The 138,266-nt window shown below is 40.7% G+C and overlaps 3 protein-coding genes across 8 annotated transcripts; all 3 read left to right on the top strand.

The window, feature by feature from the left end:
• The first annotated feature begins 30,658 nt into the window (after positions 1 to 30,658).
• PAXBP1 (PAX3 and PAX7 binding protein 1) lies at positions 30,659 to 58,151 on the top strand. The gene is made up of 18 exons (XM_084283975.1): positions 30,659 to 31,261; positions 32,453 to 32,581; positions 34,205 to 34,381; positions 36,067 to 36,288; positions 36,890 to 36,993; positions 37,767 to 37,987; positions 38,953 to 39,142; positions 43,658 to 43,781; positions 46,040 to 46,139; positions 46,585 to 46,700; positions 48,475 to 48,674; positions 50,679 to 50,823; positions 51,003 to 51,124; positions 51,880 to 51,956; positions 52,222 to 52,288; positions 53,877 to 54,023; positions 54,343 to 54,497; positions 56,647 to 58,151. The coding sequence occupies exons 1-18, from the start codon at positions 30,661 to 30,663 to the stop codon at positions 56,762 to 56,764; spliced, it is 3,015 nt and encodes a 1,004-aa protein (XP_084140101.1). The 5' UTR covers positions 30,659 to 30,660; the 3' UTR covers positions 56,765 to 58,151.
• Positions 58,152 to 62,764: 4,613 nt separating this feature from the next.
• Positions 62,765 to 126,304, top strand: SYNJ1 (synaptojanin 1). 6 transcript variants are annotated; one of them, XM_084303741.1, is made up of 30 exons: positions 62,765 to 62,840; positions 63,694 to 63,839; positions 74,110 to 74,196; positions 74,595 to 74,862; positions 77,054 to 77,279; positions 78,527 to 78,610; positions 79,381 to 79,442; positions 80,035 to 80,131; positions 81,454 to 81,623; positions 84,214 to 84,295; positions 86,226 to 86,378; positions 89,648 to 89,813; positions 95,746 to 95,937; positions 96,075 to 96,159; positions 97,358 to 97,498; positions 97,923 to 98,115; positions 99,498 to 99,656; positions 101,652 to 101,808; positions 102,166 to 102,283; positions 102,397 to 102,612; positions 103,385 to 103,463; positions 104,484 to 104,646; positions 107,871 to 108,077; positions 108,484 to 108,612; positions 114,112 to 114,159; positions 115,770 to 115,808; positions 115,903 to 115,973; positions 117,516 to 117,624; positions 118,480 to 118,700; positions 123,195 to 126,304. In XM_084303741.1, exons 2-30 carry the CDS (start codon positions 63,716 to 63,718, stop codon positions 124,047 to 124,049), a joined length of 4,701 nt encoding a protein of 1,566 aa, XP_084159867.1. In that variant the 5' UTR covers positions 62,765 to 62,840; positions 63,694 to 63,715; the 3' UTR covers positions 124,050 to 126,304. The 6 variants fall into 6 exon arrangements, with proteins under 6 accessions (XP_084159867.1, XP_084159863.1, XP_084159862.1 ...); XM_084303737.1 differs by lacking the exon at positions 114,112 to 114,159; XM_084303736.1 differs by lacking the exon at positions 115,770 to 115,808.
• A 148-nt stretch (positions 126,305 to 126,452) lies between these two features.
• Positions 126,453 to 134,975, top strand: LOC311215647 (cilia- and flagella-associated protein 298-like). The gene is made up of 7 exons (XM_084296923.1): positions 126,453 to 126,672; positions 127,453 to 127,620; positions 129,488 to 129,555; positions 131,765 to 131,923; positions 132,421 to 132,552; positions 134,360 to 134,455; positions 134,556 to 134,975. Exons 1-7 carry the CDS (start codon positions 126,534 to 126,536, stop codon positions 134,664 to 134,666), a joined length of 873 nt encoding a protein of 290 aa, XP_084153049.1. The 5' UTR covers positions 126,453 to 126,533; the 3' UTR covers positions 134,667 to 134,975.
• The last annotated feature ends 3,291 nt before the right edge of the window (positions 134,976 to 138,266 follow it).

Genomic DNA, 138,266 nt, shown 5'->3' with positions numbered 1-138,266 from the left:
TTTTTCTTTATTAGATCAAGTACAGGTGAAACACTTTCATGATCCTTTTATGAGAAAGCAAAACACTTCATTTTCAGCTATTAACTGCTTAAAGTCTTCTATGGAGACTGGATGTAGGCTCTAAACAGTAAACTGAGTTTAATAAAACCAAAATCCTTTTTCCTTAGATAATAATGTTGGGTTGCTCAAAAGGAATGCTTTTCATACAACAGTATTGAGAAAGAATACCCAAGTTTACTGGTTAAAGTTGATAAGTTTTTCAAGTCCAAATGACTTTAAGAGATGGAAGAAAATACGGCTTGCAACAATTCCTAGTTTTTCTGATACTCTGAATCACAGATAATGAATTAAATTTCTCAAGGATGCCGCTTCTAACTTCCTAAAGGGATTAGTTCTTGAGACAAGGAGACTATTATTATAATACATATGTATGTATGGCACCCTTGAAATGTCATTAGCAGCAATTCAACAGTCTCTGGAAGGAACTTACATAACAAAGGTTTGTGCCTTAAATAAGATTTATGCCTTATGAAGCCTGCCCAATCACCTTTGCTTTTCCCTTCCACATTGCCATAAAAACACGTGCCTCTATCTTTTATGTCACACTAGTAGCTTTAGGGCTGAGGTACGTGAATGTAATCTAACTTCTGTTGAAATATATTGCTGACCTTATACCAGTAAGCCAGTGATCACAAAACTTGCCACTGGATTTCTTTCAGTACATGTTAAAGAAACGTAAATATAATCACTTAGAGGAAGAAGATGTTGACATAAGCTTAATTTAGAAATGAAATTAATCCAAAAAAAAAAAAAAAAAAAGAGAAAACAGAGATGCCCTGGCCAGAGTTGGACAAGATAAAAGAGAAGCTTAGTCTATGCTGATATGCCCTTACCGGACTTATCATTGAATAGGTATCTAAGGGCTCAAAGGGTTGTGGTAAATGGGGTTACATCAGACCAATCACCAGTGGGGTCCCCCAGGTCTCCATTTTAGGGCCAGTTCTTTTCAATGTTTTCATAAATGATTTGGATGTAGGACTAGAAGGTGTTTTGAGCAAATTTGCTGATGATACTAAACTGGGAGGAGTTGTTGACTCTGTTGAGGGTGGAATTGCCTTGCCTTTCTGGCAAGATCTGGACAGACCGGAGAACAGGGCAATCACCAACCGCATGAACTTTAACAAGAGCAAGTGCTGGGTCCTGCACCTGGGAAGGGGCAACCCTGGCTATATGTACAGATGGGGAGACTAGAGGCTTGAGAGCAGCCCCACAGAGAGAGGTCTGGGTGTTGTGGGTAACAGCAAGCTGAATATGAGCCAGCAGTGTACCCTGGCAGCCAGGAGGGCCAACCGTATCCTGGGGTGCATCAAGCACGGCATTGCTAGTCGGTCGAGAGAGGTGATTGTCCCGCTCTACTCTGCGCTGGTGTGGCCTCACCTCGAGTGAGGAGTGCAGCTCCGGGCACCACAGCACAAGAAGGGTGTGAAACTGCTGGAATGTCCAGAGAAAGGCTACAAAGATGGTGAAGGGACTAGAGGGAAGGAGCAGCTGCGGTCACTGGGCCTGTTAAGCCTGGAAAAGAGGAGGCTGAGGGGAGACCCCATTGCGGTGTACAGCTTCCTCACGAGGGGAGTGGAGGAGCAGGCGCCGACCTATTCTGTTTAGTGACAAGTGATAGGACCCATGGGAATGGTGTCAAGCTGCAACATAAGTTATATGATAAAATTGCATCATTGCAGAGCCTCAGTCACAGTTTAAGTTGGCGCTGCCTGATCTGGGGACCAGATCTGGGTCTTTTGGAGCAGCAGGTTTCTCAGAGAACCCCTTCCCCCCCACACCCCCACATTGTTTTTGTTCACAACTGAAGTACTCATGCCTTTAACATCAGCATCCGTTTTCCTTCTTTTTCTCTCATGTCCTCTGCATGGTCACGTTGGTAAAACCACAGGGTCGCTCGGGCCTTGTTCCCGCTCTCTCGTCTGCCTTTCACAGAAGGACGCTTTCCCCGATACCTCAGACACTGGTTCGTACACGTGGGGAGGCAGATAGGTTCTCTCAGTTGGCAGACCTCTTCCAAAAACTTTCTCCACAGCCGAGACGCAGGCCTGTAGGGAAGAGGAGAGGCTTTCTTCATACTGCTTTTGACTTACATGTTGTGAAAACGGCATTTCTGTTATGAACAGCACAGTCTCGCTATTTCCACTCAGTGAAAGTTATGGTAATGCCACCGGTTCCTATCCCAATCTGTTTCTACTTACCACAGGGCTTAATTTGAGTTCACATTAAGGCACCTTTCTCACACTGCCTGTTGTTCAAGCTTAAGAAGCAGTTAGGAACATTCTGCAAAGTCAGGCTTAACTATAAGCACTTGAGCTTCTGAGTTGGTGGCGGTTTGTTTTTATTTATTAGTATTATTATTTTTGTAAGGCCTGGAAAGGGAGCTTAGAATCCACGGAAGTAATTTCACTGAAAACAGACAAGGTGAAAGAAGTACTCAAACTCCTCAACATTAAAGAACTGTAGAACCCAGGAACACTTACCCGCCAGCTCCTGAACTTGAATCACTTCCACACGGCTTCACAGTGAAGTCACACCACCAGGATCTCACTGTACTGAGGAGGCACCAACTACGCAGCTAGCTCATAGAGTCACTCAAACTATTTCACAGACGTGGGAGGAAACACGAAGAAAAAGCAGCCCACCAGGGAACACTGAGTCCACTTCACCATGACAGAAAAAAAGCACCCTAGAGAACCTGAGCCTCAAACTCCCCCCAGGGAAACACTTCCCCACAAGCCCTCAGGCTTCCTATATAGCAAAGGTCAAATGATCCACACCTGGCAGGTTTCACTTAACAAGGGTGGAGCCAAGACACCTTATGGAATAGGCTCATCTACCTGGCTTCAGTCTTTTAAGGTCAATTGCTCCTTATCACTTATAGAAATAACCTGACAAGGGGCTTAGTGCTTTGGGTTGACCTAATGAATGAACTGCAAAAGGTGCACAAGGGTCATATTTCTGTTAGACATTCTGTGAGGAAAAGTAGTACAGAGCCTGTTAAAATAAATAAATAGGTAAATAAACACATGAAAGAAATGAAATAAAAGAAAAAAGAAAATAACCTTAAAGGCAAAATTGCTATCATAGATTTTCATCTGTCTAGTCACGACAGATAAAGAATATAGCAATCAGAATGACTTTTCTTGGCATTAATGTTATTTAAATCTGCTTTTCTGAGATGTCTTCTTGATGCAGGACTTTCCAAAATCTAGCCCCGTGACCTCTGACTACACTATTTACTTCCGCTGCATATAAGCTATCACGTACAAAGGCCAGGATCCGGATCCTCACTCACTATTCAGGTAAAGGACTGGGCTGAACGTTTGGGCTTTGATTTGGGTACATGCCTACATTGCTGCTTCCTGGCAGGTCATGGGAAGAAGATCAACTGGCCTGGGGGAGCTTATGTACATGTGGCTTTTAGGCTGCAGCCAAAGTGTTCCTCTAGATCTGGAAGTCTGAAGAGGGATGCAGTCCCCAAGCTCAGATACAACCGCATGTTAGTCTGGCGCAACCGATTTTTGTGTTCCTTGCACTGGCTGTTCTTTCACCTCCTCTCCAGAGGAGAGGACATGCATCTCTTTCGTGCTCCTTTGTTAGTAAACAAAGCAGGAGAGATTAAAGCCTCTTTCTTCAAGTCAGTAAGATACTGGGCTACAAAGATGGCAAAAGGCCTAGAGGGGAAGACGTATGAGGAGCGGCTGAGGTCACTGGGCCTGTTCAGCCTGGAAAAGAGGTGGCTGAGGGGAGACCTCGTCGCAGTCTACAGCTTTCTCACGAGGGGGAGTGGAGGGGCAAGTACCAATCTATTCTCTCCAGTCACCAGTGATAGGACCCCCGGGAATGGTGTCAGCCTGACGCAGGGGAGGTTTAGGCTAGACATCAGGAAGAGGTTCTTCACTGAGAGGGTGGTCGCACACTGGAACAGGCTTCCCAGGGAAGCAGCCACTGCACCAAGCCTGTTGGCATTTAAGAAGCATTTGGACTGTGCACTTAGTCACATGGTCTGAAGTTTTGGGTAGACCTGTGTGGTGCCAGGAGTTGGACTCGAGGATCTCCTCAAGAAACTGGCTGCTCTTGGCTTGGACTGGTGCACGCTTCGTTGGGTTAGAAACTGGCTGGATAGCCGGGCCCAAAGAGTCGTGGTGAATGGAGTCAAGTCCAGCTGGAGGCTGGTCACTAGTGGCATTCCCCAGGGCTCGGTGCTGGGGCCGGTCCTCTTTAATATCTTCATCGATGATCTGGACGAGGGCATCGAGTGCACCCTCAGTAAGTTTGCAGATGACACCAAGCTAGGCGCGTGTGTCGATCTGCTTGAGGGTAGGAAGGCGCTGCAGGAGGATCTGGATAGGCTGCACCGATGGGCTGAGGTCAACTGCATGAAGTTCAACAAGGCCAAGTGCAAGGTCCTCCACCTGGGGCGCAATAACCCCAGGCAGAGCTACACGCTGGGAGATGAGTGGTTGGAGAGCTGCCAGGCAGAGAAGGACCTGGGAGTGATGGTGGATAGTCGGCTGACTATGAGGCAGCAGTGTGCTCAGGTGGCCAAGAAGGCCAACAGCATCCTGGCTTGTATCAGGAACAGCGTGACCAGCAGGGCTAGGGAGGTGATCGTCCCCCTGTACTCGGCTCTGGTGAGGCCGCACCTCGAGTACTCTGTTCAGTTCTGGGCCCCTCGCTACAAGAAGGACATGGAGGTGCTTGAGCGGGTGCAGAGAAGGGCGACGAAGCTGGTGAGGGGCCTGGAGAACAAGTCCTACGAGGAGCGGCTGAGGGAGCTGGGCTTGTTCAGCGTGGAGAAAAGCAGGCGCAGGGGCGACCTTATTGCTCTCTACAGATGCCTTAAAGGAGGCTGTAGAGAGGGGGGGTTGGTCTGTTCTCCCCCGTGCCTGGTGACAGGACGAGGGGGAATGGGCTTAAGTTGCGCCGGGGGAGTTTTAGGTTGGATGTTAGGAAGAACTTCTTTACCGAAAGGGTTGTGAGGCACTGGAACAGGCTGCCCAGGGAAGTGGTGGAGTCACCATCCCTGGAAGTCTTTAAAAGACGTTTAGATGTAGAGCTTAGGGATATGGTTTAGTGGGGACTGTTAGTGTTAGGTCAGAGGTTGGACTCGATGATCTTGAGGTCTCTTCCAACCTAGAAATTCTGTGATTCTGTGAATTGTGGCACTTCTCTGGGTCTGGCTGGAACGTTAACTTTCCCGGCAGCAGCCGGGAAAGCGCTGTACTCTGCACTTGTAGCTGGAACAGCAGTGTTATCACACCAGTGTTGTGCCACTGCTGCTCAGCAGTAGACACAGCATCGGGCCTTTCTCTAACCCTCCTAGGGGGTGGGCAAAAAGTGAGGAGAGAAACATCACTAGGGCAGCTGACCTAAACCAATCAAAGGGATATTCCAGACCATGTGGTGTCACACTCAGCAATAAAAGGTGGAAACAGGAAGAAGAGGGGAGGGGTGCGCCCTTGTTGGGAAAACGTTGGTCCTCCTCTCGAACACCGGCTACGTGCTGTCCTGGTTTCAGTTAGAACAGAATTAATTTTCTTCCTAGTAGCTGGTGGAATGCTGTGTTTTGGCTTAGGATGAGAAGAGTGCTGATAACACCCCGATGTTTTAATTGTTGCAGAGCAGTGCTTATGCCAAGCCAAGGACATCTCAGCCTTTCGCTCTGTCCTGCCAACAGGCAGGCTGGGGGTGCAGTAAGAGCTGGGAGGGGACAGACCCAGGACAGGTGACCCAAACTAGCCAAAGGGGTATTCCATACCATCTGACGTCATGCTAAACAATATATAGGGGTGGCTAGCTGGGGGGAGGGGGCCGGACTGCTCGGGGTTAGGCTGGGCATCGGTCAGCGGGTGGTGAGCAATTGTATTGTGCGTCACTTGTTTGTACATATTATTATTATTACTTTCCTGTTATCACCATTGTATCATTATTATTATTGTTATTATTATTTTGTTATTATTATTTTCCTGTCTTATTAAACTGTCTTTATCTCAACTCACGGGCTTCACTTTCTATTTCTCTCCCCCGTCCCAGAGAGGGAGGGGGGAGGGTGAGCGAACGGCTGCGTGGTGTTTAGCTGCCGGCCGGGTTAAACCATGACAGTCTTTTTGGCGCCCAACGTGGGGCTCGAAAGGTTGAGATAACGGCAGATCTGACCAGAGTGTGTTAAACTAAAATTGGTGTAAGTATTAGACCTGCTTAATAGTCACTTGTTATAATGCTGATTGCTTTAATCTCAATTCTGCTGCACCTGTTTTCCAAATTGAGTATTATAGTACATTATTTTCCATATTTGCTCTCTGTCATGTTGTTTATCCTCTCCGGGCCCTGGTTTCAGATCATTGTGGTACTGAGTGTTGTAGCAATGGCTTATGAGACGATGAGATATCTGGTCATGACTCTAACTTGGTATTTGTACTCAGTAACATCGTCGACTCTGTATTTTGGAAACTGTATCTTGGAAACTATTAGCAATTATACCTATTGTTTTTTTCCATTAGGGAGTCAATCTGTGGAGGGGAAAGGGGAAGATATTTTTTCTTACTTGATTACTCTCCCTTTCTCCTTCACCACCCCTGTATCCTCCTGGATCACTCTGCCTTCCTCCTTCACCACCCTCTTACCCTCCGAGCTTGCTACAATAGCTCTCCAAGATATTGAATATCCTTGGGATACTCAGACCAGCATAGTCTTGTTGTTCTGCCTCCTGAATGCACTTCAGGTTCTGCTTAAAGTTAAACAACTACTTAGGAAGCTCATCCGGAGATCTGCCCGGAGGCAGTATAGTTGTGGGTGGCAGGGAGTATGGGAGGATATGGGCAGGCATCTAGAGCAGTTGGCACCCCCAGTGTTTTGGAAATTCACCCCTGAACAAGTGCAAAATCCTCAAAAACTGGCAGAATGCTTGAGAAAAAGGTGTCATGATTCTGGCAGTTCCAAAGTAGCACAAATCATTGTAACATGCTGGGGCCTGGCTTATGCCTATCGAGCTGCCATTGATACTGCTATCAACTTAGTGACAGACCCTGCGGCCACTCCAAGCCCGGTGACAGATCCAACGGCCACTGTGACCCCTACGGTGGACTCTGCAGCCGCTCCAGCCCCGGCTCCTGCAGCCGCTCCAGCTCCTGTGGCTGAGTCAGAGAAAAGAGCTGTAGCAGTGCAAGTTGACCCTGCAGAGGGTATTCCAACCTCTGTGGCAGACCTGCAGCTCCTGTGGCTGAGTCAGAGAAAAGAGCTGTAGCAGTGCAAGTTGACCCTGCAGAGGGTATTCCAACCCCTGTGGCAGACCCTGTAACGGGGTCAGAGAAACGAGCAGTAGCAGTGCAAGCTGCCCCTGTAGAGAAGGTGAAAAAATGGTATAGAGATTCAGGTCGTTTAGAACGCAGAGAGTCTTCTGCCAAATCTAGGTATAGAGACGATGGAGACGACGACGACACTGGGCCATCAAGGGTTCAGGAGGAGGAAGATGAGGATGCCGAAAAATCAACAGTAACTACCCGAAGCCTAAACGAGCGTGAGTTACGAGATGTGCGAAAAGATTTTGTTCGCTGTATAGGTGAGCAGCTTGTCACCTGGCTGCTCCGATGCTGGGACACTGGAGCCAATTGTGTGGAATTAGACGGCAGGGAAGCCAAGCGACTGGGATCCCTTGCTAGAGACGCAGGCATTGACAAAGCAATTGCAGATGGAGCACAATCTCACAGCCTCTGGAGGCGTCTCCTCTCAGCTGTGAGGGAAAGGTATCCCTTCAAGGAAGAACTTTTATGTCTACCAGGCAAGTGGACCACTATGGAGAAGGGAATCCAGTACCTGAGGGAATTAGCCGTAGGGGAAGTGATTTATGAGGATCCAGACCTCAGACAAACATCCAAAGATCCAGATGAAGTCAGGTGTACGCGACCCATGTGGCGGAAGTTTGTACGGAGTGCACCATCATCATATGCCAGCTCATTGGCAATAATGGCCTGGAAAGAGGATGAGGAACCCACAGTGGATGAAGTGGCTAAACAACTCCGGCAGTACGAAGAAAGTCTCTCCTCTTCCTTACAGGCCTGCGTCTCAGCTGTGGAGAAACTTTCTGAAAAGGTTCACCAACTTGAAGAGAGATTATTCTCCTCCGCACCTGTACAAAGCAGTGTCTCAGCTATCAGGGGTAGGCGTTCATCCACACAAGGAAGACGATATGGTGGGTACTCACCCCGTGCCACCCGGTGGTTTTACTTACGAGACCATGGAGAGGACATGAGAAAATGGGATGGAAAATCCACCGCGACCCTAGAGGCACGGGTACGTGAGTTGCAAAAGAAAACAATCAAGAAAAAGGGATTCTCTGAAACGTTTGCTGCTCCAACTTCCAGCAGACAGTCCTTCAAACACAGAAACGAAGAAGATTCTGACCAGGATTAGGGGGGCCCTGCCTCCAGCCAGGGGGAGGAAAGGGACAATCGAGTTTATTGGACTGTGTGGATTCGATGGCCTGGCACGTCAGATGCACAGAAGTATAAGGCTTTAGTAGAGACCGGTGCACAATGTACTATAATGCCATCGAACTATAAAGGACCAGAGCCCATCTGTATTTGTGGAGTGACAGGGGGATCTCAGCAGTTGACTGTATTGGAGGCTGAAGTGAGTCTGACTGGGAATGAGTGGGAAAAGCACCGCATTGTGACTGGCCCGGATGCTCCATGTATCCTTGGCATAGACTATCTTAGAAGAGGATATTGCAAGGACCCAAAAGGGTTCCGGTGGGCTTTTGGTATAGCTGCCTTAGAGACAGAGGGCATTAAACAATTCTCTACCTTGCCTGGTCTCTCAGAGGACCCCTCTGTTGTGGGGTTGCTGAGGGTCGAAGAACAGCAAGTGCCAATCGCTACCACAACTGTGCACCGGCGGCAATATCGCACCAACCGAGACTCCCTGATTCCCATCCATAAGCGAATTCGTCAATTGGAGAGCCAAGGAGTGATCAGCAAGACTCATTCACCTTTCAATAGTCCCATATGGCCAGTGCGAAAGTCTAATGGCGAGTGGAGACTAACAGTGGACTATCGTGGCCTGAACGAAGTGACGCCACCACTGAGTGCTGCAGTGCCGGACACGCTGGAACTTCAGTATGAACTTGAATCGAAGGCAGCCAAGTGGTATGCCACAAATGACATCGCTAATGCATTCTTCTCCATCCCTCTAGCAGCAGAGTGCAGGCCACAGTTTGCCTTCACTTGGAGGGGAGTCCAATATACTTGGAATCGACTGCCCCAGGGGTGGAAACACAGCCCTACCATTTGCCATGGGCTGATCCAGTCTGCGCTAGAGCAGGGGGAAGCTCCTGAACACCTGCAGTACATCGATGACATTATTGTGTGGGGTGACACAGCAGAGGAAGTTTTCGAGAAAGGGAAGAAAATAGTCCAAATCCTTCTGAAAGCCGGTTTTGCCATAAAACAAAATAAAGTCAAAGGACCTGCACGAGAGATCCAGTTTTTAGGAATAAAATGTCAAGATGGACGTCGTCAGATCCCAATGGATGTGATCAACAAAATAACAGCTATGTCTCCACCAACTAACAAAAAAGAAACACAGGCTTTCCTAGGTGTTGTGGGGTTTTGGAGAATGCACATCCCAAATTACCGTCTGATTGTAAACCCGCTCTACCAAGTAACCCGTAAGAAGAATGAGTTTGAATGGGGCCCTGAACAACGACAAGCCTTTGAACAAATCAAGCAGGAAATAGTCCATGCAGTAGCCCTTGGGCCAGTTCGAACAGGACCAGGTGTAAAGAATGTGCTCTACACTGCAGCCGGGGAGAACGGCCCCACCTGGAGCCTCTGGCAGAAAGAACCTGGGGAAACTCGAGGTCGGCCCCTGGGGTTTTGGAGTCGGGGATACAGAGGATCTGAGGCCCGCTATACTCCAACTGAAAAGGAGATATTGGCAGCATATGAAGGAGTTCGATCTGCTTCAGAGGTGGTCGGTACTGAAGCGCAGCTCCTCCTAGCACCCCGATTGCCGGTACTAGGCTGGATGTTCAAGGGAAGGGTCTCTTCTACGCATCATGCAACTGATGCTACGTGGAGCAAGTGGGTTGTACTGATTACTCAGCGGGCTCGAATAGGAAACCCCAGTCGCCCAGGAATATTGGAAGTGATTATGGACTGGCCAGAAGGCAAATACTTTGGGATATCATCAGAGGAGGAGGTGGGTCGTGCTGAAGAAGCCCCACTGTACAACCAGTTACCAGAGAATGAAAAGAAATACGCTCTGTTCACTGATGGGTCCTGTCGTATTGTGGGGAAGCATCGGAGATGGAAGGCTGCTGTATGGAGTCCTACACGACGAGTTGCAGAAGCTGCTGAGGGAGAAGGTGAATCGAGTCAGTTTGCAGAAGTGAGAGCCATTCAGCTGGCTTTAGACATTGCTGAATGAGAAAAATGGCCAGTCCTCTATCTCTACACCGATTCATGGATGGTAGCAAATGCCCTGTGGGGATGGTTACAGCAATGGAAGCAAAACAACTGGCAGCGTAGGGGCAAACCCATCTGGGCTGCTGTTTTGTAGCAAGACATTGCTGCTCGGGTAGAGAACCTGGCTGTGAAAGTACGTCACGTAGATGCTCATGTGCCCAAGAATCGGGCTACTGAAGAACATCAAAACAACCAGCAGGTGGATCAGGCTGCTAAGATTGAAGTAGCTCAGGTGGGCCTGGATTGGCAGCATAAAGGTGAATTATTTATAGCCCGATGGGCCCATGACACCTCAGGCCATCAAGGTAGAGATGCAACATACAGATGGGCTCGTGATCGAGGGGTGGACCTGACCATGGACGCTATAGCACAGGTTATTCATGACTGTGAAACATGTGCTGCAATCAAGCAAGCCAAACGGTCAAAGCCTCTTTGGTATGGAGGACGATGGCTGAAATATAAATATGGAGAGGCCTGGCAGATTGATTACATCACACTCCCTCAAACTCGCAATGGCAAGCGCCACGTACTTACAATGGTGGAAGCAACCACCGGATGGCTGGAAACATATCCTGTGCCTCATGCCACCGCCCGGAACACTACCCTGGGCCTTGAAAAGCAAGTCCTATGGCGACATGGTACCCCAGAAAGAATAGAGTCAGACAATGGAACTCATTTCCGAAACAACCTTATAGACACTTGGGCCAAAGAGCATGGTATTGAGTGGGTGTATCACATCCCCTATCATGCACCAGCCTCCGGGAAAGTTGAACGATACAACGGACTGTTAAAGACTACATTGAAAGCAATGGGCGCTGGGACATTAAAAGTTGGCATACGCATTTGGCAAAGGCCACCTGGTTAGTCAATACTAGGGGATCTGCCAACCGAGCTGGACCTGCCCAATCAAACCTGTTACGTACTGTAGATGGGGATAAAGTTCCTGTAGTGCATGTAAGAAATATGCTGGGTAAAACAGTCTGGGCTACTCCTGCCTCAGGAAAAGGCAAACCTATTCGTGGAATTGTTTTCGCTCAGGGACCTGGATACACTTGGTGGGTGATGCAAACGAATGGAGAGGTCCGGTGTGTACCTCAAGGAGATCTAATACTGGGTGAGAATAGCCCATGAACTGAATTGTACCATGTTAATTACTATATAATACTGTATGTTATCACTACCATGACTACTATAGGTGACTAATTAGAATGTATGGAAAAGAGTGTAACCTGAGCATGACATAAATGGTATGGAATAAGGGGTGGATAGATGTCCTGGTTTCAGTTAGAACAGAATTAATTTTCTTCCTAGTAGCTGGTGGAATGCTGTGTTTTGGCTTAGGATGAGAAGAGTGCTGATAACACCCCGATGTTTTAATTGTTGCAGAGCAGTGCTTATGCCAAGCCAAGGACATCTCAGCCTTTCGCTCTGTCCTGCCAACAGGCAGGCTGGGGGTGCAGTAAGAGCTGGGAGGGGACAGACCCAGGACAGGTGACCCAAACTAGCCAAAGGGGTATTCCATACCATCTGACGTCATGCTAAACAATATATAGGGGTGGCTAGCTGGGGGGAGGGGGCCGGACTGCTCGGGGTTAGGCTGGGCATCGGTCAGCGGGTGGTGAGCAATTGTATTGTGCATCACTTGTTTGTACATATTATTATTATTACTTTCCTATTACCACCATTGTATCATTATTATTATTATTATTGTTGTTATTATTTTGTTATTATTATTTTCCTGTCTTATTAAACTGTCTTTATCTCAACTCACGGGCTTCACTTTCTATTTCTCTCCCCCATCCCAGAGAGGGAGGGGGGAGGGTGAGCGAACGGCTGCGTGGTGTTTAGCTGCCGGCCGGGTTAAACCACGACACGTGCGTTGAGGCCCTGCTTCAAGGACGTGGTCAATCATCGCTCATTTGTGGGAAGCAGAGAGTCATTTCTTTCCTCTGCACTTCCGTATAGCCTTCATTGATTTTGTTGGTTTGTTTTCCTCCCTTCTTTTTATTTTTTCCCGTTCCCCCATTCCATTTTCCCCTTTCCCTTTTTATTTCCCTTTAGTTATATTGTTTAGTTCATAATAATCTTTATTTAATTGTTGTTATTATTTCCCTTTAATTAAATTATCCTTATCTCAACCCGTGAGTTGTTCTTTGCTTGACTTCTCCCCCTCCTCATCTAAAAGAGGGGGAGTGGGAGAGCGGTTGTGGGGTTTAGCTGCCCAGCACGGGAAAACCGCCACACAGAAGTCTGCCGCAGAAGTCGCTCATAAAGTTGTTCAACAATCCTTTCCACGCTCTTTAGCCATAATGTCTAATCTGCAGTGGCTTGCAAAGGAGTTTCTGTGCCTGCAGGGATACGTTAAAGTAGCTCTGTGGCAATGCAATGTAGTTTTGGAAGTTGTCTTGCCCTTTTATACATCTGTAACCTCTTTCCTGCATCCAGAGCAGAAGCTGTGAAGCTTGACGTTACAAATGTCTTATGCAGAATATCAACGCCACAAAGATAAGGTAGTTGTTCATCTTGGAGGGGGTACATTTGAATCCAAAACTCATCTTTAGGACAGAAGCAAGTGTGAGATATGTTTGTCTGATTCGTGTCAGTATGGAACAATGCTAGGGCCGCATTGTATGATGAATGTGACCTTCTGTCTTACATACCCGTGTGTTGCAGGAAGCACGGCCGAAAGCACGACAGACACCAGTAGAGCCGGATCATGCTCCATTTTATTGCTCGAATAGCCTAACTTTTCTAGTGAACTTAACAGGGGCAGACAGTGTTTCACACAAGATTATTGGTCAAAAGCACTCAGACAAACAACTACAAGAAAACAACCCCACCTGCAAGAAAACAACCCCCTTGTGATTAGCAGTCACATAGACCTTGTCCTTGAAGCCAGCTACTGGTAACAATATTTTTCTGAATTCCTCAATTGGGCGGTGTGGGAAGACTGTCATGGGAACTTCTCATAGTTGCCCTGGTAGCTTGGTTTGCTCAGCTACAGCAAGCCATGGGATTTTTGCTGTTTCAAGAAATCCCTCGACAATTCCCCCCCCTTTTTTTTTTTCTTTTTTTGAGCAAGCCACGCCCAATACAACATTTTTGCAAGTAACCCTTTAACCGTATTTATCACAATACCACATGCAATGATGATTGACACCACAGCAAACAAAATCCTTAATCCCTCTTTGACTAATCCCAGTAACCATCTATGCATCGTTTCAAACAAATCAGTGAACCATTGATTGAAAGGATGGATACCATATTGAATCTTTCTCATGTGCTCTTTCAGGAAAGTAATGGATTTGTGAATTGACTCCTTATGATCAAAAAGGTTTAAACAGTGCATTCCCTTAAAGTCCTCACACCCATTCCTTTGAGCCAAAAGCAAGTAGTCAATAGCAGCTCGATCCTGTAAAAGCACATGTCGCAGACTATTTTGATCTGGTAACATCTCCTCGAGTATCTCTGTCGTGGCATAGGCTTGCTTCTCGGCCCAGCATACCAATTTTTCTAAGTTGTTACGTGTGGCCGCAGATGCCACTCCAGGCACTAAAATTGCCATGCTGCTCTAGCTGCAACCCCACACGATTCAACATTATCATTGCAATCCGGTGCAAGCAATGCCCATTTATGCCTGGTGATCTCACGCAACTGTAACGAGCTAGGAGCAAATACAATGAGTTTATCTAAGTAACATGGACATCTGATAGCATTTGCAGGGATACCTTGCCAGGCCCTATCCCCACAAATCAGAAAAACATCAGGAGGTAAGGCCAAAGCTGTACAATTGTTCCAAACGCTGTAGTTGTTACCCCTTGTCTCCATGCTATAAGCCCCTAAACCCTGCTTAGCAGTGTCATTGTAAACACGGGTGTTATTTGTATTTCTGTACCCGTATGGCCCTTTCCAGGTTCCTGTAGCAGGATTCATCTGATAGCCACGGCTACATTCACATTTGCAGCCACCTTTCAGGTTGGTACAGATTTGACTACAGATACCAGGGTTTTGGCATTCATCAATATCTCCACAGTTTCTCTCGTCTACCAACTCAAACCCAGCTGGACAGTCACATTCATTTATGTTGCATTCTTTCAGGGGCTCATCACCCCAGTCCTTGCAGTCTCTCTGCTGGTTACACGCTTTATTGGTATCTATGCATTCTCCACTTCTGCACTTGAGTTTGCCAGGTCCAGAGCACTGAACAACATTGTTACAGTTTGCTTCATCAGTGCCATCCAGACAGTCTCTCACACCACTGCACTGCCTACTCCCATGGGCACAGTTCCCATCTTCACATCTGAACTGGTCTGGCCCGCAGGTCCGAGAAGGGCAGTTAATTTCATCACTTCCATCCTTGCAATCAGGATCTCTGTCACAGTCTTTTTCACCATCACATTTCCAGGACACTGGGATACACTGGGTTGACTGAGGACCACAGCTGATTTTGTTTACCTGGCATGTTCTCATATGACGCAGCTCAGCACTCTCATCAGACCCATTTTCACAGTCCGGATCCCCATCACACTGCCATCTGTTTGGCACACACTGACCACTGTTGCACACAAAGTCAGATTCAGCACACGTCTTCTTCACGCAAGCACTCTCATCACTGCCATCTGAGCAGTCTTCGTATTTTGCTCTAGCGCTGTCGGCAGCAGTGCACAGGCCGGCGAGGGCGAGCAGCAGGCAGAGTGCCCCGCAGCGCGGCAGCGCCCACCGCTGCCCCGCACCTGTGTCACTTATACTACTCCTATTACCCGTGCTGTTAGTGTCAGTGGCATCCTCCTGGTTCCGTTTCTGTCTTTGTCGCCCCTTACTCTCCCCCTTTTCTTTTTGCCACTGACCATTCACCACAAATGGATGAGACACATGATTACTAGTTAGGAAAGAGAGCGTAACGTCTGCTATACGGCTGCAGGCAGTGCCAGCTGCAACCTTAGAAGCGGTTTGTGAAACAGCCTGCCGGTGGTCATTTGGCAGTGTAATCTGCGTCTCTGCACTCCTGCCCCGCAATAGAGCTAAGTCGTCATTAGTAATCCGTAGAATGTGGCAACCCCACGGAATGTTATCCAGAAACATAGTTATAACACCGATGTGGGGACGAATAGTCTTTTTTGCATTGCAAGATAACTTCTTATAAAAAGAATGCCAGAGAGAAGCAGCACAGCCGCCGCTGCCTCCATGGTTACGTCAGACAGGCTGCAGGGTCCTGATCTCCGCCCCTCTGCTCTGTGCCGATTCGCCACACGGAGAGGGTCGGCTGCCGTTGTCCACTGACGCCTCTGGTCTCCCGTAGCAACTCGATCTCGGATGTCCCGCATCGCACCGCGATTACTTCAATTTCCCGCATTCCTCCACAGTTCCGTTGTTCAGGTCGGTGTGTAGAGTGTTTCAACGTCTCTCAGGTGTTCCGGCGTCCGCCAGGTCTGTCCTTGTCTCTCGTAGTTGGCCATAGCCCTGCAGCGTCAGTCAGTGCTCTCTCCGTGCGGTGGTAGGCTTGCCGTGTGCCTCGGGTCTCCCGGTGCCGCTCCGATGTCCCAGCGCCGCTGCGATCCCTCTGCCTGTGTGGGTCTCAGCCTGTTCGGGTCTCAGCCTGTTCGGGCGCCATATGTTGCAGGAAGCACGGCCAAAAGCACGACAGACACCAGTAGAGTCGGATCATGCTCCATTTTATTGCTCGAATAGCCTAACTTTTCTAGTGAACTTAACAGGGGCGGACAGTGTTTCACACAAGATTATTGGTCAAAAGCACTCAGACAAACAACTACAAGAAAACAACCCCACCTGCAAGAAAACAACCCCCTTGTGATTAGCAGTCACATAGACCTTGTCCTTGAAGCCAGCTACTGGTAACAATATTTTTCTGAATTCCTCAATTGGGCGATGTGGGAAGACTGTCATGGGAACTTCTCATAGTTGCCCTGGTAGCTTGGTTTGCTCAGCTACAGCAAGCCATGGGATTTTTGCTGTTTCAAGAAATCCCTCCACACCCTTGTATAACCACAAGTCTAAGAAAAACAGAGTGGTTAACGTATATAGTTCTTGTATCTTGCAAAGGAATGCTTTAGCAATTCGTGTCAATAGAGAGCTTGAAGGGAAATGTATTTGTAGACTTTTCCTTGAAGTCTCTGGTATCTGGGGGGTTTCAGAATAACTGCTAACTATGATGACTATTGCGTGGGACACTATGCAAGTCTCTGATATCTGGGCAGGAGATTAAGGAGACGGGGAGAGCTGAAGAACAACTAAAAGACAAAGCTTGCAGGGGGCGTTGCACAAGTCTCTGCCATACAGCCAAGTTGGACAAGAGGGAGGAAGACCATGAGCCTTCAGCACGAGAGACCCCCAGAGGGACCACCGAAGACTGATACGCATGCTCCAGTAGGAGGGTTTGGATTCCGGAATCTAATTATAATAACCCTGTTTTTTTTTAGAAGCAGTAATGAATATGTATTAGCCTAGGAGCATAAAAATCAGCTGCTTGATGTAACTGGTGTGCGTCTTGGTGGAGCAGAGACTCCCGGTGCACCCAGCGCTGTTTGCTTACCTCTATTCCTTTAATAAATTGTAAACTTTGATTATAGTCCTATTTTGAAGACTGAGCTATTTATTACACAATTTATTAAGCTCTTTATGTTAATAGGATCGTGAGTCTTTCTGCCTGGAACACAATTCAACAGAGCAGTCAACCATTTCTTTAGCTTTGAAGATGCTGAAATGGACCCTGGGTTCAAAAGAACCGGTTCCCAGCCTGTCTCTAAAGATCGTTGTTTAGTGCTAAAATGTGAGTTTCCTTTCTGGTACGTGAACATCCTAGTCTTAAGATTTTCAGTACTCAGTCGTGTACCCCAGACTCCCGTGTTTTGAGAGGGATTGTACTCCCCTTACCTAATATGGGAATCCCGTTTTTGTGCCTCAAGGGTCAATGGTGTAAGGCACTTAGAAATCATTGCGGATTGTGGTTGTTGTCAATTGCCACGTAAATTAAGGCCATGCAAGTACCTTCTACTCTTTCATCTTCCCTTTCATTTGTTGTCAGGTTACTACTCAATATTACACCTTTGGTGAGAAGTCCTAAAAAAAAAAAAAACATTACATCTTAATGTTAACAACTCTTGTTTTTTCTTTCTCTAGGTCTGCCAGTAGCTGACAAGGTAGAAAGATGACCTTTTCTCTTTCATTCTTGTGAAGTTAGAGGCAGTGCCCATTTAAACTGTGACTGAGGCTCTGCGATGGTGCAAGTCTATCTGACTCCTTCAAATTCAGTGATGCAGCCAGAGTTTTCAGTAATGAACTTTCAAGGATTCAACCACTTTAAAGCTTTTGGACAGTGGCAATTATCTGAAAACATTCCTACAGGTTTATCTTCTTCATTTACATTTGCTTGCTCTCTCCATCTCATTCAAAGCAGTCAGGACTGGTTTGCTTCCCTCTTCTCTGGAAGTTTGCACTAGGAACCACTGTTAGAATCAGAATCCTGATCTGAGAGCACAATGAAAAATGTTGCACACCAACTTGGACATTGGAGAGGAAAATGTTCATGTATACGTCAGTATTGTACTCAAACAGCTGCTTACACCTTTTAACTTTTAAACCTGAGAAGCAACAGGTAGTTTCTACGTTGCCCTCGGGGATAGTGTACTCTTCTGTACTTTGCTTCTATACAAACAGCTCAAAATTTTAAAGTCAGGTTGTCAGTCATACCACCAAACAACCTTGCACGGCATTACACGTTCCCCCCCAGATAGATCTTGCCCTGAATGCGACACCAGACAAGGAAATAATGCCGGCACGTAAAACTAACTTGTAGATACATCCCTTGTTGGCATTCTTTTGTTTTGTTTTGTTTTGACGTTTTGTGGGGCTTAGCTGTACTTCAGTGAGAAGAATGTCTTCTGGTGTGAACTGAAATTATACCTCTCTGCCACAATGTCCCTCTATTTATTTATTTATTTATTTATTGGGGGGGAGGGGGGAAAGGGGAGAGGCGGGTGTTGATAATTCCTTGTGGACACCTGAAGGAGTTGCAAAATAATAAAATTTAGGTGAAGGAAAAGTTCCTTCTCTTAATTTTTGTTGTTGTTGTTTTTCTTTTCCATCTGGTCATAAAATGAAGGTCCCATTTGCTGGCTTTTGGCAGATTGCAAGCATGCTGGAACCATTCACGTTACGTAGACTGTATTTGTCTGAAATGATAATATCATACCAATAGTCTGCTGCAGGCTCAAAAGCAGCCTATGCCTCCTGGACTGTTTTATGCCTTTGCTTTTGTTACTACATCCTTGTAAGTCTTCAACAGGGAAATGAAATTACCCTATACAAAAGAAACACCATCCAGAAGAAACTTCAGGTGCTAGGGCCTGAATTTTCACTGAAACCAAAGGCAGGTATCTTACTGACGTGAAGAAAGGGGCTTTATCTATCCTGGTTTGTTTACTAATGAAGGAGCGTGAAAGAGATGCATGCCCTTGTCTCTGAAGAGGAGGCGAAGGAACAGCTAGTGCAAGGAACGCAAAATTCAGTTCTGCCGAACTAACAGGTGGTTGTATCCCAGCTTGGAGACCACAACACAAAATCACCTAGGTTGGAAGAGACCTCCAAGATCACGTAGTCCAACCTCTGGCGTAACACTAACAAGTCCTCCACTAAGCCGTAGCCCTAAGCTCGACACCTAAACATCTTTTAAAGACCTCCAGGGATGGTGACTCAACCACTCCCCTGGGCAGCCCGTTCCAATGCCTAACAACCCTTTTGGTGAAGAAGTTCTTCCTGACACCCAACCTAAACCTCCCCTGGTGCAACTTTAGCCCATTCCCCCTCGTCCTATCACCAGGCACATATGAGAATAGAGCAACCCCCACCTCGCTACAGCCTCCTTTAAGGTATCTGTAGAGTGCGATAAGGTCGCCCCTGAGCCTCCTCTTCTCCAGACCGATCAATCCCAGCTCCCTCAGCCGCTCCTCGTAAGACTTGTTCTCCAGATCCCTCACCAGCTTTGTTGCCCTTCCCTGGACTCACCGGAGCCCCTCAATATCCTTCTTGTAGCGAGGGGCCCAGAACTGAACACAGTACTTGGACTGCGGCCTCACCAGAGCCAAGTACAGGGGGACAATCGCTTCCTTAGTCCTGCTGGCCACGCTGTTTCTTATACGAGTCAGGATGCTGTTGGCCTTCTTGGCCACCTGAGCACACTGCTGCCTCATATTGAGTCGACTAGCCACCAGTACTCCCAGGTCCTTCTCTGCCAGGCAGCTTTCTAACCACTCAGATGGCTTTTCCAACCATCTTCAAACTTCCAGATCTAGAGGAACGCTTTGACTGCGGCCTAAAAGCCACGTGTATGTAAGCTGCCGCAAGCCAGCTAATCTTCTTCCCATGACCTGCCAGGAAACAGCAATGTAGGCAGGTAACCAAATTAAAGCCAAAACTTGCAGCCCAGTCCTTGACCTGAATAGTGAGTGAGGATCCGGATCCTGGCATTTATGCGCGATAGCTTCTACGCAGCCGAAGTAAATACACCCCGGGTGCCCTGAGCTGGAGGACCACAATGGTGGGAACAATAAGCTCCCAACCGACCCTGAACGTGTGCGGGATTTGCTGCTCCACCTGGATCTATACAAGTCCGTGGGTCCGGATGGGATTCATCCCAGGGTGCTTAAGGAGCTGGCTGACGCCATCGCGGGACCTCTCTCAATTATTTTTCAACGGTCTTGTGAATCTGGAGAGGTCCCCGTGGACTGGAAGCTGGCAAATGTCATACCAATTTTCAAGAAGGGCAAGAAAATAGACCGTGGCAACTACAGGCCTGTTAGTCTCACATCAGCACCTGGTAAAATTATGGAGAAGATGATCCTTGAAGTTCTTGAAGCGCACCTGGGGGACAATGCAGTCATTGGTCCCAGCCAACATGGGTTCATGAGGGGTAGGTCCTGCCTAACAAATCTGAATTCCTTTTATGATAAGATCACCCATCTGGTTGATCAAGGGAAACCAGCTGACGTGACCTTTTTGGACCTGAGCACAGCTTTTGACACGGTTTCCCGTGGGATCCTACTGGACAAAATGTCCGGCATACAACCTAACAAAAACATCATGCGATGGGAGAGCAATTGGCTGACAGGCAGGGCTCAAGGGCTTGTGGTAAATGGGGCCACATCAGGCTGGCACATGGTCACTAGTGGGGACCCTCAAGGCTCCATTTTAGGGCCAGTCCTCTTCAATGTTTTTATAAACGATTTGGATGTAGGACTAGATTGTGTTTTGAGCAAATTTGCTGATGGCACCAAACTTGGAGGAGCTGTAGACTCAGATGAGGGGCTGAGGGTGGAAAGGCCTTGCAGAGAGATCTGGACAGATTGGAGAGCTGGGCGATCACCAACCTCATGAAGATTAACAAGAGCAAGTGCCGGGTCCTGCACCTGGGACGGGACGGGGCCACCCTGGCTATACGTACAGACTGGGTGACGAGATGCTGGAGAGCAGCCCCGCAGAGAGGGATCCGGGGGTGGTGGTTGACAGTAAGTTGAACGTGAGCCAGCAGTGTGCCCTGGCAGCCTGGAGGGCCCACCATATCCTGGGGTGCATCAAGCACAGCATTGCTAGTCGATCAAGGGAAGTGATTGTCCCGCTCTACTCTGCGCTGGTGCGGCCTCACTTCGAGTACTGCGTGCAGTTCTGCTGTACTGCAGTTCACAGTACAAAAAGGACAGTGAACTGCTGGAGAGTGTCCAGAGGAGGGCGACGAAGATGGTGAAGGGCCTAGAGGGGAAGCCGTATGAGGAGCGGCTGAGGTCACTGGGCCTGTTCAGCCTGGAGAAGGGGAGGCTGAGGGGGGACCTCATTGCAGCGTACAACTTCCTCGCGAGGGGGAGTGCAGAGGCAGGTGCTGACCTATTCTCTGTAATCACCAGTGATAGGACCCACGGGCATGGTGTTAAGCTGAGGCAGGGAAGGTTTAGGCTGGACGTCAGGAAGAGGTTCTTCACCGAGAGGAGGGTGGTTGCACACTGGAACAGGCTCCTCAGGGAACTAGTCACTGCCCCAAGCCTGTCTGAATTTAAGAAGCGATTGGACTGTGCACTTAGTCACGTGGTCTAAACTTTTGGGTAGACCTGTGCGGTGCCAGGAGTTGGACTTGAAGATCCTTATGGGTCCCTTCCAACTCGGGATATTCGATGATTCTATAAATAGTGGAGTCAGAGGTCACGGGGCTAGATTTAGAAAAGTCCTGCATAAAGAAGGGATCTCAGAAAAGAACATTTAAATAACATTAATATCAAGAAAAGGAATTCTGATTGCTAAATTCTTTATCTGTCGTGACTAGACAGATGAAAATCTATGATGGCAAGTTTGCCTTTAAGGTCATTTTCTTTTTTATTCATATCTTTTATTTATTAGTATTTATTTTTTTAACAGGCTCTGTACTAATTTTCCTCACAGAATGACTAATAGAAATATGACCCTTGTGCACCTTTTGTAGTTAATTCATTAGGTCAACTCTAACCACTAAGCCCCTTGTCAGGTTCTTTCTACTAGTGATAAGGAGCAATTGACCTTAAAACTTTGAAGCCAGGTAGACGAGCTTATTCCAGGAGGTCTCTTGGCTCCACCCTTGTGAAGTGAAAGCGGCCAGGTGTGGGTCATTTGACCTTTGCTAAATAGGAAGCCTGAGGACTTGGGGGGGAATTGCCTCCCTGGGGAGAGACTGAGGCTTGGGTTGCCTAGGGCGTTTTTCTCTTGTGCTGAATTGGGCTCAGCGTTCCCCAGTAGGCTGCTTTTCCTTCCTGTTTTCAGCCCACTCTGTGAGATAGTTTTAGAGACTCTATGGAGTAGTTATATTGGTGGTGCCTTCTTCAGTAAAACCTTGGTGGCGCTATTTCACAGCGAAGCGCTTTGGAAGTGTCTCGAGTTCAGAAGACCGCAGGTAAGTGTTCCTGGGTTCCGTGGTTGTTACTGTTGAGGAGTTTGAGTACGTCCTTCACATTGTCTGTTTTACGTGAATTTACTTATGTGGATTCTAAGCTTCATTCTGCTCCACTCTCGCTGGGGCGCAGAGTCGCTGGGGCGCAGAGTCGCTGGGGCGCAGAGTCGCTGGGGCGCAGAGTCGCTGGGGCGCAGAGTCGCTGGGGCGCAAGGGAGCACGAGGAACCAGGATGGGCAAACAGGCCATGGCGCGTCAGAAGGGCCTGGCACAGCAGTTAGCGCTGGCAGGGCGAGCAGGAAGGGCAGAGCGCTTCCCTCGCCCATACGAACACCTCCTTAACAAGAGCCGTTAGCTAGGTGATGAACGGTCTCCACCAGGCACGGTGCCCTCTCCCGGAAGTCGGTACACACCCAGACCGACTACCCGTTAAAAAATGCCGCAGTTCTCGTCACGGGATGCAAGGAGTGTCTGAGCCTGCTCCTGCCATCAGCAGGAGGCAGAGCAACTGTGTGCATGAGGTGCGAGCAGGTGGACGACCTGGTCCGCGTGGTGGCGGAGCTCAAGGAGGAGGTGGAGAGGTTGAGGGCCATCAGGGAGTGTGAGCGCGAGATAGACTTGTGGAGCTACTCCCTGCAGGGCCTCAAGGAGAGGTATCGAGGTGAGACACCCCAAATGGGGGTGGACCCCCTGCCCTGTCGCCGTTGGGCAGAGGGAGAGCATCTGGGAGTTGAGGAGGAATGGACACGGGTCCCTGCTCGACATCGCAAGCGATGCCCTCCCCTTCCGGTCCCACCTTCCCAGGTGCCCTTACGCAACAGGTTTGAGGCCCTGGAGCTCGAGGGACCGGTGCGTGAGGAAGAGGTAGCAAGTGTTCCCGGGAGGATGCCTAGGGCGAGGAGGTCAACTCCACGCCTCAGGACTGCCTCCACCAAGAAAGACAGAAGGGTGATTGTTGTGGGAGACTCTCTTCTTAGGGGAACAGAGGGCCCTATTTGTCGGCCTGACCCTACCCGTAGGGAAGTCTGCTGCCTCCCTGGGGCCAGGGTCAGGGACGTTGCCAGGAAGCTTCCCAACCTGGTACGCCTAGTCTGACTATTATCCGCTTTTGATAGTCCAGGCAGGTAGTGATGACACTGAAGAGAGAAGCCTGAAGGCTATCAAACGGGACTTTAGGGGGCTGGGACGGTTAGTGGATGGAGCGGGAGTGCAGGTGGTGTTTTCGCCCATCCCTACGGTGGCAGGGAGGGGTACAGAGAGGACACGGAAAGCCCACCTGTTAAACACGTGGCTCAGGGGCTGGTGCCAACGCAGAGATCTTGGGTTTTTCGACCATGGGGCACTTTACTCGGCAGCCGGCCTGATGGCCGCAGACGGGTCCCTATCTTTTAGGGGAAAAAGGATCCTGGGCCAGGAGCTGGCAGGGCTCGTTGACAGGGCTCTAAACTAGGTAAGAAGGGGGATGGGGCTGAAGCAAGGATTGTTGGAGCTGTGCCAGGGGGAACAATAGCAAGGCTGGGGGATAAGGCAATGGCCCAGCTGAAGTGCATCTGTACCAATGCACGCAGCGTGGGTAACAAACAGGAGGAGCTGGAAGCCATTGTGCGGCAGGCAGGCTACGACTTGGTTGCCATCACGGAGACGTGGGGGGACCGGTCTCATGACTGGAGTGCTGCAATGCCTGGCTATAAGCTCTTCAGAAGGGACAGGCAGCACAGAAGGGGTGGTGGTGTGGCTCTCTATATTAGAGAGTCTTTTGATGTTGTAGAACTCGAGGCTGGGAATGACAAGGTCGAGTCCCTTTGGGTTAGGATCGGCAGGGACAACAAGGCTAGCGTCCTGGTCGGGGTCTGTTATAGACCGCCAAACCAGGATGAGGAGACGGATGAGGAGTTCTACAGGCAGCTGACAGAAGTTGCGACATCTTCAGCGCTTCTTCTCGTGGGGGACTTCAACTTCCCTGACATATCCTGGGAGCACAACACAGCCCAGAGAAGCAGTCTAGGAGGTTTCTGGAGAGCGTGGAAGATAGCTTCCTGACGCAGCTGGTTAGTGAGCCTACCAGGGGTGGCGCCCCGCTAGACCTTCTCTTCACAAACAGAGAAGGACTGGTGGAGGATGTGATTGTCGGGAGCTGTCTTGGGCAGAGTGACCACGAAATGGTGGAGTTCTCTATTCTTGGCGAGGCCAGGGAGGGGACCAGTAAAACCGCTGTATTGGACTTCCGGAGGGCTGACCTTGTGCTGCCGAGGACACTGGTTGGTGGAGTCCCTTGGGAGGCGGTTCTGAAGGGCAGAGGAGTCCAGGAAGGCTGGGCGCTCTTCAAGAGGGAAATCTTAATGGCGCAGGAACGGTCTGTCCCCACGTGCCCAAAGACGAGCTGGCGGGGAAGAAGACCAGCCTGGCTGAACAGAGAATTGTGGCTTGAGCTTAGGAGAAAAAAGAGGGTTTATAATCTTTGGAAAAGTGGACAGGCCACTAGGGAGGACTATAAGGATGTTGCGAGGCTGTGCAGGGACAAAATTAGAAAGGCCAAAGCTCATCTGGAGCTCAATCTGGCTACTGCCGTTAAAGATAACAAAAAATGTTTTTATAAATACATCAGCACAAAAAGGAGGACTAAGGAGAATCTCCATCCTTTACTGGATGCGGGGGGAAACCTAGTTACAAGAGATGAGGAAAAGGCGGAGGTGCTTAATGCCTTCTTCGCCTCAGTCTTTAGCGGCAATACCGGTTGTTCTCTGGATACCCAGTACCCTGAGCTGGTGGAAGGGGATGGGGAGCAGGATGTGGCCCTGTGGTGGTTTTACTCAGGTGGGCAGCCGAGCTCCACCACAACCGCTCTCTCACTCCCCCTCTCCTCAAAGAGGAAGGGGGAGAAAATACAACACAGAGAACTCGAGGTTTGAGATAAGAAAGGTTTAATTAAAGGGAAAGGGAATGGGAGAAAAAAAAACTGAGACAAAAGAAGCAATCAGTCCGCGCGGAAGCACAGAGAGAGGAAAAATTATTCTCTACTTCCCATCAGCGAGCGGTGTTCGGCCACGTCCTGGGAAGCAGGGCCCCAAACGCGTAGTGGTTGTTCAGGAGGAACAGCCCCCTCCCCCACGAGAGCCCCCCCTTTTATTGCTGAGTGTGACATCAGGTGTTATGGAATATCCCTTTGGTTGGTTTAGGTCAGCTGCCCCAGCAATGTCCCCTCCCCATCACTTGCCCACCCCCAGTCTGCTGGCTCTTGGGGGCTTGGAAGGAGTCCTTCCCTCTAGTCCCTTCACCATCTTTGTAGCCTTTCTCTGGACATTCCAGCAGTTTCACACCCTTCTTGTGCTGTGGTGCCCGGAGCTGCACTCCTCACTCGAGGTGAGGCCGCACCAGCGCAGAGTAGAGCGGGACAATCACCTCCCTTGACCTACTAGCGATGCCGTGCTTGATGCACCCCAGGACACGGTTGGCCCTCCAGGCTGCCAGGGCACACTGCTGGCTCATATTCAACTTGCTGTCTACCACGACCCCCAGATCCCTCTCTTCTAGGCTGCTCTCCAGCGTCTCATCGCGCAGTCTGTACATGCAGCCAGGGTTTCCCCGTCCCAGGTGCAGGACCCGGCACTTGCTCTTATTGAACTTCATGCGGTTGGTGATCGCCCAGCTCTCCAACCTGTCCAGATCTCTCTGCAAGGCCTTTACGCCCTCATTCGAGTCCACAACTCCTCCAAGTTTGGTGTCATCAGCAAACTTGTTCAAAATACCTTCTATTCCTACATCCAGATCGTTTATAAAAATATTGAAAAGTACCGGCCCTAAAATGGAGCCTTGAGGGACCCCACTGGTGACCGCCCGCCAGCCTGATGCAGCCCCATTTACCATAACCCTTTGGGCCCTGCCCGTTAGCCAATTGCTCACCCATCGTATGATGTTTTTATTTAGCTGTATGGTGGACATTTTGTCCAGTAGGATCCTATGGGAAACCGTGTCAAAAGCCTTGCTGAAGTCCAAAAAACTCACGTCAGCTGGTTTCCCTTGGTCCACCATACGGGTGATCTTATCATAAAAGGAAATCAGGTTAGTTAGGCAGGACCTACCCCTCATGAACCCATGCTGGCTGGGACCAATGACTGCTTTGTCCCCCAGGTGCGCCTCAATAAGTTCGAGAACCATCTTCTCCATGATTTTACCAGGCACTGACGTGAGACTGACAGGCCTGTAATTGCTAGGGTCTTCTTCCTGACCCTTCTTGAAAATTGGCACAACATTTGCCAGCTTCCAGTCTACCGGGACCTCTCCAAATTCCCAGGATCGTTGAAAAATAATTGAGAAAGGTTCCGCGATGACGTCCGCCAGCTCTTTCAGCACCCGGGGATGAATCCCATCCGGACCCATGGACTTGTAGGGATCCAGGTGGAGTAGCAAATCCCGCACACGTTCAGGGTCAGTTGGGAGTTTGTCATCCCCACCGTCCCGGTCCTCCAGCTCAGGGCACCCTGGGTCCCGAAGCCCATCATCGGCATTGAAGACAGAGGCAAAGAAGGCGTTAAGCGTCTCTGCTTTGCCTATGTCATCGTCTGTGAGGAGACCTTCCCTATCAAGGAGCGGCCCTATGTATTCTTTAGTTCTCCTTTTTCCATTCACATATCTAAAAAAAACCTTTTTATTTTCTCTCACAGATACAGCCAGCTTCAACTCTAGCTGTGCTTTGGCCACTCGAACTTTCTCCCTACAAACACGAACAGCATCCCTGTATTCTTTCCATGACACCTGGCCCTCCTTCCAGTAGCGAAACACTCTCTGTTTCCGCCTAATCTCCATTAGAACATTCCTGGTCAGCCACGCCGGCCTCCTTCCCCGCCTGCCTGACTTGCGATATTTTGGAATTGCCTGATCTTGTGCTTCTAGGAGGCATCGCTTAAAGAGTGACCAGCACTGGTGGACATCGAGGCCTTCAAGAGCAGTTTCCCAGGGGACCTTGCTGACTAGTTCCCTGAGCAGCCTGAAGTCCGCTTTCCCCATATCTAGGGATGAGGTTTTGGTGGCACTTTTCCTTCTGTCACCGTAAATTTTGAACTCAACCACTTCATGGTCGCTATGACCGAGGCGGCCACCAATCACCACATCTCCCACCAGACCCTCTCTGTTTTCTAGCAACAGGTCTAGGAGGGCACCTTTCCTAGTTGGCTCCCTTAGCACCTGCACCAAGAAGTTATCATCTAGGTGCTTCATGAACCTCCTGGACTTGCTCGTGTCAGCCGTGTGGCACTCCCAGTTAACGTCCGGCAAGTTGAAGTCCCCCATAAGGACAAGGGGAGTTAATCTCGAGGCCTCTCTTAGTTCTGTAAAGAATAATTGATCGGTGCTATCGTCCTGGCCAGGCGGTCTGTAATAGACTCCCACAACGACATCCCCTTTATTCGTTCATCCCTTGATCCTTACCCAGAGGCTCTCAACTTTGCCATTGCCGACCTGAAGTTCCACACAGTCCAGCCCCTGCTTCACATACATCGCCACCCCACCACCTCGCCTACCCTGCCTGTCCCTCCTGAAGAGCCTGTAACCATCTATCGCAACACCCCAGTCACAGGACTCATCCCACCAGGTTTCGCTTATGCCGATGATGTCGTAGTTGCGGGACTGGGCCAGGACTTCTAGCTCATCCATTTTATTCCTCATACTGCGTGCGTTTGTGTAGAAGCACTTCAGGTGCGTCTCCTTACACTCAGCACCTTGTGGATCCGACCGAAGGACCTCACTGGCACACAGCCCCTCTGATTCTAGCGTACCATCCCTTAGGTCTTCACCGGCGTGCCTGGTTTTAGCCCCTTCCCCCTTCGACTCTAGTTTAAAGCCCTATCTATCAGCCCTGCCAACTGCTGACCAAAGATCCTTACCCCTCTCCAAGAGAGGCGCATCCCATCCGGTGCCATCAGGCCTGGTGTAGCGTAGACCTTCCCGTGATCAAAGAACCCAAAATTCTGCCGGTCACACCAGTCTCGAAGCCACGAGTTTATGTGAACAGCACGCCTTTCAGCTTTGATCCCCCCTATCGGAAGGACAGAGGCAAACACCACCTGCGCCCCGATCCTCTAAGTAGTCGCCCCAAATCCCTAAAGTCTCTTTTGATCGCCTTCGGACTTCTCGTTGCTACTTCATCGCTACGAGCCTGAAAGACCAGTAGCGGGTAGTAGGCCGTACCAGGCGCTTGACTTTCTTGGCAAAGCCTCTCACCCGAGCCCCAGGGAGGCAACAGACTTCTCTGCGGGTTGGGTCTGGTCGGCATATCGGTCCCTCTGTCCCTTTCAGGAGGGAGCCCCCCATAACAATAGCCCTTCTTTCTTTTTTGAAGGATGATGTGGCAATGCGGCGTGTAGGTCGCCTTGCCTTAGGCGCCCCCTCCAACTGGGACGGGTTTTTATCTACTTTGTCATTCAGATTGTCTTGTTCTAGTCCTTCATATCGATTATTTAAGGGTAGATGAGAAGGTGAGGTGGGCAGAGAGAAGGCTCGCCTACCACCCCGAATAGGCACCTGCCTCCATTCCCCCCCTTGATCTAGGTCTCCTCCCGCTGCCTGGCAGGAGGAGGGAACCTCCGTCTTCTGCATAACAGGAGACGCCTGTGCCGTGGCAGTCTCGTGAGCCTGCCTCAGAGAGGGTAGAGTGCACCTCCACCAGTCAATTTCCATCTCTGATTCCCTGATGCTCCTGAGCCTGTTCACCTCCTCCCGGATCTCCGCTACCTGGCTGAGCAGTTCTTCAACCTGGGCACACCTCCCACAGGCATACCCACCACTGCTGTCAGAGACCGACAGAAGGCTGGGGCACACTCTGCAGCCCAGGACCTGGACGGCTGCGTGTTTCCCCGAGGCTTCCGTCTGAGTAGCCACGCTGGTGACCGTGGCTGGAGATGCCGCACGAGATGCGGAGGCCACGGTTTTCTGCCTGGTCGATACCATGGTCAGGTTCTATGCAAGCAGGTTACAAGCACCGAAGGGAGAGGCAGCTGCAACAGAGCAGAAGCTGTGAAGCTTGACGTTACAAATGTCTTATGCAGAATATCAACGCCACAAAGATAAGGTAGTTGTTCATCTTGGAGGGGGTACATTTGAATCCAAAACTCATCTTTAGGACAGAAGCAAGTGTGAGATATGTTTGTCTGATTCGTGTCAGTACGGAACAATGCTAGGGCCGCGTTGTATGATGAATGTGACCTTCTGTCTTACATACCCTTGTATAACCACAAGTCTAAGAAAAACAGTAATGTATCTAATTCTTGTATCTTGCCAAGGAATGTTTTAGCAATTCGTGTCAATAGAGAGCTTGAAGGGAAATGTATTTGTAGACTTTTCCTTGAAGTCTCTGGTATCTGGGGGGTTTCAGAATAACTGCTAACTATGATGACTATTGCGTGGGACACTATGCAAGTCTCTGATATCTGGGCAGGAGATTAAGGAGACGGGGAGAGCTGAAGAACAACTAAAAGACAAAGCTTGCAGGGGGCGTTGCACAAGTCTCTGCCATACAGCCAAGTTGGACAAGAGGGAGGAAGACCATGAGCCTTCAGCACGAGAGACCCCCAGAGGGACCACCGAAGACTGATACGCATGCTCCAGTAGGAGGGTTTGGATTCCGGAATCTAATTATAATAACCCTGTTTTTTTTTAGAAGCAGTAATGAATATGTATTAGCCTAGGAGCATAAAAATCAGCTGCTTGATGTAACTGGTGTGCGTCTTGGTGGAGCAGAGACTCCCGGTGCACCCAGCGCTGTTTGCTTACCTCTATTCCTTTAATAAATTGTAAACTTTGATTATAGTCCTATTTTGAAGACTGAGCCATTTATTACAGACCAGATGATCTTGGAGGGCTTTCCCCACCCTCACGAGTCTCTGCTTTTTCTTCCAGCCAGCTGCAAGGCGCCCACAGACCCCTGCCCCAAAACCCTCCGCCATTTAGCGCGGGGAGAGCCCCCACACCGCTTCCTCTCCGCAGCCCAGACGGAGGAGGCACCCTCCGGGCGGGCAGGCGGCGCGCAGGGACTGACAGAGGCGGCAGCGGTGCCTGAGCCCCCCCCTTGTGCCCGCCGCGCGGTTTCAAGCAGCCCGCGCCGCTGCCGGGCACAAGATGGCGGCCGCCCCGTGGCCGGGCATGGCGGCGGCGGGCGGGCGGGCGGCAGGGGGCGCTGCCGGCGGCCGGGCTCGGCTGGGCGCTGCGGCGGCCGCCATCATGCTCGGCGAGCCGGGCCTGGGCCGCGGCGCGGTGTCGGGGCGGCGCGGTGTGGGTGCCGGGGCCGGTGCCGGTGCCGGGGCGGGGGGCTCGGCGCCCGGCGGCATGTTCCGCAAGGCGCGGCGGGTCAACGTGAGGAAGCGCAACGCCTCGGAGGAGGAGGACGAGGAGCGCGACGAGGAGCCGCCGCGGGACCCGCCGGGACCCGCCGGGGAAGGGCCGGCCGAGGCCTCCGCCGTGGCGGCGGCGGCGGTCGGAGGAGGAGGAGGAGGTCCCGGTGGCCCCGGTGGCCCCGGTTTGCTGCCGCTGCCGCCCGGCTGCGTGCCCCTGGCCCTGCCCGGCAGCCCCGCCGCCTTCGCCTGTGCCGCGGGCTACGGCGCGGCGCTGGGCTTGGGGCTGGGCTTGATGGCGGCCGACCGGGCGGGCCTGGGGGGGCCCCCGCCGCCCTCCCCGCTGCCCCCTCCTCCTCCCCCGCCGCCCGCGGCGCCTCAGCAGGGCAACGGGCTGCCGGCCGCCGGCCGCCACAAGGACAAGAAGCGGCCGCGGGAGGGCAAGGAGGTGCCGCGGGCCAGCCTGCTCAGCTTCCAGGACGAGGAGGAGGGTGAGGCGCCGGGGGGGGAAGGAGAAGGGAGAGAGAAGAGAGGGCAAGGCCCCGCCGCCTCAGCCCCTGCCTGCCCGCAGCCCTGGTGCTGAGGGAGGGGTGGCTTTGCTGAGCTTCTCCCTCGGGGTTGTCTGCCCCCGGTGTGGCCCCTGTGGGGGTTTTGGGGAAGAACTGCTTCATCGAGGGGTCCGCAAGGATTATTAGGTTAACCCCCGTGAGTAGCCAGAAAAGGGGCTGAGTGGTTCTGGGCTTCGGCTGCTGGCAAAATAGCTGCGTTTGTGCAGTGTTTTGGCTCATAATTCTGGATCCCAGCAGGTACCGCGCTCGTGAATTGGTCTATTCACACTCTGATAATCTGATTATGGGTAGTAGTCACCGCATATTAAAAATAACCAGAAATACCGCTCAAACTCACGACTTTATTGCATCCCAAAAGTTCAGGATGAACAGAACTGTTCTCCTGATGCCTTTTGTCAGCAGGACAGTTGGTATGCATTTGGAGTATCCCTCTTTGAAGGGATTTCCAGTGATCGCTGGAACTTGGGTTGTAAGGATGTGACAGAAATCCTGATCGAAATCCTGAAAACATGGAGTAACAGCATTTATTTGTGAGAAAAACTGTGGATTTCCTACATAAATCTACAGTGTTTATTGTTTCTGTTTTTTTTTTGTTTGTTTGTTTGATGCAATTTAGTTCTTCAACTTACTGCAGACCTCGTGGTAGGTTGTAGTTCTGCAGGCCTTTAAACTGGTAGGACTACAAAACACGGTTGTGCCCTTTCCCATTAGTCATATTGGCACGCGTATGTGTAAGGCTATGAAAAGAGTGATAACCCAAAATGTCAGGATTCCTTGTTTTCTTCCAAATTTGCGGTCACAGTGAAGGATCAGATGTTTAAAAACAAAACCAAAGATTAATACAGTCAGATAAATGCAGGTCATGTTTGTACACTATTGTGTACCTTCTGCCTTGCTTTTCTCTGGATGACTGAAAATGACTCCCCAAAAAACAAGGAAGAAAGTCCCTGTGAAAGGCTGTGCAACTCCGTGTTACAACAGTGCAACTCTATAGTCGGGTGAAATTATGTTCTAGCAGCACTTACCAAGTTCTAGGTACAAAATTAAGAAATCTAATAGTAAGTAAACTTCTTGGCGGAGCTAACACAGTGTTTTCCAACTTCTCTTTTAAAGAAACTGAAGAAGTTTTCAAAGTGAAGAAATCAAGTTACAGCAAAAAGATTGTAAAACAATTGAAGAAAGAATACAAAGAAGATCTTGAAAAATCAAAAGTTAGAACAGAGGTCAATTCTCCGACAGATGGTAATTGCAAAACTAACAGTAACTTCTGTAATGGCAAAGGTTTAAGTATTGTAAATACAAATGGCGTGTTTTCAAGGTGAATCCTCTGACTTTTCAGAGAATTTAGCACTTTGAACTGAAGTAGAGCATGCATTAAATTAAATGTGTCCATTTGAACCTCGCAAATGCTGGTCTGAAGCTGGTAGAGTTCTCTGAATCTCTGTCGTGTGGAAATGAATGTCAGAGGACGAAGCTTCTCAGATAACTACTTACGCGGTTGTCAGTAGACCCCGGTAGTTTCTGTATTTCAGCTCTATTTGTCAGATTAGCTTATTTTCTTCCTACATCTGGTGCTTATCTGACAGGATGTCCTTGTAATGCAGCTTCTCAAGAAGGAAAATCATGGGGTGAGCAGAGTGGTGTTCTTTGTTATTAAGTAAATTATCCAACAGCTGCGTATTTCACACAGTTTGCACCTTAGAGCAGAGTTGGTGGTCAGGATGATCACCAAAATATTGGAGCAGAAGGATCTTTTAACAGTACACAGTTCTCCAGAGCTTGGGATAGAGCCTGGGATTTCAGTTTCATTGTACTTCTGCTGTTGGTTATTGGGAAGCTCATTGGTAAAGTGTATTGATTCCTTTTCCCTGCTGGTTGGTTTGTGTAGAACAGTAACCTGCAGCCCCATGTCTACCAGTGATAGGCTTAAGATCTAAAAATGGCAATGGCAGAGCTGAAACTTAGGAGAGTTCAATGTGGTACGATGGAGAAATTTCCCTTCTTTCAATCACAAAACTCTTTAACTTTTAGTTAGTCTTTTAAAAATCTTAAAAATACTTTTTTTTTTTTTTTTTTTGCATGTTAAAAACCCACAAATTCTTTGTTATTAAAATCTTTAAGTTGCCTCTGTAATGGTATGGGGTATGAGTAGAAACAGAAATTATGATTTCTGTGGCTAATGTTCAGGTTACCTGTCGAAAGCCAGATCTTAATTCTCAGTTCTGTCACTAAGGCTCTGTAAAGATTTGCATTTTGCACATGTAAGTGTATGCTTATTTTCTGTTTGTTTTGTATCTGTAGTTGGCTTCGTTACAGTGCAGGGGCTGATCCTGAATCAGCTGTCTGGATTCTCTAATCAAATATTGATGTCTGAAAATTCAGAAATATGCAGTGTAGACTGGATAGTTGGGTTGTGTTTTAATGCTGCCTGTGTATTGCCCACCTAATGCAGGTTAATGTTGCACCTCAGCACAGGAGGAAGGTGAAACAGTTCTTTTGAAATAATCTGTTCTTGTAGAAAGATTTGGTGCAAGGTGGGCAATGCTTTCTAATTACCCACACAAGAGGCTGTGTGAAGGTTGTATGTATGAATTTAATTGTCGAGTTCCCTCACTTTTTTAATATTTGGCAATATGTGGAATGTAGTTGTAGTTTCTGCTTTGTAGCATTTCATTTTTAGAGGATGTCAGTGACTTAAATCACAATTAAAAAGGCATATTTTGCTAGATCCCAAGTAGTAAAATTATCATTTAGCATCTTCATTTGTTTTTTATTTTAGATTGTTAGACCTTAAAAAAAAAAAAAAAAAATGCCCCCAAGTGACCTTTACAAGAGAGTAAAATGTGAGCTTTGTTGTCTTAACAGTCGAACCACCACTAGAAAAGACAGGACAGATTAAGGATATAGGTCAAGAAGATGGGACTGCAAACAGTGAACAAGGAGAAGAAGAAATGGAAGTTGAAAGTGAGAAGGAAGAAGAAAAACCAAAAGCTGGTGGGGCTTTTTCAAGTGCTCTATCGTCACTGAATGTTCTCCGCCCAGGTTGGTTATTGCAATACCTCTGATATATTAACAGATGCTTTAGCCAGCATTTGCAGCAGACTAAAGTATTTGAGAGAGTAGGAAATGTTTTTCAGCAGTATATCCAGCATCTGAGGATTCAAGAGAATGCAGTTTTCCAAGGATGTTCAATTTTACGAGCCCTTTTGGAGATGTTTTACTACAGAATGCTTAATCTTGATGTCAAAACCAGGCATTTCTCAACGTGTTGGCAAACTATGAGAAAAATCTAGGTTGGAATAGGTGACTTAGCATGAATTTTAACTGGTTTCAGTTAAAATACTGTATTTAATTCGAGTGTCTCAGTTACATGTCTGCAAAGTGTCTCAAACGGTTTCTGTCTCTTTCTGTCTAATGAAGTTTTTATCAGGCTTTGAGGCCAAAGAAATCCATTTCAGAAAGTGTTTTTGAAAGTAGTTTGCTAATCGGTAGCTGATTCATGTGGTGGCCAGCTCCCTAAATGGAAGCTCCATCTGCATGCTCTGGGTCCTAGTTGATTCCCAAATGACTTTTCCTTTAGGGGCAATTGCAAAAGTGTGCGATACGCTCATTATTGCATCTGTAAAGGTACTGCTAGCTTGAATAAAATACCTTATTTCGAGTGTAAAGAGAATCTGAACTTCAACATTTTGTGCATGACTAGGCAAAGTAATGTTAAAAAGTTATTGAAGTTTCAAAGATTGATTTGTGGGGGCCATTTTTTATAATGTATAAGTAAGTTGCATTAATTTAGTGCTAGTGAAGTTCGTTTTTTTTCTTCTTACATGTGTTGTTTTTTTTCTTTCAGTTGTGCAATCTTTTCTTACTAGCTTTCTTATTCCTATTTGATGTCCTTTGATCTCAGAGCTACCATCATCTGTTCAAATGGTTGAGGATTTTTGTTCTCCAGAAGTACGAAGAGTTAGGGGCGATATCAGGACAAAATATGACATAATCAGGAGCCTCATTTTCTTCCTCCTGGTGCAGCAGTCAGGTTCTGTAAAAGGCTTCCTCTTCTCTAAAGAAGCATGGCCAGCAGGGCGAGGGAGGTGATTCACTCCCTCAGTGCTCCCAGACCTGGAGCACTGCGTTCAGCTCTGGGGACCCAGCACAAGAAGGACGTGGACCTGTTAAAATGAGTCCAGAGGATTTAAACTAAAAGATTTAGATTAAATATAAGGAAGAAATTCTTTCCTATGAGGGTGGTGAGGCTCTGGAACAGGTCGCGCAGAGGAGCTGTGGATGCCCCATCCCTGGAAGTGTTTGAGGCCAGGCTGGATGGGATTTTGAGCAACCTCATCTGATGGGAGGTGTCCCTGCCCATGGCAGGGGGGTAGGAATTACATGACCTTTAAGGTCCTTTCCAACCCAAACCATTACGTGATTCTAGGAATATATCCCAGAGGGACATCAGGCTTCTGTCCTTGTGGCGTGTCAGCTAATTGAAGCAGAGCCAGATCTTTTGGGAAAGATCCCATCTTTAAGAGTCACTGGTCTGAGTAATAAAGTTTGCGTATGTAGCTTTTAAGTTTCTTGCAAATGTATCTGTGAGTACGGATTTTTTTTCCCCTTTTTTTTTTTGCCATTTGCAAAGATGTTTTGATAGGGTGGCAGAGATAAGCAATAAGGAGTCACAATACCTGTTCTGTTGCAGCAGTTGTTTTAACGGTGTAAACGTCTATCTCTAGGAGAAATTCCAGATGCTGCTTTTATTCATGCCGCTAGAAAAAAGCGTCAAATGGCTCGTGAACTTGGAGACTTTACCCCCGTTGACAGTGAACCAGGTAAAGGCCGCCTTGTTCGAGAGGATGAAAATGATGCCAGTGATGATGAAGATGATGACGAGAAGAGGAGGATAGTTTTTACAGTGAAGGAAAAATCCCAAAGGCAAAAGATTGCTGAGGAAATAGGTAAAACCTTTTTAGAGAGACAGCTGATATTATTTGCACTGTTTTTACTGCAAGTGCTCCCTTTCAACATTTTTAAACAACATGCAGGCATAAATCTGGAGTTGTATTTCTCTTTTAAGAAAAAGTACTGCGTATTGGAATCTGTGTATGCAATCTTGTGCACAGACTATCTTCCTTTGGTTAGAAGCACACAACTCTATTTAATCTGGTAGAAACTTAGACTAAGGAGCAATTAATGTTGTTCCTGTACTTCTTAGGAAGTATATAGTTGTCAAAAGAAAATCATTAGTCCTTCAATAAAGGATTCTGCTTCCTAGCAAACAGGTGAAATAATCTTTTGGAGGAGGAGAAATAGTAAAGTAATAGGTTTATATTGTTGGAGGGCTTTATCAAGTTAATTGCAAACTTACCCATCAAATTTTTGAAATGGAACCTCTGTGATAACGATTTACAGATTAGCATTTTTAATTCCTTGTGAAGAAAGGGAGAATGCACTGAGATACTCCCACCAAAGTGTGGTCTTGTAGGTTTTGGAACTCGTGGCCCTTACTATGAATTCGTGATCTTCGTTTTGTTACCTGTCTGTTTTATTCCACTTCAGGTATTGAGGGAAGTGATGATGAAGCACTGGTGGCAGGGGAACAAGATGAAGAACTCAGTAGATGGGAGCAAGAACAGATACGGAAAGGAATCAACATACCTCAGGCATGTATTTCATTTGAGCTCTTTTTTTGGTTTGTTTCTGCAATATTGGCTAAATCCATTACAAACTCAGGGGGTTTATGGAAGGCTGTCTTGTCTGAAAATATTAGTATGTAACTTCTGATACTCTTTAGAAAGAAGTGAAAGGTCAGATTTTAAATATCTAGTGGTATCCATTTCTTTAGTCTCTTTGTTCTTGGTAGATACTGACCGTATAAACAGCATTTATTTGCGGCCTCAAATAGAAGGAGAATAACGATGCTTTGAAGAGACCTCTCTTCTTTCTTACCAGTGTTTTTTTTTAGTCTGTGTAAATGGTATGTGCTTCATTGCTGTTTACGTGTCTTCTGTTGTGACATAAACAGTTGAAATTGGTGGCAGGTTGTGCCGTTTGTTGTCTGTACAGTCATAGTGAATTGTCACTCAGTTGAAGATAATAGTGTTCTTCAAAAAAAACATTCCAGCAAAATCAAAATGCCGATTCTAATAAACGCTCTTAGCAAAACTTGGTTGTCGTAGGCTAGTTAAAATTGTCATTTAATAACTTGCTGTAAGTATAAATATTTAGATTAGTAATGATACTAAGACTGTCCATTTAAGAAGGTGCTTCTGAGGATTTTTCATCCACCTTAGATGCTGGAAGTTCTATGGTCAAAACCACTTGATAATTACTTTAGTATGTTTCTGCCTACATTTTGCACTTCATAAGCTTTGAGATGTGAAACAAAGGTTCTCCTTTCTTTAACACACTACAATCCCATGTCCTCTTCCTCTAGGTTCAACCAAGTCAGCCTGCTGAAGTGAATAATCTGTACTACCAGAACACTTACCAGACATTGTCCTATGGTTCGTCATACGGCATTCCATACACTTATGCTACGTATGGATCATCAGAAACCAAGTCTCAAAAAACAGATAATACAGTTCCTTTCAAAACACCCAGTAATGAGATGACTCCTATTACTATTGATTTGGTAAAGAAACAGCTTAAAGACAGGTAGGACAGACCATCTTTTTAGACTTAAAGACCTGTCCCCTAGCTTTCTGTTCCTCAGGCGCCTTTTAGTCTTGGTGAGCAAACAGAGTTTCATCGCTGGAAAAGTACTGACTGGCACATCCATTAAAAAAAAAAAAAGGCAAACAAAAAAAGCTCAAAGTGAAGATGACATTGACACTTTGTTCGAAAAACTCCTTGGATTGCTTCTCTGGAAGTGAAGCTTTAAATATGTGACCATTGATCTTGTTGAAGACAGGTCTGAGTTTCATCTTCTGGACACTACACAGTCTTAGAGTCAAGAATTGCAAGGCTAGTGAGGTGTTTAGCTTGTCAAGTTGCAGTCTTTTAAACAGTAAATCAAATTTTTTACCCTTCAGTAGATAAAGAATCTAAATTTTAGTGTAAACATAGATTTTTTTTTTTCTGGTTTAAACATTATGATCTGCTTGTCAGGTACACAAAATGTCCTACTGAATGAACAACCCAATTGCAATCAGAAATCTTTAGTTATAAACAACTTGGCACTCTACGTGTCTGCAGTATTGGTTTGTATGCCCAGTGTAGCGTTACAAACTGATAGTGAATCAAGTAGTAGATGAAGGCAAGTGCCTTATAGGAACTATAGTTCCTATATATACTTTTTGTTTCTTTGTTATTCCATAAAATACCTTTTCCTCCCAGTTTTCCTGTAGGGCTGGCCTTGCAGCATTCTGAGTGCTACATCTCCTTGTAAAAACTGGCAGGAGTTGGCAGTACAATGCACTCAGCACAGTCTAGAAAATTAATTTAAATCATTAGTCTTGCTGTTCATGTAGAGAGGGGAGGAAATGATAGGTGAAAGTTAGAGGTTGTCTCTTTACAATATTTCCATATATATACTTGGTACTTGCACTGTCTAATATCACAACGGTCTGAAATACATAGACTTTTGGATGTAAATTTGTTATTTATCCGTTGCCCCTCAGGTTGGACTCTATGAAAGAATTGCACAAAGCTAATCGGCAGCAATATGAGAAACATCAGCAAAGCCGAGAGGACTCTACCAAGGCAATTGAAAGATTAGAAGGGTCTTCTGGGGGTATTGGTGAACAGTATAAGTTTTTGCAAGAAATGCGAGGGTATGTCCAAGACTTGCTTGAGTGTTTCAGTGAAAAGGTAAGGATGCAAAAACATTCATCTTTTTTCAAAAAAAAAAAAAAAAAAAAAAAAAAAGGACTCTTAGTACATGCCAAACACATCTCTGTTTTTTTCAAAAAGTCCCCTGAGAACATGATCTCCTAAAGGTTTGGTTATTCAGATGTTAAATGTTGGAGGGATAGAATGATGAAAAATTAAGGTTGTTATCAAAGACCCATTATTTCACAGTATAACAGATTAGTGACTTCAGATAAGGTAAAAACATTTTTAGATTCTCTGTCTTTTTAGATTTATGGCATTTCAGCGTTACTCAGATGCCATTTTTTGTTAACCTGATACTCAACACATGCAGAAATAATGACGGAATTACAACATTGCTAGCTCTTTAAATGCTTCATCAACACAGTATGAAAATTGTAGCTTGTGCTATTATAAACTTTCTCGTGTCAGGCAGTTTCACTTGTTTGGTAGTGTCCTAGTGCCTGAAGGAGTTAAAATTAGTGTAGCAGACTGAAAACACCTAATCTTTATTAAATATATGTGTGTGTATATATATATATATATATATATTACACCCAAAAAACTCAAAACTTATATAGTATGATACTCTTGTATATTTCTAACTTGAGAATTTAATTCTTTTAACCTGTTTTATTCATGCTATATTTACTTAGTTTTTTTTTGTAAACTAAGAGGAGCTCCTGAATATGTACGACGTGTGTGTTTATATATGTGTATGCACACATACAGGAGCTCTAAAATTCACTTAGCAGTGCACAGGCTATTTCTTTGTTGTCTTCTGACTTGAATACAGTAGCAGGTAATAAGAGGATATCGTGAGTAGTAAAAGCTGCTGCTTAGCTATCTTGTTAGGCATGAGAAAGGAACATAGAAGCATTCCGGTTGCTAATCAGTTAGACAGTAATTGTTTGGCATTTAGTTGTCTTCAGAGATGCCCATCTTCAGTCCTGTAAGCTGGAGAAGAACTATCAGTTGTGAACAAGCAAGCCCAAGGAAGTATGGACCAGTTTATTCACCCAGCTAACTGATCAGTTAGGAAAAGTGTTGTTCACTGAAGAACAGGAAAAAACAGGAAAGTGTATTGTTAACTAGTAGTGTAACAATTTCAGTTCAGTTTGTCCGAAGGGAATTGACCTGTCTAGCTATACTAGGAAATAAATCAATTCCAGCCATGATAAAGGAAACTAGCTGCTGATAGTTTAACAAACAGGCTTGTTAAAGTTGCTTTCTTACAATGTATCTTTGTTTTCCTGGTCTTCTAAAGATTCTACGCCTGGATCCCCTACCCCTGACTTTCCCAAAATACCCCACATGCCAGTCCCTTGAACTTTCAAGGTGTTAGTTTCCATCTCATGCTTGTTAAGGCAGTTTAGAGAGATGTTTCTGTTTTCAGTTAGAGGTTGCTTTATGTACAGAGAGTTGCGAAGTTAGGATGTGACATGGTCAGTTTAACAGAGGCATATGACATTAATTCTGATGTCCTATGTATTTCTCCGTTCTTCGGCCAAATAATCTGTTTCAGAATTCAATGCTTTCAGCATGACAAAATTACTGTCAAATTCAGAGTAGGCCACAGGACATTGCAATTTTTTTTAAAGGGGTGGGAGGAGGGAACAAAATAAAGTAATAAAACAATTATCAGTTTTTATTTCAGTGAAATAATGAAATGCAATAGGAAGATAGATTGCAATTTTTTGAGTATAGACATAAGTTGCCTTCAGCTTTTTTTGTAGGAGCTGTGGCCCTGGCTACTTCATGTTTAAAACAAGTGCATGTATGTGTTTATAATGTGTAATGAATTATGATTGTAACATCTAAAAGCAAAGAAGGTGTGTATATGAGCAATACTGTGGATGTGCCTGTATATATGCATACAAACGTATACACGTGTGCTTGTGTGTGCGTATGCATATATATAAGCACATATCCCAAGTTGGTATAAAACCAGGGCTCCCTATCCTTCCAAATATGATGTGCTGATGCTTTCTCTTGATTGTATTAGGACTAGTCAGGGTTATTAGTCGAATTCACGTTGTTATTGGTCTGAATGAAGAAGTTGTTTGCTGAACAATCACAAATGAGTGCACAGTGTTCTTGTCTGGTGCCCTAGAATTTCAGTGTATGTCCATTGACTTAGTTTTGGAGAATAGAATATAATACCATAAGGTAGACCTTCGTCCTCCTACCACCTTATTTCTGCTCTTATACACCATGCTCAGTGCTTTGTGACCCCCAGCCACACAAGACCATTTTGCTTGTATTCTGGTTTTGAAGAGATACTGAGTGTTAGAAACACTTTGCTCATGGGTAAGGTGCAATGGAGAGTACAATGAGGAAACTTCTTTGAGAAATTCAGAAACAAGCAACAGAAGCGTCAAATCCTATATAATGTTTTTGGTTTTTGCTTTTAAGTGATAGAAATGATTGAAATAGAAGAAGCTTGCATGACTAGTAGTTCCTTCACAAGTACTTATTTTCAAAATCATGCTTTCTGAGAAGGCTAGAAAGTGGTAATGTGTCTTTACTTCTTGAACCTGAGAAAATACAAGGGACACAGAAAGTGTTACAAGCCTACCTTTGACAGCATGATTAGATGAGCTGTTATTTTACATGCAAAAGCAATTTATCAAAACACACTGTGTTATCAGGAAAGGGGGATTGTAGATTAAAGTTATCCTTGTCTTCTAAATGGTCAGAGAGCATTCCAGTTTTCTTCTCACACTGTTCACAGTGAAAGTGTGGGGGGAAAAACAGTCAAATAAATAATTGAATTTAAGGTAATGACTAAACAAAGCAGTGAATGAATGAGAGCTCTGCCTTTGTAGTAGTCAGTGAATCTGTCAGTCACTCATCAACCACAGCATTGATGATAGAGGAATAATGGCTTCTAAGTTTCTTGCATTTTAAATGGGAAATAATTTGAGTGGATTCACATATACACATACGTAACAGTTTGGTGTTTTTTTTTTTGTTTGTTTGTTTTTTGTTTTTTATCCAGAGGCAATTATGGAAAGAACCTGTAGGGATGCTTCCAAAATCTTTCATTTAGCTTTTCGGTTTTAGAATTCCCTTGACACACTTAAGGCAAGAAGCTCTATTTTCAATGGCAAACTGCAATAAAACTAGGTTTTTTGTTGTTAGTTTGTTTTTAAAATATTACTTGGGTTTTCAAAACTGTCTTGAATTCAGAACTTAGACTTCCAACACTGGGTTATTCCTTCCCCTCCTCATTCCTTCTGCTTTGTTTTCCCTAAAAGAGAATGGTGTGTATGTTCCTTTGATTTTAATCCCTGTAGACCAGTTTGTCGCAGAGAGCTAAAACTTCTTTCATTTTAATGTGTCCTCGGATGTGTGTGTCATTCTCAGCTGAAATGGCCCTGCAGCTATAATCTCATAAGCTTAAATATCACGGGAGAAGGTTGGTGTTTTTTCTTTAATAGCTGCTGAGTCACATTCTAAATTACATCAGGAAACAATTTCTGATTTTATCTGTTTTGAAAAAAAAAAAAAAAACTGTAATCCTGGATGGTAGGCAGCAATGATATATCTGAGCTAAAAAGGCTGGAAGACTATGGACTAAACATATGTCTTGGAGGTAAGGAGGATATGGCAGAAGTGTTCATATCAAAAGCAACTGACTCATGGGAGTTGCCTTTCCAAATTAGGAGATTGTTAAAAATTCTGTTTATATTTGAATATTTATGATGGTCTAATTTTAACTAGTCCCAGGAAATGAAGTTCTGCAGAAGTAGGCAGTGAATCTGCTATGTAATGTCAGGAAATTCCTAGCTGTTACCTATTTTTGTTGCTACTGAAATTCAGTCCGCTTTTTTTTCTTTGTGGCAGGTCTGATCCAACTTAAGTCTGTATCTTTCAAAGATTATGCTTAATGCAGAACTCACACACTTTGTACGGTTTTGATTTTAATGATAGGCTAGAATAACATTTTTACTAATTCGAGTTATTGGCGTAATATGTTTCAGCAGAGTTTTACTGCATTTCAGTGATAATTCTGTATATGCTAGTGAAAGTTATAGCTAAACATTAGCTGCTGTCTTTAGGAGGTTAGATTGTTGCTTTGTTTTGTTGGTTTTTTTTCATTGTGTAGAGTCAGGTTCTCATCTAACTATAGAATACTACATTCTTGTTTAAAGATACAGTGGAAACAGGGAGGTTGGTGAATTGTAAGCGTTGTAGCAATGTTCGAGTGCACTTAGTAGAGAAAATAGGAGTGCTTTAAATAACATCTCACACACTGGAATTACTGTCTTACTGTGTAGTCTCATTCAGTCAACAGAAATGACTTGCAGAACACTTGCTGTGCTTGAAAGCTGACAACATTGTTGAATGCATGCGTTTTCTTCAAGTCGAAATATTTATTGGTCTAAATGATGCAAACGTCTTGTGCTGCTAGAAGTGCAGTGACAGCGTTATGCTTCGGAATAGTATGGCACCCCAGAGAGCTAAGCACCTGGAGAATTGGATATTACGTAGTGTGTTGTATTTTTACAGGTGCCTCTGATTAACGAACTTGAATCTGCAATGCATCAGCTGTACAAACAGCGAGCTTCCCGCCTTGTCCAAAGACGACAAGATGATATTAAAGATGAATCTTCGGAGTTTTCAAGCCATTCAAGTCAGTCCATCTTGAAGGTTTTTATTATTCATTAAACAACCTTGTTTACTTACTATGGCTAATTTAAATGTAAATGTTTAAAAGTATGAAACTGTCTTGAAGTTTATCCTTACCTTTGAGATAGGTAGAAGCAAATTTAGATTAAAAATTCTCTAATCTGTTTTGGTTTAAACTCAAAGCCACTCTAACTGACTTCATTTCTCCTTTCTGTTGCTCTTAACTGTATTTTCTCTTTCCTAGCACTTTAAATGTATGCATGGTGGCAGTGACAGTAGTGGTAGCATGTGACTCCAGATTTTCCTCTTTTGTCAGGACTTTTTTTTAAACATCCTTGAATCTGGAAATTTCCTGCAATATCTACAGTTAACTCTGTACAAAGCCATGAAGCGTTGGGCTAGAGCTGACTTTTATCTCATACTTTATTTTGTAGGTAGCATAAGTATTTGTATTCAGACACTTAACTGCTAAAGCTAAGAAACTGGAAGAGGTTATTGCCATTGTTAAAAATCGGACTAATACAAAATGACTCTAAATGACTCTGTGTGGATTACAGCTTAAAATTTGCCAGTTAAAATACCTGTTTAGTGTGTGTGTTGAGGGGGGGGGTATGTAAAACTCTACAAAAGGTCCAAATGTTACCTTGCATGAAAACGCACATTCCTTGGCGGAGGTTTTAATCTGCATGTTAAATGACGGTTAAAATACATTAATAGTAGGCGTCTTTCCACTTTGAAGAGTGCCCCACTTTTTAAAATGCTTTCTTGTCTGTCCTATTGCTGGCCTAAAATCCTGTAGTACAAGCCACTTCCAATTCTGTCACAGCGTGCCCAGAGAAGAAATGTTGGTCCCACTAGAACTCACTGAGTATGACAAAGCATTAGGGCATCAGAGTTAGTCATGCCTTTACGGAACAGTCAGTGTTTGTATTCCTTTTAGGAACTTTATTTGGCATCCCATGTAGGTCTTGCAGTTTTACTATAAAGGTGCTGTGGTGAGAACTAGAAATCTAGTGTACTGCAAATGAATTTCCTAAAATAAACCCAGAACGGACTAATTTGGACTGTTTGTAGATGGTGGGTTGGTAATAGTGGTCATTGTCAAGGTTGGGTTTTAAAGGGAGGTCTTACTTAGTATCAGGGAGTTTTGAGAAACATCTTCCCTGGGTTCTGTGATAATGTGAGGGACGGAACTGAACTATCTCAAGACACAGTGAACTGATGCCCGCCTTTGATTTGATGTGTGCTGTGGACGTGGACAATTTGCATTCCTTCATACAGTGTCAGAACACTAACGGGATATAAGTGACCTTAAATTTGTCTGCCCAGTTTTATTTTACTTCATTGTAAAGACGTAGCTCAGATTTGAATAACATCCAAAAAACAAAAAAAAAAATGATGACTTCATCTGTATTTTAAGGCTCTTAGTAGTTCTGGTACGGAATTGTAATATGGACATAGATCATCACTGATATTTGTAACAACGGATAAGTAAATGGATTTAGTTAGAATATGTAAACTTACACCTGAAATTTGGGTAGGCTGTTGTTTAGATGTCAACGTTTGTATTTTAGTGGGTAGGTGAGCACTGGCTAACACTCAATTCATTTCTAAAGATTTATGTGAAAAGAATGAACTGGAAGCACTCTCGGACCTGTCTGCTGGTTGCTGATCAGTTTCACTGCTTAGCTGTGCTGTTTTCCATCATGGGGAACATCTTTAATGAATCGCGGCCTACAAGGAGCTGGGGGGGAGGATTTGTTTTCCTGCTGATTTTGATACATTTGAAACTTGAGGTGATGTCAAGAATATATGCATGGAGACTATGACGAGAACTCTGGCACATCATATATTCTGACTCGGGTCACTCTTCTCTGCCTTCTGTTTTGTTCATTTTATTTTCAAAAGATACACGGTCAACATGTTTATCTAAGGAGAACTGTATGCCTTGGAATATTCAGTTTAAGAAATACCTGTTAAAACCATTGACTTTTGCATAGGTGTGCTCTGTGTAAGAGGGACAAGAGTGAAGTAAGGTGAAAAGAGTCTTCTGTTTGACATTTAAGTGGAGATTTTTCCGAACGCCATTACTTCCTCTTTTAACCTCTACACTTGTGGAACCAAGACCTCTGGGTGTATCTTACACTTTCTACTTCAAATTACACTTAGTTTAAAGTAGGCACAGGGCTCTTGTGAGACAACCTATAACACATTATATAATCATAGTTAAACATTTTAATTTTCATCCATGTAATTTTACAGATAAAGCGCTGATGGCACCAAATCTTGATTCTTTTGGACGAGACAGAGTGCTCTATCAAGAACAAGTAAAGCGTCGGACTGCAGAAAGAGAAGCTAGAAGGTAGAGGACTGACATTCCTTGGCTGTTAGGAGTATTTCCTACTCATGGAATACTCTTATCCAGTGTGACATACTAACATAAAGAGCAGTGTTTCTTCCTTTCCTGTTAAGGGAAGAAAACACTTAAATTAGTATGCTGGGAAGAGATGTTCCTAAATATCCCAACTTAGTATGCAAATGTACAAAACAAGCAACCATTAGACAATGCTGATATAAAATTGCTAAGAGAGTGTAAGCCCGTTCAGCATGTATGTGTGTTCTGCTGGTTCCTCTTCCTTCTATTACTTGAGGCAGCAAGCCAGTGGGATGTTTGAGGTAATGACATTGTGGAAGTTCTTTTCAACCTGAACTTCCTCGCATTAAAAATTGTGACAGGTTTAGGCCACTATGTTCATTGTGTAGGGGGAGAAATATAATGGCTTTATTATACTGCTGACCCTTTTCAGAGCTCGTCGTAGACAAGCAAGAGAGCAAACTGGGAAGATGGCAGATCACCTTGAAGGCCTTTCCAGTGATGATGAGGAAACTTCAACGGATATTACAAACTTCAATATGGAGCGAGGTTAGAAAAGCTACTGAAGCCTCATGCAACCAAATATAGAAAATTTGGCCCAAAAAAAAAAAAGCTTGACACCAATGCAGCCCTGTACATATATTTCAGCATATTTTGGAGAAAGTTTGAGGACTGTTCCTTACTAGATCGTGAATGTGACCAACAAGGTCTCTTGTGCCCATCTGTTTTGCGGTTTGCAGCTAAACAAATAGCCATGTCCTTAGAGATGCTTTTTATTTAATTCAGGCATTGTCTTGTTAGTGAGCTGTACTAAGCCTTCCTTCCAGTCTGGAACATGATTTATCGTTCTCCAAAATCTGTTGAGAACTATTTTGATGTTAATGCATTATTTTGTTTTGTATGTAGAATTCTGAAGACCTCAGTGCTTTCAAAACTTCTTTTGCTGATAAGAAGTATTTTTCCAAGTGTCTAGAAGCACAATGACAAAGCTTTTATAGGCTTTTATTACTACCTGGCAAACTTTGCAGGTGACAAAGAACAATGTTGACTGCAAACGTTACAGAAAGGTTCTATGGTACTGACTGATTCCACATTCCTCTGTAATTTTATAATTGGTTTACTCCAAGTAAATTTTATTATGCAGTTATGTGTAACCCTAATCATACAATGAATGGGGTTGTAAGTTAAGCTAATGCCTATTAAGCACTAGGAGAACTGTAAGAAACTTGAAATGGAAGACAGTTTGGTGGAACAGTCGGTTTTTACTGCAGCAGTTAAAAGGCAAACGGAATACTAGAGGTTACTATGAAACCAGCAGTAAAGTAGAACATTACTGTAATAATCCTGTTACCTTCTCACCTGGAAACTGAGTACAATTACAAAAGAGAATTTAATCAAAATAGAAGAAATATGGAGAAGCAAAGCAGTAGGGACCACATACATAGAATTGTTTATACACATATGAGAAAGGGTGGTGCAGCCATTGTAGTCCAGAATGGTCAGTGGGCTATATGGGCCAGCGGGATGCACTTTGGACCCGCTAGCTTTATTTGTAGCATTGTTTCAGGATCCCCGTGTGAAAAACAGTTGTATGACATAGTCTAATTTTCTGTTGGCCCTCCCACTACCTGCTGCATGTAGTCGTTAGGTGTGTGCAGATAACTTCTATAACAAAACATTTAAAACCGTGTCTGCAGCAGAAATGGCTGATTTTTTTTTTCCAGGGTTTAGTTTCATTTTAGAAGAGATGAGAAGAAAATAGTCTATAGTGAAAAAGGTTTGGGCTGTTTAGAATACTAGTGCAGTAAATACAGAAAATACAAGGAATGTGCTAAGAGATTGTAGTGATCGTTCAGTGCCAGCAGCCATGTTGTGTTGTCAGCCAGGTCCCACTCTGCCTGAAATGCTAATTCAGTTGGCTTAGCTCAGAGATGTCCTGTACTTACACTTGGATGAAGAAAGTTGTAGAATAATTTGAGTTCAAAGGTGCCTGGAGATCTGCTGCTCCAAATTTTGGTGCAAAAGAAAACCAGCTTTGAAGTTAGGTCCACACTGTTCTCTTACCTTTGTGAAAACAGCCCAAATTATCACTAGTCGAATATCTGGTAGGCCGAAAATCATTGTATGATGTTCTTGAAGTAAGGATTATACGGTATGTGAGAGCGCTTGCCATGTTTTTTATTTTTTTAAACCAAAGTTTAAAAAGTTTGTATATTTGAAGCAAAAATGTTGGTAGGAGTTGGTTTATGACAGTCACCACTGAAGTTCCTCTTGAAAGAAGGAATAGTGGTTAATGTACTGCTGTATTTTTCCTCCCCACCAGATCGTATACTGAAAGAATCCAGCAAAGTTTTTGAAGATGTTTTGGAAAGCTTTTACTCCATTGATTGTATTAAGTCACAGTTTGAAGCTTGGCGTTCAAAGTACTTTGCTTCTTACAAGGATGCCTATATTGGCCTCTGTTTACCAAAGCTGTTCAACCCTTTAATCAGACTTCAGCTGCTTATCTGGACTCCTTTGGAGGTAAGGTCCTGTGCAGGCAACTTCCACGTAAGCTTCTGTATAGCGTGGTTCTTTCACACATCTGTAGAACAAAGTGAATTGAATCTTTGGTGCGTGCTTCTCATAAAAGCATGATCTAGGCATGCAGCCTAAAATGGGCACCTCTCTTGGGGTGGAGTGCTTTTCTGGGAATTTCCTGGATTATTGTCTTCTGTGTTCCCAGCAGGCCAGAGATGAATTGAGCACATGCTGGTACCTTCTCAGGGACCAGAAAGTCAAGCAGTGTATTAAATAATACATCTAGGTTTTAAAATATTTCCTAGAAAATTGTGATTCTAAAGAAGGTGATTCTTCAGGAGAAGTGGAACCACTAAGTGCGTTTTCCAGTGGGCTTGTGATCTAAGTCCCTACATCATATCTTTCTTTTTCTCACCTGTCCTTCCATACCCAGTAGAACTCTGGCTGGCAATTGTCTTCCACGTAGTGCTCATTGCCCAGTAATTAGGTAGGGAGCATGGGAAAAGCAGGACAGCACAATGGCAGCGTAGTGGCCCTGGCCCGTATTCATTGTCCAGCCTGTGTGTGTATGCTGACGTGCGTAGCCATCAGGACAAACAGTTCAGGTAACGTTCGACTCCCATTATTCTTCCTGGTAGTGAAAGCTCTCATAAGGTATTTCTGCTGCTGTCAAGTGTTTATTTTCACGGTACTGGTAGGAACTTGCTCTTTTCTGCCACGTTGGCTTTTACTGGGGAATGGGAGGTGAGTCAAGGCACACAATGTGATTGCATAAGCTTGTTTTGTTAGGAAACGAGGCTAAGAAAGAAAATTGTCCTCTCATCTTTCAAAATGTAGTTCATTTACAGCACCTTCTGCAGATTTGTCAGCCTCTCTCTCGAATGACTGCATCTCTTCTTCAGAAATGTTTTTTTTAACTACTAAGAGGATGTTTGCAGAAGGTGATCTTCTGTCTCCTCTGCTCTGATTGCAGAGAGATTCTTCTTCAGAGAGTATTCAGAGTATTTACTTTGAATTAGTGGGAGAATCTATGAAAGCTGCCTTCATTAAATTTAAAACTGTTGTGAATTCTCCCTTCATCCATACTAGTTTTGTGTGAGTTCCCAGGCTGGCAAAATGAAGCTTAAGTTAGTTGGAGACAAGGTATAGAATTCTTAAATCTCTTTTTTTTTAATTTTGTGCCTTACTGTTCCTATTATATTAGGCATCTTGCTAAGTTTGAAAAATTACAAGGCATTTATGAAAAGAGGTTTTCTTAATCCAGAAAACATGATTTTATAAAGCAGCACAAATGAACTGTACTTTTCACATTTCCTTTTTTTTGTTGTTTTTTTTTCCCCACCTCAGGTGTAATTAGAAATTTTTAATCTGTGGGGCAGCTGGTGCCCAAAAAAGCAGTCTTCCTTCCACCATTTTCACTTCCATTTGATCTAGTGATTGTGTGGTTGTACAATGGATTAGTTCATTTGGCTGATTTATGGAAAACTGACCATGCTCTCCATCCTCTTTCAGGTTTTGGTTGGGTTGGGTTATCCATATACACTAATTTGTCTCGTAATGCCATGATTAGTGGTGTCCAGGCAAAGAGGAAGGAAGTTTTCTTCACTTCTCGGGAATCAGGTTTGCCTTTGTTTCTGAAGGAACTAGTATCACTGCTTCAGAAGCAGGTTAGCCAAAGCAGGAGGTGAAATAATTTGCCAGTCCTTATGCCAAATCAAGTTACTATTTAGTCATGAGGCACCATATGTATATATATATATATTTTTTTTTTATTCTAGGAGAGAGGGGTACATAACACATAGAGGAAAAAAAAAAGGACTACATTTTCACATTTTTACTGTGCTCAAATGCTTCCTACCCTGCTTGCTTAGAAAACTTAATAACCTATTTTAAAGCAATTTTGTTATAGTTTTCATGTGTATTATTCTTGCAGATGTTTTTTTTTTTAATGTGTTGACTGCAGATCTCTGTTTAAGAATCTGACCTCTTCTCTGTTCATTTTATTAGGGCAAGTGCCGTGATTTTGAGACTATGCTGTGGTTTGAATCATTGCTGTTTTATGGCTGTGAAGAACAGGAGCAAGAAAAAGATGATGCTGATATTTCGCTATTACCTACCATTGTAGAGAGAGTTGTTCTTCCAAAATTAACAGGTATAGTCTTAGAAAGAAAAAATGAAGGAGGGGGAGCATGGATGGGGGTGGAACAGCTAGCTGGTGGTTGTTCACGCTTTTAGATTTTACTGTTTTGTAAATGTGTCCTATATGTCTGAGTGTCTTAGTACCTGTATTTGAGTATTTGCAGAATGGAGTAATTCTTTCATCTCCTACAGTGATTTCTGAAAATATATGGGATCCTTTTTCTACAACACAAACATCTAGAATGGTAGCGATTGTACAGAAACTAGTAGATGGATATCCTTCAGTGGTGAATGCAGAAAACAAAAATACACAAGTAAGTTGTTTATTCATAACTGTCTGGGATAGGTTAAGGAACTTGATTGTAGTTTTAATATACTATATTGGAAAACACAACATGTTTAATGAGGAACAAGAAGGAGACTTTTTTTCAATTCTTCGATGCTCTGCTAGCTAGTTAATGGAGAAACAAGTGTGCTAATAAATAGGAGAGGGAATTCAATAAAGTCTCCCTAAAATTAATGGTAGAGACAAAAAAAAGATACCAAATGTTCTGTGACTTCTTGGTCTGCATTTTTTGATTTAAGGATCAGCTAAAAATAGTTACTTACCTTTTTTAGATCTTTGTAACCTTTCCAAATGTGTTGCTTCATAGTTGCATTGTTTTGCTTGCCTTCTATGAATGTGAGAATTAACGTCATGAGTTCAGATTCCACGCGAAATGCAGTGTCCGTGTTGCTTTTAGAATAGCAGGAGATCAGCCAAAGCATGTGTGTATAGGGAAGATAGCAGAAGGTTAAAATTGACAAAAGCCCAGACTTCGCTGCAGCTAATTGTGTAGGGAAGCTTAACGATAAAGGAATTCCATCACTTTCAGTTTTTGTTGAAAACGCCAAGTTTTACCTCTAACCTTTACTGTAGACTTCTCTAAGACTGCATGCGTGCGTACGTACACATGCCTTTTGCTGTTAGGGTCACATGTGGTCTTTGTTATTTTTAAAATCAGTTTCTGAGTGGTTAACGAATAAGCAGTGCTTTGACAACTTGCTAAGAAATATTAATCTGTTTCAGATGCTTTTAAAGGCATTGTTGCTAAGGATGAGGAGAACACTAGATGATGATGTATTCATGCCCTTATATCCAAAAAAGTAAGTTTGCTTTCAACTATTAGACCTCTCTGTTGGCAAGTCAGTGTCTTCTGTCTGTAGCTGATAGTGTTTATACCTCTGTGTGGTTCACTGGTTAGATACAAGAGCAAACTAATTACCATGCTGTGAGGAATTGTCAAAAACAAAGCAGAACTAGAATAAGAGAATATTCATAGAAATGAACTGTGTGTGGGAAGGAGGAAGTCAGCAAACTCCAGATAGAGGTGGTCTTGGTTACTCATTAAAGAAATCTCTTACTTTCCAGCATCTTAGAAAACAAGAACTCTGGTCCATATTTGTTTTTCCAACGCCAGTTTTGGTCCTCTGTTAAGGTAAGTCAGTAAATACATCTGATAAATATTTGCTGTAGTCAGTGTAGCAATGAAATCCCCTTCATTTTTGTGGAAAATGGTAGATATAAAATCGCCTTTTCTTTAGATGAAAGAAACTTACAGTAGTAATCTTAACCTTTGATAGTACACTGTGCCCTCTTCAAAAGATTGCAAAGTGTGAAAGCATCTTTACTCATGTATTGTGGGTTTACTTGGCATGCTCAACAACTGAGGTTTTTTTTTTTGCTTGTCAAACCATATGATTGTTTTACTTTATTTATGTGATAATGAGAGCATTTGGTTTGTCTCTCTTTTTGTAGTGTCAGAATTTTCCTGAAAATAACTTGGATAAACAGTTTTCCAACCCCTTTTGGAAAACTTGTTGCTATTCATAAAATACGAGAACAGTTGTAATCTTAGTTTACTTGAAATGATAAAAGAGCGTGAAAGAAATGTCTCTGTGTGGAATGTGCAATACAGAGTTTTCAGAAGTCTAAGAAGCTGTAACTGTTGTAGATTTTTTTTTTTCTTCACATCCTTTTATTGGAAATATTAACTCCCAGCTAAGGAGGAAAGCATGAGACATGGTGATTGAATTGTTGATCTCTGTGGTCATGCAAACAGAACTTTTGTCTGGAGTTCTTGATTTAAATTGTAGCAATGAAGGAGGCCGTATTCTGAGTGGGTTTGCAATCACGTTGTTTACTTAAAATATTTGACACTGAATTCTTTCACTTTGGAGTAAAGTCAACTTCTTAAATGCTGTCTGGAGCAAAAAGTGCATAAAGCACATTTATTAAAATGCAGTTCTTAAGAGCAACACTGAAAATTTACTTTTGGTTTATGTCTCGTAAGACCGAAGTTGCTTGCTTCTGGCAATATTTGTTGGAGCCTGGGCAGTTTAGAACTATGAATGCTCTTATCGCTGCTCTGTTTTAGAGAGGCAATAAAAACACAGCTCTCTTGCACTAGCAAGGCAGTTATAACGTCACAGAAGAGCAGAATTAGAAGCTGGGAGGCAAGTGCTCATTTACTATTTCTTGATGATCTGCCTTAACGGTAAACTGCTGGCCGCATTCATTTTTACAAGGCTGGCAGCAGTTCTCCACAGGCTGTATGCCATGGGGAATAACAGCTGTACAGATGGCTTAGCCAGCACTTCCCTTCAGGCATTTTCTGCGTCTTTTGTTTCAGCATGCCTCGGAAATAAGGGTTCACTGATAGCATGCCTGCAGATTTCAGTGATCAGAGGCTGTGAATGTGCCCCTATATGGTATGTGCTGGGCCTCACTTGACATCGACATCAAATTTTGAGAACAAGGTGTCTTGAAACTTAGTTTTTTCACTTTCATTTCTGGCAAAACAAAAGGAAAATTTGAGATGATGATTGTTGTTGTATGGGAACTTGCAACACCTGAGCAATGTTTTAATGGATTCTGGATACGATACTTTTGGAGCTGTCAGAAGGCATATTTCCCTTGCTTTACTTTAGCTATATTGCTGCATTTGAAGAGTCTTTAGAGTATTTGACTAACTTCTCAGTTTCATGACACTTTAAATAATTACCTTGCCTGTATTGTGTTTTCAGTTATTAGGAAACTTTCTCCAGTGGTATGGAATCCTTTCAAACAAAACCCTCCAGGAGCTGTCAATAGATGGTCTGCTAAATAGATATATTCTTATGGCTTTCCAAAACTCAGAGTATGGAGACGACAGCATAAAGAAGGCTCAAAGTGTGAGTAATATCCAAAAAATAAAAAAATAAATAAACTTGAGGTTACCCATGAAATTTTGACTTTGATATCTTCATATCATAATGCCAGTGAACCAAAAGAACATTCTCTGGTTCATACCTGTAGATACATGTAGTTCAGGTATAGTGTAGGTTTTGGTGCTTTTGGATATTTTTTTGGATTTTTTTTGTAGGTTTCCTGCTGTTTGACTCAGTTGAGTCTTGTAACTGCAATCTTACCTGGCAGACTTAATAATTCACGTTAGATAACTTTTAAATTTGTGTTGCTTTGTTTTTTAACTTTCTTTTTCCTCTTGTTTAGGTAATTGCTTGCTTTCCTAAACAGTGGTTTGCTAATCTAAAAGGAGACAAGACTATTTCTCAGCTAGAAAACTTCTGTAGATACCTTGTTCATCTGGCTGACACGATTTATAGAAACAGCATCGGTTGCTCTGATGTAGAGAAAAGAAATGCAAGGTAACTTATTTTGAGTTAATCAGTTGTGATTCTTGTGCTTTGTGTTATTTACCTGCAGACATACATAAATACCTTGATTCTCCTGAAAGTCTCATGAAACATCTTTGAGTTCAAACTTTTTTTGTTGTGGGATAGTAGATGAGGAGATTTTTAAAGGTGGTTGAAAACAGCAGCTGCTGTTTTAATTAAACACTCGAAACATTTTGCACTGCTCCTTTGTGTCCTTCACTCTGGCAGATTTTGTAGTTACTAGTTTTGGACGGCTCCACCTTGTAAACCTGTTGCAGATTCCTACATAATGGCTTCTAAATTACAAATCCTGCTTTTCTATATGGTTCAGAAGTTCTGCCTTTGTTTACACAACCAACTAGATGAACCTGTTTTCCCCTTGATCAAAGAGTCATTTTACTTTTATCTGATAACCAGCATAATTAAAAGTTTGGCTTAGATGCATGAATGCTACTGCTAGCCAAGTAACCCACATATTGGGTGGGCTGCTCTAATGATAAACTTAAAAACTAAACTTAAAAATTAAGTGTTTGCACTGATAAACAGGAACATAACAAGACTGGAGGAGTATTTATTCATGTGCTGTTGCGTGGGGAGAGGTTGCAGGGTCAATAGTTCAGTTGTTCCAGCAAACCTGCTTAAACTGAAACTTGGAATCCTTGCTGCTACCTTCATTAGTCACTCTTGATACCTGGAATTGCTTGAGCCATTGCTCAAGTTACTTTTTTTTTTTTTTTTTTTCTAATTTACGCATGGCACTGAAATGTAGGAATTTCCCTTTAAGTGTAGCACACGATTTCTGGTTAGGAGCTTTTTCGTGTGTTGGCTTTTTTTTTTTCTCCCAGTTACCATATTGGTTATTGGCACTTTTCTGTCTTTAGATTCACTTCTGTCTGTGACATATGAATCATCTCATTTTCAGAGAACACTGAGCTTTGTGCCACACTGGGATGTACTTAATCTACTCCTTATCCTCTCCCAAATTATGCCTTAGAGCGTTGTGTCTGAAGTATGATAGCAATGACACGTACCAATTTAAATTTCCTCGTGATTCAAATTCAAAACAAACTCTTTACTCAATGAAATTTACTAAAATGAAAATGCCTAGCCTAGCATGATACAGTAATTGAAACAAAAGAGTTGGTAGAGAATCCAGTAGAGATTAGAAACAGGCTACCAAAAGAGAGAGAATTTAATTTGAAAGAACCTTTTTTCACCTGCTGAAATAATTTGGTGAAGATTTATATTGGAATATAGGAAGAGAAACACCTAACTAATTCTTTTTTTTTTCCCCCCATAGTAAATTCTAATTTAATTTTTATTGTCTGGACTTCGGCTCTTTTTTTTTCAACTTCTAACAAAACTGTTCACATTGTCTCCATTAAGCACATAAAATAAGTCTGTTGCAGGTATTTTACTTTCTGTAACCTAAGGATGTGACATCTGTTCATGTAAAACCTAGTACAATTGTTTGAAAGAAAAAATCATTCATTTCTCCTGGGAGGAAAGTATATCTTTTATCTATGTCTGTTAAGGGTAGTTTTCCAGATGTTGGGTGCTTTTTTGCCAACCAGATGCTTTAGTTTTTAAGATGAATTTTGGTTCTCTAGTGTTTTTTGTGGGTCTTGCTTAAACTTCATGTCCATATTCCTTACAAGATGCAAAGATTGCTCTTGACAGCTGAAGAAGTACAGTTTTCTCAGGACTAGGATCAATCTGAATTATAATGTGATTTGTTGGTGGCAAGCTTCATATTTTTTAAGGCATGCATTAAAACATACTGTTTTTTTCCTGCTCAAACATTTTTTGTCAAGAGAGCTGTGACTCACTACACAGCACCATAAGTAATCCAAGAGTTTTTCTTGAGAAATGTTTCATCTAGTATTAAACCATATGTATGACCAGTTCCTACTCTCCCTTCCTGTCTAACACAACATAAAATTTCAAATTTTGCTATGAGGTTGATAACCAACCTATTTTCTCTCAGGCTAAGCAAGTGGAGATGATGTGAAGCTACCAGAAACGGATTTGCTGTACAGAGTTATAACATGGTTGTTTGTTGAAAAATTTACACTTTTAACATGATCATTCCATTCCTGCATTGACTTCCCCGTCCTCTTTTGTTTGTGTTTTTTTTTAGGGAGCAAATAAAGCAGATCATAAAGCTTCTAGCAAGTATACGAGCGCTGGATCATGCTATGACAGTTGCAAATGATCACAATGTAAAAGAGTTAAAAATTTTAATAGAAGGAAAATAGACTTTTCCGACATCTCGTTATGAGCTTTAAAACCATTCCTGATGTGTAATTTATGTACATATGTAAAGTTTCTTAAACTGTAAAGTATTGATCTTTGTTTTAATACAAAGTGCATTCTTATATACAGCATCCTTAAAAAAAATATTCTAAAGTTGACTTCTTTAGAAGCAAAAATGAAATCCCAAGATTGTGATCTTCCCAGAAATCAGACTTTGCTTAAAGTTTCTCAAAATCTTGTTTACAAAAAACACTTTATACCCATGATTAGTAGTCATCTACTCCTCCATGAATTGTTCCACGGCTAAATGGAATGTGTAGAATGTATTAAGTGTAATGCAATATTATGCATATATTTATACCACCATCTTACTTTCACACTGGATATGGAGATCTTTTACTGTTCAAAAAAGTTTTTCATTTGCTAAAAATTACTTGTTTTGAAAGTAAAACAATCGTATTATTGGTCAAAAGGGCTGGCAAAATATTAAAATGTGTGAAAATCGTTTGGCCTAAATAGTAGAAAGACTTCCAGGTGGAACCTGACCTTTAAAAAGCAGCTGTGCTTCACTCAGATTGGAATAACAAAAAAGTATTTACATTCAGATATGGAACTCTACAGACTGTTCTTAGAAACAAAATAGGAAAACCTAAATCAGTGCTTAACTACTTCCTTAATTCAAACAATGTAAACTCAAGATTATGATGCACATTTACATGACAATGTTTCCTAATCCCCAAACACCTTACATTTTCTAGGAAAACTAGTTCACCTGTGAACTCTGGACCCTCATTCCTTTTGCAAGGTGGCTAAGTTCATTGTTTTTATTCTTTTTTATTTTTTTTTTTTATAAATCCATACTGGGAACCTCTTTCTTCTGATTGGTATGGCTAAAGATGTTAAACTAAATGAAGGTGAGGAAGAATTTATATTCGACGATTTGAAGTATTTGTATTGTAATAAATAGTCAAACGTTTAATTTCCTGCTAAATGCCCTCTAAGAAAACAGTCTTGGAAAGCAAAGCATTTAATTTAGCTGTAAATTAAAAAGAAAACCCCTCAAATATTTGATGATCTACATTGGAACACCAGTGATGTGATGTGGTGATGGGGTCCAAGGCATGCTAAGAGCTGTACTAGCCTTGGATTAAGAGCTATTTCCCAGTGTGCCCTACTTTTCGGGGGAATCGTAGCAATAAATTGGCATCCTGAACAACGTAAGAATCACTGTATGTTAAGCTTCTGTCATGTGGTATAAATGAGTATATTAAAAACGTACAATTTGTAACATGCACACTTCATTTGGACACTGAACAATTGTTTTTCTGAACTGTTGGGATTGATGGAGTACATTCAGAGTATCTGCTTTTAAAAAATGTTTCAATAAACTTGTCTGTCAAGGAGCTGTTGTAGCTTTATTCCTTTGGGAAACTCGTAAAGAATATGCAAGCTGGCTGACTGTTTCAATATCTCTGGAAGAGAACAGTCCATGGACAGTAGATGTTTGGAGTGAGCCAAAGCATCTTCACTTTGAAAAAGCAGTGAGATAAAGATTACATGCTGGAATTCAGATCTTGGAGATTAGGAAAGTATTTAAGCAGGAGCTGTCACTATTTGGACTTTCAGTGACCAAATGTTTTAAACAGAGTGCACTACTAATGGAGCTCCAACATTCAAGACAACTTTAACTACTGCTGTTAAAAACACAGGCGTTTTGCTCCCATTTGGATTATGACTAGGCCACTAAGGAAGGGATGAAGAGAGTATCTTCCTTCTAACCTTATAAATTACAGCTACAGAGAATTTTTTTTTTCAAGGCAGTTTGTAGTCATTTTCTTAATTAACTGCTTGGAAGACCAGTTATATTATACTTAGCTCATCCTCCCTCTCATACAATCATGCCCTGTGACTGTGGTGTTGCATGTTAAATATAAAAAAATAAAATTTACCCAATTTTATTTACAAGCAACCACTTTTACACTTCACTCGTAATCTCATTTATTGACCCAAATTAAATGTGCGTAGCAAAGCATTTCTACCTTATGCAATAATCTTTAAACAGTGTTGCACAACTGCTGCTTGGTTAGGGTGTGATGCAAGAGCAGGTGCTTTAAAATAACTTCTCCCATGGTTGACCATGGGTATCTTATTGTTCACTATCAAAATTAACAAATATAATAAGAGGCTGATGTCCTAGATGATGATGATGAAATCCCACAGGAGAAGTTACTAATATCTTAGTAACTAATTAGTAACTAATTAGTTATGTGACATGGCAATCATTTCTGCTCAGAACTCTCCAGGGACTGTTGAGAAGGTCTAGTAACTTCTTTAGCAGGTAGTACTTTCTAGCATTGTCTAGAAACAGGAAAGATGTATAATGCTACATGAAAACACTGCATGTAAAATCGTTGGTCATGGGAAATTTTAGTGAACAGCATAGGATGTTACAGAAGGGTTACAGTTACTTTATTAATTCCTACTTTGTTATACGGGTGCTTTTTTTCTACAGTTGCAGGTATTACAAAATTACCCTAAAGCTCATTAGTAGTAAAGGGGAAAACCTTGTCCTTTGCTATAAGGGAAGACAAAACGAAAGCTAAAATTTGAAATGGAGAAGTTTGAGGAAGATTTGTGCAGATATATGGGGCCATGTAATTCCTCTTTCTCCTCCTTTCAGCTACATCTCATTTTCTGCAAAAGTTGGTTATCTCTGGTTCTGCTTTCAGTTCTCCCTAGGTTAGTGTACAAAATGCACACTTTCTAGAGTGAATTCTAAATATATATTTTATGTGTATATGTAGTATATATACATCTCATATGCTGGGGGAAGGGATATGCACCTGCTATTTCGATGTGGTGACGTTTGGTTGACGTGAGGTTTGTTTAGCAGGCTGAACTCTGTGTCCTTTTGTGAGCAGTGGTGCTAAAAAGCATCATCCCTGTCCTCTTACATTTGTAAGCTGCCACAGTGGAAATTAAATAGCCTGTGGTCTGACCATTAGGCTTTCCGTGCAAAGCCACAAGGAAACCATTCCTGCAGGAGTTAGCGTGGTATGTAACGAAAAGACAACTATGAGAGGCTTCAGAACTGATTGCTGAAAGGATGGACGGGGTTTTCTGAGAAACTCATAACGCCGCCATCAGAACGGAGCAGAGTTGACTGATCTTACCCTGTATGTGGTGCTCCAAACAAAATTCCTGATAGGCTTGCAACGCAATTATTAGTTGGGTTAGTCTGTCTGAACCATGAAATGTATTAATTTTTTGGCCAAGAATGCTTAATTTTTGTATGTAACTAAAGCTCTGGACCTTAATATTCAGCAATAAATGAGTAGGGATAAAAGAATGTTAAATGGAGACAAACTTAGTTAGCAATACAAGGGCCTACAATTTATGGCTCTTCTCCAGAGAATGACTTAAGCATATGCTTTTGTTTGTATATGTGAATGGTTCCATTGACTCCACTTGGATTACTTTTGTGCTTTATGTGCATATTTAAATGTTTTCATAGGGCAGAGGCCTGGAGTAAAGCACTGATGTATCTCCAAGATTTGGTGTGGTATTCTTACACAGTCTCCTTGCTGTTCTGCGTGCATAAAGTGAAAGACCAGCACAAGGGCATTTTCATGTCTCTCTAATTCCTTATCTCAGTTTGATTTGTTTCCTTCTTTGCTTAAAGTATAGATAATAATCCAGTTACGTATAATTTATAACATTTACTAGCCCTTACAGTAGAAGAAATTACAGTCTATCAGGTTAACTGTAAATGACGCAAAGGAAAGCCATATTCTCTCTTGCCTACAGCATGAAACAGCTAAAAGTTTCTAGAAAGCTGTAAAATACAGCACACTGAAATAACAAGGAGTGCATTCAATACACTGCGTTTCTGTGAAATTCTCTTTACACTCTGGTCCTGTGGTCTCTTTGAAAACTCTTTTTCTATTACACCTGTTCAGCTTAATGGGTGAGATCTGGCACAAAGATATGGCAATTGGGAGAAAGAAGGATGCAAGATGAGGAAATTTTTAGAGCATATTTAATACCAAGTCACAGAGGCATGCCTTACTCTTTCCATGTATTCAAGGTTTATGAGATTCTGAAATTCAGTTGGCAGTTGAAGAAAAACTACCAAAACCTTTTATTACTCAAAAGTTAGGAACAAATTAAACTTTGTAATTGTTAGTGTTAGGTCAGAGGTTGGGCTTGGTGATCTTGGGAGGTCTCTTCCAACCTAGATGATTCTGTGATTCTGTGATATTGGCAATTAGAATCAAATATTCCTTCTCATTTTCCATAAATTCATAAGTAGTAGTTTTGGAAATTGATAGCTTTATCAAAACTCCCACTAGTGGATAATAATTTTTTTTTTCACGTTCTCAGCTGGAGTGCATTTTCAACTGATGCTCTTTGACGTTTTGAAAAGTCTTTCAGCAAATAGTGGAGTATTACGTTTTCAACAGTGCCTTACTGTTCAGCTATCAGAAAAAAAAAATAAATATATATATATATATTACCCTGAAGCAAAACAAGTGTCCATAAAAAAAAAAAAAAAAAAGGAGAAAAAGACTTAATTTGAATTTCTTTTATCTCTTGTAAAAGATGTAACCATAGAATATCCTAACTTGTAAGGGACCCACAAGGATCACTGAGTCCAGCTTCTGGCTCCACATAGGACCACCCCAAAATCAGACCATGTGTCTGAGTGTGTTGTCCAAATGTTTGTTGAACTCTGTCAGGCTCGGTGCCATGACCACTGCCCTGGGCAGCCTGTCCCAGTGCCCGACCACCCTCTGGGTGCAGACCCTTTCCCTAACCCCCAGCCTGACCCTCCCATCCCAGCTCCATGCCGTCCCCTCGGGTCCTGTCGCTGTCCCCAGAGAGCAGAGCTCAGCGCCTGCCCCTCCGCTCCCCTCGTGAGGGAGCTGCAGGCTGCCATGAGGCCTCCCCTCAGCCTGCTCTGCTCTGGGCTGAGCAAACCAGGGGACTTCAGGTGCTCCTCAGACATCTTGCCCTTCATCTTTGTAGCCCTCCTTTGGACACTCTCTGATAGTTTTATGTACGCTGTGGTGCCCCAACCTGCACACAGTGCTGGAGGTGAGGCCGCACCAGCACAGCGCAGCACAGTCCCTTCCCTCGCCCGATGCACCCCCGGGTAGGTGGCCCTCCTGGCTGCCAGGGCTCGCTGTTGACTCATGCTCCAGTTGCCATCGACCAGAGAGCCCCGGATTTGTCAGGATGTCTCTGCAAGGACTCTGCCCTCGAGGGAGTCAACAGCTCCTCCCAATTTAGTGTCATCTGCAGGCTTACTCAGTGCACCTTCAAGGTGACCTGTGCACATCCAGGTCGTTTATGAAAACACGGAAGAGAACCGGCCCTAAAACGGAGCCCTGGGGAACCTCGCTAGTGACTGGCCACCAGCCTGAACCCCATTTAATACAACACTTTGAGTTCAGACAGCCTGCCAAGCACTCGCCTGCTGTGTTAGGTATTTATCTAGCTGCAGGCTGGACATTTTGTCCAGGAGGATACTGCGAGGAGTAGTACTGAGGTACTGGGTGTGAGGAGTACGTGTAGTAAAGCTTTGCTGAAACCCAGAGAGACCACATCTACTGGCTTCCCCCGGCCAGCGCGATGGGTGACCTTGTTGTAAAAGGAAATCAAGCCGGGCAGACAGGACTGTCTCTCGATGTTATCTGCAGCCCGCCATGTAGCAGCAGCGCCGCTCCTCCTCCGCTCAGCAGCCCGCGTGGAAATTTCCACGGAGGTGCCTGGGGCTCTGCGGCTACAACTTTGGCGACCCGGGAGGAGTGGGCAGCCTCGCTTTTTACACACACACACACATTGACACACTGACACACTCACACTGACACACACACATTGACACTGACACACTCACACACACACATTGACACACACATTGACACACTCACACACACACACGCCGGTTTCCGGCGGCGGGCGGCGCAGTGCGGAAGGGACGGCGGGGCCGTGGCGGAAGGGAGGTCCCGGCGGCTGCCGGGGAGCCTGAGCCCAGCCGGGAAGGGCGGCCGGAGGCGGCCGGAGGCGGCGGGGCCGGTGAGGGGGGAGCCGGCGGCGGCGGCGGCTCGGGGCCGGGCGGGCAGCGGGGAGCCCGCGCCCGGCGGGGGGTGGTGGGGGGGGGGCTGCTGAGGGCGGCGGGCGGCACAAGATGGAGGCGCCGTGGGCGCCGCGGGTGCCGGGGGTCTCCCGGCGCTGCTTTTCGCGTTGCTCGGAGGGAGGAGCTCACCCCTCTGGGTTTGCGGGGATGGGGCTGCAAGGTTTCGGGTGCCGGCTGCTGCAGGGGAGGGTTTCAGTGCAGGCAAAACCCTGCTTTGGTCTGTAAAAACAGCCCTCTCCCCCAGCGGGTTAACGCTTTCCTATGGCACGTTAAAGCCTCTTAACGCTTCTGCCGCTTAAAACGTCCTTGTTATCCTTCTGTATAACATCAAAATGGCTAAAATACAGCCATAAACTGAAGCCGGCCCAGGCTTCTCGTCCTCTGCGTTTGGCATTAGTTTCTGATTAAGGCAGCTGCCGCTCTAACGTGTTCGTGGTGGCTAAAGGTGAGCCTTATTTTCAGTTTTCCTGAGGTGAAATCTCATTTATTTAGGTGCTGCGAAACAAATTCTGGTTGTCATGGTCTTGAATAAATCCTTTGTGCTGCCCTTGGTAATTACATTTTTGAAGCATCCGCATATTATCCTTATATAGTCCCTATATTTGTTTTGAAACATGAGATAAAATAAGTCTCATGACACAGAAGCAGTGAGCATGTCTTTTTTTTCTCTCTCTCCCCCCTCCTTTTGTTAAACCTGTGGAAGCCTTAGGAAAGCATGGAAGTCAGACCTGCTTTGCAGAAGGTGTCTGGAAGCACGAGAAGCTCTCACTAACATCATCTTGTGTTGGACAGGACCGCCACCGATAACGGCAAGATGGCTTTCAGTAAAGGATATCGTGTCTATCACAAGCTGGATCCCCTTCCATTCAGCGTGATAGTGGAAGCCAGGAACAGAGAAGAATGTCTCATGTTTGAATCCGGAGCTGTGGCTGTCCTCTGTAAGTCGATACGTTTTGCTAACTACCATGTAAAAAGTTGGCAGACGTGACGTTGTGTAAGCTCTTTGCTTTTATTTATGAAATATAGAGAAGAAACAGTTACTCTGTTTTTATTTGCTGATGGAGGATCTTCTGATTTAGATGAAAAATGCTTCATATCTTTAACTGCTGGGAGGGAATTTTACACATTTAAAAAGGTTTCATTGTGAATATGCACTCTCACGTATTCTAAATTTTCTTCTAATAACATTTAACAACATCTGCTTATCTTTGGTTCTGAGCTGTCTTCTGCTTTTGAATACATGATGACTCATTAAGAAGCTAAATCTATATGTCATATTTTGTATTAAAAAGTTCTATATTTTTAAGTGATACATCGTCTTAATTTGTTTATCTCAGTTTGTATCGTGACTTTTTGATGGCTTTTTGATTTTTAGCTTTATTTAGTCCTTGTATTTCTAATCTGTAGCCATACTGTGTGTGTGTTAGTTCATCTAGTAATAAAATAAGTAAGTATTTGGAGCAAGGTGTCTTGCAAAGTCATTTTTACATATTTTTAGTGATATATAGAATGCTTGTATTAAATCATTTTTGTTTTAAAGTCATAGTTGAGCAAGGACACTAAAACGAGAAGTGCAGGAAAGATCCTTGAAGTCTACAGATATGGCTTAAAAACGTAGTTCAGTTTGTATTCTTCAGCACGTAAACCTGAGCACCTGGTTGCAGCGGGTTTCTAGGCTTGTTTTAGATCTTTACAGAAAGCTTGCATACTGTGGATGTACTTCTTTTGAAGATAGGTAAGTTTTTGATGAGTTAATCCTGGTGCCTGCTTATGGTTTTGTAGCCTAGCTATTCTGAGCAGCTGCTCAGAAAATGGGAGCCTTGATTCATTGCCTGCAGCATGAGAGGGCTCAAAGAGCGGTGCTGCTCAGGAGGGTGCTCTGGCTCCGAGAGGACGGAGTGGGCTGAGAGGGGCACGTTCCCTACTGCAACAAGACTCAAGGCTAGAAGTGAGAGCCCCAAAGATGAGTGGGGTTTGAGATGTGTTTCCTTTCTTTGGTTTTTGCAGTTGGTTCTCCTGTTACTGGGTGTGCTCCTTGTCTGTGGCATTGTCTCACTCTGAGGCACCTGACTGTCCCTGTGTCCTGTTAGGTGCTTAGAAGTTGGGCCAGTCATCTCTGCTGGACAGGCCTCATGAGCAAGTTGCTTTCAGGCATATGTCTTCATCAGCATCTTAGTTACTGTGTGATTTGAACAAGCTGCCATTAACTGCTAGAGCCCTAGCAATGGGACGTGCTAGGGTGGTTGACATTACAGCTGAAATGAACTTGTATGATTTGCGCCAGGGGAGTTTTAGGTCAGATGTTCGGAGGACCTTCTTTACCGAAAGGGTTGTTAGGCATCGGAAGGGGCTGTCCAGGGAAGTGGTGGAGTCACCATGCCTGGAGGTCTTTAAAAGATGTTTAGATGTAGAGCTTAGTTGGTTTAGTGGAGGACTTATTTGTGTTAGGTCAGAGGTTGGACTCGATGGTCTTGAGGTCTCTTCCAGCCTAGAAATTCTGTGATTATCTAGGTGAGAAACAATACGTGCTTTTCTCCCATTTTTTGAGAACTGTTTTTATCTGATGCGGTTCCTTCTTAGTATTGAAGTTGGGTTTGCCAGCAGTGTTTGAATGGCATTGTGCAGATCAGGTTGGAAATAAGTGTCCGAACAGGTTTAGAGAAGTCAGTAAAACAAGGGCAAAATGTTTTTGAAGATTTGTGGAAAACATTTATTTTAGCACGTATTTAGTAATTACTGCGCGTGCTTAAGCTACCTAAGGAGGAATGTAGTAAAAGTTTATTCATGAAAGTTATGCTCAAAAAATACAGAGTTAATAATTTATTGTGCTGTGATACAGTGCAGGTACGATCAGTAGACTTTCCTCTCTAAAATTTCAAAATCTAAATCCCTACTGAAGTTCCTGCCCCTTCCTGTGCCTTGCATCGTTATCGGATGGAGAAATTAAAACCCAAATGAATTTCAAAAGCCTCTCTCCTCTTGGGTTCTGGTTTGTCCTTGGTATTTTGATTGGTAGGTTGCAACATGGTAAATGTTCGTGCCTAGCTATAAGTAGTTGCTCTGAATACTGTTTTCAGTAACCTTAGCTTGGAAACTGCTTACTCTTTCTATCTGGTCAATGGGCTTATTTTTCCAATACTGTGGTAGTTTTAGTTCCTTTTTTTTTTTCTCACTTAAACTCTTTACTGAATAATGATTTTTTTAATGGTTGAAAGGTCATAATTGTATGCTAGATAGCAGAAAGGAGCTAGAGTTCCCTTTTTCAGATTTTTTTTTTCCTTTTATTTTGCTTGCTGTTTGCTTATGGTACCTATTCTTTTTAGTGCATATTTAAAGGAGTACAGTTATTGGTGCTTGGTTGTGGTTTGTAAAGTACTACTCCATTGCTTTAGTCGTGCCACAGAATCTAGTCAGAAGAACCTAGTCTGTAGCCCCACAAACTTCTGGGTGTTGGTACAAACGTGGTGGTAGGGGGATGGTTGGCCAGATGATCTTCAAGGTCTTTCCCAACCTTAATGTTTCTAATGATTCTGTGAAACCTAAATTCAAAGCCAAAGTTAATGGAAGACTGGTCCTTTGGGAAGTTCCCCAAGATCTTCTTTGCATTCTGCATAAGTAGATGGAAAAATGGTCAGATCAGGTGTGTATAAATGCAGAGCAACATCACTGCAAACTGGTAAAAACCTTTTTGTTGAGGGGGGGGCAAGTTCTCAGGGTCTAAAAACTAACGAGACCAATCTTAAGCTGTCAGACATTTTTCCAAAGATTTTAATAAATATTAAAGATAAGTTGTCTTATGCCTGATCATAGTTGCAGTCTGCATGTAGAATATGTGACATAGGTGCAACCTAGTGAAATACATCGGTAGTGGAGGTGAATCGTGTGGCTCGGCTCTGAGAGCCTTGGTGAACCACGCCTTGTGCAGTGTGCACACAGAGAGATCTGCTTGAACTGGACTGAGAGAAAGGAACAAAAGCTTCCTGATCCTTTAAATGTCATCTTAAAGGAAGTGCATCTGGCATTTTGCTGAGGGAAAGATAATGGTATTAACCTTCATCCTCTCTACATTCGGTGAAGCACTGCAGGATAATTCAGAGGGTTTCATTAGGCCCCTGTATGAAATGCTGTACGATTCCTATGTTGTGTGTTTTTTGCAGTGCGTGTTGTATTTGTGCTGAATGTGTTGTTCAAGTCAGCAAAGTGGGATGGAAGAAAGAAGAGTGTGGAAAGGGCAGTTTGCAGAGGGTTATCGTTGCATAATCATTCAGTCTTAACGTGGAAGCAGTCCAAGCCATGCCTCTGCTGGAAGCGTTCTGTGCGCTGCTTGTGACACGGATTAGTTAGCGTTACGGTGACCAACACATCTGAGAAATGCTTCACTTGCCTTACATAAAAACATGAAATACTTCTTTTTTCAGCTCCTAGTTCCTAGTATTGGGTTAGCCCAGGGTGTTGAAGTCTGAAGGGATGCTGCCAACTTGCTTCTCAAGGCCTTGTGAGACATTTGGTTTTAAATGTCAGCAGCTTGACTGCTTCTTTGTGTAGAGTTTAGTTGGAGGATGTCACGGATCTTTTTTTATTATTATTATTTGACATATAAAACAGGCGGTATATTTATTCTCTGAAATAGGGGGCCTTTAATGAGATACCTTCCCTTCAAAGATTTCATTGACCGAGCAGGAAGATGTTCTCTCTCCCTGTGCCTCTCTGGTGAGTCATAACGAAACGAGTGGGAAGCTGTTTTTACTCCTGTCGCCTGTGATGAGTAGAGGAGAATGTTCTGTCGTTTGGGAAAATACTGCGCCCCGGAGTGGAGACAGAGCTGGAGCTTCGTGCGCGTCCTTGGACTTCAGTCTTCTGCAAAGCTGACAAGAGAGCAGGTGTGAACAGGAAGAGGCAGCGTGCCCACCCTGAGCTTTCTGTAGAGCTGGATAAATTAAGAGCTGTAATAACCTACGTGTGCAGCAGACATCCCGGTATTCGGAGTCCTGTTTAGCAACGCCATCACTCATTCACGCTCCATTTCGAAGTAAATACATTCTTCTAAAAAGAAAATTCTGATGCTGCATCGCTGGGGCGGAGGAAATAACAGATACCCCATCTGCTCCTGCGGACAGATATAGCATATAATCATTTCGCAGGAGGCTTGGAGCTGATACGGTGCTTTAGCAAACTTAGACACCCAGAAAACAAGCATATGAGCACCACATATATGTATGTAATCTTGAAGGAGGGTGACGCTCTGCATACTCACAACCTGCTACTGTGATGTTTTTCTCCTCTTTTATTTATTTCCAAAAATAATGTTTATGCCGCATTTTGAGTGGACTCGCATCCCCTTAATTAGGGAAGGAGAATATATCAAAAGAAATTTCTACATGCTGCTTTTTGTAATGGGATCCTACGAAATAAGCAAAATACAGATATTTCCCTGATTTATATTTGTGCACACATAAATGTGTTTATGTATATATATAGTAATAATAAAACTTACAACTTTTCAAGCAGTAATTTATCCTCTGGAAGGAGTGTCTGTGTTACAGAAACAGGTTAAATACAGGCTGTGGTAGGAACAATTTTTGAATGCACTGTGATACAATATTTTATTCATCTGAAGCCAGTCTTTTATACCAATGTGAAGGGGCTGGGATGGATGGAGCAAATAGCAAATTCACCCCACCGTGCTCACTACTGTTTTGACTGTCATCTTCTGGGCTACACCTACCCGTTAAACAGTATCTCAAGACATTTTGGAAGCCTCAGGGAAGCACCAGCTACGGTGGATGCTGAGTGTAGCTGCGCTGGTGGAGGAGGTTGTCATCTGTCCTCCTGTCATCAGCTGCCATTCGCGGAATTCCTCCTGAATTTACCGTCCTTTCAAATCTGCTGGGAAGGTGCTCAGCTCATTGCTTTCCAGGCATTTCTAACAAAATCACGTCATTTGACAAAGACAACATGTGTTAGCCTAGCACACTGTGATAAGTTCAGGAAGTCCTTACTGTAAAAATCTTCCTGGGAGATTTTTGGAGGTAGTAACCTTTGCCCGAGAGGACTATGACCTGTTTGAGTGGCATAATGGAGCTATGAAAATTTGGTCTACAGCTCTGGAAATATTAGGAAGAAGGTTGCTTACAAGAGAGCCTGAAAGCTCTTTGCTTTTCAGGTAGGCTAGCTTCACAGCACTTGTGAAGGCCATTCTGTAGCTGTACCACAGCCCTGTGCATGATTTTAAGATGGGATTTTACTGGGAACAAATAACTATCTGCCTGAATATTCCTTTCTCAGCTCAGTAGACTTTTGTGTTAGCACAGGAGTGATAGTAAAAGGCTTGGCTTTTTCCCTACTAGGCATCCGTTGAATCATAGTTCTTGCTAATTAAATGTCTGTTAAGAAGGTTAGTTTGCATACTGGAATTACTCAGACGTCATTTAGAAAAACTAATAAACATCTCTACATTTGAGATAATTTGGTAGCCTTGCTGTATGCTAGCATGTATTTAAATTGAAAATGTTGTGATTGTAAATTATATTACAAATTAATCTGCATAGAACTGACTTGTACATGCAAAAAGTCGGTACTCATAAATTCATGTGGTAAAATAACTTAATCAAATCAGTATTAGGGGAAGAAAGCTTTGTATGTTATTAATAGTATAGATTTTTGTTTTCAGTGAAAAACTTGTGCTTGGGTCAGAAAGCAATGAAAAAAGTGCTTGTAGGCTGTTACGTAGGGCAGCTTTAATTTATTTTTGTTTTTTTCCCATCATCAGTATTGTTAGTTAAAAAGATACGTTTTATGAAGTAACCAATAGTATGTTTGCAGTGTTGAGACAGACTTTTAAAGCAACCATTCATTTCACCTGCTCATCTTTTACTTTGCTATTTTGTTCCAAACAGCATTTAATTTGGTGTGTTACACTTAAAATATGGTTGCTAACATCTAGAAATGTCTTTTTTTTTTTTTCTTATTGCTGAGTAGAGGTGAATTGTTATTTGGTGGTTCCTCCCCTCAGTCTTAAGGTATCTGTAGATTACAGTAACATTTAAACATGTTTGAGGTGAATAAATATACTTAATAACTTGAACTAGCCAATAAAATAGAAAAAACAACCATCCTACTAATTCCAAACAATAATTGCAGAAATTATGGCAGCTTTGCATATCAGCAGTCTTGCAGTTATCTTTGATACTTTGTTGACATAAAAGAGATGCAAAACTTTAAAAAAAAAAAAAAATTCTTCAGTTGGTTGTCTTATAAATGAAAGTGATTACTCTGCTCTGACTTTAATGTCTTTAATGTCTCTCCTATGTGGTGATATTAAAGTGTTAGTTTTCATTTAAATACCGAATTCATAACTGTCCTAATTTAAGAAAAAGCTTCAAAACCCCAATCTTAAAAGCTCAACAAATTGTAAAACAAAACAAAAAAACCTTTTCAGATTTTAAACATTTGGAAGTGGCAGTAGCATGATCTTTTCTCTCTTCAAACTTAGATGAGAGTAGCCTTTTCTCTGAAGGTGCTATACGTAATTTTGGGATGTGTCCCATGTTCTATCTGGGAATTGCTACCAGCTCATACTGAGCCATGATACCACCTGGTGAACCCACCAAGAAGGGAACAACTGTAGAAAGCCAAAATGATAACTTTTAATGTGATTATAGCTTTATAATTCTTGCAGAAATTGTAACACTCATTTTTAGCTGGCAATTAAACAGATTAGGTTTTGAACCAAGCTGTTGTGAGACAGGATTTTTAATGGGGTTCCCTTTGTATAACAGTAAGAGGGCTGACATAATCCCTCTAAAATAATTTAATCAGTCACCTTTCTTAAGCGAGTCGGTGACTGATAAGGTGTGATATTACAGATACACGTTTGTGATTTAACTTGGAACAAGTGAGACATTACTATTTAAAAATACTATGGCCTATTAATTTTTAATCAACGTTGACTTAAAATTATTTTATTCTTTTTCTCTGGACACCACAAACGAGGCTTGCTGGCTTTCAACCGGAATGCATTACAGTTTGACCTGGAAACCGCATTAAAAATGTGTTGGTGGTTTTTTATTTATTTATTTATTTATTTATTTATTTTTCTGGGCTGCCAAATAGCAAATCATTATCTTTGTTTTAGAAATGAATCAACCTGAATCTTATTAATGTAATGGATTAAGTTGAAGGTGCTTTTAATTTCTGCCTCCTGTCTGAGCTCACGCAAAGTAATGGAGGATTATGGCCTCGTAATATTTCCTGTCCATCTTTATACATAGACACGTGCATGCTTGCATTAAGTCTACTGTTTAGTGCCCCATGCGTTGCAATTTAAATCTGTTAACTTTCATCCAAAACATTCTAGTTGCTAATTTCTGTCTTTAGAAGTTGCGCGTTTTAACTCTACTTCATAGCAAATGTTTAGCTTTTTTTTTTTTTCCAAATAGGCTCAATTGTGTTTGCTTGCCTCCAGTTATTTAAAAATAAATAAATAGAGAAGTCAAATTTTGAAAGAGAAGTAGGTCCATTAATTTGCAGGAGTTTATGCTTTTTTGAATGGATATTTATAATAGCTGTGCTTTTTTTCAAGGTATAGAGCCTGTAAATCAAAAATCCAAAGGGCTCTCCTGGCTGCAGGCCAGCCCACCATTGCATGAAGAGATGTTCACATTCGTTAAGAATGTTGCAGGGGAAATGAGGAAATGTTCTTGGAAATGCCCTCTCCTCCTGCCAGGATTACCTTAGCCTTGCTGTGGTTTAACTTCTAAGCTGCAGTTCACCCAGCTGGTAATTTCAGCTGTTCACGGAGGAAACCGAAAGTTGGCTTTGTGTGTACTCTATAAAGGTGTTACAGAGATGAGGTGTTAGCTGCGTATTTTTGTATTTTCAGCTGCTTTTGCATACCCACCTTTTATCTGAAGATGTTGTGTGCATCCTGACTGACGTGAGAGGTGGCAGGTCTTGATGAAGCTTCCTGCTCTGGCAGGGAAGGATCAATTAAATACAGCAGACATGGGGAGAATCTGAATGGTCCCAGAGCACTTAGGTTGTTCCTTACCCTTTTGGTGTTGATTGATATGAAAATCCACAAATTTCTTTGGTATGATCAGAAATGGGAAATGCCACATGCAGTGGCAGTCAGTAATAATCCCTGTCTGGATCTGCCTGGCCCTGGGCCCACCAAGACAAGCCGATGTCCCAGCCCCCAGCCCAGCCTTGGCAAATCCCTGTCCCCATGGCCCTGGACCTCCCGGGGCTGTGTCTGAGCATGGTTGCTCTCACCAGGTCTGGTCCTGACTCCTGGCCACAGCCTGACATCGTGGCCTGTCCCACCAGGAGCTTCTGTGGTGGGGAAGTGATGCAGTGCTGTGGAGCTTACCCTGGACGAGTGTTAATTGTTCCCTTTTCTGCTGTCAGTACTTCTTGGGGCTGCCTTCTTTCTAGCTCAATTTCTTCAGGAAAGGAGACCTACTTAAAAACCGTTTGTTGGTTTGCTCTGTTGACTAGTATCAGTCATCCCCAATTGAAAATTATTTCAGATTTCACGGGTGCTCAGACTGTGGGAGGGTTCACACTGTTATATGTAGTGTCTCTGCAAACCTTGACATGAAACCTAGGTGCTTTTGTTTGGTGCTTGGGAACTTGGTTGAAAGAGGAATTTACTGGCTACAGTAAGATTTTCTATTTCTGTTTGGTTTTGCCATGTTTTTCTGCTTTATTAGTGGCCTTTTTTTTTTTTTTTGTGAGATCTGAATTTGCAAAGCCCACATTACTTAATTCACTTCAGGCATTTATTTACTAAGGCTTAGGAAGGATAAAGGCGTTGTATGCAGAACAAATCCGCAGAAGACAGAAAGGCTGTTGTTCTAAGATGTCATTAAATGTTGCCAGGCACCCTCAAGAAAAACCCTGCAAAAAGCTCTTCGATGGAAACAAAACCTCATCTTTCATTAATAATTCGAAATGTGGAAGAACAACACGGCAATTTTCTGCTCACCAGAAGTTGAGTTTAGATGAGTGTATTAATATCATTAAATGTGTATTGGAAAAATGGATTGGAAGAACCACACTTTGAAGTTTAGAAGGTGCTCTTTCCAGCCCATTGGTGATCTAGCTAAGCAAAATATGGTTCGGTGATGCTGACAAAATGACTATATGTAAACAACGTATTCAGATTAGCTGGGAGTTTTAACACTTGTTGTGAATGAAGACTTTGGGAAGAATCACGCTGTTACAATTCTCTCTTTCTTAGGTTCTAGGTTACAGGAATACAGTATATCAGATAAATAGTTTTTTTGTTTGTTTGTTTGTTTTTTAAGTGCATCTAATAACATCTTGAATGAGCTTAGATTTCAGGCTGGGGTTAAATAATTGTTTCATCTGTATTGGAGACTCCGATCCACTTTAAGAATAGAACTGGCAGACATTTGAACATAAGGGATAGACTTATACACGGGCAGGACTGTGCTAAGCTTAGGGAATTCTCACTGGAAAGATTTACACTAGCCATTCTGAAGGAAATACCGCTACTGTGATGCAGAATGCTGCAGAGTGACAGAGCAGTAGGCGTTTTGATTTACGATTTATGTCAAACTTAGTCCAGCATCAAAGTGAAAATTACCTGTTTTTGAGGAGGGAGAAAGCACTAGTCGTTGTTGACCCAGAAATCTCTGTGCTCATGGACCAGTGGCACAGCTGGAATTGTTGGTCCCTGTGCTTCAGGTGCAATCTCAGTCCAGAGCAGAAGCTCAGGGCTGGCCGGATTCTGTTTCTGCTCTGTGGCATTGCTGTCACCTGGATCTGCCATCAAGCTTGTTTCCCTGGTTTTTCAAGAGCAAATCTGAGTTCTGAAGTGTACACTAAAATTAACTCCCTGGTAAACAGTGGTAGATATACTTTAATTTCTTCTAAAATACTTTTTTATATTAGGAGGTGACATTAAAAATGCAAGCATTCCCCTTTACTATCACTTGGAGACTTTGCAAGATTTTCCCTTTTTTGTTGCCTAAAAACATAGCATGACCATACGCTGTAATAAAATCAAATACTCATTTTCCATTGTAAGAAGCCATATGCTTATACATTCTGATTTCTTTCTGGCAAGTTCATGTAAGCACTATAGCTGTACTCCTGGATTTTCAGTTTAGAGTGGACTCATTCTTCCTACCATCATGTATAGTCTCTACCATCATAACATCTTGTGTTTTCTCTCCTCAGCATCTGCAGAAAAAGATACAATCAAGAATACCTACTCCAAAGTAATGGATGCATATGGGCTTCTAGGTGTTTTAAGATTAAACCTGGGTGAGTAAAGTATCTAAAACCTTAAATTTTCATTTGGGAAAGAAAATTGTGCTGCTTCTGTAAAACTGCACAGCACGGCATCTCCAGAACAGGAACTCTGCTCTTTTTTTATTTTTTGACTTTATAGAGTAGCTTGCAAGTTTGGAGCATTCCCAGAAATGAGGGAGTATACAAAAATAACTTCCGTTTTTGCAATCCCTGTTATTTTCAGCATAGTTTCTCCTGTTTGTGTTTCCTTCTATTCTGTTGAACTTGAGAATGGCTTCTTGATGTTGATTATGTTTTCATTTTTTTCAGCCAAATCGAGCTAAAATTATGCACATTTAAGAATATAAATACGTCAGCATCACAGTCTACTAAGATTCGTTCTCTTACCTTTGCCTTTTCTGGTTTCACAGGAGACACGTTGCTACATTACTTGGTTCTAGTAACAGGATGCATGTCTGTGGGAAAGATTCAAGACTCTGAAGTCTTTCGAGTTACTTCCACCGAATTTGTATCATTACGAATTGATTCATCAGATGAAGATCGTATTTCCGAAGTGCGCAAAGTTCTGAATTCAGGAAACTTTTATTTTGCATGGTCTGCAACTGGTGTCAGTTTAGATCTTAGTCTTAATGCTCACCGCAGCATGCAAGAGCACACCACTGACAACAGGTTTTTCTGGTGAGTTCATAGTGTGTTTTATCAGACATTATGCATAACAGCACATGCCCGTGCAGACTAACCTGTGCCAAGTTTTTTAACCTTGTCTTTATCAGCTCTTAAATGTATGCCCTTGTCTCACAAATGTTGATGAGCTAGAATAACATTATTCTAATTGTAAGGACATAACTTTTATCTTAATGATGCAATGTTTCCATGGCCACCTAGAATTTCTTAATTGGAAGAGACAGACTTTTTACTGCTTCTGATACTATACTTTGATCTGAACAGTTGGTCGTGATGGTATGTTTCAGCTTTGGTGTCTCTTAATTCTTCATCAGATGTGTCAGTTTCTTTAAATGAGTGTGGGCATGGAACCCTAAAGAAAATTTTCATCTTTTGAGCATTCTGGCTTCTAAAATGGTGTGCAGTTTATATGTAGTTTCCAAGTGGTATTTATATGTAGTTTCCAAATGTGTTTCCACAAATTGAAGGGGTTTAAAAATTTCATTATATGGATAATAGCGTTGTCACTGATTTTGTTGAAACAGAGTAGGTACGTTACACTACAGTGCACATTGCTTGGCTGCTGAACTTACTATCTTTTTTACAGAGTAGCTTTCAGTAAAGCCAAGTTTTTGACACAGAATTCTTGAGGAAAAGAATACTCCTGTTTCTGCCAATAAGTATCTTAAATAACACCAGGGATGTGTTCTGACATTTAGGGGAGGTGAACCAATTCTAATCCCTTATTTTCAGCCTTTGTTAAAAATGGAGTATTTTTCCATAGCTATTGGAAAGGTCCTGAAGGTTCAGCAGTAAGTTGTTTGAACAAGTGAAAAGCTACCTCTTCCCCCTCTTCTGTTCATCATGTAAGACACCAGAACACTTCTGACATATCATTGCCACTGTTTTGGTCAGATAGAGGAGTATGATCCAATTAGTATGTGAGACCAAATATGTGTATTAGGACAGAAAATAATCTGTACTTTTCAGAGCCTTATATCTTAACGTAGATGTACAGGAATTGTGGGAACCCAGTATTTATGTCTGGAAGAAGACTGAGCTCCATCTTGGTAGGTCAGTATTTCAAGGCTTGAGGTGATGATACCTGCTGATCCTATCCAAATCAGATTGGCCTTGCATTTTGTCCCCTGTTGCAAAACTTCCTAAGTTACCTGGCTTTTTTTTCTGTAAGAATCGGTCTCAACAGGAGGAGGACTTAGTGTCCCAGATTTCAAGATCTAGAAATGTAAACACTAAAAGTGAATAATAGACAGTTTTCTGCTTATGCATTTCAGTAAGCTCTCTCGGGGTTCTTCTGTTTAAAAGTTCCAGTCTCAGATTTTCCAGGCAAGAATATTGTTTACTTTCTCAGTCTTCTATTGTAATGCGTTTGTGTACTGTTCTGTGAAATGAATGCATTCATCTGATTTGGATCTTCATTAATGAGTTTTTAAAGCAGCCAAGGTGTTTGATGAATTGCAGGTGTATTTTTTTAATTAGAAACTTAGAATGAAAAGGCTAAAATTAAAGTAAATAGCTTCCACTATTAAGCCAAACGTTATTTGAAATTATGATCGAATTTTCTGGGCAGTGATGAAACAATTCCCTTTCTAGAGTTTGCTTTTCTTAGGTATACAGAAAACTTTACTTCCTTTTTATACAATTGAAGAAGATCAAGAGCCAAGTCCCAGTAGAGTGAGGTAAAACAAACAAACAAAAACCCTCACAAAACCTAACCTTGAGTCTTACTTAATTTCTTCAGTGGTAATGGGTACTATGTAATGTGCAGGTATACCCATCGCGTGGATCTTTCTTTCATTTGAGCAGTAACTGGTATTAGAGTTGGGTACATAATGTACCAGCACTTAACTTGAACTGTTGTTTGGTTTTTTTTGCGAGGTGAAGAGCAGAGGCTGTAAGTGTTGTTTTTTTGGTTTTTTTTTTTTTTTTTTTTTTTGAGATCATTACAATTCGTGGCTACACCCCATACTCTTATTGTGCCGTGATCAAAGCAATTCTCTTGGGACCTTTGCTATTTCAAGTATATTTAAATAATAATTATATCATGAAACTGTCATACATTCTTCTTCACTAATCTGTAGTAGTCGGCATAAGATCTAAGAAGTTAGCAGCTGGCTTAACAAATTGAACTGTGCTTTATTTCCTTCCCTTTTTTTTTTTTTTTTTTTTTTTTTTTCCCTGATAGGAACCAATCACTGCATCTACATCTGAAGCACTATGGTGTGAATTGTGATGACTGGTTGTTACGGCTCATGTGTGGAGGAGTGGAGATAAGGACAATTTATGCAGCTCACAAGCAGGCAAAGGCTTGTCTCATTTCACGACTAAGCTGTGAACGAGCTGGGACCAGGTTTAATGTTCGGGGAACTAATGATGACGGTCACGTTGCAAATTTTGTTGAAACAGAGCAGGTATGTTAGTTACAGTGCGCCTTCACTTGTCTGATGAGCTCGATATAAGCAAGCGTGTGGATAGTTTTTTGCCCTAACTCAACAGATTGTGAGTTGTCTATAACCAAAGATACAGGAACAGCTCCTTTGCTGCTGAATAAGGAAACTAAGTAGCTTACATAATTCAATGATCTTGGTTTTCAGTGTAGCTTGAGGTCAAGGCATGCATGGATCTGAGTTTTAGTAGCCTAAGAAGTTGCTACCCATCAGCTGAACTGCTGTAGGTGGCCATACTTGCTCTTAATCTGAGCTGTGAGCGAGCGTGTACTACTTTTAGCTTGAGCTAATTGTAAACATCAGCAGAAGAGATTTTGGCAAATACGCGTTATCTGGTGGTTGGTGAAAGATAAAAGCATTCCTATGGTTACTTAATATGGCTCAGCTAAAGGTAGTCTTTAAAGCTACTCTAATTCCACTGCATTTGATTGCCTTTATTATAGAGAAATGCACAAAGCTATTGAATCATTTTTTGCTGGACTTTCTTTGCTTATTTCTTATGATAACCTAGTTATCAAGGTGTTGTTCCTGCAACTGTATTCATATGAGTAGGTATCTTTGACTGACTCCTGCAAAGCCTAGGTGACTTCAGCAGGATTTTATCTAGATAGGGCTGTCCATACTCATCCAATTTTAGGAGCTTAGTCAGAACGCTGTCATTACAGTTTCTCTGTCCAAGTTTCCTGGCAGATAATGCCACTAGATGACTGTGGGATATCATCCTACTTAGTTTTCTTTCCTTTACACACAATACACCACTGTATTTCGGATTCTAATGCACCAGGTCTGTGCAGGTGTTCTGAGCAGGCTGCATTGTTATTTTCTATGCACAGATTTACATTTCAACTGTTCTGGGTCTCGTGATGTAAGAAGCAGAAAACATACAGGAAATTCTTACCAAGTTTTTAAAAGTCATAGTACAAAAGTCATTCAGGTGATATTAATAAAATGTTGATGTATTTGCTTAGCCCTTCCGAATCAGGATTTGTCAGGAAGGACAGAAGTTCCAGAACTTCCTATATGAATTGTTTAGAGTGGGGAGAGGAAAAAGTGTGGGGAAGACAACTGGTATTTCAGCTTACGTCGTGGAATAGGCAATGTGTAAATATATTTTCTGTGTGTTTAGCTAAGGCTAAGAAAACTAAAACTTTTTTACATTCCCTAATGCCTATTGATACTATGTTTTGTTTTGCTTTGTTTTTCCTCAACAGGTGATATTTTTAGATGATTCAGTGTCATCTTTCATACAGATTCGAGGATCTGTTCCATTATTTTGGGAACAGCCAGGCCTGCAGGTAAGCAGGAGATGGCTCTAATTATTATTCATGTCTTTTTAGGCATCTTAGAGTAGAGTTTAGGCTCTTCTGCACGATTACCAATTAGGATGAGGTTGTCCTTTGGGAGTAAGTAGGTGCTGTTGTTTAATACACCGAGCCTGCTACTCTCGAGTCTCTGAATGCTGTTTTGCATCCATTGGATGCAACATCCGTTACTTTGAGATGTTTTGGTTTTGAAATTGAGTTTTAATTTAAATTGCCATTTCAAAATAGGTTATCTAAGGGCATACAAAGAGATTCATTTATTTTGAATTGTTCTGGAGTATGAGCCTTCTGAAGAAGTCATATGGATCAAGAGTAACTGCAATATAATTATATCCCAGTTTTATTGAAAGAGGGATTGTATCAGCAACTACTGTTGTGGTACATTTTTTTTATATGGAAAATTCTAAAAAGTTCATTCTTCATAGTTACTGTTGGTTCCTTAAGTTAGACATATAAGAACATTGCTGTCGAGCCACTCAAATATTTACATACCTTATTCAGAGCAAGAAGTAGTTAGATGATGTGACTAAATATATTAAATCAAAAAAGTTATTTTTAGAAAAATAAGAGGAACTTAAGAAAAATCAATAAAAAGAATGCACGGTGTAGCAAGTAGAATAAATTTGGGGGATTTAATTTAGGTAATGAAATGAATTTTTAGGTCACAGTTAGAATTGAGAGGTCTTTGAAGAGTTAGTCAAATTTGTAAAGACAAATAATTTAATGTAATCTTCATGTCATAGGTGGGATCCCATCGTGTCAGAATGTCAAGGGGTTTTGAGGCGAATGCACCAGCTTTTGACAGGTAAAGTGATGTCTTGGCTTTTTATTAATGCTTTACAAGCTACTAATAAGTGATTCATCAGTGTGATGGATATGTTATTTCAAACAGGAGGCTTTGCCTATATAATATGATTCAGCAAAGCAGTGAACTGCCTGGGCAGCTTTTTCAGGTTGTTAAAGGTTTGTTTGCCCCTTTGAGTGCTTTGTTGAAAAGTTTCAAGAAAATTTAAGAATGTGAATACTTTATTAAATTCAGAAAAAAAATGTAATAGGTTTACATCGAATAATTTGTATTTGTCAGCTGCCTTATAAAAGTGAAATCTGTATTTCAATTTTATTCCTGTGATGATAATTCAGTTTCATAACCTTATGGCTTTAACTAAATGTATTTTGTTAAACGACATTTTTGGTACTGTTATCCTAAATAAACAGCAGTCAATTGATAGATGCTGTCATCCAGTGATACTGGCTTGTTTGGCCGTGATGTAATAAAAGGCTTGCAGGAATTATTAGAGTAGCCAGTACATTTGTGTAGTGTCTCAGCCAGGGTTCCATCTGTTCGTGTTAATTTTTAGCATGCCAGAAAATATGTGGAATTCTTCTTCTATTAACAGGCATTTCCGAACTCTTAAAAATTTATATGGCAAGCAAATTATTGTAAATTTACTTGGGGCAAAAGAAGGGGAGCACATGCTCAGCAAAGCTTTTCAGGTAAGTACTACCATCCTCCCACCGTGCGTATCCTTGAAATTTGCGTGCTTGTTATGAAGCTTTTACATAACCATTGAAAAATGAAATAAGTGCGCTGTCCCCTACAGCATCTACTGCTTGGAGTTAAAATTGGATTTATCATGAAAATACCACTTCAGATAAGTAACATGAAATGATTTAAAAAAAAAAAAAAAAAAAAAAAAAAAAGCTAGATGTGAAGTTATTTTTTATTCTCTTCAGATTTGTTACTGAAAAATTGTAACAAACATAGACAACATTGAAAGATGTTCAGTTATTTTCATATTTTATGCTTATAAGTTTCCTATTTATAAAGGAAATTGCCAGCACAGTAATGCTGGCAATTGATACTTCATGGCATTTCATACCATGGCATTTCTTTTTAAAATCTTGGAATTTCTGTGTATATTACTTTGATATTTAAAAATATCACAAATTAGTTTTGCAATTTAAACCTAAAAGCTGCTTTTTGATTAAATAGGAGTATTTGTTCAGAAGGTATTGGCTGTAACTGGCTACTTCTATGAATTCCTGCTAGGTAGGTTAAAAATAACTGTCACGCTGTAGTCCGCAAATGCTGACAATTTGAGAAGCTCTGTTTGAAGCCAGAGAACATGTCAGCAGCCGTGTGTTGTTTCCCTTCCCCTTTTTCCCTTTCCCTTTGTAATACAACGGTTGAATATTTTAGGCAATTTACTGGCACCTTTTATGTATCCAAGCTATCCTGGCAGGAGACATTATTGCTCCCATCTGTGTAGCAGTGCCTAAAACTGCTTATAGCTCTACCAACAAAGATTTTGTGGGCACTTTCAAGATTTTTCAGGGAACGATTGGGGAAGTTTTGCTCAAACCACCCTCCACAGCAATCTAAGTTTGTCTTTTTTTTTTTTTTTTTTTTTTTTTCTTTCCCTGTAGTTTATGGAGTATTTAGTCGGTCCTCATTGCTGGCAGCCATGCCTAAAAGGGCTTCCACTGAAACAGCTCTTTGCCAGCTGAAGCGTTTTAGCAGAAGCAGCAGCTTTCATATGCATACTGTCTTGGTTACCCCTAGTATTATAAGCAAAAAAACTGACTTTGATTGTGGCAAGAAAAAAAAAAAAGAAAAAACACAGGCAAAATATTAATCAGTTCTGAGTGACTTACTGAACTATAATGATAAAAATGTTTTCTTCTTTTCATTACAGAAAGCATGCAATAGATAAATATTTTTAAAGCAGTTCTATTAGTTAACCTCTTATTTGGCTTAAGCTGTTCTATGTTCATTTATTGGTATATTTATGTTTTTCTTCTGTTTAAAATATCAGAGCCACTTGAAAGCATCTGAACATTCAGCTGATATCAAAATGGTTAACTTTGACTATCATCAAATGGTTAAAGGTGGAAAAGCAGAAAAACTACACAGTGTGCTTAAACCTCAAGTCCAGAAATTCTTAGAGTGCGGATTTTTTTATTTTGATGGAAAAGAAGTTAAAAGGTTTGTGTTTTCTGTAACTTTACTCGAATTAAATTATGTTTTTAGGGTGCTTGTTACCCTGTAGCAAGAAAATAAGAGGGAAAAATATTTGTAATTATGTTGTTATATTTTTAATTGTATACAAGATGATGTTCAACAACTAAAGTATGAGTTGTTTATTTTATTAAAATTTTGTCTTGTTCTGAATATGCTCTGAAAGTCTTGATGGAAAATGAGACATTGGTGTATGACTTAATTTTCATCATTTTGGTGAGAATGGGGAATTGTCCTTTTTCATGGGTATACCCACAAAGGATTAAAGAATGAATGTTTTTCCCTCTATAACGTTATTCATATTTCCTTCAGCAATAGAGCATACCACTTTCTGTTTGTTGCGAATGTTGATGTTCAATACAATCTTCCTCGAAATTTGTTTGTCTGGATTTTCCCTATTGACAGATTTAATTCTCCACAAAATGAGTAACTCACAGTAGCTGTAGAAGTTTAAAATGTAATGAGTCATAATACCTTCTTAGTGTAAGACCTTTATCCAACACAGATGATTTCCAGAGGCTTTAAAAGAAAGTTTTTGCCACTTGGGAGAATCCTAATTACAAAAGCATCACATCAAGGTGCATGCAAAAATATACATTGAAATGTCCTTGTGTAGAAATGGACAAGCAGCTGTTCAGTAACCCTGAAGACAAGATGTATTACTTCATTTTGATCAGCAGTCTGTGCTTTATGCAGTTCATATAAAAATACATCAAAGTAACAGCTTATTCTAGTACAGCTAGTTGAGGAACAGGAGACAAAGGTACCAGGAGAGACATTTTAGCAGCTGATGTTTGCTTTAAGTCACGCATTTCCAATTTTACCAAATTCTTTTTAGCTCTAACTTCTAGTAAAGAGAGAAATTCTTTCGAGTACTTGTGGAAGTGTTGAGGTTTGCAATGGGCAGTAAACTGTTACCATGGCAGTAACTGTAATTATAGTTGTTAGCAGAACTCTGGGGGTCTGTACCTCTGTGGTAGCAGGGATGCACATCCCCTGCTTTGCTCTGCCCAGTCCTGCTAACATGTACTTCTGTCCTAATTTCCCTGTCCCTTTTCCTAGAGCAAAGGCTGTGCTTATCTCAGCAGGAACAGAGAGGTAGGGTTAGAAGTAGGCAACATTCCTGTTCTTCTCCCCTTCACACCCTTCCTCCTTTTAATTAATACCAGAGCAGAGCTGCTGTGTGGGGTTTTCCGTGAGAGGAGAATTGTTGAGCAAGGGGATGCTGCAATGTCCTGGCTCCCATCTTGTAGTGCAGTGGAAGAGGAGAAGCGGGTTACAGTGCCACTCTGTTCTGACCTGGCTGTGGGATTAAATACCCCAGGGGCAGGGTTTAGTAGACCTGTATGAGATCAGATTTAGCGGGAGGGCAGTTAGGGCCCACAGACACCTCAAAACGCTTCTCCAGAAGCGTTAAAAGCTTTTTTTTTTTTTTTTTTTTTTTTTTTTAATACCATAAAAATGGTATGCTCCCATCCCTTTGTCGAGACCTACTTGGTCTTGCTGGAGAGTCAACTGATATGATCTGATAACAAAATGAAAGCAAAATAGGCTGTGGCTTGTGATAACTTTAAGAATTGCATGGAGTTCATGGACCATCTCCTTTGGAGAATATAAGTTTTTCTTTTAATACTGGTCTTAAAATGATTTCTATTTCAAATCAAACACAGAGATAGTAATGAAATGAAATAATCTTGGAGAAGGTTTTTCAAAATTTTCAACACTTTTCTGATTAGATCCTCAAGTAGAGTAAAAAACAAAGTAGATGTCCAAGTAAAGTAAGTGTGATGAAGCTTTACTCACTTCTTTGGACAAAGCGCGTAGTAGGAATGTTGAAAGACGCAAAGTATGAATCACTGGGAGAACCATGAGAAGTTAATCCTCATAGCCAGCTGAGAAGAACATGGACATTGCCTATCGTGAGCCTTCTGAGAGATTTTTAGCATGGATTGATGAGCTTCTTCCAAAGAAAGACAGTACTTCAGGGACCCTGAGGACCTCAAGCATCTGTTGAGCTAAAGGGAAGAGGTTTATTTATCATTTTTATTTGGGGAGGAAAGAGAAAGCAAAGAGAGGTTGAAATTGACTTTAGTTATAAAAAAAAATCCTGTTACTTTCAGTTTAATTAAGGAAATCAAACAATTGTCCTAATATGTTCTTACTTTTGTTTTCATATTTGTTATCTTTTTCCTCTGAAATTCTTGTGAAACATATTAGTTGGATTCTTTTGAAAATAAAATTCTGTCTTGCGTAATACCTTAACCAAGAAAGCAAGGAGAAAGGCAGAAAAAATAAAGTCAGTCTTATTTTATTTGCAGAAAATAAATTACTTTTGCATAATGAACACCGTTGCAAAATTCCCTGTTGTTATTGTAGCTAACCCTCTATTGCTGATGCATTTATAAATGTACTTGAGATGACAGTAACAATGCAGTAACAGTACCCTGATTTACTATTCTGGTTCAGATCTTGATGTCCCTGTCTTTTGCTGATGATATGTGTGTTAAATGAGTTATTTCAGTTGTTTTCTCTCTGTCTCTCGTTGTCCTTGGCACAGATCTCAAAGTGGTACTGTCAGAACAAACTGCTTGGACTGTCTGGATAGAACAAACAGCGTGCAGGCTTTCTTTGGCTTAGAGGTAGGAAAAAATAACATGGATTTTGAGATAGAGTTGCTCCTGGTGCTTCTGTAGGAATCAGATTGTAAAAGTAGCTGTGTGTTCTGTATGATAGCTGAATTAAAATGTGTCATAGGTTGCCGTTCAGTTTAGAGCATGATACTCTTCTAATTCTGTGGGCAGCCAGCTCTCAGTAGTTTGCAGAAGCTGTGGTTGTGTAGTAGCTGTAATTACACAGCAGTCATGCAGCATTATCAAAAATGTTTCGCTCTTTTTTTTTTTTTTTTTTTTTTTTTTTTTTTTTAGTTATCAGTTTGGCTGTTAAGGTTTAGGCATGCAATTCCAGAATTGGTGGTAGTGTTGTACACAAAAACACTCCCAATTACTCTGTTAGGTGAAGTTCTTCAGCATATAAGATTCTGGGTAGCATCTGCCAGTGCTGTGTCATCTTGTTTTCACAGCACTGTGCCGTGAATTTTTCTTGGGAGAGTGCTGTGGTGGAGACTTTGGCCACACGCAGGTTAATGTGGAGTTGGGCATTAACCGTGGGACTCAGTCCTCTTGCAGGGCTGTGTTTCAGCAAGTTGGCTTGCTCTTGAAACATTGTGAAACGTTGCTTCTTGTATTTTAATGATATTACAGTAGTTTTTATGGCATAACAGAAAGTATAGTATAATGCTCATGCAGCAAACATAGATACACAGCTCTGAATTTTGTTTATCATGCCTTTTGAGGATTGAGATTGACATATCTGGCCTAAACAGAAAAATCAAACTTTTCCTTTGTTAGAGCTAAATTATAATTTCAGCTAAAATGAGAGAGCTAAAGTTGTAAAAACTAATAAGAAGTAAAATTGTAAGTCCTTACCAGCTTCTTGCTTAATTTTAGAAGTCGACTACCCTAAATGCTGTTTTTTAAACAATATTCTCTTCACTTATAAAGTACTGAGCTGTGGATGACTACCTAGAATTACAAGATGAAGTATGCAATTTCTGAAGTTTTTCTCATTTATTTCTACTTAAGTTCCTCTGCAAGTTTCCTTTTGTAACTTCTGTTAATTTCTGCCCAACCTTCAGAAAACTATCTCTACAAAATCTTATCCTTCATCATTTTAGACTCCTTTTCCTTGTCATTAAATACCTCACGGTTTTAAAGATCTTTAAAAGCTCTTGAAAATAGGTTCTTTTATTAGCTTTAATCTTTGGTATTTATTTTCTGTATTAACGTTGGTAGCCATAAACAATAGAGACTGACCTGATTATTTTTTTTGTAAGTAAACTTGATTCCATAAACCAGGATTTCAAGAAAGGTACAATATCCCATTTCTGCATCCCCAAATGTAATACTGTATTTAAATAATACAACTTAAATAATGTGTTCGTATATATAAATGAATTTAATGTAGAACAGATAGTGGGAAAATTAATTTAGGCATATTGACCGCAAGTGTGAATACTGCGCTTTGTGAGAAAAACTTATGCATGAAAACAAAGTGAATGACAGCAGCCGTTATGATTTCACTCATCACTGAGCTCCGTTCCTGTTGCGTTTTGTTAATAACAAACACATTGACCTCTATTACTCTTTTTTTGTAGGGGAGAACAAAGAATGTTCTAATTCTAAATAATTTAAGTCGAAAGACTTGAGAACCAAAACTAGTTCATTTTATAACTAGTGAATTTTTAGAAGAAAAATATTTACAAGTCAACTACGTAATTCTTTTCCTATACAGCTACTTATCTTTAAAAGAAAAATGAAATGCTGAAGCTAAGGTTAGAGGTACAGCGCAGCTTTATAAACATGACAAGGTATCAGTTTGTTCAGAATTATGTTTATAAAAACAAAGATTTTTTGGGGGGTGTATATATGCTGAAAAGATACGTTATACCTTTGAATAAGTATTTAAAGATTTCAAAGATCTTCTTGCAAATGTTGCCTTCAATTGTTGCAGATGCTAACAAAACAGCTGGAGGTATTAGGATTAGCAGAGAAGCCTCAACTGGTTACTCGCTTTCAGGAAGTTTTCCGATCCATGTGGTCTGTCAATGGGGATTCTGTCAGTAAAATTTATGCTGGAACTGGAGCCCTCGAAGGAAAAGCTAAGGTAGAGTACATTTTATTTTAAAACTTGAGCAATATTCAGTGTGTTATTTTTTAATTCTGTCATGAATATAAGAATGATGAGGTTTTCTTTTTTTGTGTGTGCTTTTGTTGTAATAAAAAAAAAAACAAACTAATGGGGGAAAAAAAAAACACCAAATATTTAATGAGAAAAGTTTGATTATGTTGATAACTAGATCTTGTTTCAGTACATCCTTTCTTAGTCAGACGAGTACTTCCCAGGTAATACTATTCTGTAGGAAATGATGAGGCTCAAAGCTTTTATTTCTTTAGATCACTGATATATATATATATATATATCTATATATCACTGATATATATATCTCTATATATAGAGATATATAGATAGATAGATATCTGAAGTATATTCAGATCAGCTTTAGTTTCTTTGAAAAGTTTCATTTTTCTGCCTTCTGTTGTTTTGGTTTCATTCAGTAGATCTCCTTTCTTTTAAAATGTGTACCCCTGGATGTTGTTGATCATGCTTCAAGTGTTTACTAATAGTGCTAAAACTTAACAGCTTATAGCTGGGTGGTTTTCCTTTGCATGCTCATTCAGCTATTTCTTTTTAGTTCTGCAATTGCTGAAGAAAAACAACAACCAAATTCTGTTTCTACCTTCCTTCTCAATGTTACAATAACAATTCTGTACTATACTGCAAATGTACTGCTCTGTTTCTCATCAATTTGTTTTGTCTATGTTGATGCTTGAGTGGTTCAGATTTCCTGATGCTGCGTCTTACTTTCCTTTTTAACAACGTCACTTTTCTTGTTTCCATAACTCTCTCTCTTATCAGGTTATACCTGTCAAGACAAACAAGTGTTGAGCCATAGTAATTTTTGCCCTTAGTTCCTTCAAGAATTTTTTTTCATACAGTTCTTTGTATTCTAGAATACAATGCTTCTCATTCCATGATCTCTGTTTGCTTCATTTTTATATATACACTGTGTACTCATAGTTGACTTTTTTTTTTTCCCATCACTTGTTCATTCAAACCATATCGGGGTCCTTCTCTGCCCAAGTACAAGGCATCACAGTAAGCTCCATTAAAAAGAAAATAAGTAAATAAGCTTTTTTTTCTGATTCTGCCCTTACTTGGTGCATACAAGACCTTCTCACTTGGTAATTGCTTCTATTTTAGTATAGAGTGGAATTTAGTTTAAAGTGTTCAGTTTTATTTTCTTACAAAAATGTCACCCAGACCCTCGAGAAAACTACAGTAAGTATTTTTTTGGGTGTTTCCTCTTCTCCTTTCTCATTCAATCTCAGTTGTTTCTTCTCTTGAATTAGTATGTTCCTGACATTCATTGGACTACTTTAAATTGTTACTTTGTAAAATGCATTTATTGTATTTACACTTAAATTTTTAATGTGTAAAATGCAGAGTATATTTCCTCTGCTGTTTTTGGAATAGTACAGAATAGACAATTGCTGTGCTAGGGATCCCTGTCCTGGTACAGCTGTTAATGAGTACCAAGTGTCATAATTAAAACACAGTGTCCCTGATAAAAGTCTGTGTGTCCAAAAAGGATCTTTAATACTTGCAAAGCCATACAGTTCTTCTGTTATTCCAGTGCAACTTGACCAGATCACTAGTTCATATCTTCAAGAGCATTCTGCTAATATATTTAAAAAGGAGTTTTTAAGTTGTTATTTCTTAAATGCAAAGTTACGTGTTTGGAGTTCTTCCATTTCTTGCTTGCCAGTTTGATTCTTCAAAGTCCAAGAGTAGTTAGAAGTAAAAATACGGAAATTTAGGAGAGGAGAAAAAATATCTTAACCTTAAATGTGTTAATGTACATTTCTATGCTGAAAAACAAACCTTTAAGAATTCTAATACTAATTACATCTAACTCCTTACCTACTCTTTCTTTTGCTTTCTCTGGGTTCCTTTCAATTAATTGCCTGATATGTGAATGGTGAGTGTGTTTTTGGATCATGTCTTCAGTTACGCATTGTCTGACAGAAAGCGAGCAGCATCCTATTAAAATTCTATTGCAATAGTATGCTCCCCAACACTTCATTCGCATTATCTTACGAAATCATGCTGCGATTTTGCTACTACTTATCCTTGACAAAAGAGTAGTTTCTCTTCTTGTTACATAGTACAGTTAATTGAACTAAATTATGGGTTGGGTTTGTAGCTTTTTTTAAGCTTTTGTCTTTTTTCCTATGTGCATTTAAGAGACCATCATGAACGATGCAAGCTGTAAACTTAGAGCGTTTTTTATAATAATATAATACCATGCAGCATCCCTGATGGATTATGGTCTGCATTTCATGCACATGCAATAGCATGTGTTTATGTATGCTTTGCAGGCAAAATACACCCGTGTGCATAAGACACTCTAAGCCATGTAATCAAGAAAATGTCTTTGTGCCTGGGAAGTCATTGTCAGTACTCTGTACACAGGTTAACGCTGCTGGTTTTTGAATCAAGTAGGAGACTGCATGGCATGTTGATTACATTATCCTCTAGATGTCTGACCCACTGTAGTACCAGTACCTCTTGGAGATTCTTGCTGAGCTGTTTTAAGACACTGCTCTTTCAGAGCACTGTTCTGTTGTGCCACTGGCGTGCAGTGTGTGCAGTGACAGTGCCTTGGTACAAATGTAGCTATAGATTAGTGAATATTCACTTCTAGCAGCTCCATATAACACTTTTCCCTTTCCCTCAAAATATGTTCCTTCTGGGATACTGCATGAGGCTTGCATGTTATTTTAAAAAGTTAAGGAGTCTTAATAAATGGAAGCTATCCCTTTAGTAACACGGATATTTCAGAACGTGAATTCTGAACTAATATGCTCGTATGTGCATATATGCATACATGTTCATGTATCATGACATTTGGACTCAAGTGCTTCTTCATCTCACTATTTGGGGAAACGCCCAAAATCCCGTATCATGGTCTAAACATGGCATTATATCAATTTAATTTTTGAAGACTAAGGGTTTAGGAAAAACTGTTATTCCCTTTCCTGCAGTATTTTGCTTAGTTTAAATAATTTAAACTGGAACAATCTGGTTCTTAGATATGTCTTGAAGGTATTAGCATGTTGTTTAGCATTTGAGGAAAAAAACCAGATGTAGTACAGTAAGCTCGGGAGACTTTTATTTAACACCAAAGGAAGGAAATTGCCTTAGATATTAAAATCATTATTGCAGTTTACAAAAATGTTAATGAATATTGCCAATGTTTTTTATGAGCAATGTCCAACATAAAATATTTTATACGTATTCCTCCCTAACAGGCTGGAAAGCTGAAGGATGGTGCTCGTTCTGTGACCAGAACGATTCAAAATAACTTTTTTGATAGCTCCAAGCAGGAGGCCATTGATGTTTTGTTATTGGGAAATACCCTAAATAGTGATTTAGCAGATAAAGCACGGGCTCTCTTAACCACCAGCAGTTTACGCGGTATGTGTCTTTCAGGATTTTAATCTGTCTCATAACTATTTAATATAAGAAAGCTGTATGGAGTCTGTTTTCAAAGCAGTATTGGGAAGTGTAAATGCTATTTTATATTCTGTTGGCTTATTAAAAGATAAAAAGATACTTCTGCTTTACTAATACTACCAAACTAACATGCTGCAGTCATTTCTTTACTGGTTGTATTATGTTCATACCTGGTGGTGCTATAGGTAAATATTTGTGGACCGTACTTGTCTGAACTGTACAGTAGATGCATGTGAGCTATGGTGTGTTCAGTTCTTCAAATCCATTTATAGCAAGTGTTAACCATGACATTTACTTGCTGAATCTTGGGGGAAAAAATATACTAGTTTCTTTTAAAAACGTCTCTTTTTTTTGATAAAGGTTTTCCTTAACTTGATCCCTTATGTCAATGAAGAACTTCTCATTGTGGTGTTAAACAAGATGCAAAGCATTTATTCTTTTCATAAGCTCAAGAGGGCTAGTGTTTGTCATCATTCTGGTTTCTTCTACCAAGGAGCTAATAGAAGAAAATTTCAGATAACAGGAGCTATGAGAAAATTCCTGGTGAATGAGTTTCTGTCACGAAATTATTTTTTGTGTAAGAAGCTTTTCCCAGGAATGTGTGTACCACCAAAGTTTGTCAGGCTGTGGTGAAATTCTGCATCTAAATCAGAGAGAGATTTCGATATGGAGTTCTGCTTAGGCACAGTCATGTGGGATTTGGAGGGTCTGACTACCTCGATCTAGCTCACCTCATCGGAACGGGGCAGTGAGCCACAGAAACCTGCATTTCCAAACAGGCATAGCCTGCACAGTCCCCAAGAGTGCCTAGTTGTGTCCCATCCTTCTGGAGCTGTGACAGGCAGGAAAGCAGCAAGTAGTCCTGGTATAAGGCTGTGTTCAGAATATTCCCCTGGGATGTAAGAGAGAAAGGAGCTAGTTCTTGGGCAAGGAAGAAGCTTAAGCTTGAATCTTCTTCCCAGCATCCCAGGTAAGAATATCCTAAGTGCTGGGTTATTATAATTTTTAGGGACGAATAACATTCTTGACTTTTCAATTTTTGTTAACCTTTCTCATAGACAATTTCTAACATAGAATGGGAAAAATGTGTTAGAGCTTCAGTGCGAATCTGGGGCAAGGTTGTGTTTTGTTTTTTTTTATGCCAAATTGTAGTATTCATCTTGCGGGAATGGATTCATTACTACATGGAATCAGGCTGTTTTCCTCTCACTTTTCCACAAGGTTTCGTGTTATTGTAACTTTTCCTGTATCTGAAACCTGCTAAATCCACCTTGCCTCAAAACTAGTTGAAAGTCTTTCTTGTTTAATTCTCACTTCTCTGTGAACGCAAACTATCCTTTCAATGTTTGCAGCTCCTGCAGCTCCTGTCAGCTGAGGACCATGAGTTTCTCTTCACTGAATGTAGTGTCTTTGTGTTGCCTACTAGGTGGGAATTAGCTAGAGAGATGCTTCAATATACCTAAATCTACTACTAGCAGAGCAGGAAAGGGGACTTTGTTAAAACTGTTGTGAAACTCTAGATTTTGCAACATAGATGATGTATTTTAACTGATCTGAACAGTTACATGTAGTAAATCATATATTGTAGCATGTTCTCTCTCTTTATTTTAATTGTGTATTTGACTAATCTTTTTCTTGTTTCCTTCTTACTGCATCCGTAGTTTCAGAGCAATCATTACAATCAGGTATAGTATAGAAAATTAAGCTGTAAATATCTGAGCGGCTCTTCTTCTCTTTTATCTTATGCCTATTTGCATAATATTTGGTTGCGGGCTCACGTTTTCCTGGTACTGTTTGGGCCTGGCGTTCATCTGCCACAAAATTCCTTAATCTGAGACAGGTTCTTTAATACAAGAGAAGTGAAAATACAAGAAATAAAAAAGATTGCAATTATGCTTGGCTGTAAAGTATGAAAAGAGACAGCCAATACTTTGTGTTTTTTTTTTTCCTTGTAGTTTTTGTTCTTATTTTTGCAAATGCTTTATTCTCGCTGTAGAGGAATTTGCTTTTTAAATTAGGTTTGGGAGCTTTTGTATTTTTGTTCCGTCAGAATGTTTAATTTAGGATATTGGGTGAAATTTTTGTAGTACAATCTGTAACTTCATTGACTTGGCCATTAGAAGGCCTTACGTTTGTTCTTGCATGAGACTGGCTGATTTTGTAATAATGTCCCAGCAAAGGCTAATGTTTTACAGGAATGATCTAAAATAATATGCTGACATTTGTTTTCTTGTGGAGCAAAAGTACAGTCAAAGCTACTGAGATATGGTTACCTCTGCATGCAACACGAAAGTCTTAGAGCATTTAGGTAAAATTCTCAGCGAATAGAAGGCCTGGAGAAGGGAAGAATAATCTGCTTTGAGACATGACGGTGATACCTTGAGCTCTGTTTGATGGGCTTAAGACGTTGGGCTTAAAATGAGATGTTGGTATTCAGCAATACCATAACCATGAAGAAGTGATGATGATAAGAATGCACTGAGATGAACTAGATAGAGGAAAATGACGTGAAAGATCTGTGCGTTTTAAGAAGCTTTTGAAGACTCCTATTTCTTGTTGTGCTTCTGAACTTTGATGTCAAAAGTTTCTGATCCTTAACAGAAGTTCTCCTTTTTGTTGAAACTTAAGCTGTTTACATGAAGTTGCTCCATTTGAGGAGATTTATACATACTACATGTTTTTAGGGAAGACTGTGTTTACTTGTCACCTGTTCAACGCTTTAATCACCTTGCTCCATAAACTATTAGTTAAAATGAAATATTCCTGATGCTTGTATGTTCAGATTTTACTATGTGCCGAGAAAATTTAAACAGGTTTCTGGGCTATTGTCTTAATAGGGTTCATTTTTACTACTTTTCAGAAGTAGTGAAACTAGATGAGATGCTTAGTTTCGAGATGAGGAGAAAAACTACATACTTAATATATGGGAGCATAAAGGGAGAGGAGGAGAGAAAGAAAATAGGAAGCTACTAATAGCTGTTCAGACTGTTCTCCCATTTTAAGGGAATTGTGGGGTTCTGCACAGTATCCCATGTACTGGCATGCTCAGGTACTGCACATTAATTGGGGAGGATCCTTGGAAAAAACTCTTAAGATTTGTTGCTGACTAGATTTTTTGCTCAGATACATCTGAAGTGTTTGAAGCTTTTTTTCTTCTAGAACTAGCTCAGCTGTAATCTGTATTTTTGAACATTAAATGTTTATTCCCTTTACATTTATCTCAGCTTTGCTCTTTCTCTTTTTTTTTTTTTAATACCTACTTTTATTGAGTAGTTAAATAATGAAATCAGAGGCACTGGTAAAACACCTGAAATTAATTGATTCATTTGCGTTTTGTCCATATTTGCTGATCTGTGAAATACATAGTGACATTGTCATTTTTGGTGTTACCATCTAGACTATATCAACCTAGTTTATAACTCATTAAGTCACAAATGTCAATTTTATTTATTTATTTTTTAACTTACTGAGGTAACATTTCACTTTGGTCTTCATCCAGATACAGACTGTATGTGCTGAAAATTACCTACACTATTTTGGATGTTGTAGCCAGAGTTCAGTCAAGTTCAGTTGTATAGAATATCCCACCAAGGATTTTAAATTATTCCTCTTGTAGAAATGATTTTCAAATATATGCCTGCCCAGTATGAACACAGGTTAAAATATATTTGTTTCAAAATAACATGAAATTCAATTGATTGGGGTTGTAATGTTGTAGGATGAGACAATTTTTTGTCAAATAGATAAATAGGTAGAAGTGTGTAGTAAAATAATGTATGTGGGAAGTTAAGGAGCTCTTAAAAACTATTGATTCAATCAATATTTTGGAAAATCAGTGTTTTTGGAAAATCTTTCTGCTTTCAAGGTGTCAATTTAATGTTTGTAAACTAGCATGTTGTCCAGCCACTTATAAAGTTAGATTCTATTCTGGTAAGATTTTTCACGTTAGGGGCTTGTTACAGGGCCAGCAGTTAAGTAAGCAATAATTCATTCTTGGAAGGAGGTATGAATTATTTGGATCAACTATTTAAGCTGAAGGTTACTACCAAAAGGAAGAGGGGCTGAAGTGAACAGAATAGAAGTCCAAAACTCTGGTCTTTGCAGTACTCTCATTAAGATAAAAGCAATCTGTGCAGGTATTCAAAACTTGCCAGTGATATTATTTTGGATTCTAAAGCTCATCTTTTGGCTGATTTGGGTACCTGCATGCATCCTGGCTACATTTCTTGGATTGGTTTCTCTTCAGTGGTCAGGTGCTGGGGTGGTTTCTGTGTTTTGACTCTCAGAGGTTTTCCTAGCATTTTATGGCCTTGTTGACTTGACTGCTGCTCAGCGTGTAGATTGATCCAGTTGTAGACTCAGTGTGTGGCTCTCCTCTTCGGGCATAAGGTGTTCTGTTGGATCCTCAGTGTTTTGTTGACTTCATTTGCCTGGATTATGATAAGGAAATAAATGGAGTGATCCAAGCATGATCTGCTTGCAGTACCCCCAAGAAGACACCACTCAATTCATGGGCTTTTGTAGGCAATTGCCCCATATATAAGTATACAGGTATATGATCAGTTCACCAGAGAAATTGTTCACAAACAACAAATACACTGTATTTTCTTCTATTGGTTCCAGTTTGTTTTAAAACCATTAGGGCTAGAGAATACCTGATTTTTGTTTTAATTGGATAGCCAAGATTCTGGAGCAAATTTAAAGGTGGTAAACATAAAAAGAATAACTAAAAAGATGACAGAAACCCAGGTTCATCATCATCCTATTTGGGGATTTGAATGAAAATCATTTTGCAATCATTTGCAAGGCACCATGCAGTGGAGGGAAGAATTACACCTAATAGAGTTTCCCTGATTCTAATAGAATTATAACCATGGGAGACTTAAAAGTAGGTAAACTGCTATTACTTGGGTAAGGACAATGCAAATGATAGTGTTTACACTTGATGCTTTTTTTTTTTTCCCATTCAGATGAAAGAAAAAAGCATAATTAAAAAAAAAAAAAAATCAGATCTCTTTGCTTGAGGAAATATCTATATCCATATATTATGCAGCTAATCTATGAAGGGTCTTCAGAAATTTTTGTAATTCCGGTGTCTGAGCATTGAATAATATTTTTTTTTTACTCCTTCTCACAATGCCCAGATATTTACAAATAGGTCATTATTCTTCTTCCCATCTGGCAGATAAAAACAAGGCACAGAAATTAGTTTAATTGGTTTGAATCCTAGCTTGCTTCCTTCATTAAAGTAGAGCTTCAGGAATTCAACTGAGCTAAAAATATATATATAATTCAGATTTGTGGCTTAAAAAGAACATACTCTGATATGGTAATTTAACTTATCTATTTTAGTAAATGTATTTACATCAGTCTTTTTTACATTTCTAAAAATTAAAATATCTGTAAATTGTTGTGGTTTTTTTTTAATGGAGATTGAATTTCATAAATGTCATCCATGAAAATGAGACAGAAATCTGTGCAGGCAAGTATTAAAAATAACAGTCTCCATAGAGAGTCACAGATAGGTGAGAGAATGGTAGATATTTATAGAAGAGAAACTGTTTTAATTTGATGTGTATATATATCTTACTATATATTAAATATATATTACTATATTTATATTACTATATGTAAATACATATCTATTTTGAACAAATTACTACCATCTTTAATTCAGTCAGTATCCTACTTAGGCAAATAATACATCTGCAAACGTACTTTCCCTGGCAAAATGCTGCATCCATCTTGCTTTCACAGTTTAACTTTCTGTATGTCTATGCATGGATTTATTGCCTCTTTTTTTTTTTTAAGGGAAGATGTCATTGCCAAATTTTCTGGGTAAAAAAAAAAAAAAAACTATAAAAAAATAACATATCTTCAAATGTTTTTGCAGCATCTGTAAAAGTGCTAAAGAGCATGTGTGAAAACTTTTATAAGTATGCAAAACCGAAAAAAGTTAGAGTCTGCGTTGGGACATGGAATGTCAATGGGGGGAAGCAGTTTCGAAGTATTGCCTTTAAAAATCAGACCCTCACTGACTGGCTTCTAGACGCACCAAACATAGCTGGTATTCATGAATTCCAAGGTAGGATTTGTATTCTGTCATTTTTCCTTGAAAACTCTGATTTTCTTAATTAGGTCATGAACATTAATATGTATTTGAGGCCTTGGTTCTGAAGTTAATTGTAAACAACAAATAGCTTTTTCAATGTTTAAATGCAGATCGAAGAAGCAAGCCTGTAGACATATTTGCTATTGGATTTGAAGAAATGGTGGAGTTAAATGCAGGAAACATTGTGAATGCAAGGTAGGTGATAAAATCTCTACACAACCACATTTTCTGAGTAAAATGTTATTTATTTATTCTCTCTTTAATTGTAATTGTTGGGGTTATTCTATATTATTTTTTGACTGTATTCCAGTTCTCTCTGCTGGTTTCTATGCCAGGACAGCAGACGTTTTCTCAGCTTTCCATTGCAAAGCTGTGACCACTTACATTACTTACAATGTAATCTCCAGGATCCAAACAGTCAGTACTTGGCTATGTTTTGGATTGCACCTTCAGTAGCTTAACTTTTCCCCTCACTTCACGCTTTGAAGGAATTTCTCTCTGATGGTAGCGTTCTGCAGTCTCTGTGCCTTCCTACCGCTGAGAACAGCGAGCCCTCATGCTTTTTTTCCTTCCAAAAGCATGTATTGTCAGTGTGCCTTTATGTAATGTCTTCCATCAGATTCTGATCTTTATAAAACAAGTATATTCTTCCATACTATCAGTTTTCACTGTTATTAAGAGCAGAAGTAAAATTTGATCATAATTTGATCTGTTTCTAGTTTGTATTTAGCTCTATTATTCCATACATTACATATAGGTATTACCATGGAGTGGTAATATATATATATTTTTTCCCCTCTGTGGGGTATGCAAATGCACTTTTACCAGTGCTGGGTAATACTAATGATGAAGTCTGTGTGTAATCCTGGGATTGTATTCACTTTGTTGGTTGTTTTGTCTGCCTGTTCTGCAAGTTTTGTGGCATTTGTCAAGCTTTAATTCATTGGAAAAAGCATCTAAAGCCTATTGTACTTTTAGCCTTTGCACAGGCTTTTGTCCTGAGGATAAAGTGGCAGTTTGTGTCATCCCCTAATTTCACACTGTCTAGTTAGCACTGCTTCCAGATCTGTTATTTTTCAAGTACATCCAATGCTAGCTCTGAAAACCATACTTTTATGTCTTCAAGGAAGTTTCTTCTTGATCTAAGACCACAGACATCTCTGTTTTCCAAAATTAACTGAGCTCTAGGCTGGGAGGTAGCTCCTGAGAAAAATTCTTTGGTTTTGTTCCTCTATTTTAGCTTCAGAAGTGCATCATTTGTAGCTTGGCTTTGACTTACAACCCCAGTGTTTGGTTAAGGTTATTGTATGAACATCATTCAACTAGATCAACACTTTTGATACCTGCTTAATTTCTTATGTTTTAAAACTGGCATTTTTAATCCCACGGCTAGCACAACGAATCAGAAGCTCTGGGCTGCTGAACTGCAGAAGACTATATCAAGGGATTACAAGTATGTGCTGCTGGCTTCCGAGCAGTTAGTGGGCGTCTGCCTGTTTGTGTTCATCAGACCCCAGCACGCTCCCTTTATCAGGTCAGTGAACGCACAGCTGTGCCCAGGCTGGGTCACCTGCAGGTTACTGGGTATTGCAAAATAGCCAAGAGTGCTAAGAAGGAGGTTGGGCTCCAAAAGAGCTGTTCTGTCTTCTGGGGAACTAGTTGCTTAAATTCTTGTATTGTAGTTTTTAAATGCTGTATCAGTTGCCTAGAAGGCTTGAAAAGCTGAGGTGTCATAACACTGCTTGCTCGATAACTGTTAGCATCTTTTTAAAACGATTCAGTGGCCTTCCTGCTGAAAGAACAATGTGAAAATGTCATATCCCCAAGATAAGGCCATGCTGTTATCCTTTGGTTGCTTTGCAAAGCACCCAGTGATACAGCACTTCTCAGGCAGACTTAAAGCTGTTGACTTCTGTGCCGTTGTGTTTAAAGGTTTAACAGTTGTTTAACTCTTTTAGGGACGTCGCTGTTGATACTGTAAAGACTGGCATGGGAGGAGCCACTGGTAACAAAGGTGCAGTAGCAATTCGGATGTTGTTCCATACATCCAGTCTTTGCTTTGTCTGCAGCCATTTTGCTGCAGGACAATCACAAGTTAAAGAGAGAAATGAAGACTTTGCAGAAATAGCTCGCAAGCTCAGCTTTCCAATGGTAAGCAAGTGTTCAAATTCCTTCAAAAATGAGAGATTAAATCCCTTGAGCTCCAGCAGTGTCATCCAAAAGATTTATTTATTTTTCTCCCCTCTTCAGATGCCTGCAGAAATTAAATTTCCTTGGATTAGAGGTCTCAGAGATAATTAAGTTCCCATAATTTTTATTAAAGTAGATGACTGGAAAAATAACTGACCTTTCCACTGCAGTGACTGATAGGAGAGATGAAGCATAAATTCACTTGCATCAAGGATTTAGCATAGGAAAGAGACTTTCTAGGTTCCTGATAAATGGTAGAACTTCTGTAGATACTGAAGCTAATCAAATATGAGGGGGAAAAAATAACCATAGGAAACAGCACTATTTTCTGCACTATTTTCACATAAGAATGATTTTTTTTGTTAACTAATTTTAAGTTCTCATTAATTCATTTTTGTCAAATTAGATCATATAGTTCTGTAGTTTATTCTCATAAGGGGTTATCAGAAACCAAATAAATATTTGGTGATCTTAACACTGCAACAAAATGCTTGCTTGAGCCTTGAAGCTGTCTTAAATTGCACAGTCAAAATGTCCTTTGTTAGCCCTGTGGCGCTGTACAGGATATCTGAAACCTGATTTTACAAGGTTTCTTTTTTCTAAATTTTTCACCATGGTTCTGTTTTAGCTTTTCTTGAATGTGTTTTATTTTTAGGGTTTCCAGAAACTGTTTCCTAAGTGCTGTTGTTTTAATCTGTCAGTGTATCTGCTCTGGGCAGATCTACTTAAGGACAATGGAAAAATCAAAACAAAGTAAAAGTTCTCACTTTAAACCCTAGGTTTTCTTTAAACTAAAAGAGCGTTTCTGTCTCTTCCCAGCCATGAAAATTTTATGTAACTGAATGAACTGAAAAATTTGTGTAGCTGTAGTCTTCAATTTAATCTGAATAATAAAGGCTTCAATTTGCAGTTTGTCAGGGTATTGTACTAGAGAAATGCAGGATAGTGTTTTGTTGTTCTCCTTTGTAACTTATTTGTGATACAGGTAGCAGTCGTCATCTTGGAGCAAACTTCTAAAACTGGTGCAGAAGGAAGAGGAATTTTTGGAATCCAATTCAGATGATTCATGTTTCTTTAGAAATGCAAACAACATAAATGTTATTTCTTCCTTCATATCGTGGATGTGTGAATACCACACCCTTGGCTATGTGGTTCTAACCATGTGCATGCTAAATACTAACACATACTTCAGTTGTCCTCATCAGCTAGAAATGATGCATGTTTTATAATTAAAATACAAGACAAAAACAAACACACAAAAAAAAAAAATGAACTGCACCTGTAACTAGTAAATTTCTGTCACTTGATCGTTTTTAACTTCAGCGTGTGCTTGTCTTTTACAGGGAAGGATGCTGTTTTCTCATGACTATATCTTTTGGTGTGGTGACTTTAATTATCGAATAGACATTCCTAATGAAGAGGTTAAAGAACTAATACGACAACAAAACTGGGATTCCCTTATAGCAGGAGACCAGCTTATCAATCAGAAAAATTCTGGACAGGTATCTTAAAAACACTACTGCATTTAAGAATACTTGGTTTTTATTTTTGGCTTTCAAGAAACAAGTTTCAGTGGTGCTTCTGTAAATCTATGATCCCCAGAACGTTTTATCACTTCTGTCAGGGCAGTAGTGCGGAAGGGTGTGTGGGTCACAGCAACATTTAGTAACGGGCTTGTAACTGCCCTGAAGAGGTAGTGATACCAATACAATGACTAGTTGTAGGAACAATAACTAGCAGATTGACTACAACATATAGTCCAAATGATAGCTTTTTACTTCCAAAGAAAAAGAGTGTGGAACAATGAAGTCTGAAGAAAGCTTCAGATTTAGATTTTTAGGGTTTCTTGGGGAGGCAGTATGTAGCAGTTAAAGGAATATTTGTAATGAGTCAAATTTTGTGCGAAAGTGTATAATCTATTTTTCCAGCTTTATGTGGGAATGCTGTAGATGGTAAAATTAGAGGCAGTCCTGTGTTTGTTTTGTCTGCTTGCCAGTGCTTTGATCATAAGCAGTGTTGTTCTGAAGTAGAATTCTCTTCGATTTACGTTCATGTCCTGTGCAACAGAAGAGGAGGGAAAACATTGACAAAATTGTTTTTATAGCCTAGTTCCTAGAGAAAAATGATGTAGGTTCAGACAGCATGATTGCCTGTTCATTTGATCCAAGTGGGAGAGGTTGCAGGGACACTTAAGACAGATACAAAGCTGGAAAGATCTATGGAAAATAACATAATATGAAAAAGACTCAAGATCACCCCCTGGTTGGGGAAAACAAGGAGAGGCGTTAGTGCACACTCAGGCTGATACCCCATTACTGGGAGATGTCTGGCTGGGCAGCAGGGCAATGCAGTTGTCTGGCAAGAGGAGCTCTGCTGCCTGTGACTCTTAACACCCCTACAGACCCATGTCCACACCCCAGCATCTATCTGTCGTTCAAGAAAAGCATATACACAGCACCTTTTTTAATAACTGTAGGTAGTGAAATAATTACCGAAGGCAAAGAAATTCATAAATTGTCTCAGCAGTTGTGGATGACCTGACGGTGATGTTTAAATTGACTGGATTTCGATTTATATTTTCAACTGGAAAAGCACTCTAACCTGGTGTTTGATATGGACTTGGCTATAAGATCTAAGTTAGATTGGTACTTTCCAGATTTCTGACCAGGTAAAACTGCCTGTGCAAGATTAAGCTATAGATTGGAGCTGATTCAGCTAGCTAAAGGATTTTAGCTTATGTTTAATTTAAACACGTCAGGAGCGAGCAAATCTCCTGGCCTTCTAGGGCATTGTCAGCTGGCTGTATCTGTTACACTGTGAAATACCAAACAGGGCTTCAGGGTTTTTGATTACTTGCAATTGATTCTGCTTCTCTAAATTCCCTGTGCACTCTTGACAGATAATTTCACATACATTTTTTATTCTGTTTTCCTTTCCTCTTGAGAAGAATGAGTGATAATATTTCTTTAATCTTTCAGATCATATCAAATGTATTGATTTTAAGGTCTTTTTTTAAAATTTTTCTTCCTCTTAACTCCTATTAATTTTCTTGTGGGACACCTTGCCTTTCTGGGAATGTTACGTATGTTCAGACAGGTACATAAAATATAAACCTCAGTTCCTAACTTTTGCTGATAAATGAGCAACTAATCAACTAATTAAAGTGTTGTGGACAGCATCTATCTTCTTGGTGGCCTCAAGTTCTGCATAGCGTTGGAAGAACAATAGGTTGCTCAGGAGTCTGGGTTTAAAGACATAAATGTTGACATATTTGTATTTAATGATGATCTGTCTGGGTTGCTATTTAGTCATAGTGGCAAATGTAGAATGCTTCCAGCAGATAAAATTTGGAAAAGGATTCATACTATCAAATGACTCTTTTTTGGAGATGTGTATACAATTTTCACAGTTAAAAGAGAGAGTTCTGATTAGTTTCAAGCTGTTTCCCATCTGTTTCTGTCTTCTGGCATGACATATAATTGCTTTATTTCTTACAGATTTTTAGGGGATTTTTAGAGGGGAAAATTAATTTTGCTCCTACATACAAATATGATCTGTTTTCGGATGACTATGACACCAGTGAGAAATGTCGCACACCAGCATGGACAGATCGTATTCTTTGGAGAAGAAGGAAATGGCCTTTTGACCGATCAGGTTTGAGTGCTTCCTTAAACTGTTTTAAAGATTCTTTTAATCAGCTTATGGGATCTATTTAGTGACAATCACAGTGCCGGTGATTCTGAGCTTCTATCCCAGACAGAAAGCTTCTAACAGTCTTTGATAAATAGAAGCAACACTGAACAGGAGGTTCAAGAATCAGACAGCAGTTACTGACGTTTCACTAGTTCAAAAGGAACTTCTGTTTGTTTGTTTTTGTTTGTTTGTTTGTTTTTCTGTAAAATGCTTGGTTTTGGCTTTCATTTTTTCCCTTTTTACAAATGATTTATTTTTTAGCATGTTCCTATAATCATTATGTTTTTCCCATTTTGTTTTCTCTGATGCTGAATGTAGCTGAAGACCTGGATCTTCTGAATGCTAGTTTTCACGATGACAGTAAAGTCCCTTACACGTGGAATCCTGGTACCTTGTTGCACTATGGAAGAGCGGAGCTGAAAACGTCTGATCATAGGTTTCAGTTTTTCTTATACAGTCCTCATCGTTGAGGATTTAATATCAGTGCTTTTTATATTTTGTTCCTTCAGATGTTCTTGCTTATGGGTTTTTCTTCATTTGTTTTTCAAGGCCTGTGGTGGCATTGATTGACATTGACATATTTGAAATTGAAGCAGAAGAGAGACAGAAAGTTTATAAGGCGGTGATCGCAATGCAAGGGCCACCTGATGGCACCGTAATGGTCTCCATCAGAAGTTCTTCAGGAGAAGAAAGCTATTTTGATGATAACTTGATCGATGATCTTCTTCAAAAATTTGCAAGCTACGGTGAAGTTATACTTATAAGGTTAAAAAAAGACTTTTCATTATTAATCTCTATTCCTCTTCACTGTTCCCATCTATTTCTTAATTGAAGTGACTTTCTTAGTGGGTGTTTCCATTCTGCTCTGCTTCATTTTTAACATTGCTTTCAAGTCTTATTTTAACGTTGAACAACTACAGTTGAAGATGTGTTTTATGTACCTACATGTGTTTTAGTTTTCAGACTTTTCCCACGTTTTCTTTATTTTTGAGAGATTATTATGCTTTGTCAGAAATCAGACTTAAATCTGTTATTTGTATGACTTTTGTACAGATTTGTATTCAAAAGTTAGTTCAGCAGTTTTAATGATCTGAAGTCAAGAGGATCCCTGTGAATGTTGTGTTTTCACAAAGCTGTTAATGGAGCAAAAAGTGTTGTGTGTTTTTTGCCGTTGTTGTTTTCATAAAGCTGAGAGCATAGTCCCGAGCACATAGTTCCAGCTAATGTGGAACACCTAATACTGATATCTGACCTGTAGCCACTCGATGAATATTGAATGTGTAAATGTAGCTGCATAATTTTTGAGAGGACAGTGATTTCTGTGTGATGTTTGCCGAGTTCTTTTGCCTTTTTTTTGCAAGGATACATTCAGTTAAAGCTTATTAGCTAATATATATACCCGAACTTAAAAAGAAATAAAATATTTTCCATCAAGGGAATCATTAAAAATCTTTATGGTGAGAGGCTTCAGAGGACAGTAGGTAGGATGAAGTATTTTAATGATCATTTACAAATCACTTACCAATGGACTTTACAGGTTCGTGGCAGACAAGATGTGGGTAACCTTTTTGGAAGGAAGCTCTGCTTTGAATGTCCTGAATTTGAATGGTACTGAGGTAATGTAAAAATTACTGAACTTCTGAATAGCAACAGAAGATCCAAATTTTTAAGCAGTACTTCATTTTGATTTTTACAAGGTTTTTGTGTTTCATAGTAGACTGTTGCATTTAGTCTTTTTTTCTACTTCTGATAGCCTCGTAGCATTTATGTTTTCTTTCAAAAAACAGCTGAAGAAAGTATCAAAATAAATTTATTTTTAGGATAAGGACCGTTAGAGAAATTAAGATTCCAAGTTGAAGGGGATCTTCATCAAATAAAAGATTTTAAAATTCTTTTTTCTTTAATTACTTAAAAAGTGTAGTTTTTAACTTGAGTTTGTAGTATGAACTACTTCATCACTTTTATAGCCTGGTATTATTAAGAGTTCATCATTCCTGTATTGAAATTTTCACATTGCTAAGTGACTGCAGCTCTGTCATTGACTTCTGTAGGGCCGGTATTTCATCTTTGTAAAAATTTCAGTTCTCATACTCAGCTTTTTACTGAGCTATAGTCCTGTTAAGACTTAGATTCTATAAGGTGATACTTGCAGATGGATCCCCGTACCTGTTGAGAGTTTCACTGAAGGTGCATGCATGATAGGGGCTCAGTGTCGTGTCAGCCTGCAGAATGAAGGCCTGCTGTTTTATTAGTGTCTAATGACTTATTAATGTAGTTTACTGGCAAGTCTGTTTTCCTTTACAAAGTGTAGTGTCTGTGTCAGAATAAATAAACCAGAAACTTTCGTATTAACTGGAAAGAAAAATCTTGTTAGGTACGTTGTCTGTTTTTCTTTAGAAAGTTATTAAGTAGTTGCAATTAATGGTTTAAACTACATAAGTGTACCTAATTACCAAAATGAAGTGACCATAATTATTTTCTGTGACATGTCACTGTCATTGTTTGGTTCCATAAATTCTAATAACCTTACTTGTGATATTTTCAGTATTTTTTTTTGCCTCATTAATCTAGAATGCTGAATTACAGTATTGCTATTTTTAACAATTTGTTTTGTGCATCCCTTTTTGACAATTCAGCTACTAGGAAGGATTATAAACATAAGCTTGAAAAATCCAGACTGGATCAGAAGTTTGGAAGAGGAAATGAATCTAGAGAAGATGAATGTTGGGCTGCCTTCATCAACAAGCTCCACTTTGCTTTGTGAAGATGCTGAGGTTACTGCAGACTATGATATGGAAGGTTTGTTGAAAAAAAATGTTAGTGATATTTTTGAAATGCTTATAGTTCTAATTAATCTGGTTAATATATATACTGATACTACGATTTAAAAAGCATATACCTTGCTGAAACAGGTAAACTGAAAATCTGGTTATTTGCAACAATATCTTGACGACTCGTTGAGCAGTGTCAGCTTCGTTGTTGCTGTATGCATAGGCTTTACTAATTTGCTCACATTTTGCTAATTGCACATCTTACTAATTTGCTCATCATTTTCATCTCATTCTGTGATGTCTCAAAGGTTGCTTTGTTCAGGTAGCTTTTACTGTTTATAGAGACACTATAAGCAGGATATTTACAGCCCAGAAAGCCAACAGTATCCTGGGCTGCATCAAAAGAAGCATCGAGGGAGGTGATCCTCCCTCCCTACTCTGCTCTTACGAGACCCCACCTGAAGCACCGTGTTCAGCTCTGGGACCCCCAGCACAAGAAGGACATGGACCTGTTAGAATGAGTCCATAGGAGGGGCATGGGGATGATCAAAGGGCTGGAGCACCTCTCCTACAAAGCCAGGCTGAGGGAGCTGGGACTGTTCAGCCTGGAGAAGAGGAGACTGGGGAGGCCTTAGGCCTTCCAGTGCCTAGAGGGGGCCTGCAGGAAATCTGGGGAGGGACTCTGTCAGGGAGCGTAGTGAAAGAATGAGGAGTAATGGTTTTAAACTAAAAAAAGGGTAGACTTAAAATAGATATTAAGAGGAAATTCTTCACTCAGACAGTGGTGAGGCACTGGCACAGGCTGCCCAGAGAAGCTGTGGATGCCCTGTCCATGGAGGTGTTCAAGGCCAGGCTGGATGGGGCTTTGGGCAGCCTGGTCTGGTGGGAGGTGTCCCTGCCCATGGCAGGGGGTTGGAATTGGATGACTCTTAAGGTCCTGTCCAACCCGAACCATTCTGTGATTCTATATACATGGCTTCAGAGTACAAAACGGTTACTTTTTTGGCTAATACCATGGAAGCTTATTAGTCCTATCCCCAAAAAAACACGATGAACCTTTGACAGGCAAGAAAATATCAGTTGGATGAGGAAGCCTTCATCCTCTATAGCTCCTTGCAACAGGGTGATCTTGAGCATTCAGTTGCTGTTTTCCAGTTTCCTGTTTTGTTTTTTTTTGTCACTACTTTTTTAATGGATTCCTTGAGCTGCTAAGTGTCACCGTTGCAGCAAGTGCACCTCTGCTTTTCTTCATGTTTCTAATCTATGTACTTTGTCACAGTTCTTGCAGTAAATGTATGCCAAGGGCACACAGCTGTGCTACATCAAAACTAGGCCCTTGATCACAGAAAGTCAACCTCCTAGGTTGAGGGACTTTGTTCAATATTGCTCAAAGGTAGTTCTAGATGATAGAAATAAGAGCTATTTAATGAAAGCAGACTCCCAGTATCTATTGAAAATACAATCGGTAAACACAATTGAAAACACAATTCTAATTCTTAGAAGGCCCTTAAGCTTCTTGTCAGATGTTTTGAAAAGTGGATCAAGTTGTGTAGTAAAGACAGTTTTCGACTTGAGTGAAGATAAAGAAAATGCTAAGCCTCTAAAGGTAGTCCTAAAATGAATTTATTTCCTTGATATGTAATTATTTGTTATCACAGGGATCTGCAAACATCCTGGAAGTATAATTTTTCTTTTTTTTTTTTTTTTAATTGAGTAGAATAATTAAGGAAAAAATAGAGCAATGTCTTTTTTCTGATAAAACAGCCTCTCTGGACATTCATCATGTGGCTGGATACCACACTTGGAGTTCAAGAAATGATTTGCTATGGCTAAAAGTCTACTAAAGAGAGTGTTTTCAAAAACCCTGATAGACTGAGATACTGTTCTAAACACAAGGTCAAGGGAGATTTTTAAATGTATGCAAGGTTTCTAGATAGTGTTATGCCTTCATGAGATCTGAATCATGATGTCTGAATAATCTGAATATCATGAATCAATAACATCATCTCCTGATGTATTGTACTGACTGTAGTTTATCAAAGGATTTTCAAATCACTGTGTGGGAGTAAGCCTATGTGTTTTATCACGGCAGTTGAATGTGAATTTTGAGTAATGGAATTGGATTTATATGCAGCTTTGTTTTATTTGTTCATTAGTGTCTCACTTCAAGAATATCTGGGGGAAGAAAGCAGGAAGGTTTGTAGGCAGACCTGCAAAGCTTAAGTTGTGCATATATTTTTGTTGTCTTTTTATGTTTTGTTGTTTATTTTTTTGGTAGCTTTTTTTAATCATTGTAAGTATTGCTCAAGCCCTGTGCTTTGGCCTCTGTGTTCAGAAAATAAATTTCTCTGGGAGGTCTGACTCATTTTATTTGCTATATTACAACGTATTCTTCTTACATCCTTAGCAAGTAAAACATCTATTTTTCCAGCAGTATCTTAAAAACAAATATAAACCAAAACAACAACAAATCTTCTACACCTTAACCCGTGACACTTCTTATGTGTATTCCATTTTCTTTTGTATTTTATAGGGTGCTGTTTTTTTCTTCTGTTATTATTTTCTTGAACAGATATACTTGCTGGATGTAGTCATTATGTCCACGTTGATTTCTGTTGTTGTCTTAGGACTGAGTAGCTCATTTGCTCTGGTTTTCTATCCAAGCTTTTTAGTAGCAAACATACTGCAAAAGCTTAAAGAAAGGAGGTGGCAGCTCTTCTTTTTTCTAGGATATACTGGAAAGAGTAGACAAAGGGGTTTTTTTTGTACAGGTATTTCGTAAAGGAAGGTATGTTTTGATAAGGGTACAGGTATGGGAAACCTATATGAAAGGTTATATTTGCTTTTCGTTGTCACGTGACACTTCATCTCTTTCCAATTCCTGTAGAAAGCAGAACTTTGAAGGTTCAGAGGCCTGTATTGTTGGTTAAATTTTTACTAATTATCCCATGGGAAACAGTATGGTTCCTTTAAAATGTGACCTCAAATACTACAAGACCCTGAAATCTTGTGCATTTGGAGTGTTTCAACTGATTTGAATATATCTACATTCCTTGTGTGTGACTTTATGATGTAAGAATCATACTTAGATTAAGAATCATACTTAGATCACTGGGAAAATTCCTTGCCTTTAAGGGTTTTTTGCAGAAAATCCCCTACCTAGAATCAGTTCATAATCTTCCCACTTTTTAAAATAACTATAGCTCCCTTTATTTTACACGCTTTTTCTTTTTTGGGGTGGTTGTTATGTAGGTGACATCGATGACTATAGTGCTGAAGTAGAAGAAATCCTTCCCCAGCATCTCCAGCCAACGTCAAGCTCTGGTCTAGGAACCTCCCCAAGCTCTTCACCGCGTTCCAGTCCCTGTCAGTCGCCTACGCTGTCAGATGGACCAGCGCTCCCAGTGAGACCGAGCCGAGCACCTACAAAAACTCCGGGACCACCCATTTCCACACACAGTGGGTATTACATTGCTCGACTTGCTCTATTACTGTATGGCCTGGCAGTGGAATGGCCCACTGGCAAAATACTAGTTTATAGAGTATTTTTAATAGTGCTTTTAGATTAATAAAAGAAGGAATGAATAATTTTGTCATTATGCATTCTACGCAGAACTTTACAAAGGCAGCCTTGGGTAAATCAACTCTCATTCTTTCATCAGCATATGCTTTTTAAACATATGAGACAAAAATCCTGGTTTAGAAAATCAGCTTATTTTCATCATTCGTTTATTCCTCATTCTTCTTCTCTTAAAACCTCGATTCTACTTCTGTATCATCATATTGAAAATAATTTTCTATTAGAAAAGCTTTACTGTGATTAGACTGTGCAAGTGATTAATTTGTTTTTTGTCATGTTCTCCAGGTGAAAGTCAGCTTGGTACCCAGCAGAAAGAGTCTGCTCAGACCTTGGAGCCTAAGCGTCCTCCACCACCTCGCCCTGTTGCTCCTCCCGCACGTCCCGCTCCACCACAAAGGCCACCTCCACCATCAGGTAACGTGGTGACACGTATCAGGAGGGCAGGAACATTTTGTTTCAGCTCTGTGAGATGAGCTGTGAAGTCCTAGACCCAAACTGCTTATTGTTGATTTAGAGTGCAATGCAACCTACCAGTTTTTCACTGAAATGTTTTGTTCATGCCATTTAGTAGCAAAATTATGATGTTGAAATAACATCATTTTTCAACACCATTTAAATATCATTTTTCTTTGCCTAATGAATAAGTTTTATAATGTTTATAAACTTATTTTCACAGCTCAAAAATGTGGGCTTCCCACAGCAGTGTTTATCAACACTTCTGCTTTTGTATAGCATCTTCATTTTTTATATAAAAGATAAATAATCTTGTGCATTCAATGATTTCTATTCCTTTAGTTTTGACATCAGTATACACGCATGTTATCATGTCTGAGTGTTTAACGTAGAGTCCATCTGGATCATCTGAAAATATAAACAATTGAGTGTTAAGAGAAAGTGGATGTTCAGAAGCATATGGGCAGCATAGCAACTAACAAACTGACCCTTGTCATTTTTAACTTTCTCATTCTTTTTCTTCCCTCTTACTGTACTGATATTTTTCATTATTGCTGCATTCATTTCTTAAATACTGTAAGGCGGTAGGAGCCCTGCACCTGCTAGAAAAGAATTTGGAGGTAATGATTTTAATTGTTTTTGGATATGACTATGTAGCAAAAATTCTGTGGTGGTCTCTTGTGATGATATTTATTTAATATAATGATGTCCAAAGGCAGAAATGATGTTGATATTTATGAATAAATATATTGCCAGAAGTCGATACACTACACATTAAGATTGTTACAGGTTTTTATTACTTTGTCCTGGTCATAACATACCCTATATTGTAACTAACTATTCTGTGAAAGCTATCTTGTTTCCAGTTGTGAAAAGCATAGGCTTTTTTCTTCACTGTCCATGATCTGGAGCACTGTGAAATGGACTGTGATTGTAGCTACTTGGAGTGATTATCCATTTATTGCTCAGGTTGAAACTACTGCTGAAATTAAATTTCCCTTGGATGATTACCAGTTAGCGAAGAGCTGCAAATCACTGAGCTGTACACTGACATCTAGATAGTTTATTTTCTATTTCCAAGTCTCTGAAATGTGCTCCGAAGCCCTTTCTAGAGACATGAAATATGCTTTATAGTTCTTGGAACTAGATTGTAATTTAGCAACACAAATTTAGTAAAGGAATTTATGCAGTTACTTTAAAGGCACTTGAGAACTACAAGGCTTTACAAAGTAACAAAATGCTGAAATAATCCTCCCCTAATTCTTTTCTTTTCTTTTCTTTTCTTTTTTTTTTTTTTTTTTTTTTGATAATGCTGAGGGCATTATAAACTCTCTGGGCTAGCGTTTTTTTTTTTTCTGTCTTGACCTGGTTTTGCACGTTATAACAATTCACCTGTTCTCCGAAGTGCTTCTTGAAACTAATTTTGTCCCTTTTTGTCATGCGATTCATAGCTGAGCTGTCCTGCTTGGACTTATATCAGCTCATTAAATATCAGCTCATTAATAAATGAGATAAAGTGAGTCTCTGGAATACTTTCTTAATGGCTCATCAGACATTGGCACTCAGTTGGTGGAAACATTTATTTGAGAGAACAAGTCTAAACTTTTCAGCAATCCCAGAAAATACATAATCTATTTTACAGAGTATATAAATATAGCTTATTCTGATGTGGGGCCAGAGATGTGCATAGCTCTTAGGTACAGTTGAGGGGAGGAAGTCATTATGCCAAATGTGTGATACTTCAAATTAGTTAAAATGCTTAAGCTTGAGAATATAGTCGGTGTATACATAATGCATGACATGTGACTATACAGGATAGTCACGTGTACATGTATGGTTTTCTGGATGGTTTTCTGCACATAGACGCAATTTGCGTAGTTTCAGTCTCAATTGTATAAACATTAGCCTTTCTTTTTTCGCTCTTTCCCAACATAGCTTTGCATAAAACTTGTTTTTATGCAATTTTTGAAGTGTAGTATGTTTTGTCATAATTCTGACCTAAAGCTCATCCTACTTTGTTTGCTTTTGCTTCATTTTCCACTTATGGAGTATGCTTATAAAGCATAATGCTTTGCTTTTCAGCAGTACCTGAGCTCAGCTCTGAGCAAATTAGCACAAGACTGGAAGCAGTGTAAATGTCATAATGTTTGGGTAAATTACATTGATTCTCTTATCTAGAATACCAGCTCTTGTACTATGAAAGTACTATGAAAAATAACCCTGTGTACTGTGCATGCGTATGAAACATTTGTTTTAGACTTCTGTAGTACAAGCAAAATGATTATGATCATATCTTGGAAACGTAGTACATTTTAAATGTTATTCCACCTTCCCCAACCATGTGTTCTAACGTTTTATTTTGAGGGCTTCACTCCCTTCGGTACCCATAGTGTTCCTTCTCATGGGTCAATATTATTTCAATAAGTGAGTAAGACGTGGGCATCTAAGTGTTTTTTTAGAGGTTGGTCATACATAAAATCAATTCAGAATTCAAGGAATAATGGAAACAAGACTATGTGCTAACTCTAGTGGTTAGAAATGATAAAGGCTATTTTCAATTGACTGAAGTTTTTTTTTTTTTTTTTAAATCACGTTTTGTTTTTTTCCTTTAACAATAATACTCAAAATTTTCCTGATTCATGTAGGAAGGGCTGATAGTTGTCTTTATCATTGGTTTAAATTGTGAAAATGAGGTTAAGACTGAGAGAATGCACAGTATTTTCAGTATATGCAACAATTTGGGTAAAGTGTTAATGTTCACAGTGATTATCCTCTAGATAAATATCTTAAACCTGGAAAATGCAGTAGTAAAATTGATATTAAAAGAAATGCAAGGTTGCCAAGCTACAAAAACAAATGCACCCAAGCAGCAAGTATTTCTTAGTGTACATTGATAGTTATGTTGTAATTTAGATCAGAATTAAAGTTGAGTACATTAGAACATGACAGTCATTCTGAAAAAGCTAATTTTTATTGTTTAAAAAGAAAAATATGGTGAAACAATTCTTCCTCTTGTGCTGAAGAATGAATATTCAGTAACAGAGGAAACGAAAGGCCTTAATCCTAAAACAGTTAATGCATTGTTCAAACATTAGTAAATGGCCTAGATTTCTCTCCTATATATATGTGTATGTGTGTGTATATGTATTTATAATCATAGAGTGGTTTGGGTTGGAAAGGATCTTAAAGACCATCCAGTTCCACCCCCCTGCCATGTGCAGGGACACCTCCCACCAGAGCAGGTTGCCCAAAGCCCCATCCAGCCTGGCCTTGAACACCTCCAGGGATGGGGCATCCACAGCTTTTCAGTGGATGCACGCACACACACAGACACTTGAATTTAAGAGAGGTTGGAGTTTAGTTTCCATTAAGCTAATGTGTAAATGTAACCTTTGCAAAACATGCAGTTCTGTCTAAAAGATGTCAGGGCATAAGTTACAGATTTGTTTCCATATAAATCCAACCCCTTTCCTTAAAACACTATTGTAAAACAAGCATGTGGTGTCTGTGCCTGCACAACTCTGTTTCAAACTGCAGTTAGAAATTTTAAGCTATATGCAGACTATGTTAACAGTTACAAATCATATCCAAAAATTTGTTTCAGGTTGAGGTGTACCTTTTTTCCTGTCCTTAAGATGAAAAGGTTCTTACAGTGCCAGTTGTGATAGCATTATCACAACATAACTTCGCTTTGTCACCACTGAAGAGCATTATTAGTGAGTGAAATTTGGGGTATTTGATTTATATTCCCTTTCTCACCCATTTAATGAATATTTTTAAATTTTGCTAACCCTTTTAAAATCCTCATGCACAGAAGTCTTCTTTTGTATGGTACATCAACATGAGAATACGTCTATGTGCTTATGGTCAAAGATACTCTCTCCATTCCTTTCCTTGAAAGGAGTTGATTAATAATCTTTCAGAAAACAGGATTTGCTTAAAAAAAAAAAAAATAAATAAATGAAAATACCTATTCAAAGTATGAGCTGAGGTGAGCCTTGGGAGGGGAAAGTGCAGAAGGTCTGTGAAATGAACAGGCTAGTTCCCACTCCTAGAGAGGTTTTCTTGTGTCCATTTCCATGTAATGAGATGGACAGTTAGGTTCAGAAGGGTGTCCTGTGAGAATGCTCTCTACCTCCTTTTTATTTCTCCAGTTAGCAGGTAGGCTTCTAACAGCCTATGGGTTACTGCTGTATCTTCTTCCCCAGTGCTCCCCTGGGTTGCACAGGAGAAGAGCAGAGCTAATACCTGAAAATGACGTGTTCTGGCAGTGCTCTCCTTCTGTGCCCCCTGCTTGTGTTCTGTGTTTATCCCTCCCCAGTGCTGTTTCTCTCAGAACATCACTGTCAGTGGAAATGTAAGGTTAACTGGCAGAGCCTGGAACTCACCCAGAATACATAACATACACCAGTGTCGAACATCTTGAAACCAGATGTTCAGCAAAACCAGAGATCTGACATGTCACGTACCAGCCTCTACTCTTCCCACTCTAACACCTCCACCCATAACTGCCAAAACTCGCAGCGCTCTTTCCAGATCATAGAGAGCTCCAGAGCAGATACCACACATTGGCACATGATGAGAAAGCATGAGGCTGTGTCATCGCTAAGGCAAAAGTTGCTTTTAAGGTAGGCTTCTTGAACACTAGCTCCTTCGTGTCACCTACACTAAAGCCATTCCAGAGTTGCCAGATGTTATTTAACTCCTATCCACATGCCTTAAGGATTCCTCCTTGCACACCATCTGGTGTTATCTACACGTACGTCCTGCCATGTTGTTACCATACAAGTTTATGGACCCTATATACGCTTGATCGTATTACAGAATCAAAATAATTCAGCATGATTATGCATGACTGAAAATCTTCTTTCTCTCAGTCTGAACTGGAACATCTACTGCAGATATTCTCTGCACCAGTTGATACAGGTTTCTCAAGTAGAGTGCTGCTTGGGGATAACATGATACAATTCTGTAGGATACAATGCGTTGTGCAAAATTAGAAACTTATTTATTCCATAAACTTGGCTATTCAAATATACTCTTGTCAGAAATGTACTATATAGTATTCTCCTGAGTTACTGGAAGCAGCCCTAATGTTGCAGGGTATAAATGATGTACATATATTTTCAAGTGCTGGAGTATAGGTACGTGCTCTGACTTAGAAGAGTTTAAAGACTGATATCATTCTGAATTTACAAAAGTTTGTGGAGAATGTATACTTAAGAACCTTTCAGCTGTAATGCAAAATGTGTCTAATCATGATCTTCTTGATCTATAACTCCTGTCAGTCTGTTTTCCCCATGCTGCTCCAAACAGGTATCTCCTACAAGTACCTACAATCTAGCTAGGCCATTTTTAACTTACGTAGAGCTGTCTTGTGGCAGTATCCTTTCTGTTTTTGCTTTCTCAATCTGCTGCTTTTCTTATGCAATGTACAGCTTCTCTTCTTTCTCTGAAAAGGTCTTGGAGCTCCTCCCAGTCCTGGGGTAGCTAAGAGAGAAGTAGAAGGTAACATAACAATTTTTGTATTCTAGAAATTGATTTCTGTGTTAATACCCAAGTGATATTATCCTTGTGACACTGAAGACAGTTTCATTAAGGAATTTATTGTATAGGATCTTTTTTTTTATTATTATTTAACGTAGTTTTCAGACAGGCAAGGTGCTTTCTGATGGTGTGAATTATTATAGAAGGCAGTCTTCATTCACAAAAAACAATGTGGAGACATAGACTGCAGTAATCAAGCAGAATACTTTCAAGACTGACTCTCAGAACATGTAACTGACTGATTGCTAGAGTACATACTATGCCTGTAGCTAAATCAGGAATCTAGATAGCCTAATTTTTCATAAGGAGCTACACATGCTCATATGTTCTGAGGGGAGAAATTTCTATTCAAATAATTTACCCTATAATTTAATATTTTAACTCTTTTTAAAGAGCATAGAGTATGTATTTTGATTCTAGTGCCTAAATGTATGTGACATGCATTTATGGGAAGCATCTTTCTTGCATTATTCTAGTCGGACTATGTATGTATGGTTCCAAATGGGTCCTGTTTTAGCTTTCCCAGGAGAGTTTTGTTTTTCTTCCCTTTGCGGCAAGAATAGGTATGGCAATGAAAGTCCTAAGGTAGTCTCCTGTATGCTATAGTTCATTTTGGCTATGCTGCTGGTTCCTTTCGCTGTGTTGGCAACATCTCTGTATGTATAGCATAGTTCAGGTTGGAGGGGACCTCTAGTGGTCATCTAGTCCAATCGCCTGCTCAAAGTAGGGTAAGCTAGAGCCAGGTTCTTCTGGGTACAAGTTGCATCTACTGAGAACTGGACCCAGAAGCCCGTTCTAAGAAAGCAGGGTTGTCTCCCAACTGGAGGCTGATTTGATAAACTAAGTGTCTTATGTACCACAGAGTATCCCTTCCAGTTACTGTAACTGACATGGTGATTTTACCTTCCTGGGAAATAGGCAACAGAAACACAAGCCAGAATCCTAAACCTCTTTGCCTGTTAGAAATTGTGCATTTGCCTGAGGTAAAGGTAACTTTTTCATATCTTGCACTTCACAACTTGAATGTCGCATACAAAGTTGTCATGAGCATCAGCATGTAAATGTTGAGGTTGGTGCTGTAATATATTTATCCCATAAAGAGTAAGTTCAGGAACTTGGTGTAGAAGCTGTAGATTGCTGAGTCATGTATAATTATGGATGTCCTCTTCTGATCGCATGATTTGTTGAATCAGCATGTTACATAAGTTCCCTTTGTTTTAAAGACTGCTGTTAAAACATCTGCAGAATATATGACGAAAGAAGCAACTTTCTCTAGCAAGGTTCAGAACACAGGGTACCTGTGCAACTGGGTATCTTTAGTTTGCAACAAACAGGAGGTGATTAACTTTAATTGTAATTAGAAGGGTCGAATGTGCCATGGGGTAAGAGTACTAGTGTCACAGTTTAGCTGATGAATAGACTCAAATCTGTAACAACTTGAAAAATAATAAAAAAAAAACCACTAATGTCTCTTGCTCCCATTTCCATTAGTGATAATGTACCATTACTGTATAATACCTGTTTATAACTTATCTAACAAAGATAATCTATTTTTTTTCCATGCTTCAAAGCACAAAAAAGTCCTGGAACACAAAGAAAAGATAACTTAGGTAATACAGACACATGCTTTGTACTAATTATAATATAGAAATAAGTTGATTTTGAAACATTTTCTAAGTAAGCAATCTCTAATATCTATTTCAGTTCGTAGCCAGCCTCCACCTTCAACTGGATTTTCAAGTGCAGGAGCTGCTGGATATGCTGCTACTCGACCGGTAGGCATTCTATCTTAAAATAATTTTCCTTCTAAATTTCTACAGTTTATTGCACTGGTATGTTTTTTTAAGTTATAACAGATGTAAGGTCAGAGGAAAATCTCACAAGATATGCTTTCAAGCCTTAGCTCGACACTCTTTTGGATTTTCAAGCTGACATGATACCATTTCTTTCTCTCAGGTTGTTTTTTGGGCAACATTTCCTTCCAAAGCTTTCAGGACCAGGGATAGTAACCACGTGTGCTCTGCTTCCCCCAGAGTGGTCCTGGGGAGTATTGTAGGCTTTGTTTCTGTTGATTGGTTTGGTTTTTTGATGTATAATTTTTAGCTTGCATTTTAGAATTTAATCCAACAGTCCTTCTGCCTACTTTCTAAATATATAGAGAGAGCCCAGTGACATACGTCTTGGCAATGAAAGGGAAGTCAGATATTTCAGAGGTTATGTGGTTTAAAACATGAGATCGTTGTTAAATGGACTCAGCCAAGCATAATGAATCAGATATCATACACAGCCTTCTAAGTACTGTACCTACATCCAGTAAAAGTAACAACAAGGATGATTCTTGTTTTTAAGAGGTGAAGTTTATTTGCATATTTTAAAATCATATTTGCATATTTGCCTGATGGGATTTGCTCTGAAAAACATTTCAAGAAGATGCATTGTTATCCGCTTTTTGTGGGAATATACCATGCACACAATTCCAGAGGAAACAAAAACTATTTGTCTCATGATTTTTTCTGAAATCTAGTGGGTTTTACTGTAACACTTTACATTTGGTTTTCAAGTGTTTATAATTCATTCAGCATTAATTGCAATCTGCATTGGTTTCTGATTTCTCTTTAAATACTGATATAGGTCTTTTTTTGTTTGTTTGTTTTTAAGAGAGCAATTCAATTCCCAGCATATAAGCTCATATTACAAACAGTTTGGGAAGACTCTAGCCTTCAGTTGATGCAGAATGTATGTTTCACTAATCCTGTTTGCTGGGGAGCAGAAGTACCTTCTTTACAATTAGCAAACATAAGTTTCAGATTAAAGAGCTAACCATAGTCTCTTGTGCACATTTATATACTTTCAGTATATAAAGTTGGCTGTAGCTTCTGTTTGCCATTGGCAGGAGGCCAGTTACAGCCTAAAAAGTAGACAGTATCTACGGTCTGTGTTGACAATGGGTTATCAGTATATACTTATTAGGTCCCAAAATGAAATACTTTTGGTTTTGTTGCTTAAAACATTTTAGAGACTTAAATAAAGTTGAGTTACAAATTCTGGCAAAATAATAAATATTGTAAATGTTGTCGCACTGGTAAATGTATAAAGAGGAAGATTGTTGTAAAAATCCTTGGCTTTGACTTGAGCACTCATAGTATTTTGAGAATATATTCTCTGCTTGTATAAATGCATAAAAAATTTGCTCTACAACTGTTATCGCAGAAGTTACTTTTCACAGAGTCATAATGATCCCAAGTCAATTAGCAGTAGATGACTACAAATCTGAAATAGAATTTGAAATACTTTCTTTCTACCCATTGTCATGGCAGACTGTTCCACCTCGAGCTGGAGTTATTAGCGTACCACAAAGCCATGTCCGTCCCTCTGGTGGAAGACCAGCACCTGAACCTCAAACCAAACCAGCTGAACCACCAAGGGGTAAGTTTTATTTCTTCTGTAGTATGCTTATATATATTTATAAGCATATATATATATATTATATATAAGTATATGTATATACTTATATATACATTTGTGTGTGTATGTATATATATACGCACACACACACGCACACACACATATATTTTTAAAAAGCTAAATCTAAATGTCACTATTGTGGTACTGTCTCTGGTTCAAATGCATTGCTATTAACAGCAGATGTCTTCATTTTTCACTACAAATGAAGATTCTCAGATATAATAACATCTGACAGCTTCAGTTAGTGCTGATGATCAACCACTACTGTAAACCCTTACCAGATAATAGGCAGCAGTCAGGGGAAATGTAGGCCCACAGATTTCATTCCATTAAGAAAAACTCTTATCAGATTGCTGTGTTCTGGTCTAGGCTTATCAGTCTCTCCCATTAGATGTGTTGACCTCTGGATCGTTCTCTGCAGTGATTGCTCCATAATCATCTTATTTGGAATAGGATTTATATTTGACTCTAAAAAGCCACTTCCTAAATTGAAATATAAAGTTTTTTTTCCCCCTATGTATTCATCAAAGTATGAATTTTATAATGGTGGTATCCAAAAGTATATTTAAATTCACCTGAAGTATGTTTAAGAATGGTGTGGTTTCTGGCTCTGTTTTCTATCTATAGTAATATTTTTTTACTGGAGATATGGTGGGCTGTTGATGACTTCCAGTCTACTTGCTATGAACACTTGCTCTTGCAGCCCTTCTGCAGTTTTCTCTCATGCTTCCACATCTGTGCATTCTCATTCATGCCATTCTTAAGATTTCTAAAAACACTTCTTAACAGTGAACAATGCTGCAAATCTACTTGCAGGCTCACCGTTGCTTCCGGAACCACTCAAGCCTCAGGCTGCTCCTGCCCAGCCTGTCCCTCAGCCACCGCCTGTGCTAAGGATGCAGGAGCCGCTGATACCAGTGGCATCACACCCGCCTCAGACAAGTGCCCCACCAAGTCTGGAACCACCCCCACAACCGCCGCCTCGTAGCCGATCATCTCACACTTTGCCTTCTGATTCTGCTCCTGCACAGCAGCAAGTAAGTTTCAAACAAAACAAAACCAAAAAACCAACAACTTCATATATATGTCTTTTGTTATGTAAATTAACACAGCTTGTACTGCATGCTGTAGAACTGTGAGAAACTCCTAAAGCAAACAAACAAACAAATACGAAAGTCAAAAGATTAGTTCTGAAGTTCTGGTTGGCAGAACTTAACTGATTTTGTATCGTCTGTGAATAACTAATGTCTTGCATACTAAACATTTAACTTAAGATTTCTTATGACAGACATATGAACAACTTGTTCTTACAATTATGTTGTCATTTAACAGTTTTATATGGAAAAATACACAATCTAAAATGTAAGTTTATAAGGACACATGCATAATGCTGTTTCCTGTTTAATAAAGAGTAAGCTTTATAGATGTCATGATATGGTGCTTTATGTCTGATAATTGATTGCAGGATGGTGATATTGATAGGTAACAGAAAAACACTTATCTCCCCCGTTCCCCATTCTCAATTAAAATACCAAAATAATTTGAAAATTCAGTATGGTAACTTTGGTATTGTGTTCTGTAGGACCACTGAGAGTGTTACTTTCAAAAAACAAAACCTTTTTCTAAGAAAAGTCAATTTCTTACCACTTTAAAATAATAAAGAAAAAAATGCAGAAGTGGGTTTTCCAGTGCTGATTATACATGCATAAGGCTAAACTTATTCATTAAAGGCCAGTGGTGTTAATCTCTACAGTACCAGCTGCTAGCCCATATTATTCATTATGTGAATAAAGATGCATGTTCCTTGAAGTAGGTAGATTTGTGCCTTCTTAATTCCAAGAGTGAATTTGTTGTTTTCTCTGGTGGCATGTTGTTGTTTGTTTTTTAATGCACTCAGCTGTGGACATTGACTATGTAAGCTTTAATTACAGCAGTATCTTAGATTTTACCTTATCTCTATATCTGAATTCCCCTTTCAAAAAGCTGGTAGGTAATATCTATTTTGTACAACAGTGAAGCAGCCTCAATGAGTTGCTGATTTTGAATTGTAATGGGAAATTTTTAAATACTTTTTTTTTTTTTTTTTTTTTTTGCTAAACCTCTCTCTTTGCCTGTTAACTGTTGTTTTTTTCCATTTTGGAAACTTCAGCCAAAAAAAGAGGAGAATATTTTTGAATATACAGGTAGAATATCAAGACTTTAGAGTTTGTTAGAAAGTATAAAGTTTTGCCAGTAGAAAATATATATGTAGGCAGAAGGTACTTAAGAACGTACCAATTTTCTGAATAGAAATGGATTGCATTTTTTTTGCTTTTGAAAGCCCTCACGCCTTCTAAATGTAGTTCTACCACTGATGGTTTTGTGGAAGCAACCCATTCTTTCAAAATTATTATGAAAATTACATTTATCTGTGTGTATACACAGCAATCAAAAGTATGCTCAGAAACACTATAAACAGGTCTTTGAGCTGGCTAATGCTGTGGCTACACTGTTTTGTTACAGTGAAAGCAGATAGTTTAAGACTAGTTCAAGTAGCTGTAATTTTCTCTGCAATCACATTTCTTTGATTAACATTGGCCCACCTTGAGTTTAATTTATTGTCTCTAGCTTATTTTTTGAAATGTTCCTTTTCCCATTTTTTAAGAGTTTGGTTAAATGATGTTTCTTCTATTTCTTGATTACCGTTTGTAAATATGAAATTTTCTGAGAAAATTAATTTAAACACAAAGGTTTTTGAGAGGTGGTGGGATTCCAATCCCATCCTTTGATTAAAAGCTTGACTGTGATAGTTAAGAACAGAAGTTTCTCTTTATAAAAGTAATTGCTTGTATACAGAGTGAATATTTGGAACTTCATAGATTACCATGCAACATATTAAAAAAGCAAAGTAGTTATTATAAATAGAATTTATTTATTGCAAATTAAAGAATTTTTGGCTTTTAATGGAATTGAAAGTCTTTATAGTTTTTCAGCTTAAACTATTATTATAGATGGGTGAGATTATATCAATACAGTTCCCAGAACGGAGACTGGTGCTTTTCATAATAATGGATAGTTAGAATAAGACCACCCATAGGCAAAGACTTCTAAACAGTTTTCACAAACAAGCACAAGTCAGATGCACAATGCATGTCAGTATAGAAATAACATCAGAACTGGCTTGAGCTGTTTTTCTGACTCTTAAAGGTAAAGCTTATGAATTTTACAACAAAATCACAACAGGAATTTAAAACTTATTATAGTGTTGTGTAATAAATATTTTTGTATCTCCTAAAATGTTTTTCTTTGTTAAAAAATAAGTATTTTTAATGTGAGGTTGGCTTGTTACTTGGATTTTCTTCCTAATTTTCTTTCCTTTGATGTCTCTCTTTCACAAGCAGGAGCAACCGTCAGGGTAACAGGTATCTATTTACCAATCTTGTATGTGGTCTCCATCTATTCAAGCAGAAAAGATGTATGAATCTTGTTTTCATACATCTAGAGTCCCATCCACATTAAAATCACCTGCCCATGTTAATGGATTGATTGTCATACCATAGTTTGCTTTTCCCTTTTATAATGCAATAAAAATTGATAGTGTTAACTGTATTTACTAGTGCCATAGCAAATATTTTGCTTTACCATCGTTTATGGAACAATTAGAAACCTTATTTATGTTGTTTAGTCACCACTGAATCTGCTGGTCTCAGTGTGTTTGGAAAAAACAAGTAGGTGTTGGACTTAGCATTTCTCTTTAACGCAAATGAACCCTGACACAATTGCAGTCTCGGTGTTTTTCTCAAAATAAAACACATTTTACATTTGTCAAAGAGCAGAGAACTTAACTATTACCCATAGTAAAATATGCTGTTTGTTAAAATTAAAAAGTCGTCATGTTTTGGACAATTTAAAAGCACTTGTTTCCAGAATTATTCAGACCAAATTTGGCTTACAATAAAGAGCAATTGGGATGCATAGTTTCTTTTGGGATTTTGTACTTTTTGATTACTTGATTAATAAGCATAGAATGTAATCAACTTGTGCCAAGCTGCATTTGATTTACGTTCATTTTATAGTTCAAAGATTTACATTTCTCCCCTCAGATCCTTGATATCTTTGTTTTAATAGTGTTTCTACACTACTGTAGACTTAGAAGGCGAACTATTCTATGTATGGTTTGGTAACGTTAGGCTTCATCTGTTTTAGAAACCCTGACTTAGATGTATCAGGGTGCATTGTTCTGATAAAAAAACACCAGAGCAAATGCAATGTCGCCAGAGTGCTTTGTTTCTCCTGTCAACCAATTAAAGATGCAATTTAAACAATAAAATAAAAATGCTGTAGTGGATATACTGGAAAAAAAAAAAAAACAACCTTCCAATATTTTTATTAGTCCTGAGAGTCTCTAGAGTATGTTATTTTTGCATAGCTCCTTGGTAAGTGGATGTGTGGAGACATGCTTCAGACTATGGACAATAAATGCAATAAAAACAACGAGACTGAGGTTAGGCCATTATAACATTGTATTTTAGTTGATAATTTTAGCTAGCTTCCTACTCCAACAAAACATTAGTTAGCAATTTTCATGCTAAAGGTATAAATGTTTGGGTATTTTAAAACAATGTGTTAAAATGACAGTCATTTGTGAAATTGGAATTCTCAGAAGCTATTTCAACTTAAGCTTAATTGCTTTGCTTTCGCTTAATAAGGTGGAGCTCCAAACTTTGTTCTGTCAGTGTCATGACTTGAACAAACTGTAGATAACATTCTACCTTTTCTGGACAGTTGTAACAAAGTATAAAAGTTACATTGTTGTTCGAAGAAATTTATAAAACCAGGAATATTTTGGTTTTAAGAAGTTGCATGGACAAAACTGGCTTTTCCATTTAGTCTTATTCTAAACGATGATAACTTGCCTTTCTAAAATAATAATGTATTTTAAAAGAAAGTCCTTCCTCTTCCCTACAAAGCTGTTGATTTTAGCTTCACACATCAAGAAACAGCAGAGAAGCCTACAGATATGTCTACACAGAAGTGCCCAATGTGCATATACTAATAACACTAATTTTCCCTTTCATTGTGATGCTTAAATATTGCTTGTAACATCAGCATTAGAACCTTTCCGACAGTGAGACCTAGAGCTTTTCATTTCACGTCTGTGCTGGGTTATCACTTGTTCAGAATATAGCCTATCTGCCCAAGCTCTTCAAAGATTTTCTGATACCATTTGTGCCTTTTGTGTTTTAGTGCTTTTGGCCAGGATTCTGAGTTGCATGAACCGATGGCATGGGTGAGGAGGGGACTAGAGGGGACTTGTGTTTAACAGCCAGTGAGCTTTACTTCAGAGAAGGGTCCGAGGGTGATTGTCTTCCAGAAAAGAAGCAACTTGCATGATGCACTTGTTGTAAAAGAACTTCAGTACAGTTTGGTTACAGTTTTCATTTAAGACCAAGAGCTTGTTTCGTTCTTATAGAACTGAGAAATGGGGAGTTAGTAATGATCTTAAAAGGAGACAGCCCCCTGACTTACTAAGCACTTTGTTTTCTTTCCAGATTAAAACAAATGGAGCCTACGGCACTCAACTCGAAACACAGTTGAACAGTGACCCTTTTGAAGACCTGTCATTTAAGCTGCTTGTATCAAAGATGCAGACATCTGTTCGAACATCAGCTGTTCCAACCTTAAACCAAAAGGAGTTGATGCAGTTACCTTCTGCAACACAAAGAAATTATGATACTTTGAATACTGTAAATTGCATGCCAGCAATGCCTCCTACTCCAACCTTTAACGCATCCCAGGAACATACGCGCAGCTCTCCAAATCCATTTGTTACTGGACTGAACTGCACAAACCCATTCACTGAAAGAACTGTTAATGCTGGAAACCCATTTAGAACAGAAACCCAAGGATCTGAATTAACTTCACATTTACTGGAAGGACATGCTGCTTGCAATCCTTTCCCTTCCCTAAATCCCCCCAGTCGTAATACGAGCAAGCCTGTATTTTCTGTTGATGCATCTGAAAACAGTTTTTGCTTGCGAAGTAACTCTCTCATGGTAAAAAATGTACAGCCAAAAGGATGGGTAACGTTTGATGAGGAGGAGAATTTCAGTGTAAAGCTAAAGCCATCTAAAAGTGTTCCAGATTTTAAGCGAATCGGTTCCAGGAAGACAGCTGGATCTCCAGATTTGCTGGGCACTGAACAAAATACTTTTCTTGGTTCAGACTTTAACTTTGATACTGACTGGAATAAAAGTTCTACTGATTGCTTCTATACAATGCCAGCAAGAAGACCACCCGCACCTCCTATACCATCAAGAATAACCAGCAACAGATCCCCTGCAGATCCTTTCACCACTTCTGCGGCACCTAAGGTGTCACCAACACAAGATTTTACAGAAAGATAGGTGTTCAAAAATATAAGAGGATATATTTGTTGCTAGATTTATCCAGTAGAATAATTGGGCATTTGAGATTATTCTGTGTGCAATAATTAATTGTCAAATGCACTGAAACTTTACTCATAAGCAGCCACTATTATTTGTGTATAAATTTTGAATATGTATATATGGTAGAGCACAAAAAAAAATGTCTGAAACTTATGAAAATCCCAATGTAATAGTATTTGAATAGACAGAAAAAGAAGGATGAGCTACTAATCTCAATAAAATATACCAACCTGGGAAATAGTTTTTGCTTAGGGAGCTCTCTCATTTCTGTTTCCCTTTGTGGAATTTCAAAAGAGGCTCCCTGCTGGTAGCCTTCCGACTCCCTTTTTACTGTTTTGTTAATTGATATTTATAAGTATTTACCAAAGAGCTGCCAAAGTTTATTGAGATTTGAATGTCGACAAGTATTGTTTAGAAGTTGTTTAATTTATAACAGAGGCTATGGAGATTTGTAAGGCTTATATTTGAATGTGAGGCACAACAGAAATAGTTTAATTTCAAAATACAAACAATGCTTTGTGTATTAATATATTCACTACTTGACTTCGATTTTCTGTGTCAGTACATTTCAGGTGTTAAAATATTATTGTCACATATATTGACTAGCAGTAGTTCAGAGTAATTGTTCCATATCATCCACTTATTCATTACTATTTTAAAGATACTTTTTCTCCCCACACACAAATTGGAAACAATTGACATAAGGTTTCCCTCAACCTCTGGAAATAAATCCCCTTGAATCTTGATATATATAAAGCAGTCTTTTACCAGTTACAGACAACATATTACCATTAGCTTGTCCCACCCTCTTTCACATGTTGGAGGGGCTCTCTTGTCCTATAGAAGGCCCTGCATGAAAGAATCAGCGGTCATTGTAAAACATCAGAGGAAAAAGTCACCTTACATGTTTGGGCTGTCCTCCCACCATCCTTCCTGTCTACTATACTTACTGCTGCATTTGTCAAAAATGTCGCCTTCAAAGAAAAGAGAACTGCAGTTCTCTGAAGTGAATGTTATCGTTTAGTCGCTTTTGCAGTTATACTAAATACGTGACCCTTTGTTCCCCAGAGACAGTGACCATCCTGTGTGTGGTGCTGCTTTGAGGCTAGCAAAGGCTAAGTTTCAGTTTTACATATTATTCTATAAAAATACAACTCTGTGCTTTTATGTTTTCTAAAGCTCACATTAAATTACATAAAATGTAGTATTTTATTATCATGAGCAAATTCAAAATAACTGATTTCCCTACAATTTGCAGTGTCTTGGGACATAACTTCCATGTGCAGATGTGTGCTTTCACCACAAGCTGAATGTGTCACGATGTTGTCATCTCTTGGGGGACTGCAACTGCCTGCCTACACTCATGGGCTTACTTGCAAACAAACTGTACTGGTTCTGCAGAATTAATGACTGAAACTCAACATACTAGCATTATAGTAGTAAAATACAGAACGACAGTACTTTTTTAAAATCCTCAAATGCTATCAAAACATTATTTATAAAATAATCCACTCTTCCTTTAACACTGTCTGGTTGGCCATGAGCTGCAGCTGGGTAGAGAAGTGACTATCGTGAGTTTTATATTGTGCTTTTTTCTGTTCGGCTCATTAAACAGTACTTGCACATTTTAAACAGCAGTGGTACTCTAATCTTTGTGCTTCAGTATGTGGATTACCTTGTTTTACATTGTTGGCTATAAACATCTGTGTGATCGGTGTTTTGGTATATTCTTACATTAGCAAAACAACTTTGGGGGGAAACTTTTTCCTAGTGGGAGTTACGTGATAAATATGTTCTTCGTTGAATATTTAATTACAGTGATTAAAAACTAAAACCTACCTGGTATACAGCACCTCTGCACTAGACGGGATTACGGAGGCTGACAGCAACGTACTGCGGAGATCACAAGAACTGCTCCAAACCTAGAGTGTGTGTAAATATCGCTAACCACCGTGACGTGTATTAACGAAACAAATTACTAGCAGCAGATCAGAGACGGCTAAGGATTCAGCATAGAAACGCTCAACACCTTCTCATGACTCCTGTGTTCCCTGTGGTAAATTGTGGTAAAAATGTACCCGTTTTCTCTTGCTTGTGACACACGGTATTTATGGCTGTATACTTTCCAGAACCGCAGTATTGAAACTCAGTGGCGTGCACCATGCCGTTATATACCCTGTGGAAGGCGGTGTTGCATTAACGAAATAAACATACCTGCCCTTACCAACTCACCCTTCTCTCTCTTTGTACCGGAGCCGCTCACGCAGCAGCAGCCCCTGCCCTGCGGCGGGCGGCGGAGGCGCGGCTGAGGGGAGGCGCGGCTGAGGGGGCGGCGCCATTTTGTGTCCCCCCGCCCCGCCCGCCATAACGAACGCAGCCGAGGGCGGCCGCCATGCCCAGAGTGGGGCCGTGAGGGGCTGTGAGGGGCCGTGAGGCGCCGCCATGGTGCGGCTGCACGTTAAGCGCGGCGACGAGAGCCAGTTCCTGCTGGAGGCGGCCTGCGGAGCCCGCCTGGCCGAGCTGGCGCCCCTCGTCGCCCGCATCTACAACGGGAGGCTGAAGGTGCAGCGGCTGTGCGCAGGTACCGGCCGCCATCCGCCTCCCGGCCGGCGTGAGGGGAGCGGCGGGGCCCCAGGGCAGGGCGGAGGGGGAGGCAGCGGCAGCGAGGAGCCGGCGGTGGTAACCAGGGGCTACCCCTTGGGTAAACACCTCGGCCTGCCCTCGGTCGGGCAGAAATGGTCGCAGGGAGTTGTGTTTGTCCCTTGGGTCGCACCGGGAGACGGGCTGACCCCACGGCTCTGATCCAGCACCAAAGGCAGAGGCTGCCCGTTTATCCCAGGTGTGGAGAGATTCGCTGCTGTGCAGCGGTAAAACGTGCTCCCCTCCTGAAAGAAGCTGCCTTCCCGAAAGGGTTTGGAAAAAGGAACGTGCTGTCAGCTACAGCTGACTAAAAGTAAGGAGAAGTTCATGGCCAGCACGTAGAGAATCACAGAATCGTTAAAGGTGGAAAAGACCTTCAAGATCATCTGGTATCACATAGGCTTGGGTACCTAGCCTTGTTCCATTTGTTACACTGTTTCACGTATATGTGAAAAAGTGTGAATTTTAACGTAATTACTGTGTGTATATGCATATCTATAACATATATCTATATTTAACACATATATATATACAACATATTTATATATATACAAAGCATTTATATAAATATATATTCATTATTATTTTCATATACGTATATCTTTAAAAACTGAAGCCCAGCAGTAAGGTTTTCTGCATGTGCATAATCCAGAAGGGCGTTTCTCAGCGCTGTGTTCTCAGTAACACAGGTCTCTAACCTTGTTCTCCAAACGCTTTAAAGAGATGCAGGAGCTGGCAGAGCATGGTGTTTACTTGCCACTTAACATGCAAGGGCTGACGGAAGAGCAAATTGAAGAACTGAAGTTAAAGGATGAGTGGGCAGAGAAGTGTGTACCCAGTGGCGGGAGTGTCTTCAAGAAGGATGAAATTGGACGAAGAAATGGACATGGTAAATAGAGCCGAGATGTTTGCTTCTTTGTCTGTAAGCATAAATAATCTGTGATATCATGAGGAACGTGAAAACCATAATTCTGAACTTCATTTTCACCTCACTGTCCTGGAAGAAGAGAAAACCAAGTCAATACTTAGTATACATTCGATAACAGGCCAGCCTGATAGCCGGCTAATGTTTCTTTGCCAACTACAGTGATCATCCTATAAACACACCATATTAAAGGCAGTTGTAGATTTGTTATGCAAGAAGCTATTTAGGAGCCTTTTTTTCCACAATAAATCAGCTAAATGTTCAGTTACATACATAAACCCTGGGTTAGGACCTAGCGTAATGTTGATTTAAAAGCCTAAATGGTGTTATATCTCTTTGGCACACCTGCTATTTAACTTTGCAACTGTAACTGCTTGGAAGTAAACTCCAAAAATAAGCAAGCAGTTGCTAGTATGGAGAGTGACTGTTTTGCTTCAATTTATCCTCCCTGTTCGTAAATGCATACTTGCGTACTGTTTCTCTCCAGAGTTTTAAGGTGTTTTGAGTTAACAGGTTCTTCTAGTGTCTCTCAGTTCTTGTATTCACTGTGACTCAGGCTTCCTGAACTCATTCATCTCTTTTTCTTTCTGCAAATTCTGCTCCTGCCTTAGCACCTGGTATAAGCATTGAGCACTGCTCCCCTGCCACCTCAGGGCACGAGGGCTGGCTGTGACCATCTTCGTACCGGCTGCTTTATTGTTAGCCCGACACCACAACAGCCCCTGCCAGGCCAGCAGCCCTTTAGATGCTGGTTGCAGGCAGTTCAATTACAGAGGAAGCTTTGAATAATTTAGCTTTAACTTGGCATACACAAGCAGCTTATTCCAAATGTTGTTTTGGGGAAAATAATTCTTCTAGTGCAACGCATCATTCAATCAAGCTTAAGCTCTTGTTGAGTTTCAGTGAGAGCTTACAATATACCTAAATGTTTTCCCTCCTGCCTGTGTTCCCACAAGTGGTCGAGTCTCTTGCACACCTTGGGGCAGGCATTTTGCTTCAGAGTTTGGCATGGTTGTGAGCAGTGTCAGGCCTTATAGTAAAAAATTTTGAGTAAACTTAGCAGAAAGGTAGTACCACTCTTACTCGTAGTCATAGTTGGGCATTTATGTGTTAGTGGGTAGACAGCTTTTTAATATCAACAAAGCGGTAATACTGAACAGAGCACAAATGTGGGCCAAATTAGATACAACTAAATGATGCATTTAAATACTCAGCTGGAAACGAGCATGGTTTAACTGTGTTTTTCTTTGAGAGGAGGGTTTTTTATAACAGTTTAAATATGTAACTATGATATGAAACGTGCATTGTAGTTGCAAAACTGCATTTACTATTAGGATGAGATTTTAATTAGAAAAAAAGTCAGAAAACTCCAAGCTGGTGTTCCTGATTAAAGCACGTCTGCCTGTAGAGCCCACAACAGTTACAAGTACAGCAAGGGAAAGTGTCATGCTTTAGGTTGGGGTGAGCGTGAGATTATGGCTGTTGCTTTTTACTCGGTATTTTTGTCTCAAGTGAAGTTTTCAGTACCAGTCAATTGTCTTAATGCAAATGTAAGTTTGACTCTCCCGTGACACATGCTGGTTTGTTTCTCGAGTTAGTAAGAAGTGTGACAACGCACTATGCAAGTGGTAAATAGACTACAATGTAGTAGCCTATGTATCTCTTGCTTTGTGCTTTAACAATGTTTCATTTGCTTACAGTAGACAATAACTAGGGCAGGTCCTTTGCTTGTTTTGGGTTGGTGGTGGTTGGTTGTGTTTTTTGTTTTGCTTTCGTTTAGTTTGGTTTTATGGTAAATACAAATTATTAAGTGTGCATCTCTTATTTTTAGCTCCAAATGAAAAAATGCAGCAAGTAATAAAAAAGACAATAGAGGAAGCCAAGGCCTTAATCTCTAAGGTAAGTTTTCCAAAGTAGCGTGAACTGTCCTAATAGGTGCTGTGTTGTTGCATGGCTTAATTAAATACGGGCCTTTTTCAGTGTAAGGGGTAATGATTTTTGAATAATATCCTGCGGTGATGTGAACAATCTAACAGAAATGGACATTTCTGTTAATGATTTTCTTAATGGCTTTTGGCAAGCTGGTTCAACAAGTTAAGGAATCCGATATTAAACACCAAGTGAATGCTGGCAGCCTAGACCACATGAATGATTAAATTGCATTTAATTTTATCCACATGCTCTTAATTTGCTATTGATGCATTCTTGAGGCAGATGCCTGTCGTGTTTTCTGGTGAAAAATTAACTTCATTCTGTGATGCTTCTGCAATAAAGTACCTTTTGCTCATTAGCGTAGTCATTTGGCTCTACATATAATTAATTGAAAAATATGTTTTGATCTCTTAGATTAGGCCTTGGTTTTACAAGTACTTGGAGGCAAGCTTGGTCTCCATGAGTTCGTGTGTGTAAACATAAGTCAGAGGGTATGCCCTGATGGAACTACAGACTCAGTTATTCATCTTCATTTTACCAAATATTGAGATACTCTGTATAGTGTCTGAGCTTTCATATGACTTTGAAACACTAATTAAATCATATTTATTATCAGATTGGTTTTTTTTTGGTGGATGTTTGCAAGCTGTTTACTTTTCCCCACCTCTATAATCTGGGAATTAGCAGGTGCGGAACTTGAAAACAGCTTTAAACTAGTTAAACATACAGATAAAGTTAAAAATTTTTTTAACATTGCCTGTGCACTGAAATTGGCCTTCTTGACAGTTCCACTGCTGATAACTGTGTCATATCAGTTACCTGGAGTAACTGTACGCTCAGCGTTACCAGCAGCTTCATGGATCTGTTGGAGGCAAGCAGAGGAGCTACTGTGTTGCGTGACAGTGCCTCAGGTGTGCTGAGTTGCAGCAAACCTGTCCTGAATTTAGGGAGGATTTCAGCCAAACTGTTTCGAGTCATAACAAAATCCATACGAAATGAGACATGTTAAATGAGATGAAATGAGAGAAGTTAAAGCCTTCGCTTTACTTTAAAGATTTCCTCTGGGTGGACACTTCCTCTTGGATTACAACTGATCAACTCTATTTTTAAATGTCTAGGAAACTAATAATATTTGGCTTTACATCTTGAGAGGGAAAAAAACCTGCAGATCTCGTCTCCACTCTGCAGTTCTTCCTGGGTGGAACTTCCAACTATCTACCTTATCGTCATTTACAATAAGAAATTGCAAAATTACTGCACTGAATGCTTTCTTACTCCAGGAATTACTATTGTTTATTGGTGAATTAAGTTAAAAGATAATTTGTGAAGTATTTTCGCAGGTTCGTCACTGCATGGTGATGAAAATAAATATGTTTGTATATTTAAAAAACAAAAAAGGAGAAAAAGTTTTTCATCTGAGGCTGAGAAACCAATTGTACATGCCAGTTAACTGGTTTAATAATATCCACAAGGAGGCAGCATTCTCTTACTTTTTTTTTTTAATAAACCTTGTTATTTTCAGTATTGGAACAGTTAAATCCTTAAGCAAAAGTGTCAATTTTTCTCTTCCACATGCATCTTGTTTCGCTTTTTGTTTGTTCGATCTTCCTTCTGTCTGTTGCAGTTGGGTTTGGAATGATCTCAGGTATTTGATCTTACAGATCTCTGCCTGAACCATGCCAAGCTTTACTCCTTTGCTCACGTGCTCTATTTTTAACTCAACCCTCAGTTTTTAGACCCTTTCTCTAGCCCTACGTTAATTCTACTGTTTTAATCTTGTTTATGAATCACATCCAATTTCTGCAGTGATATGTATTCTTATCAGAAAGCCTATATCCACAGATGTTTGTTACTAAATGCCTCTTGCACAAGTTGGTGGATGTTCAAGATCTCTCATTTTTTGCCACTGTAAGCAAGGTAAGCAGAGAGGGTGCTAATGATACGTATGGAAATCAATACTCAAATGAGAAAATTTGCACTCCTCTTATTTTTGTGCAGATGGTTAGCTTTGCTCAAATATCCCAGCAATGAACCTTTAAAGTGACTACTAAACGAAGTCTTCATGCAGACACACATATGTACATGTAAAATCTCCATATATATATATGTATATACGTAGATATTTTACAGTTCTCTACAGACTGTAAAATACGAATGATCCTTGCCTGCATTTCAGAAACAAGTTCAGGCCAACGTGTGTGTTACTATGGAGATGGTGAAAGATGCACTGGACCAGCTGCGAGGGGCTGTGATGATTGTGTACCCAATGGGATTGCCTCCACATGACCCAGTGAGGATGGAGCTGGAAGATAAAGAAGATTTGGCGGGGACTCACGTATGCAGTAGTGTTTTTGTATTATATGTAGTGTCTGGGCTAAATTTGTGGTGTTTCCCACTTTATCAGTGAAGGCTGCTTATTTTCATGTACATGAAATATTTTGTTTAATATTTTTGTCTGACAATGTACATAAAAGCACACCAATAGCTTAACTAGAAATAAGGTGAGTGAAGTATCTTTGAAATGTTACTTACAAAGCTGAGTTCAGGTAAGTGTGAGACCCAATTTAAGCTTGTGGTCAATATTGAGAATTTAATGCCTAAAGTGTTGTTGTTAGGTCAAAATTGAATGGAATATAAACCGAGATGCTGCACATTAACATGAAGAGAGCAGTGAAACAGGCGTATAGTGTAAAATCAGCTGAATTGCACTTAATTCCAAAAAGATTTTCCAGGGGGAAAAAAAAAGTTTTTGACAAAAAAAGGCAAAAAGTTAAAACCAGCACCCCAGTAAATTCTCCCCCAAACTTCACCTTGTTTGTTTATTTGTCACAGGCCGGACTTGAAGTTATAAAAGAATCTGAAGCACAATTATGGTGGGCAGGAAAAGAGTTGAAAGAAACCAAGTTGCTTTCTGACTATGTAGGCAAAAATGAGAAAACAACCATCATTGTAAAGATACAGAAAGTAAGTATCACGGGAAGGTTTTTTATGTGTTGTTTACGGCAGTCTGATTCTTTGTGGAAGAGAATTGGTAGTAGGTGTCTAAAATGGATTAGATTAGGTCCAGTTTAAGTGTCTCAAAGCTGTACTCAATCTATTTTGAGCTTTTAGTTTATTTTATCCGAAGTACTTCTTAGTATTTAGCTGATAGGCAAAGGAATTACTGTAGTTGCTATTACCTGCTTTATAAGAATACACCGAAGAGCTACTTAAAACTAGATTAAACACAACCTGAAAAGCTTAAAACCACAGAAACGCACACAAAAAAAGGCAAACAAACAGTCTCTCAGTTCCATCTCTGTGTGGAGCACTGGACAGACCCACTCATTCAGCACGCACAGTTATATGTGGTGTGGATACCCCTCATCGCCTTTTTTGAAAGAAGGTTTCTGCAACTCAGTAACTTTCTGACTGAGTGCTAGAAGGAAAATCAAGCTGTTGCACATGCACCACCCAGCTGTGCTGTCAGCTGCAGCTCACCAAAAGCTCGTGGTTGAGCTTCTTAAAAGAAATCAGACTTTTCAGTCAGGTGTGGTGAAGCACATGAGGCTTGTGAACATAGCTCTGCTGTGGAGCAGTGAGCAAAAAAGAGGCAAAGATTCTGCTGCTCCTCAGTTTATAAACCTGGTCATTATTTTCTGGACAGAGCGACAAACTAACTGCGGTTCTGTTCACCTCAGGCCATATTTGAGGGGAGAACATTTGTGTTTTCAGTGCACTTTCAGAACTTTTTTGGAGCTTGCTTAGCCTGTTCGTGTGTATGTAGCACCACATTCAAAGGATGCATTTGTGAATGTCGGATGCCTCAGAGCATCCTACTTATCCGTAGGTCAGAGTTACTCTGGTGCTGCATTTCGCTTCTCTGCCTTGAAAAGCAAAATGGCTACAGCAGATCTTACTGTCTGCGAGTGCCTGTAATTGAACTCGTCGAAGCCAAGCCGAGTGACTTACACGTTTGCCATTTAGAAGCCCAGAACTGCTTTCTCTTTTCTGTCAGGGTGGCTGAAAAATGATGCGACAACTCAACAGCCATTGAAGGACAGGCTCCTGGGAAAGTTGTCTCACTGCTTAATTAGTTGCTGGACCTCTTCAGAGAATGCAAAGTAGTACGGTGGTTTTCTTATCTGACACTGGACGCCCGCATTCTTGGGTTGGAGAGCTAATTTAAACCATGCCAGACCCTTTTTGTTCCTGAAGGGGTTCGCCATCTCCCTTTAAACTGTTCTGTTTGCTGTTGTTGACAATTGCTGTCATCAGCTATTTTCTGCTGCATGCATCACTTCTTCCATGAGGACAGTTGCCTGGAAAAAAATATTTGTAGTAACAAGTAAAATTTATTTTAATTGTAGTGTTTTGTAACTATCTTCCTTCCCTGCTTTACCAAGCCATAGCCATTTTGAGTCTGTGTTAGCAGGGAAACTAAAGGTGGATGGGCCCCTCCTGAGACATTTGGAATGGCCTGAAAGCTGAGAGGTTTCTAATGTTTTTTAGAGCGGAAGTTTTAGTAAAACAGACTCAGTAATCTTGTTTGTAGCTTCCATTGATGTTCATAAAATTGACAGCGTGATTAAGATGCCAGGATGAAAGAATAAGTCTCACCTGAACGCAGCAGGAGTTTCTTAATGTTTATTTTCCTGCCCTGAGGACCTTGTCGAACATGAGATACCTTGCTGTCTGAAGAAAGATTCTGCTATCTTTGCGTAGCAGTTTCTCCTGTTCTTTTTTGTATCACAAATGCCATTGTGAACAAAATTTATGGTTTCCCTTTCAGAAAGGACAAGGAGCTCCAGGGCGTGAACCTCTGATTAGTCATGAAGAGCAAAAACAGATGATGCTGTACTACTACAAAAAGCAGGAGGAGCTTAAGGTAGCGGTGACTTTTAGCTCTGTGTGAGCTATGCTGCAGCAGACACCGAGCGCGGGTTTGATTCACTGCTGCTGCCTTCACCTGTCCCTTCTCTTCGCAGAAACTAGAAGAGGATGATGACGACTCTTTTCTAAACGCTGAGTGGGCAGACAGCCATGCTTTGAAAAGACAATTTCACGGCGTAAAAGACATCAAGTGGGGGCCGAGATGAAGCTCTACAAACACCTTTTTGCCTCTTCTGCTGTTTGGTTGATACACTTGTTTGCTAAGAGGGGCGTTGTGTGTTAGATTCTTCTGAGAAAAGCTGAAGTTGTCTCTTCCATAGCAGATGCCTCTTTCAGCCTTAGGTTTTCAGTAAATGTTTACATTTCTATACAACGGTAGCAGCACTTGTGTCTGCAAAGATTGGAATCAGCCCTGTTCATGTTGATTGTTCTATTACAAACTTGTAATTTGAGTATTGAAATATTAACCTATTTCAGAGAGAATATATCTAATAAATGTGCGCTAGGATATTGGATATTGTTTTGAGTGGTCTTTAATTGTTGGTTCTTGCACTTCTTTTAGCTAGTACAGTCTGTATAAGTTAATTTTTTATAAAAATAAATAAATAAAATTTCCCAGGCTAATCCAGTAAAAGTTCAGTGATCTCTATATGCCTGTTTGCATTTTGACATACCTGATCTTAACCTTATTTTTAAAGGAATTGACCTCTTAATTATTTAAGGAAAATATTTTTTTTTGTATAAACTCCAGTAACATTGAAAATGAAGCATTCTAGAAAGATTTTCATCTTTTATTTTTCTTTGGCATTGGAAGGCACTCCTCTGAGCTCGCTCAGTTTAACAAGCTGTTAGCTGTCATGCTTTCAGAGACTGACAAATCTGTTTACAGAAATAAGCATCATGTGCAAATGGATTGGATACAATAAAAACAAGCTCGATAGGGTAAGATCTTTACCATAGAAATAACTCTTAAGATTATGACTTTAGAAGTATTTTTATTTATAACATCAACATTTTAAAATGAAAAATGAAATTTATTGGCGAGTGTCTCAGTTCTGGGTTCAGGACTAACAAAGAAAATGCAGTAGACTTGAATGTTGGGTTTGTTTTGAAGGGAGGATTTTGATTTAGGATTCTAGGCTACTAATGGATAATTAAGTCTCTAGAATTACCTAGGTGAATAAGAAGTCTTTAAGAAAACATTGCTCAAGTTTTGTGTGTAGGCTTCTGTGTGCTCAGAGGAGATGCTTTTCGACAGAGGTGCGTATGTCTCCTTGTCAGTAGTCGCGCAGTGCAGAGCCAGGCTGCTCAGAAAATTCTGCATGAGGATCAACTGGGTGTTTTAAAGGGAGGTGAACTCATACTTTTCTGTGGTCACTCACAGCCAGCAACTATAACGATGCCTTCATTCACACCCCAAAGCAGTTCTTTTCCAGTCTGCAGTGCAGAAAGGCAAGCGAAGGAAGCCGGTCGGTAGTGTAGTTTGCAGCACGCTCCAGGTAACAAGTTGCCCCTGCACATCACTCTCCACCTCCGCCAAACTAGATCATGTTCACAAACTGTCTCAGTGTCAAGAACAGGCAGTTGCTCATCAGCAAATAACTTATGTCAAAATTTTATGTGAAACATTTTATGCAGGTGCCACATTTTGGGATTGTGATGCTAGGGTGACTCAGCAGCTCTAACAGTCTGGTTATGTTTGCTGTCTGAACTTACACCTGTGTTTGACATTTTTCACTGGTAGATTTTATTTTTTTTTAAGTCTTATTCATGCCCTAATCCTCTTGTCACAAGGTTTTAGTCATAGATACACTGGAAAACACAAATGTTTGAGATATTAACTAGAAACTTCCAGCCGTGCCAAACCTGCCAGGGCAACAAGATGGAAATAAATTCTGTGGTCACTGGCTGTCCAATAAAAATACCTGCATGCGGCTCTCCAGCCTTCCAAATCTCAGCGCTGCTGGCTGCAGTCTCTCTGCTTGTTTTGACTCATTGTAGAACAACAGAGAGAAGGTGCGTTGCTAAATGTTTTTCCATTACTGCAAAGCAATCGTAATTTTCATTATGTATTAGTATGGTTGAAGAGACATGGATCAAATTGAATTGAAGTGCTTGGTTGAACTTGTAGCTGGAAGATTGAATACAGAAAACAGAAATAATGTCATTTAATAAACTATTGATTTTTTTTCATCAATCACTGATCATTTTAAGAAAGTTACTTTCTGATGTTTTTTCTTGAGTACCAGTTTTACAATAACATCTTTTCAAGAAAAAAGTCAGTTTGTCAATATTTTATCTTTGTATTTTAAAGCTGCTTGGAATTTATTCCCATGTGGCAAGGAAATAGAGCAGGTTTTAAAAGAATCCCTGTTTCTACCGCTTCCTCAGATGAAAATCAGAGCCCTGGGCAATTCTTTGAGGGCTTTTAAGTACTCACACAGCTCAAGGCTTTCTTCCTAATGTGCTCCTTTGCTATTATCAAAGGGTGGAGTGAAGAAAACCTGAAAGTACTTCATTTATTAATATCGTAGTCAAGTGCAACCCACAGTGGTACAATGAGCAATCTTGATCCATAACTAGGATTGGCAGCATTCAGTGAAATTTATGGTAAAAGCTGCTAGGCACCTAGCTCCAGCTCCTGATCACTCCTACTGGTCGCTAGAGGTGCTGGTTGCTGGTGGGGCCGCTGCGACTTCTAAGGGAGCTTACACAGACACAAACCCTCTCCCTCTTCTCCCCTCTGTCCTGCGATGCTCTCCATCGTGGGTTTCACTCAGAGGTGTATGAATGCTGTCCAAGGAAAGCAGGTTTTGCCTTGAAAGTGATTATTTTGTTTGGGCAGTTTGTGCTTGAAATAATCAAATGGCTATTTATAACTGGCAGTTGTTGCAAATATAAAAAGTAGCCCTTTTTATAACTCTTTACAGCAAATTGGTCAGTGGCCTGGCACACGTTGCATCCAGTGGAGTTACAGTCTGGAGGCTCCCAGCTTTCATTCCTCCCAGGATCACTTTGTTTCTTGAGCTGCTTCTGACAACACTTCCCCAAAATCGGATCTTTGCTGCTTAATGAGCAGGCTGAGCAGAGCCAGCGGTGCCGTGCCAAGGCCCTGCTGCAGGGTGCTGAGATCTCCGTAAGATGGACAGATCGCTGCCTGGGATCTGGGCTTGCGGCATGACCGTACCTGGTGTCTATTATTTATGGGTGTTTATGCGCCCCAGCACTCCTTACTTTCCTGCTCCTCCTCCTTCGAAAACAGCTTTTTTTAGTTACTTCATCATAACTGCGCTGAGATTAGTGTCCTTGGCAGGAAGCTTCCCAGATGTTTTGGATCAGTTATAATCAGTTGAAAATACCCACCCGAATCCCTCTTGCAAGCAGAGCTTTCATCTTAGATTAGTGTTATTCTGAGGAGTTTGTTCTGTGCGCTCCCCGGCCTGTAAATAACTGAAGTCACTGCTGGCTGTTGGCCACCAAGGGCATTTCAATGCCCTTGATACCAGGAAAGTGTTCAATAGCAGGGGAGGCAACATGAAAGAAGCACAGTTAAGTAAATTCCCTGGGTTTCACTCGTTAAACCCCAGTGCACATCCACAACTGCAAGGAAGTGGTTGTCCATGGCAAAACCACCCGACATTGCCAGCGCCCTCCTCCCGGCAGAGCTCTCTGTGCCACTGGCACACGTACCAAAGGAGCCTGAGGACTCTTGTTGTATTTCCAAGGCTTGTTGCAAGTCATTGTTTCAGTGATAAAGACCCTTTTCAGCTGCCATTAGATGGAGGATCTGATCTCTGAGGGCTGAC

The sequence above is a fragment of the Netta rufina genome (genome assembly GCF_964035555.1).
Source record: "Netta rufina genome assembly, chromosome: 1".
In the NCBI taxonomy this organism is placed as follows: Eukaryota; Metazoa; Chordata; class Aves; order Anseriformes; family Anatidae; genus Netta; species Netta rufina.
This window is presented reverse-complemented; position numbering and strand designations above follow the sequence as displayed.

Excerpts from the sequence above, each read along its gene's own strand:
- PAXBP1 (XM_084283975.1), top strand. The coding sequence starts at position 30,661 with ATGCTCGGCGAGCCGGGCCTGGGCCGCGGCGCGGTGTCGGGGCGGCGC. Across the intron at positions 46,140-46,584 it reads GCAGAAAGAGAAGCTAGAAG|AGCTCGTCGTAGACAAGCAA; the intron begins GTAGAGGACTGA and ends GACCCTTTTCAG. Across the intron at positions 46,701-48,474 it reads AAACTTCAATATGGAGCGAG|ATCGTATACTGAAAGAATCC; the intron begins GTTAGAAAAGCT and ends CCTCCCCACCAG.
- SYNJ1 (XM_084303741.1), top strand. The coding sequence starts at position 63,716 with ATGGCTTTCAGTAAAGGATATCGTGTCTATCACAAGCTGGATCCCCTT. Across the intron at positions 78,611-79,380 it reads GGGAACAGCCAGGCCTGCAG|GTGGGATCCCATCGTGTCAG; the intron begins GTAAGCAGGAGA and ends TTCATGTCATAG. Across the intron at positions 104,647-107,870 it reads TGCAGACTATGATATGGAAG|GTGACATCGATGACTATAGT; the intron begins GTTTGTTGAAAA and ends GTTGTTATGTAG.
- LOC311215647 (XM_084296923.1), top strand. The coding sequence starts at position 126,534 with ATGGTGCGGCTGCACGTTAAGCGCGGCGACGAGAGCCAGTTCCTGCTG. Across the intron at positions 129,556-131,764 it reads CCAAGGCCTTAATCTCTAAG|AAACAAGTTCAGGCCAACGT; the intron begins GTAAGTTTTCCA and ends CCTGCATTTCAG. Across the intron at positions 132,553-134,359 it reads TCATTGTAAAGATACAGAAA|AAAGGACAAGGAGCTCCAGG; the intron begins GTAAGTATCACG and ends TTTCCCTTTCAG.